The 144,179-nt window shown below is 41.1% G+C and overlaps 2 protein-coding genes, 1 non-coding gene and 1 pseudogene across 5 annotated transcripts in view; 1 reads left to right on the forward strand and 3 right to left on the reverse strand.

Moving 5' to 3' along the window:
* Positions 1-20,801: 20,801 nt before the first annotated feature.
* On the reverse strand, positions 20,802-105,911 carry EGF (epidermal growth factor). Of its 3 annotated transcripts, XM_036409044.2 has the most exons (24): positions 105,294-105,909; positions 86,242-86,441; positions 83,827-84,008; positions 82,966-83,193; positions 82,046-82,248; positions 72,527-72,652; positions 71,203-71,325; positions 68,560-68,682; positions 66,984-67,109; positions 65,566-65,702; positions 63,239-63,387; positions 58,071-58,175; positions 56,665-56,888; positions 52,682-52,849; positions 51,815-51,964; positions 48,187-48,306; positions 43,111-43,227; positions 42,196-42,321; positions 38,553-38,675; positions 36,162-36,306; positions 31,300-31,467; positions 26,947-27,061; positions 23,728-23,833; positions 20,802-21,851 (listed from the first exon to the last, which is right to left on the reverse strand). In XM_036409044.2, the coding sequence occupies exons 1-24, from the start codon at positions 105,415-105,417 to the stop codon at positions 21,601-21,603; spliced, it is 3,639 nt and encodes a 1,212-aa protein (XP_036264937.1). In that variant the 5' UTR covers positions 105,418-105,909; the 3' UTR covers positions 20,802-21,600. The 3 variants fall into 3 exon arrangements, with proteins under 3 accessions (XP_036264937.1, XP_045444983.1, XP_045444984.1); XM_045589027.1 differs by lacking the exon at positions 38,553-38,675 and having other exon boundaries at positions 105,294-105,911; XM_045589028.1 differs by lacking the exon at positions 31,300-31,467 and having other exon boundaries at positions 105,294-105,910.
* Positions 39,441-39,559, forward strand: LOC118709648 (annotated as a pseudogene).
* On the reverse strand, positions 98,319-98,425 carry LOC118709786. The gene has a single exon (XR_004985136.1). It is a non-coding gene; the product is annotated as a U6 spliceosomal RNA (small nuclear RNA).
* Positions 105,912-129,667: 23,756 nt separating the features above from the next.
* LRIT3 (leucine rich repeat, Ig-like and transmembrane domains 3) overlaps positions 129,668-144,179 on the reverse strand; it is an 18,377-nt gene continuing 3,865 nt past the window's right edge. The window contains exons 2-4 of the mRNA XM_036409055.2: positions 143,213-143,682; positions 132,636-132,941; positions 129,668-131,043 (exon numbers count right to left, since the gene is read on the reverse strand). Coding sequence (XP_036264948.1) covers positions 129,905-131,043; positions 132,636-132,941; positions 143,213-143,682 — 1,915 coding nt within the window. The 3' untranslated portion in view covers positions 129,668-129,904. The remainder of the gene's footprint in view (positions 131,044-132,635; positions 132,942-143,212; positions 143,683-144,179) is intronic.

Here is a 144,179-nt window from a genome sequence, read left to right on the forward strand (position 1 = left end):
CAGTGCACTCCCACAGAGGGAGCACCACTCAGCCAAAAGCCAGGCTCATGGCTGGCGAATGCAGCTGCAGCAATGACTCCGTGGCAGCGCTACCACATGGCAGCAAGCACACTGGGCTGGAATGAGTGCTAGCAATGTGATGCCCAGCCCTGGCTTGGGCTCCTCCCTGGTCACCTGCCACTTGGCACACTGTTACATCCCCTATGGGGTCCCATATTATGAGAGGGCACAGACCAGTTTGAGCATCCCCTCCCCCTGCCCCCGTTCATGCACGAATCCATGCACCAGGCCTCTAGTTCTAGAATAAACTCTAAAATCTCACAATCAGTTACAGCTTTAAAAACTTAATGAAATTTAGAAAGACAACTATTTCACAACATGGTTTGACAGCTTTTATTTTCTGTTTTTCAAAACATGCAAATAGAAGAGGAGAAAAAGAATAAAACTTATAAAATGGTACAATAGATCAAAGAAAATAACATCTCCTTTAAGCTCCCTGTTCTTATTGACCTATTCTTTAATTCTTTTGCCTTTTATGAATTTCTCTGCCTCACTTTTTTTTTTTTTAGTGACGAAAACTACAGAATGAAATGAAGAGCATCCCATGTATTTCTAAAATGAGACAACTGCCCATCATAAGAATATTCACAATTTCCTGTAAAACCTGTCACTGTTGCGGCACTGCTAGCCTTTAGATAAAACCCAGCTCCAAAACATGGCCAAGAAAGTCTCACCTGATCCAGCTCCCACCCACATCTCAGCCGCACCTGCCTTGTTCACCTTCCTCCAGCCATTCTCAGGTTTTTTCAGTTCTTCCAAGGAGCCAGCTTATCAGGGCTCTCATATTCACTTGTCCTTGAGTTCAGAAGTAGCCTCTCAACTGCTGGCTTCTTCCTAACACTTCCTTCCCTTTATCTCAGTTTCCATGTCAGGCCCTTGGGGTAGTCTTGTCCCGACCTTACAGACAAGGTTAGATTCCAGCATTTCACATTATACTTCTGCTCTGTAGTAATCATCACCATCCTACTTGAACATCTGTCTCTGCAGTTGGACTGTACGTTCTTATGAGGGCAGCCCCATTTTATAGCCAGCCCTTTGTACAATCTCTGCAACAAGTCTCAGTGTTTTTTCTAATGAATGAACATATAAAAATAAGTGAATAGCCGAAACCGGTTTGGCTCAATGGATAGAGCGTCGGCTTGGGGACTGAAAGGTCCCGGGTTCGATTCCAGTCAAGGGCATGTACCTTGGATGCAGGCATATCCCCAGTAGGGGGTGTGCAAGAGGCAGCTGATCAATGACTCTCTCTCATCGATGTTTCTAACTCTCTATCTCTCTCCCTTCCTCTCTGTACAAAATTATTAAAATATATTTTTAAAAAATAAGTGAATAAATGAAGAGAAAATGAGCCATAGGAAGAAAATTCTTGCTAATCATCACAGGTTAATTTCCTGGCTTCCATTTCCCCCACCCCTTGAACCCACTTATTCCTTAGCACCACTTCTCTTCGTATTCCTGAGTGCTCAAAGTGCCATAATGTAGGCCCGGGTGGAGCTGCAGTAGCCGCATACCATGACAGAGCTTGTGCAGCTCTTCCTTCAGCCGTGCACGAGCAGGCAGCTTTAGCTCTCAGTGATTAACCCTGTGACACCTTCAAGTACCCTCCGCTCATTATCCGATGATATGCATGATCCTTTGAAACTAAACTTTCTCATTATCTGTCATTTCTCTTGGAGGCACATGAGATGTGAGTGAGAATAATAAATGCAATGATCCAGCTTTGCAATGAGGAGCCATACTTATCGATACTGTGATTAGGAAGTCACTAAATATAGATGTGGTAATTGTGGGCTTAGTTCCTGTGCAACCGGATGATTGAAGGGCACTTTTTCCACATGGCTGGGCCAATTGAGCTCAGAGGATTACATCATGTTTTTATGAGTCTTAGTCCTGGGATGTAAGACAGGATTATTATCAGAGACGGTATCAAAGAGCATTGGGAACTGGAGGCGGAGCTTTGGTAGTCTCAGCAGCAACAGCTGAGAGAGGCAGACTAGAAAAAGGAAAGGAAAGCAGCAGATCTCTTCCTCCCTCCCCCCCACTCCTCACCCCTTTGCAGCCAGGGAGATATCTACAGAGCATCAATTTGCCCCACTCCCACCTCGCTCCATTCCATCTCACCCAGACCATGGAATCAGAGGCCCCTGAGGACTCGCGAGTCTCCTCCAGGTTCCCATGGCTGCTGCACAGCCAACTGGCCGGCATCATTTCTCTCCCGGATCTGTTGGTGGACTTCCGAAACCTGGCTCTGCCAGTGTCTCCCCGTATCTATACAAACCGCCTACAGCAGTTTCAGAGGAGAAAGACATTTACATACTAGTAAGCACAGCACAGTCCCTCTAACTCAAGGAAATTGTCTTGCAAATACATAAAATATAGGTCTTCATTATATAAAATACATTCATCAGGACTCTCACAAATGACAGAAACCAAACTTAAACTGCCTTAGGCAAAACAAACAAAAAAGGGGGGTGGGGGTTGTATTGTGTTAGTCCACAACTACTGGGAAGGTCAGATCAATAAGCTGGAGCCAATTGCTCTAATGATGTCAATAATTTCTCTCTATCTCTCCCTCTTTCCCCCCTCCCTACTACCCTCCCTACTTCTCTCCCCTTTCCCGTTATCGCTCCCTCCCCTCTCTCTCCCTCTCTTCCCCCTCCCTCTCTCCCTCTGCTCCTCTTCCCCTCAGTCTTTAGTTCTGCATTTCTTTCTGTGGGATTCAGTCTCAAGCAGGCTCCCCAGGGAGTGGCAATGACTCCCAGCAGCACCATTATTATGTCTTATCACTTTTCCAGTGCTGACAGAGAAAGGGAGTTACCCTTTTCCAATAGCACAAGCAGAGATCTCCTACAGGAGTATTATTATTCTGATTGAGATCAAGTGTACATCTCCGGACCAATTAATGCAAATGCAGGGATGAGAAATGCACATTGGCCAGGCCTGAGTCCCATGGCCAAGAATGGGGTCAGCCTCGCCCTCACTGAGGATTGGGAAAGGCTGCTGCCCTTAGAAAGAGCAGGAGCAGGTTGCTGTACCAAGGAGACACCGTGTGCCTGGCTGGCAGCCAGATCTGCCCATCTTAGGAGGCAGAGTTCCTTCTGCGCCGATGGCATTTATCCCTCTGCCACTTCCCTCAGGTGGACATGGCGCCCCATGGAGGCGTCCCCTCAGTGGGCCGCCTGGCTTTTCTACAGTAACAATGGTAGCTCACCCCTCCTGTGGTACTCACTATGTGCTCGTCACACGATTTTGCTCATATGTTCCTCACACCTGCATATGGAGTTGTTCATGTCACTATCCATATTTTATAGATGAGAAAATGGAAGCACAAGCTCACACAGCTAACAAGTGGTGGCACTGGGGAGTCAAGGGCAGACCCAGCAGGCTGGCAGTCATGGGCACTAACATCCATCTTGCTATGTTGCCTTTGTAATATAGTCTTCCTTTGTTTCTGTTTGATATAATTAGACTGTCAAAAGCATGGTCTCAGAAGTGTCAATGAAAGGATGTCCCCCAACTGACCGTTGCTGAGAAGCAACTCTCTATGGATTGAGAAAACACTCTGGAGAATGGCAGTTTTGCAGCTTATTTTATACCTTAGAATCAAAGGAGGAGATGTGGGGGGAATGTGGGGGAGAGAAGGTTACATGAAATCAATTGGTGTCAGAATAGGGAGGTGGGAAAAAGCAAAGCAAGAACATCTACGCGATTGGAGAGACACATACTTCTTTCACACCGGTGGCCCGGGATAGTGAATAATTAACATGTACAGCATACAGATGGTATGCTGGAGAACAGGATAACAGTGGGTGAGAACAAGGACACAATGAGGGGTTCTGTAGCCTTGAGCTCTGATGGGAGATTGTACCCAGAGGGGTCTGGGAAAAGGGGAATACTCTGACATTCCAAAGGTATGTCATCATAATGTGGATGCAAAAATAGACTCATGAAGGTAGTAACTGACCTTTGTCAAGGAAGATACTGGCCTAGAACATGGCTGGCCCACAGCCCACGTTCAGTTAGGAAGTTTTCACTTCCCATGTGGCTACTTTTGGTCTCTGAGTGTGTCAAGCCCACCCTGCAGGCCTCCCCTGAGCTCGTCAGGTTTAGGATGTGGCTCCTTTTTTCATTCAAGAAAGCGAGGTGATGCCTGAAATGTTTTTAACTCCAGGCTCATGTAGAATTCTAATCCCAGAGCTCAGTGACTGTAGTGGAAAATGGTAATTAGAGTTTCATGAAGATTTTAAGGTGTTGATTTTTTTTAACCTTATTTTTAAAAGCCATGGAAATAGAGAACGTGTGAAAACTGACCTCCTCTATAACAGAATTTCTCAATCTTAACTTGTTCACAAACCCCTTCACAAATTTTGCTATATCCATTTATACCCCAGCTATTGTTTACCAGGTATTTTTATTTAACTTGAACTTAAATTTACTCACTTTTTATTTAGCCCTGACTCAAGCCAGATATATCTGAAATCATGCACTTGATCTTCTAATTGCCTTTGCCCTAAAACATATTAAAAATAAATACCTGGAAGATCAAATTAAAATTACAATGAAATACCATTCATATCGCCAGAAAGGCCAAAATTAAAAAGACTGATTCTAGGTCAACCAAATCACTCATGCACTATTGTTGAGAATAAAGAATGGTACAACCATGCTGGGTAAAATTCTCTAAGTTTCTTATAAAACTAAAAACAAACAAACACATATCTTATGATGCAACAATCCTACCCAAAAAGAATGAAAATTTCTTTATACAAAATGATTTGTGTAAGAATGTTCATAGCAGCCTTTTTCTTTTCTTTTCTTTTTAAATGTATTTTTATTGATTTCAAAGAGGAAGAGAGAGGGAAAGACAGGAACAACAATCACCAACCAGCCACCTCCTGCCTGCCCCACACTGGGGACCAACCAGGGCATATGCCCTGACCGGGAATTGAACCAGTGACATCTTGCTTCCTGGGTCAATGCTCAACTGCTGAGCCACACCTGGCCGGGCCATATAATGGCCAAAAACTGGAAACAGACAAGAGGATGAATAAACTGCAATATCCTATATAATAAAAGCCTAATATGGTAAGTGTCCTACCATTCATTTGACCATTTGACCAGTTGTATGATGTGCACTGACCACCAGGGAGCAGAAGCTCAGACCGGTAGCTTAGCTTGCTGCTGGGATATGGCCAATCAGGACTGGGCAAGACGGGCCAGACACACCTTGGAGCCCTTCCGTGGTCTCTCCCTGAGCCGATTGTGCACCAGTGGGGTCCCTCAGCCTGGCCTGTGGGGATCGGGCTGAAACTGGCTCTCCAACATCCCTCAAGGGCTCCCGGATTCAAGAGAGCGCAGGTCAAGCCAAGTGACCCCACTGCTGCACAAATCCATGAACCGGGCCTCTGGTAGTCATATAATCCTAATATATATGAACCCTGGGTCTGTCACATTCACAGTCACTGGAGGCTCGACCAACTGGAAGTCAATCCTGCAGTCAGTTCTGGGTTGCCATGGTGACCCAGCACTGATTCGCTGAGGGGGCTGGAGAGAGGCATGAAGAGAGAAGCAGGGTCTGTATGTAGCCTCTGTAACAGCTATTGATCAGCACTTGCCTCTCTCTCTCTCTCTCTCTCTCTCTCTCTCTCTCTCTCTCTCTCTTTTTTAAGGAATAGGCAAGAGAGCTTTCTAGATTGGTAGTAATTTTTTCTATTTTTCTAGGAGTCTGGATTACATAGGTATATGTAACCATTTTGTCAAACTTGGTAAATTTTATTCATTCAGAAAAAAACAACAACCTATAAACAAATATTGAATTCACCATAGCTAAGATTTGGAAACAATCTAAATGCCCATCTGCAGATGAGTGGATTAGAAAACCATGGTACATCTACACAATGGAATACTACACTGCTATAAAAAAGAAGGAATTCTTACCATTGGCAGCAGCTTGGATGGATCTGGAGAGCATTATGTTACGTGAAATAAGCCAGGCAGTGAAAGAAAAATACCACATGGTCTCACTCATATGGAAAATAAAGACCATTATAACCTGATGAACAAAAAGATAGACACAGAGACAGTAAAGCACCGAACAGAGTGTCAAACTATAGTGGGAAGGCTGGGGAGTGTTGGGAAGGGAGGGAAAGAGATTAACTAAAGAACTTGTATGCATGCATATAAGCACAACCAACGGACACAAGACACTGGAGGGGTGGGATGAGGGCATGTGACAGGGGTTAGGGGAGGCTGGAGGAAGGTCAATGGGGGGAAAAAGGAGATATATGTACTACTATATGTAATACTTTAAACATATATATATATATATATATATATATATATATATATATATATATATATATATATATATATTAGAGGCCCAGTGCACAAAATTCATGCATGAGCGTATTTGTCCTTCAGCCCAGCCTGCAACCCCTTCAATCTGGGACCCCTCGAGGGATGTCTGACTGCCCGTTTAGACCCAATCCAGGTAGGATCGAGCCTAAATGGGCAGTTGGACATCCCTCTCACAATCTAGGACTGCTGGCTCCCAACTGCTCATGAGCCTGCCTTCCTGATTGCCCCTAACCACTTCTGCCTGTCAGCCTGATCAACCCCTAACCACTTCCCTGCCAGCCTGTTTGTTCCTAACTGCTCTCCCCTGAAGGCCTGGGTCTCCCCTAACTGCCCTCCTCTGCAGTCCTGATCACCCCCAACGGCCCTCCCTTGCAGACCTGGTCCCTCCCAATAGCCCTCCCGTGCTGGCCATCTTGTGGTGTCTGCCTTGTGTCCACATGGGGGCAGCCATTTTTTTACCACATGGGGGCAGCCATCTTGTGTGTTGGAGCAATAGTCAATTTGCATATTTCTCTTTTATTAGAATAGAGGCCTGGTGCATGGGTGGGTGCCAGTTGGTTTACCCGGAAGGGTGTCTCAGATCAGGGTGGGGGTACCTTGGGGTGTGGGGTGGCCTGGGCAAGGGGCCTGTGGTGGTTTGCAGGCTGCCCACATCACCCAAGCATAAGACCTGGAATCTGGGATTTATTTATCTTCTATAATTGACACTTTGTTGCCTTGAGTGGAGGCCTGGGCCAGTCAGGGCTGCTGAAGCTTGGTTTCCATTGTCGGGGACACCCAAGACTCCTGTTCTCTCTGTGGCCACAGCCATCTTGGTTGTGTTAATTTGCATATTCGCTCCTGGTTGGCTGGTGGGCATGGCTTATGGGTGTAGCAGAGGTACAGTCAATTTGCATATTACTCTTTTATTAGATAGGATATATAAAAAATAATATTGAAGTCTCATTAGTGACCTGCACACTAAAGAGTTTCAGAAGGAAAGTACTTATTTACAAATGAAATGCATTAAAAATAAATGACTTTGGCTATTTTGGCTCAGTGCATAAAGCATCATCTTGCAGACTGAAGAGTCCCGGGTTCAATTCTGATCAATTCTGATCAAGGGCACATACCTTGGTTGCAGGCTTGACCCCTGGCCCTGGTTGGGGCTCATAAAAAAGGTAGACAATTGATGTTTCTCTCATATCAATGTTTCACTATCTCTGTCTCTCCTCCTCTCTTCCATTCTCTCTGAAAATCTGCTGAGAACCAATTCCAGCATGTAGTAATTACAAGAGTTTCACCAAAAGGTTGATGAAGCTTGGGGAGCTCAACAGGGTTGAGTTAAATCTAGTTTACCTGTTGGAAAGGCTAAATGGCACTTCCCCCAAACCTGAATAGGATTGTCTGCTGCCAGACAGCTCAGGGCTTTTTATTGCCTCCTGTTGGCCAAACACCTGAACAGCTGCAGGCTATTCTCCAACCTGACAATGCTTCTGTATTCCACCCTTTGAAGCCATACCCTTTGAAGTGTATTATCTCCACCTTGCCTTAGGACAAATTGTGTTAAATAAGTAGCACAAGGTCCTTAGACAAGAGGAATCTTTAGTTCCTTTAGCTGAAGCTCCTCTGACCCCCAATGCCTTTCAAAATTTGTCCTTGGACTCCTTCTTAATCATCTACACACAGCACCTTTCTCCAGAATGCTGAACCCTTTGTAAGGCTGGGAAAAGAACCCGGGCAAAAATCAATGGAAAAAATATTCTTGGGTGAGGATTAACAAAAAACAACAACAAATAAATGAACTGATGCTTGGATAAGCGACAAAGCAACTAAGTAAAATGTTAATGGGAGAACTTAGGTGGTAGGTGTATGGGTGTTGGGTGTAGAATTCTTTCCACTTGACTGTATTTTGAAATTTTCCATGGTAAAATGTTGGATGAAAAGTAAACATCTATCCGTTAAAATAAACTGTTGACATAGGTACCACTTGATAGCACTTCACCGCCCTCCACTCGTGCAGGTTCACAGCCTGCAAACAATGCTGCCGCAGGAACTCGCTTTGCTTGCCTTCTCGAGTTGCAGAAAAAATTGTTCATTATTCCAGCTCTGTTTAAACCTATATTTAAAGCTGAGTGAATTTTTTTAAAATATATTTTATTTATTTTTTACAGAGAGAAAGAGAGAGAGATAGAGAGCTAGAAACGTCGATGAGAGAGAAACATCAACCAGCTGCCTCTTGCACATCTAGGGGATGTGCCCGCAGCCAATGTACATGCCCTTGACCGGAATTGAACCTGGGACCTTTCAGTCCACAGACTGACGCTTTACCACTGAGCCATACCGGCTTCGGCCTGAGTGAAAATTTTATGTTTTCGGTTTATATCCATCTTTCCACGTTTCATGTAAAAAAAAAAAAAAAAATCATACATTTCCTCTAATTTATCTCAGTTCTAAACTTTTCTGAAACAAAGGAACAACTGACTAACTTTTGTAAAATGAGCCCTATTCTCCTTCAGAAAAGTCCTTCTGTAGGAAAAGAGGGTATTGGACTTCTAGAAGACTTGATCACTGCACAAATATGTCTCTAATTTAAGGACATGATGGCAAAAAATTAGATCTGACAATCCTGGAGCTTGGTAAGTTTCCTAAGTGCCACCATAAACTCCAAGTTCAGCAGGAAAGGTTCAATTGTTGTACGTATAATAGTTATCCAATATTGGAATCTATGACAATCTACATCAATAGTGATTTGGACTAAAAAATTTCTCTGAAAATTAATGACAGTCATTTGCAAGATTTAAACAGTTGTGCTTACTCAGGAGAAATTGGTAATGCTAGAACAGCAGAGCAAGTAATATAAAACAAATTAGTACAAGCGGTTTGGAGCATAGTCAGAATAAGCAAAATGAATTATTTTAGCTATAGCAATTATGATCTTGATCAAGTGGGGAATTTCTAAAGACAAACATTCAGCTGCCTGGAAGAGTTTCAATAGCTATTAGCACAGATTGAGTTCATAGAAGAAAAGAAAAAACAGCACATGGGCTTTCTACTTGCCATGGTATCCAAAAATGAAATGCCTATAAAATGCAAAAATCATTTAATTAGGCAATCATAATTAATCAGTTTGTTGGAATTGCAATTCAAATTGCAATCATTCATCTTATATACTCTAGCAATAAAATGAATAAATTAATTTGCTGTTAGGGAAAACACACACAATGCTGTTTGCTTTATTTACTTATTTTTAATATTTTTATTGATTTCAGAGAAGAAGGGAGAGGTAGAGAGCATTAGAAACATCAATGATGAGAGAGAATCATTGATTGACTGCCTTCTGCATGCCCCACATTGGGATCGAGCCCACAACCTGAGCATGTGCCCCGACCAGGAATCCAGCCAGGCTGTTGTTTGCTTTATATGTGTGATATGTGTGTAAGGACAGGAATCAAATCTATGCTTTTTTTTCCTTATAATATCTACAAGAAAGCCTTATTTATTAAGTACCTAGATGAGATCTACTTTTAGAAAGACTATTGATAGTAAGTTTATTTAGATTTTAAAAATGATAGTGATGCAGAAAGAAAAATTATGGAGCTAATATTAAGACTAGGAAAATGTCTATAGACCTTCAAACAGACCCCTAAGGGAAGAGACCAAATCCCTGTGGCTATACTAAACATACAGCAAACATAAATTACAGACAGAAACAAAAAGGAGGGGACGGGGACAAGAGAGGACCCTGCCAATAAAACCAGAGTGAGGAGACAATGGATTTGGGTCGTATCTATCATTTGGTGAAAATGAAAAGCTTTTGCTGAGACAATATGATGAACAGACACACCGTGAACATGGCCAGAATCTTGCATAATGCAGTGGTACAGGTACTAACCAGACTCCCACACAAGCTACTCCCATTTATTTTTCATGGGGTTTTGGAAATTGATTTCTAAAGTGGTCCAGGTGAATGTCTCCTTGACCCAATAGATCTCTGAGAGTACTTTGATTTTCTTTGCATCCAAAATGAATCTATGTATTGTGGCTATGCCTCTTGATTGACAAAATGAAGGAATGGAAAACAAGGCAAGTTTATGATTAAATGAATGTGCCAGTTCTCTGAATTATGGAAGATGTCTTGTAAACCCCAAAAGGATGATATGATTTTTCTAGGACTCGTTTTTAAAAAGTGAATGAACAGTAGGACCAACTCTGACAATCCAGGGCAGAAATGAGCTGCTATCGGATTCCTTCTTAAGCTCCTGACACTAAAATAATTTACCCTTCCCAGTATCATACCGGAGGACTTTTTCTTGACCCTGTCTCTTCCATTCATCTCGTCCCTTCTCCATTGCACACCCCCTCAAGTACTTCAATCTCTAGAAATTACCTACAGTCTTAAAACTAAAGAAGCATGGGGACCAATCAGAATGGGAAAGCACCATATTACCACTACCAAGGAGTAAGCATCTAAATTAAGGAGTAATAGTAAAATGCTGACCTCATTCCCAGTATCCTTATTTGTACAATAGTCGCCCTTATTCATAGGGGCTATGTTTTAAGGCCCCCAGTGGATGCCTGAAAACTCATATAGAACTGAACCATATATATATATATTAATAATTAATGTCGTTTTCTAATACTTTTTTAAAATCGAATTTATTTAAACAATACAACAAAATTTAATCAACAATATAGTTGCCGTTGTTTTCTACTACTTGTGCCCAATGCTCAGGAAGCATTTTAATCCCTCTGTTGTAAAATTCTTGTGATTTTGATGCAAAAAATTCGGTCAATGCATTTTTGAGGCATTCTTCATTATTAAATTTTTTTCCAAGAAGAAAGTTTTGCAAAGAACGAAACAAATGGTAATCGGAAGGGGCAATATCAGGAGAATATGCAGGTTGAGGGAGAACTTCCCATTCCAACTGGCGCAGTTTATCAGCAGTGATTCTTGCAGTATGCAGTCGTGCGTTATCGTGGTGAAGAATTACGCCCTTCTGATTAATCAGCGCAGGTTCTTTTTCTCTTAAAGCAATCCAATTGCAAGGACACGCGAAGGCTTAACAAAGCCATGTCATTCAGAACAGAGGGAGAGCAGAGCAGACTTCCAGACAGAAGCAAAGATAAGAGCTCTGGGGCAGGGACAGAGGGGGTGATCCCAACTCCTTATGTTCCTACTCAACCCTAGGACCCAGAGAGGCCTTGCCACATGGGATGGTGCCCCATGACCTATGGCAACATTCAATTTAACGCTTCTTCAGCGCAGGCAGCTCCAGTGGAAGTCTGCTACTGACCCCTGATGGTTTTCATAGGCGCTTCCTGGGTGATGTAGTTTCTATCAAATCTAACACAATTTGGGAAGTTTTCTGTAAAAGCTGCCTTGTGATGAACCAGGCTCCCTGTGCCTGCAAGTGTGAAGTCCAACGTGGGAGGCAAAGGACCCTCTTTGGAGACTTGGAAGAGGAAATTCTCTCTGGGCACGGAAGCAGATGACCTTTGGGATATGTGTGTCCCTCAGAGCTCTAGCTGCAGGGCGTGGATCCCAAAGGCTCTTCCCTCTCTTCTGATCATGAGCAGATGGAGTGACTGCTGTGGGGCTCTGAGTGGTCACTGGAGTCCAGGTTTTTCCATTTGTTATGCTCTGAGAACTCTGCTGAGCTTTAGGACAGTTTAGAACAACAGGGTGGGAACAACTGTGATGGAACAGTTGTTTGGAGTTTGAGGCAAAGTTGAAAGAAGCTAAGACTTTGGAGTGAGGAAGGAACAAAGCTGTTCCAAGAGTTCTAACATGGCAGAGAATTAAAATACTGTTAGAGGCAGAGCACCTTGAAGCTTCTGCTTTCTTTCATATGTGATCTTGACTTCCTCTCTATTATAATAGCCTAAAACGTTATCCCCATCCATTAGCTCATGAATACAGAAAGAACATGTAGTTCGACTATAATTTCCACTCAGGGCAAACAGGCGGTGAGGTATGATCTGCTGAATAAATTTCCAAACACAGAAGGTTACACCAGCAGCATTAAAATGGAAAGTTCAGGGGGAAACCTAAACAAGGGATTGCTAAAGGTCAGATTTGTTCATAGAAGAGAGGATCGAAGCAAACCCAGGCACCAGAGTTAGAGTGCCCCTTCTCACCATCCAAGTATGAACATCCTTTTTAACCTCCCCAAACCAAATCATTTCTTATGAGATCCCAAAGGCCAATTTAAAGGCAATATATATATTGCCTTCGAGGTCTCACACAGCTTCTTTTCTTATAACCTCCATTGTCTCATCCCTCTTTTTCTCAAAAACACTCAAAGTGTGTAGTAAACAGCATTTCCTGCCTGTCTCCAGACTCTTCCAACTGTGGAGGAAAATTCCCAGCTCAGAAACATGCTAATCCAGCATGCATGCTCCATGACTTCAGGGATCCAGAGTTCAGCAAACCTAGCCCCAATCAATGCAAGGAATGTAAAAAATTCTGCTTTGGAATCCTTGAAGGACTCGGTAGAATTTGGAAATAATTTCTGTTGTGTTCTTTTGGATTTTTTTTTAAAACCATGAAATATACTTAAAACAGCAACAACAACAACCCAACCTTTTTTGTATGACATGTGGGCAGATCACAGAGAAATAATAATGATAATACTTATGTGCCCACCACAGGCTTAGAGATAGAACATTACCAGGATCTCAGAAGTGCTGGATAACAATCACCTGAGGCAGCCTCTCTCCTATTGTCAAAGACAACTGCCTTCCACAACTTTTATCAACAATTCCCTTTATGCTTTTATCACGTAAGTCTGCATCTACAAAGAACATATTGCTTAGTTTTACCTGCTTAAAAACTTTATGTAATGACATTAATAGTATGTAAAATTTTCCTTCTTTTCTGTTCTACAGATTAAATCAGATTTAACACTGTTTTTCAGATTAAGCCTCTCCAGGATTTTAACCCTTCAAATTCTTACTTCCCTAGAAGCAGTTTGATGCCTTCAAATGGATTATTGTTTTTATTTTATTGTTTTCTAATTAAATTTTAGGCTTGCCTTGTCAAGTTGTGTGTGTTTTTTTAATTTAAAAAATAAGAATTTTATTGAATCTAAATATATCTAAATATATTTGGAAGAGAACTGACAACTTTAAGACTGTCTATGAACATGGTGTATCTTCTTTTAGGCCATCTTTCATGTCTTCTAAGTTTTTAACTTTCTCTATAATGGGCCTGGAACTTGTTAGATTTATTCATGGTTACTTTATATTTATATTACTGTCATAATTAATACATATTTTAACTACATTTTTTAGTACTGAGATGTAATGATTTTGTGTTACTTCGTGTGTAGATTCTTTTGTGTTTTCTATAGACAACTCTATCATCTAGAACTAATGAGAGTTTAATTTTCTTGCTTCTAATCTTTACATATTTTTAAAATTTTTATCTTAAAAATTTTTGGGGGAGTATTACTGCACTGTCAAATTACTGTCAACATAGACTCTACAACATCTAGTGCAATGTTTAATGGAAGTGGTGATGGTAAGGTGTCCTTGTTTTGATGACCTTCAACATTTCATCATTAAATATATCATTTATTATAGATTTTTCCTCATTAAGTGAAGGAATTTTCCTTTTCTTCTTATTTTGCCAAGATTCTGTCATGAATAGATGTTGAATTTTATTGAAAAGTTTTTCTGCATCTACGAAAAATATTTTTCTCTTTCAATTTGTTATTGTGTTAAGTTATTGGTTTTAAATACCTTTTCCATCCCCATCCCTGCACCATGGTTGTAATTATTTAATTACTTTTGCATGTATTATATAATTGCCTCTGGTCATCAACTGCTGTTTTTTTAAATATTACTGAATTCAATTTGTTCAGACATTTTGCATAATTGAGTTTGGTCTGTAGTCTTTCTTGGACTATTCTTGTCTACTCTAAAAATAGAAGTTATAGTAACCTCATAAAATGAGGTGAGAAGTGTTTTATTTAAAAAAAATTCAGTTTTTAATAGCAATTTTAGATTCACAGCAAAATTGAGAAAAAGGTAGAGAGATTTCTCCTATACCTTTTGCCTTACTTAACACATGCATAGCCTCTGTCTTATAGACACTTTTACCCACCAGAGTGGTATATTTGTTATAATTAATGAACCTACATTGACACATCATACTCACCCAAAGTCCATTGTTTATCTTAGAATTCACTCTTAGCATTGCCCTTCTATGAGTTTGACAAATGAATGATATTTATATATCATACAGATGATTTTCAGTTATAAAATTCCTGTTCTCCACCTATTCATTCCTCCACCTTGACCCCTACCAACTACTATTCTTTTTATTGTTTCATTAGTTTTGTCTTTTCTAAAATGTCATATATACTAGTTAGAATCATATGGTATGTAGACCTTTCAGATTGGCTCCTTTCACTTGGGAATGTGTGCTTAAGGTTCCTACATGTCTTTTCATGGCTTGGTAGTTCATTTCTTTTTAGCTCTAACTAATATTGCATTGTTCATACCACCATTTATTTACTCATTCACCTGCTATAGGACATCTTGTTTGCTTCCAACTGGAAATTATGAATAAAACTTTGTAACTATCTATGTGCTGATTTTTGGGTGGACGTAAGTTTTCAGCTCCTTTGGGTAAATACCAAGAAGCTGATTGCTGGGTGATATGATAAGAGTATGTTCAGTCTTGTAAGAGACCACCAAACTCTTCCGAACTTGTACCACTTCGCATTGCCAACAGCAGTCAATAAGATTTCCTCTTGCTCCACATACTTGGCAGTATTTGGTGTTATCAGTGTTCCAGATTTTGGTCATTTTAATAGGTATGTAGAGATGAGCACCAAGTAGAGAGAAGAAGAATCTGCAACCTTATAGCAATCACTGTGGGAAAGAGTGAGGACCTACTGGTACCTGTACATCTGTGTTTCACTGTATCTAACTATGATGACCAACTGTATCACAAATACATACAGGGATAAAATTCGGGGGGAAAGTTCCAGTTTACCAAGTTGACACAGCACAAAGCTATCAAACACATCAAGCTTTGTATTTTCTTTATGGGAAGATTTGTTTAACTTTTAAAAATTTTTTTAATTTCTTTAATAGATTTAAGACTATTTAAGTTTTTTATTTCTTTCTCTATCAGTGTTGGTAAGTTTTTTTTAAAGGCAATTGTCCACTATACTTTCAAAAAGCTATTCATACTATTCTCTTATTTTTTAATTGCAACAATATCTGTAATTTTATGCACTTTTCATGCATAATATTATATAGTTATTCATTCTTATTTTCCTGACTAATCTTGTCAAATATTTATTCAACTTTTTCAAACAATTAACTTTTGGCTTTTTTGATCCTCATATTTTTTTTTTCCTATTTCAGTAATTCTGTTCTTATTTTTATAATATCTTTGCTTATACTTCCTTTGGTTTCATCTGCTTTTCTTTTTTAACTTCCGATGAGTGCTTCTTAATGCATTGAGTCAATCTTTTTTTCCCTTTATACTATAAGGATATAAAGCTATAAAATTCCCTTTCAATGCCATTTTAGTTATATACCACTAGTTGACATAGACCCGGAGCAGCAGCTGCCAGGCTGGGAGCAGCCAGACCCGGAGCAGCCGGGTCTGGTGCGGCCAGGCCCGGAGCAGCTGGGTCGGGTGCGGCCAGGCCTGGAGCAGCAGCAGCTAAGTCCAGAGCAAGTAGGTCGAGAGCGGCAGTGACCAGACCCGGAGCAGCTGGTTGTGGAATGAACCAGAGCAACAGAGGCCAGGCCCGGAGCAGCCAGGCCCGGAACAGCTCGCTCCTCGCCTGCCCCTGCCCCACGGCTGCCTCTCAGACATGGCTGGAAACTTTTGCGGGAACTTGAGGGTCTGCTTAATCAAGTGATGAAGGCTTAGATCTGGATGTGTTGAGTTAGTATAGCGCTGGGGTGTTGATCTGTGAGTGCCTTCGGTGGGGCCTGGATGAGGCTGGTTGACCTATTTGGAAATGTCTTTTGTGTGAAGTGTATCATTGGGCATGTGGAGGTATTATTGATATGAGAAAAATGCTAAGTAACTGATTTACTATCTGAAAAGGGATTTACTATCGGGGAAAGGGAGGGAGGAAGAGACTGAACATAAACTGTACACCTATGGATGAGGACAATGGGGGATGGGGAGGGGGCGGAGGGTGGGGTGGGAACCTGGTGGAGGGGGGAAGAAATGAGGAACCTTTGTAATAATATGAACAATAAAGATTGATTTAAAAAAAAAAAGAATTTTCAGAACTGTTCACTTATGTGTATTTTCTAATTTCTTTTTTTTTTTTTAATGTTTTATTGATTTTTTTACAGAGAGGAAGGGAGAGAGATAGAGAGCTAGAAACTTCGATGAGAGAGAAACATCGACCAGTTGCCTCTTGCACACCCCCTACTGGGGATGTGCCCGCAACCAAGGTACATGCCCTTGACCAGAATCGAACCCGGAACCTTTCAGTTCAAAGACCGATGCTCTACCACTGAGCCAAACCGGCTTCGGCTGTATTTTCTAATTTCTATTAGGATTTCTTCTTTGGCCTATTTAAAAGTGTTTTGTAATTTTCAAAAATTCTAATTATTGCTTTATTACTTAACTGTAACTCAATTTCATTATGGTCAGAGAAAATGGCCCCTATTACCACATGTGGTCTTGTGAAACTTACTGAAGCTACATGATAGAATAGCACATCAATTTTCATGAATTTCTATGTGTATTATATATACTCAATTCTAATAATTACACTTTAAGGTCTTTCATATTCCCAGTTTTTGTCTCCTAAGTTTACTAGTTACCAAGGGGAGTATGGTATAATCTCCTGTGTGCTCATGTTTTCTTCAATACTTCTTACAAGTTGTAAATTTTTTGCTTTATCTATTTAGGGCTAGGTATTAAGTTTATATAATTTTAGAATTTTAATATATTTTTATAAAAATGAACATTTTTATCATTATGAAGTAATTTTTTATCTCTAGTAATGCATTTTTTTAAATTTATCTTCACTCTCCTTCAGCGTTGGGCATAATCTTTCAGAGTAGGTAAAATGGGAAGAATATCTACCCCACTCACTTCATGGTTTGTATGTTAGAATTAATGAAGTCAAATAAGATAATGAATACAAAAATCCTTTATAAACCATATGGCACAACGCAATATAAACTATCATATATACCCACACCTATAGAAGTAAGTAGGCTTTAATGAGATTTGGGTATAAAGGTTTAAAAGCTCCAGTGCAGCCCAGTCATTACCATAGTTCTTTAGGTGGTTTCCTTACCATCGGGGCAGCAGTGGGAATACTATTTAAAGCTGATGATAAAAAATTTGGAAAGTTGCTGTTGACAGAAATCAAATGGTTTAATGACTCTAATTATGTATTTTCTTACTTTCACTAGAAGCCACTGCCTGTGTCTCTTGTGCTATTGTCTCCAGCTCTAACAAATTAATAAGTATTTAAAATTAATGTTAAAATTCCACTGTGTATTTCTATTTGGCTTAGCAGCTACTGACAAATGTTATAGAACTATCTCACTAGAATATATAGACAAAGAGGTTATTCTGGTAACGTATGGGATGTTTAATTACTATTTGAATTATGGAAGTGAACTGAGATTCTCAGTAGAAGCCTTATGATGGCCATCCTATATTGATAAATTATTGTAATATTTGGAAATTAAAGAAGTACACCTTGAGTGTCACATACTTCAGTGGCAGAAATAACACCTTAATTTTATATTGGTGCTTGCTTCATACAAAGGATATATTGGCCCAAGGGCATGAATTCATGCACCAGTAGGGTTCCTTGGCCTTGTCTGCAGGATTGGGCTGTGCTGGTGTTGTCTAATACTGAGGGGTCCCAGACTGCGAGAGGGCTCAGGCCAAGCCGAGGGACCCCACCCATCACAATCAGGGTTGGGGAGGGACTCGGGAGGTTGGCCAGCCTGGAAGGGACCGCAAGAGGGCTCCAGGGCATGTCCAGCCTGTCTCACTCAGTTCTGATCATCTGGACCCTATCAGAAAGCTAACTTATCAGTTGTAGTATCTGCTCCCTGTGGTCAGTGCACATCATAGCAAGTGGTTGAGCAGCATTAGCATATCATTAGCATATTGTGCTTTGATTGGTTGAATGGATGACCAGATGACTGGACATTTAGCATAGTAGGCTTTTATTATATAAGATTGATTTTAGAGAGGGAGAAAGAGAGAAAAAGAGAAAAAGAGAGAGAGAGAGAAAGGGGAGAGAGGTATTGATCAGTTGCCTCCAACCTACCTTGACTGGGAATCGAACCACAACCCAGATATATGCCCTAACTAGGAATCAGACCTTCAAACTTTCTGTGTACAGAGACAATACTCCAATCAACTGAGCCACAGTGCAACCACTTTAGCTTTAAAAGGATGCCTCATTTTAGAGCTAAAAAAAACCACGGAGCAACCATTTGACTCACTATCCAAAATAATTTCCTAAAGATTCAGAATAACAACAACTTTATTATAGTTCCATTATTTTGGCAGATGAATGATATAAATGGAAGAAAAAAAAAAGAATCCAAATAATTTAGGTATTAACCTGAATTATTTCTTAGTTTAGAATGCTGGCTGAAGGCTTCCTTGTTGAGTGGGACACATCTTACCTTTGCTTCCAGTCTACCAGAGATGAAAATTGAACCAAATCAGAAGGATCAAGTATTCAATGGGGGTAGGTTGGGGGGAGATGACCACAAACTAGGAAATTTTCCTATTTAGAAATTTCTATGCTTTCTCAAGTCTGTTTCAGATATGTGATGCATATTTAATCTTATGTTAATCATTTTCGGATTTTCCTATTGAGCTGTGTTGTTCGTAGCCTATGACTACTAGCTGCAGAAACCCTTGTCAACTTCTAAGCAGAAAAGTGCTCTGCTTCAGGCAAGCCTGGAGCGAAAGAGCTCAGGCTGAAAACAATGCAAAGAAGCCTTTCTCACCTAAGGATTTCAATAAAGAAGAAAGAAAAAGTAAACCAAACAAAAATGAAATCTTAACTGTCACGCATACTTAAATTGACCAGATATTTTCCTTTTCTCTCAGTTTCTTTGTTTGATTTGGGTTTGGGGTGTTTTTTGAAGAAATTATTTAGTGCTTTTAACAAATTTTCAATTATCACACGACTATCCTTTATTCATAGGAAAAGGCTATCAGTGGTAATCAAGGCTAATAAGATAATCAAGGCTATCAGTGGTAATCAAGGCTAATAAGATAATCAAGGCTATCAGTGGTAATCAAGGCTACCACCTAGGACTTCATTAGGTGGTAGAAAGGTGGGCAAAATGCTCATTGTAAACGCGGTGGGTGACATTTATTAGGCATTATGCACACTAAGATTTTTCAATGACAGGATCTAAGGATATTCAGTCTGGAAAAAAATGCAAATCAAATTATCTTAGATGAAAATGCTCTTTCTAAAACTGAATGTTTAAAGGAGGGCATTTCTGGTTGAGACGTGATGCCACGAGAAAGGAAGCTACCACTCCATGACGATTTGTTGACTAAAGAATAGAGTCATTTGTTTACTCTGATCACGGATGGAGCCGGAGTTAGAGCCTGGTCAAGGATTTGTCAGGATCCCAGTTCATGAGCAATCACATTCAATGAAAAGCTCAAAGGACACAGGGATTTTCTGGTTCAAATATAACACTATGTTATGAGCGATTGTGGTCACATATCATCTCTTATAGTTATCTTTGAAATCCTAAAAGAATGAGGTGCTAAAATAAAATAAAAATAACCTAAACCCTTAAAGCTCCAAAAATGCTCATTTTGAAAGAAAAAAATATTCACACTTAGGAATATAATTTCCCTGTAACTGGGGAAATTATGACTATTGTTCTTCTGAGGTCAGTTCACTCAGAAATGAGACAGGTTTTCTCATTCAAACTATCAATTAAAGCAAAATTGAATAGAGAAAAATCTAAATTAACTGGGAAAAGGGTCATACTGAATATTTAACCAACATAAATTATCCTCCCCACCACCAATCTTTATCGAAGTTTCTAAGGACTATCCACTTAAAGAGATGTACTTCCATTCACTTTTATGCTGACTTCTAGTATAACCAAAGTCCAAGGAATTGGGGGGAAAAAAGATGGACAAAGACTAGTTCATGTAAGAACTAAGCAATCCAAAGCCATGAACAATACAGTTCCTGTCTTAGTTTGTGTAAATTGTACTAACGATGCCTGGACTGCAAGAATGATACTTATTTAGAACACTTTGTGAAAATTTACTTTATAAAGAAATTTTAAATTTTCTAAAGGAATAACAGTACCAGCTTAGCGAATCACTTTGATTCAACTCTAACATGCCCATAGACTGTAACTTATTATTTAGCCAGGTATACAATACAGTGTTTATGTTTTACAGTGATTTTATTTAAATAATTAGAAGAAATCAATCGCTATTCATAATGAAAATAAATCTGGCAATTTGCTTACAATCTCACATTTGAAAATAAGTAAAAAATTATGTGCCAACAACTAAAGGCAAATTTACCATTTTCATTAGAAAAAACTTCTGAGGGGGAGAGGAGAGTAATGCCTAAGAAACACGAGATCTGTTGGGGAGCGTTTTCATTTAAAGATTTTACGATAGAAAAATAAGTCATCTAATTCTGAGGAAATCAGATTCCAAATGAATACATCTTCCATTAATTTATCATAATTCATTCTCAAAATTACCAGCATGGATAAGTTAAATAGTGATAAATTAAATGCCTGCAATGTATCATAACAGTGATTTTAACATTCTAACCATTTCATGAGATTGAGCTAGATGTTCTGTCCAGTTACTTTATAACTGGCCAAACCTGTGTGATTGCCTGCTTCAACCCCAAATTTCTTCTGGGGCTGAAGGGGAAACAGAATCTATCTTATTGATTACTGAAGACAACACAATTTATAAAGCAAAACTGCCCCCAGTTGGTTTCTAATGAGTTATCTAGTGGTTCTCCCAGTTACTGTGATGTGAAAATCCATAGAGGGACTGCTTGAAGGAAGAAGCAAAAACAAAATTCATATTTGCTTCCAGGATGCTGAGCAGGTAATTAGTTGTAGAGGTTGAGGAGTCAGATTTGTACTTTCTTTCCCTCTACTTTTTGAAACAAAGTATTACTATCCACACATACAGTAGTGTTCTTCAACTTCCAGTGTTCACTGAGTCAGGTCCACTTGGTGTGGTGGATCCGGGGCCCTGTGTGGCCACGATGTGTTAGCTGACCAGAGAGAATGGGGCCTCTCACCCCCCTCAGCACTGGGCTGTGCCCCAGAGGAGGGGTGAGGGAAGCTACCCTCCATCCGCTGGGGACCAGAGCCATTATCACTGGATGGTGGGACACAGCAGCTGTACTCCGTACCCACAGACATCTGGGGCTCCTTCCCCCACAATGTCAGTTGCGCTGATCCTATACAATAAAAAAAGAAAGAAATTTTAGAATTCACGTCATTCACAATCTCCAGCAAGAGATATCTTAATAATAATGGTTGGAGAATAGACCTGAAATGTGACACAAAATGAACCTATTCCTGAACCATTCAAGACCCAGTTCTTTAAAAATTGCAATACTTTTGGTTGGTTGAGATGAGTCAAAGGACTATGCTCCCTGACATTGCTCTTTCTCTTTCCCTGTGTATTTCCTCGCTCCCCATCTGGAACAGAAATGACTTGAGACCAGAGCTCAGGCTTTGAAAGCACTTGCATTCCTATCCCCTCACATGGTGCTCTACCCTCCAGGGCGCTTCCCACTGGCCTGCACCAGCTGATGTTGGCTGAGGTCAATGGCTATGACTCTATGGGTCCACCACTGGCATAGCTTGTGTTTTTAATAGGTTTTCCAGGAGCAGGGAAGAGATTTGCAGAGACCCCCATCTTGATGTATGAGACAGCTGGACACGTTATTAGGAGACAGTTGTATGAATGGCATGCAGAGAATGGCTCAAGCTCTTTGCAATAGAAAGACCCAAAAGAGAACTATGCTAATTTATTCCTGAGTACTCAGCCAAGTCCTTAGCTCTTTCCTGAATTTAACCATATATGGTCAAATCATTGTGCTATTTGTTTAACTTACCAAATTATAATATATGTGCCTCTAGAGTGGATTGCCTTTATAACAAAGAATTATGTATTTTTTAGCTCTTCAAAAAAAAGTAGAATGTAACTTTAAGATATTCCATTACTTTATAATAATGCTACTAACAACAACAAAATCAAAGCAACTTTTGAAAATGGTGAATGTTTTCATTCCAGGTAACACCACTGGGAACAGTGCATGTAGCACTATAATATTTACCATAATTTTAGTTGTCAGTTCCTAAGTGTACCTTAATATCCAGGGTGTTCCTCTGGATATTATGAAGTAAAGTTCAACTGAATTGGGTTCCATGGCAACATATGCATGAGAGGTAAGTTCAGAGTAAGTTTTAAAAATAAGAAGCCCATGTTCTCTCTACAAGGAAATCTGAGGAGGAGAGTATGGTAATAAGCATATTTGTGAAGGGCAAATATCAGAAAATGTAAGTGCAGTTAAAACTCTAGCAGAGGAACTGTATTTTGTTGGCTCAAAGTTTCTTTGAACCTTTCTCAAAGTGTATGCTACAAAGGATATTCAACCTTGTTCTCTGAGTTATGAAACAGAACTTTGATATCTGAGACTGAAACCCCAGAAGTTCATCATAATACAACTCTTGTCAAAGGCATTATGTCAGCGCATATCTAACTCCATTTCTACCTGAGGCAGGTTGAGTTCCAGAGCAGCCTGAGGACCTGGATTGATTTGTGGCCCCTTTCCAGTGGCTTGGATGGACTTCCTAGATGTCCAGGCTTGTAGCTGAAGGCTAGCCCTGGTAAGACTTTAATAGTCCTGTTCCCTGGGAGAACCCCCTGAACAGCCTAAATGTACAGGAACCTTTCCTTCTAGAACATGGAACACATTTTCTTAGATCCATTGACAATGTCACTGAAACTATACTGACAACTACCAATATAAACCCCAACCCCAAGAATGGCCTTAAAATCCAACCTAACTCAGAATGAGTCAACTCATCATACACTTGCTCAAAATGACCTAGCAGACTGCTATGTGACCAGAGTTTTGAGAACATGGTAACCTCACATCTAAGTCAGGAATTCAGCCCTAATATCTTTCTCTGAAGCTCAATGGCATTCTAATACAGCCAGCTGCTCACATAGCTTATCCAATTTAACTCTTGCTTCTGGGCTTAAAAGACACTTTTTTTACATTCAGAAAAACAGTCAGGATGAAGGTAAAGATAATCATTCACCATGCTCCAAGGAGAAAAACTGGCCAACATCTGCTGCCTGGCCATCCTGGGGGACCACAGGTTGATGCCCATCCCTGAGATTCTGGTGTTCCTTTAGAACCACAAACTGCAGAGAATAAAAGGGAGGGAGAGAGAGCACTGTTATCATTCATAAATTATCTCAGCATACATGAAATCAGAGGCTATGGCTTCTCATGTTCATACTATGAAAGTTGAAAGCTGAAAGAAAGGTCCTGTCAAATTTATTTCTCTGCCTAATTAATGAGAAGTTTAGTTCAATTTGGAACTTGATGTTACTCTCTATTAAAGCAACCAGGCCCTATCGATATCTTTAACTGAACAATCTATCCTAATTCCAGAATCCCAAGTTTTGGGGTCATGCTTTACTTTAATCGACCCAAGAATTTGTAAGTGTTCTAAGCATTACTAATAGGCAAGAAAAATAATATCCTATCTAATAAAGAGGGAATATGCTAATTGTCTGCCACACCCTCAAATATGGTGGCATCCACAGCCACAAGATGGCAGTGCCCGATCCCCTGCAGGTGCATAGCAAGGCCAGGCCTGCCACCAGGAGTCCCCTAACCCCCTCAGCCCCCCAGCCTCCCAGGGCCGGCCCAAGGCACAGGCCAGCCTGAGGCTCAGGTAACCAGGCCCAGCCAAGGCTTGCACTGCCAGCAGTGGCAGCAGCAAAGGTGTGATGGGGTGTCACCTTCCTCTGATCACCAAGTTGCCTTCTGCTTCTCAGGGCTCCTGGACTGTGAGAGGGGGAAGGCTGGGCTGAGGGACTCCCCCACTCCAGTGCATGAATTTTCATGCACTGGTTCTCTAGTCTCCTATAAGATAGGCTCCAACTTTTCAAACTTGTGTGTGCAGTTAATGAAATTCATTTAAACATGCTGCTAAGTTCTGAGTAATTGGAGTCATGCATGATAGTAATAACTAATAGTGCAATTACTATTTGCAGGAATCCACCAAATGCTTTTTCATGGTTGAACAATGTGGGAACCAGAATTCTAAAAGGCGGGCACAGAAAATAACATTTCTCTTTGGGCAACAAAATGATTATTTTTGTTATTATTTGTATTATCCACAATTGATGTGGCACTTGCCATGGGGGGATGACCAGAGTTCCCTAGCTCACATTCACACCTCATACACTGAATATTAAAACAGATCAATGATAAAAGGAAAGAAAAGAAGTAACCTCAGGCCCCAGAATAAAGGATGCAGTTTGGCAAAGTCCTTCCTCACCGATTAGTGACTCGGAGGAGGGACTGCCCAAGATTTTGGCTAATCAAGCTCCGTTTATTCAGAAATGAGCCCTACATAAGAAGAAACCCATGACTCGGAAATACAAGGAGGAAAAGGGAATGGAAAAACCTTGCTCAGGTTTTGAGAAAAGTGTAGAAAGGAATGATGAGTGGAATTGAGTCGGGAGAGAAATGTTGATCATGGAAGAATGGATCCCCTGAACACTAGTGTTTTTATTCTCTTATTTCCCACAACACTAACCCCTCTCCTCTTCGTGAATGGACTCCCTGAAGCAACATTTTGCAAAATCAATGTGTGACCCACTGTTTATGGGGGCATGCCCCCCATTTCTGGCTCCAGTCAAAGCTCAGCCGTCTGCGTTGCAAAATTTCCAACTACATGCCTCTCTGTGAGCAGAGCACAGGTCTCTGAATCCTGGGCTGAGATATGGGTGACAGAACCAGATTTGTTTCTGCAGCTGCTCCTCCTAGTGTGTGTGTTCCGCTCTGGGCTGCTCTCATTGATGTCTGATGAGGGGGACTGAGCTGGGAGCCCCCATCTACCAACCAACCAACAAGCTGCTCATGACAACGGCAAGTGTTTTTGATTTCTTAAAAGAAAACACACAGATTGCATCTCCTCCTCTCCCATGATTTATGTCAGATGAATTAAAACTTCCTACTCAAAACCTGAATGAAATACCAGACTGACAAGAGCAACTTGTGGATTTAGGAGTCACAAGGCCTCAAAGAACTGAGGACATTCTATAGCTCAGTGCACCCAGAATCACACACTTAGGGAATCTCCAGAGACAGAGGAATCTGAGAGCTCATCTGATCCAAATCCCTTGGTGTCCTGAAGAGGAGGGAGGGGCTACGTGACCTGCTGAAAATTAGACCTCTGTTTGCTACGAGGGTCAGTAAGGCTAGAACCCACATTTCTAATTGTATTTCTATACTCAGGTTCAACCACAAAATCAGTGCACTCTGGATGATAGGATAGGCAGGGCAGATGATCACTTATCAGTCAAAAGCGTGACTACAGGAAAGCTATCCCCTGGGAATGCACTTGAGGTGGAGGCTGGGAAACGGGAAAAGTGGTATGGAAAGGACTCCAAAGGGTGCCTTGGTCTCTCCATAAGCTCTCCTAATGAACGTTTCTCTGTTTGCCCACAGGTTTCAATCCCCCTTGGACCTGCCATATAGTCCAGCCTCTTCCACAATCTATCCCACCGATAACGCCAACAGCACACAGTGAGCCAGTCAAATCATCTCTGACAGGTTTCTGGGAACAAAAATACCAAGTTTCAAACGTTTAGCCTGTCTCAAGTTTGCCCTCTAGTGTTCTATGATTGATTACTGAAGTGAGTTTATCTGTGAAGCATTTTGAACTTGAATACTACATAGGATTGCCAGATAGAAAACAGGACACTTGGTTAAATTTGAACTTTCAGTATTACTGAACTAGGTGTGTCGTATTTTTTATTTGCTAAACCTGGCAACTATTTTGCTGCCGAAGTTCAGGGATTTGAAATGTTTGTGAGAAAAGAAATAGGCAGACAATTAGGAGAATAACCTTGGGTTTTTAAGACATCCATCTGAAGAGGGGCACCTAAAATTGGGAAGGACATTTCATATGCACATCAAAATCTATGTTATAGGTAAAAACTACATGATTTAAAAAAAAGATTCCATAAGTTTCTTCTACAGTTAAAGCAAGGCACTATTGTAGCCTGTTGGATTACTGTACTTTAGGGCAGAGTCTCTCTCCTCCCCGCCCCCCGCCCCCCCGCAGAACCCCTAACCCCTCCCCCCAGTTATTGTGGTGTTGGCTGTAATATTAACACCCGCTGGAAGCTAGATCAGCTTCCAGTCTCTCTGAACTCAGAAGAATGAGAAAAAATAAAAAAATGAGCTGGGATTAGTATAAAGCCAACTTCTTGCTTCACGCACTGTGGTCACCTACCCAAGGTTGGGGGCCAGAGGACATCCCAGCCTCTCCGTCCGCAGGCCTGGCGCTCACATCTTTGTTTGACTCTTCGTAAGGGTTTTTTAGATTTTTCGATAGCAGCTTCTGAGTCCTGCAATCAAACCAAAATGTGAGACCATCTCAACACAGCACTAAACAGCAGCCCGCTCAGTGATGGTCAGGGACAACTGCACTTGCTACTGCAATTGAGGTACTCAGAATGCATAAGGGAGATGAAGTATTAAGAAAACTAGAAAACCAACTTTGGGTTTTTAAGGCCTTACTTTCTGGAGAACTTTCCAGATGATGTTTCACTTTTTCCAAGGTGCTGTGAGATGGGGAATGGGGAGGGCATAAAATGGAAGTGGGAAGGGAGCCATGAACTTATTCACGGATTTATCTACTAAATACTAACTACAGTCCAGGCACTGTCCTAGGACTGGGGATATAGCAACCCCAAACAACAACAACAACAACAAATCTCGACCATAACGGACTTACACCTTGGTGGGGAGGAGGGCTGTCTATGGAAATAGTATTACAGCAATCACGTGACACACACTGCATCAGCTCCACTTTATAAGAGAAGCCAGTGGGGCTGGAAGCCAGCGTGACCACCCAAGGCTCGCTGCTAACCAGGGCAGCCCAGGGCTCCTTCCACTGGCTCCTGCAGCCTCCTGCTCACAGGCATTGCAGGCAAGAACACGGGAGTGGAGGCCCAAGAGCATGTCGCATCACAGTTGCCATGCCAGGAAATAGACTAGACCTCCTACCTCCGAAGTACAAATGTAGACAAGAACATAGCTGAAAATTTGTGGTGGGGTACCTGGTGGGGTAAGCAGTACCACCAGTCAGAACTGCTCGGTAAGTAACCATATTTTTGTTCAGGAAAACACTTCACAACTCTGGATGCATTTCAGCCAAAAGGAAAGAAAAAAAAAAAAAAAAAGACTTCTGACAAGTTTTCTTTTTGAAGGAGTAGTCCTTATCACTTTTTTTGATTTCAGGTACACAGGGGTCAGAGGCTAAAGGCATTCTTAAAGTCTCCAGTCATCTTCCAGCTGAGCTGGTCTTTGAATCCTAAGTAAGAAAAGCCAGCATTCTGCCCCCGGCTTTCAATCCAGAGCTCTGAAGCACGTGAGCGGGACATGAAACATATTGGGTCGGCAACTAAGCAATTGCGGGTTTCACACATATATGGCTTCAGTTGAATTTTTAGGTTTGCAGACGTAGTACAAATGTAAAACACATTTTGTTATTTGATAGTTGGCTATTCAGCTGTTAATCAGTAAAAAAAGTTTTTTGATCTGTTTTGTAGTTTTCGTTTGGCGTTCGTTGAAAAATGGAAAATCAAAAGGAACATTTTCGTCATATTTTGCTTTTTTATTTCCGCAAAGGGAAAAACGCATCGCAAGCTCATAAAAAGTTATGTGCTGTTTATGGTGACGAAGCCTTAAAAGAACGGCAGTGTCAAAATTGGTTTGCCAAATTTCATTCTGGTGATTTTTCACTCAAAGATGAAAAACGCTCTGGTCGTCCAGTTGAAGTTGATGACGCCCTAATCAAAGCAATAATCAATTCGGACTGTCACACTACAACACGTGAGATTGCAGAGAAGCTTCATGTATCACTTACATGCATTGAAAATCACTTAAAACAACTTGGCTATGTTCAAAAACTCGATCCATGGGTTCCTCACGAACTGAAAGAATCACAGTTAACGCAACGCATTAGCAGCTGCGATTTGCTAAAGAAACATAATGAAAATGATCCATTTTTAAAACGACTGATAACTGGCGATGAAAAATGGGTTGTTTTCAACAATATCAAGCAGAAAAGATCGTGGAACAGGCCAGGTGAACCAACTCAAACAACATCAAAAGCTGATATTCATCAAAAGAAGGTTTTGTTATCAGTTTGGTGGGATTACAAAGGAACTGTCTACTTTGAACTCTTATCACCCAACCGAACGATCAATTCTGATGTCTACATTGAACAACTAACGAAATTAAACAATGCAGTTGAAGAAAAGCGGCCCGAATTGACAAATCGAAAAGGTGTTGTATTCCATCATGACAATGCAAGGCCACACACATCTTTGGTCACTTGGCAAAAATTAATGGAGCTTGGTTGGGATGTTTTGCCACATCCACCATATAGTCCTGACCTTGCACCATCTGATTACTTTTTGTTTCGATCTTTACAAAACTCCTTGAATGGTAAAAATTTCAATAATGATGATGATGTCAAATCGTACCTGATTCAGTTTTTTGCTAATAAAAACCAGAAGTTTTTTGAACGTGGGATTATGATGCTGCCTGAAAGATGGCAAAAGGTCATTGATCAAAATGGGCAATACATTACAGAATGAAGTTATTTAGTTCCATGAAAAAATTGTCTTTGATTTTCTTTTAAAAATCCGCAATTACTTGGTTGCCAACCCAATACTTCCTATGCCATAGCACATAGAACAAGAAAAATTATTTGATAATCATGGCACACATAACCTTAAGTTTCTTGCTCCCAATTTTGTCTACATTATTATTTGCCAAGCAGATATTTTTCTTCTGGCATTCTGTCCAATGGGATGAAACACTGCTTATTCAATATTCTTCCCACAGACATCTGAGATCATGTTTGAGTTCCGGAATACAATGGTTACTGAGGGACCACTGGATTAAAAATTCAAGTTGCACCTGAGAATCTTGTGTCGTGAACTAGAAAAGGGTTTGGACATGTGACTCTTTGGGGGAAGGTTATAGTTCATGGAAAAACATAATAAAAACAACAAGGTAGGTCTGAAATGCCGACCTACAATAAATGCTTTATTTAGATGAACTCAATCCCACAGGAACTCTCATGTACTATTCTTGTTCCCATTTTATAACAAAGGAGATGAGTGAATATAAAGATTAAATAACATGCCTGATGTTATTTAAAGATTTTTATAAATTGATTTTTATAGAGAGGAAAGGAGAGGGAGAGAGAGAGAGAAACATTGATGTGAGAGTGAAGCATCACTTGGCTGCCTTCACAATCCAGGCACATGGCCCAATGGGAAATCGAACTGGCAATGCTTCCGTGCATGGGACGATGCCCAACCAGCTGAGCCACACCAGCTCATAGTGTTAATTAAACATGAACTAGGAATTGAACCTGTGTGATTCTAGAGCCCATGTTCTTAACCTCTACACTATGATATAGCAGGATCTCAGACAAACACATCTTGAATTATGTTGAGTTCTCCATAATACAAGACAGTTGACACCCGCATGGTTGTGCGATACCAGTGAGTGTGGCTGAAGTTTTATTGGCAAATGGTAGTACATATTCCATACATTCCCAGAAATTGTGACCTATTAGTTAACTGGATGCTAGGTTTTTCGGCCATAAAATGATGCAATCGAATTCAATGACTCCATCAAATTCCCTTCAGCCCCGAAGTGTTAACAACTGGGTGATTTGGTTCAGCACCAACATAACAGAACATAAAACGCTTCTCAATGTTGAGGGTCGTGGAGGGAGGACGATGCCCTACTTTTTAAGAAAATGGAACATCAGCAGTGTGATGCCTACCCCTTCATCCCAACGTAGTGTCCATTTTTAAAAACTAAATGTACAAAAAATTGTTTCACAGCTTTTAACTTCTAACTTGAAATGATTGAAAACACAAAATCCACCGTGGCCAGTTTGGCTCAGTGGATAGAGCATCGGCCTGCAGACTGAAGGGTCCCAGGTTTGATTCTGGTCAAGGGCATGTGCCTTGGTTGTGGGCACGTCCCCAATGGAGAGTGTGCAGGAGGCAGCTGATCGATGTTTCTCTCTCATTGATGCTTCTAACTCTCTATCCTTCTCCCTTCCTCTCTGTAAAAATCAATAAACTATATTTAAGAAGGAAGGAAGGGAGGAAGGGAGAGAGGGAGGAAGGAACACAAAATCCCAGGACCAAAACCTTCCTTCAGAGTTGGGGAAAATAATGATGTGCTGGAACCAAAGTGAGTGCTTTGTGGGAAATCCAGGAAAGACAGCCTCAAAAGAAAGCACAGTTATGCAGGCGTGAGGGGGAAGCAGGTACAAGGGGGAAAGAGTGGATACAAAACTGCCTCCTTAGGCAGCAGCCCCATGCCCTCCGCAGGCGTGTGGCCAAGGCCTGGAGTGGGAGAAGGAAAAAGAGAGCCACTGGGAGCTGAGAAGGCCTGCTCCCTGTGCCAATGCCCTGCGCCGGGACCCGTTGGAAGGGTAGAAGGGTTGCAGACGTCCCTCCCGGGGAGGCAGGTGTCCCTGAGGGGCCGGGACGCTGACATGGGTGGAGGAAGGCCGGGAGGCTGACATGGGCGGAGGAGGGCTCACCTGTAGTAGCGGGCGCCCCACAGGCCCAGCAGCAGCAGCAGCAGCAGCAGCACCGCGCACACGGCCAGCACCGCCACGTCCCGCTGCCGCCCGCGGCCCGCGTGGCGCAGCTCCCACCATCGCAGGTCCCGGTGCTGACAGCGCTCCCCGACGAAGCCCACCACGCAGCTGTGACAACACACACAGGGTCAGCTGGGAGCCAGGAGGAAACGCTTCTGTCTTTCACACTCAGTATCCAGGTGCCTTCCCGGCCTCTGCATTCCCAGGCTCAACTTTTCGGACGCACATGGGAAATGCGTCAGGGGACAGGCCTGAGCTCCCTGATCCTCACGCCCATGCTGCGTGCACGGCCCCTCCCGGCCCTCTGCCCTCCGACCGGAGTGGGGTTTCCACCCTGCCTCCACCATTGATTAAAGATCAGTTACTCTTAGGCGAAAATCCCGAGGCGCTGCCTGTAAGACCAACACAAAGCAACTCTGCCCCAAGAGCCAAGCCAGTGTTTGGCCAGGCTGCATTGAAATCTGAATTCGTAGGCAGGAAGCCTGTGAAAGCCATCCTTCACCTGAACCCAGGCTACACAATAATGTAACAAGAAAGCATAGCCTCGCCCTAGCTGGTTTGGCTCAGTGGATAGAGCATAGGTCTGCCGACCGAAGGGTCCCAGGATCGATTCCTGTCAAGGGCATGTACCTCCGTCACAGCACATCCCTAGTGGGGAGTGTGCAGGAGACACCTTATGGATTTTTTAACTCTCTATCCCTCTCCCTTCCTCTCTGCAAAAAAATCAATAAAATATATTTTCTGAAAAAGAAAAGAAAAGAAAAGAAAAGCACAGCCTCGTATATGGAGGAAACGTTTTCTTTTCCATCACCACAGGCCCCAAAGAAAAGCTCTTGGTGGAGACACCCAAGGCTTTGCCTACTTTCTTCAAAGGGGAGAGATGAAATGGAGGGGAAGAGGCATCACGGAAACTTCCTGCTAGCTCACCAGTGAAACTTACTACTAGAATGAACCACTAGCGACCAGCAGGCTGAAGCTCGGGTGAAAGTAAGTGGAACAATGCTGCCATCTACTGGGAGTGAGTGCTTCCTGACGCAGTGGGCATCTTGTGGAGAATGGCAGTTTTATTTGTGCTTTGTTTTATTATTCTTCATGAGAGCGTAAACTTAAAAAAAGATCCTATTAAGTATTTTGTGATGCTCACTTGGTAGGAATGTCTTCCTCTTGACCCTGGACCAACTCACTATCTATCTGTTCATTCAGCCACCTTGTCAAAAGGATTTGAAGGAATGAAAACAGAGAGAACTGATACCAGACCCCATGGCAGGCAGGGGCCGCATGGGAAAAGACATTAGAGAAAGCCCCAGAATACCTGATCCTGCCCTGGTTCTGCCTGGAGTTGGTCGTAGGAGCTTTGGTGAGTCACTTTCAGAGATAGGAGGGAAGGGATCTAGCATTGTTAAGCACCTTCTGTGTTTGACACTGTGCTGGACACTTTTGCTTATTATTATTATTTTAATATATTTTATTGATTTTTACAGAGAAGAAGGGAGAGGGATAGAGAGTTAGAAACATCGATGAGAGGGAAACATCGATCAAGTGCCTCCTGCACACCCCCTACTGGGGATGTGCCCACAACCAAGGTACATGCTCTTGATCTGAATCGAACCTGGAACCTTTCGGTCACAGGCTGATGCACTATCCACTGAGCCAAACCGGTTTCGGCGACTTTTGCTTGTTTTTGATGGCTTGTTCCCATTTCACAGATGAGGAAAGGGAGGCTCAAAATGGGGTTAAGTAATTTGGGCCAGGTCACTCAGTGAGTGAATGGCAGGTTCCATTCAAATGGCTGATTTCAAAGCCTATATTCTTCCTCCTATAGAAGCCATATGCACCTCTGAAAGCTACTCTAGAACCAGCCAGGCAAGAAACAGCAGCATTTAAGTGCAGGAAGCATAAAGGACTGTGAAGTGATTCCAGGCTTTCCTGAGATCTGTTTTAATTCCAGCTCTTGGGTTATAGATATTAACTAGCAATGCCTAGCATACACTTTTAATATGAAGGGGCCACACCTCGAGTTCTCTCAGAGATTTGAAGGTCTCAAGGAATATACCGAGGATTATACGTTTCACCAGATGGAGAAATGTAGGCGGCCATGACGGGCTGCCAAATCCGAGCCTCTGAGAGCTGAGCAGGACCCAGAGCAGTGCGTCAGCATTGCACAGGCTCACCAGGGTGGGCCGCACACCGCTGGTCCTTGGGGTTGTTGAGTTCTTCTCTTAAACCTAACAAAAGAATCCCTGGCCAAATAAGTTTCCATTTCTATGGTCAAATAACTTCAAGAAATTCTAGACTAAGTAAAGGCCAGCCACACTTTTTCACACCTTGTGTAGTACCATGAATCAAGACGTGGGGGCTAGAATATCAGCATTTTTCCAAAGGATTTGACCACAGCACCCTTAGTTCATGAAACATTTCACAGTGCCAGTTCTGGGGGGTGGGGGCGGGCGGGGGGTGGAGATCTTGGTCTGAAGACCTCACTGGAAGGGCCTGGGCTAGTTCAGAGCCTAACCAGAAAAAGTGGGATCATTGCAGAGCTCAGGAGGTTTGGAGTCTTCTGAGGACGTCCAGTCCCGGGATGCGTGGAGGAAGCCCCTGGCGTGGAGACTCCAGTCCTCACATCCCTGCACCCTGAGCAGCCGGGGTCCCTGTCTTGCAGGCAAGGAAAAGGCACCCTTTGTAAGCCTGCTCGCAGCGCTGGGAGCACCAGGAAGTGTTTCTAATAAAAGGTGGACTAGAGAGCTCCCAAGAGATGTGTTACTATGGAACTTAACACATACAAGGTCACCGGACAGGGAGAGGGAAGTTAGAATGTTTGATTAAACCACAGTTTAATGAAATGTAGAATTCAAAAGCAAAGTTATGACCCAAATCAATGGGAACTCCTGTTATAGTTTCAACATGTTTTGATGAAAGGCCCTCAAATATGACTCTTATCTCCAGCTGGTCTTTTTGTAACAACGCATGTTTAAAACATTATCAGAGGAATATGGTATTTTCATCAGGATTTAGTGGCAGGAAGAAAAGCAATATGTTAGTGTTTATAAGACATTTAATTAATTGACTCTACCAAGGCCAGATGAACATAACATATTTTTTTAATATATATTTTATTGATATTTTTACAGAGAGGAAGGGAGAGGATAGAGAGCTAGAAACATCGATGAGACAGAAACATCAACCAGCTGCCTCTTGCACACCCCCTACCAGGGATGTGCCCACAACCAACGTGCATACCCTTGACCAGAATCGAACCTGGGACCTTTCAGTCCGCAGACCGATGCTCTATCCACTGAGCCAAACCAGTTTCGGCTGAACATAACATATTAATTGCAATGCCTAACTCTTCTGTACTGTTCATATTATAAAGTCTTCTAAAAAGGACCTAATAAATTAGAACATTTGTTTTCATAATTTCATTATTTGGGATAAGAAACCACGAACAAGTAAAACAATTTGATTTTATTATCAGACTCAAGAATAACTAGCACTAGATTTACCTTAGGTTAGAAAATTATATAGCATGTAAATATGAGTATGGAAATAGATTTTTATTAAAATCGAGTCATTTTTGCTAATAATCATGAGAATTTTCCATTTATTTTGTCAGGCTGGCATGACTTATAATGCAAGGCATCCACTTTGTCACAGAATGAATATAACTTAATTCTTTTAATAACTTAGACTATGTTTCTGCTGATTACCACTGATAAATAATAAAAGCTTGCCGGGTCAATGTTGCTCAGTAGTTGAGCATCGACCTATGAACCAGAAGGTCATGGTTCAATTCCCATTCAGGACACATGCACAGGGTTTTGGGTTCGATTCCCAGTGGGGGGCATGCAGGAAGCAGTCTATCAATAATTCTCTCATTGATGTTTCTATCTCTCCCTCTCCCTTCCTCTCTGAAATCAATAAAAAAGGTTTTTTTTTAATGATAAAAACCTTTAAACTTATAGCACCTATTTGTGAGAATCAGAATAATTTATCACTCCTTCCGTAGGCCCAGAGAAAATTATCAGTGAGTCAAAAGTCCTAGCATTAGAGGCCTACTTATTTGTCAGAATCCATGAATTCCCTCCTATTGCCTTCAAAACATGGGAATAGCAAAAAGTAGAATTGATGTGGAACTAGACATTGTGAGTGTCACTTTAAGAAAGGCCCCAAGGGGAAGGTTCTCTGATGAGTGGGAGCGGGGGGAGCTCAGGGTTACAGGGCTGCAGGCTGACACTGCCCACTGTGAAACCAGCAGGGACAAAGGGTGCTCACAGCCCTCGTGACTTCATCCCCCTGTTGTCATCAAACAACAACAGTGCAAACATCAACTATTAGGAAATGAAGAAAAAAAGTATGTATTTCAATTTGGAGAACGGAAGGCAAGAAGTCCAGTGTGAATATATACAACACTTTTGTCCCTTCAAAAACACACCATAGACGCTGTCCATATATGTGGCAGCAAATAAATCAACACTGTAAGCAATTCTCCCACAAACCTACGTTTTTCAGCCAAAACGAGAAGTTTAATTCCCAGCCTGTACCAGTAGCAATACCAAGTTATTTAAGTGAAAGGGGAAATCACCCAATTCCTTAAATGCATATTTAGCACAGGCAGCTGTGGGGGGTGGGAGAGGGGATATGCGGGGAGAATGCGATGCACACACAACGTAGACAGATTTATCTATGTTTCCCTGAGGAAAACCTGATTATAGAAAAGGCTTCTCACTGTAAGTGGTGTAAGTCAGCATGAGGCCAGGGGCTGCAGTAGCTCGTCTCTGGGCCACCAGAAGGGCAGCTTCACTTACTTGCACGCGTAGCGATCCGCGGCTTCGATGTACATGCACACACCTCCGTGGAGGCAGTACCCGGCGTGGGACGGGGGGCATTCTGAGTAAGCATTTCTCACAGAATAGTGCCCATCCTCCTTGAGATGAGAGGGTGGAGATGAGTCTAGAAGAATCAAAGAGTCTACTTTTATTTCCCGAAGCTATCAGCATCCTTCAGGTACAAGTATCCACGTCCTACTACGAAAGACCTACATCAATCAGTGCCCGCTTTCGCGAACCCAAAGGAAACCCAAAGAGGATTTTCACTTTCAGGAGAAAAGACAAAAAGCAAAAATAGCATTCAGTGTTCTGCATGAGCCCTTAGCGAGGCAGAGGCACCCCAGCAGCGAGAGGGCCGCGCTCCTTCCCAGGAACCACTCTGAGCACCTTCAGACCAGGCTGCCATAGCCCTGAACTGTCTGTGAGCATCAGTGCTTCGTCCCCCCTTATTCTATGCACCTGCTAGTAAGGTGTGTTTTAAGGGATCGGAAAAGCCTACAAGCTCCTGAGGATGTGACTGGACATAACTAAATGTATTAGGTATGATATTGGTAGGTTATTATTAATTATTATTATTATTATTATTATTATTATTATTATTGGTCTTGGAATGCTCAAAACTTTTTCTATGTAAAATTAACTAGAGGCCTGGTGCACGAAATGTGTGCACAGGTATGATTCCTGGGAATCAGGGCCATCTTCCCTAGCTGCTGGCAGCTGGCCTGCCCCTGCTGCCACCCACCTGGGGTTCCCTGTTTGCCATCAGGTGATCAAAGCCTACTGGCCTGGGGAAGGGATCAAGAGGTTGGCCGGGAGGCCCCAATCAATCAGTAGATCAGGGCCTTCGGGCTGGGGGCAGCTCCTGTATTGAGCGTCTGTCCCCTGGTGGTCAGTGCTCATCATAGCGACTGGTTGTTTTCTCATTTGATCGATCTGCATATCACCCTTTGATTATATAGGATGGTAGTCATTGCTCTTTCACTTTGCTTCATTTTGAATGTCAGGAGAATCCTAGGTCAGTATCAGGAATTAGTTTCTGTGAACAATTTGTGATACAGTGCCTTTCAGTGACAGTGGAACTATCAAAGCAACAATAGTTTCACTTTCCTAACCAGACTTCCTGCTATTCGCCACGAAAAGGCCCATTCTTTCTTTAGGCTCAGTATTTTTTGACATAAAGCATATTGGAAGCAAATAAGAGAATGGCCAATCCTAAGACACCCAATGAATGCAGAGTCACTGATCTCATTATAAAAGCACATCTGTCATCCACAAACACACACATGTGAAATGACTGCTCGGTTTAAGAGGGTCTCGCTGAACCACAGTATCTATTTATGGCTTATAAACCACCCACGAACACACAGTCCATTACCCCTGCTATCCTGGGAGTCGCAAAAATGTCTCCCACGCAATGATTTCTTCTAAAAACTATTTAACTTTTGGGGCGGGGGGTGGGGGGGAGAAGGGCCCTCAAAGACAAGACTAGTCCCGCTGAGAGAAAAGAAATGTTGCCATACATAGGAAATGCCAAAGTGGTAAAGTCCTCTCACTGAATGGTTCACTGCTCTTTAAAAGGAAAACATTAGGGTGTGTAGCTGGTTGTGTAAATATTAGCAATCTTCCAATACCTTTAAGAAGAGCAAATTATTTGAGAAAATAACTTGTTAGAAAAAAACAGACACCCGAGCAAGCGCAGGACTTTCCTTTATTCGGATGCATCCTGCTTGCAGATCGGAGCTGGATAAATAGCTGGCGGGGTAACTAGTAAGGAGGGGTGAGTCTGGTGCTGGCCTCGGAGCTCTGAGGCCAGCCCCCTGCTGGGGTGCTGATGGTGAGAAGAGGCTGGGGAGAAGGGTCAGGAAGCAGGAGTTGACTATTATGAACATAAAAAAAAGAAGGAAAAAAAGGAAGAAAAAAAAGCTGGGATTCCAGTTAGAGATAAAAAAAATATTGACTTTTTAAAGTAAAATTTTAAAATCCTTGAAAGGGACTAAAAATGCTAAAGGTCCAGACATCCTCCCCAATCTGTCCAGCCCTGCGGTTTCCCCGGCAAACCGAGAAAGTGACATCACAAACCGAGGCATTCGCTGCATAGTCAGAGAGCCACCTGTGCTGCCGCCTTTACCGAACGGTGAGCAATAAAGACGGCTTTATTCCAGATGCTATCAAAATTAAAAAAAAAAAAAAAAAAGAATCAGGCCATTGCACATTCACAAGCTCAGCACCAACCTAATCAGGAGGGCAAACCGGAGAGCCTGATGGAACCAAATGGTTTCTGGAATCTCCAATGCAAACACACCAGGGTACAGAATTTTCCCAAACCAACTTCCTCCCCTTGGGTTAGATCTAGCTAACACACCAACCTACCGGGGCAAATCGGCCGGGGTTCAGACAGGCTGCTGGCACACAGGCAGGTGTAGTTTCCCTCTGTGTTTGTACAGGTGGCATTTCCCCCACAGGTGTGCACGCCCAGTTGGCACTCGTCAATATCTGCCGGCAAAGGGGGAGTAGGGAAAAGCGGGGTGTGGAGGAGGAAAGAGGGTCAGACAATGAGAAAACCCAACATCGGAGAAAAAGAGTATTTTCAAGTTTGACCGTGCTGCATGTTGCTGGATCCAAAATGTTCCATCAGGAACGCTGGGCGAGAGGTGAGCAGGGCGGCTGGACTGCATGCCCAGTCCGGGAAGCTTCTACACAAGGCTGGCGTTTCCCTGCTGCTTGGAAGGAAAGGGACCTTCCCCACACAAGAGCTCAGCGGGGAAGTTGGAGAGGGGAAGTGATCTCTAGACAAACGTTTAGAAGTTGAGCTCACACCAAAGAAAACATGTTGCCTTTTTAACATAAACATACCCAAAGCCATCACTTTCTGTCCCAGCTACCCACCTCCTCCTTTCTCAGTGACCACCCTAAGGCCTAGGCCCCTCCTTTCTATAAGAGCCTGACTAATCCCTGCATCCTGCCCTCTCTGCTCCGCCCCTAAACACCAGTGCCTGGCTAACCTTCCTGAACCCCACCTCCCATCACCACACCACTTGATTCCAGTGCTGCCAGTGCCCCCTGCTGCCTAGAGCTGCGCTGCCCAGTATGGTAGCCATTGCCCCGGGGGAGTGCTGAGCAGCCAGACCACAGCCAGTCCGCGTGGGGCTGTGCATGCAAAACACACGCCAGTTTCTGACGACTTAATACCCAAACGAGAAAGAACGTAAAATTACCTTGATCATTTGTGTATTGATCATATATTAAAATGTTAATAGATTCGCTGCTCAGCCTTGTGGCTAAGGTCAAGGGTAGTATCTGTTCTTACCAGTTTAAAATGTTAATACTTTGGATATATTGGAATAAGTAAAATATATTTTAAATTGATCTCACCTGTTTATTTTTACTTTTTCTAATGTGGCTACTAAAAAATTTTAAATTATACATGTGGCTGGCATTGTATTGCTATTGACAGATCTGGTCTAGGGAAATAAAACCCCAATGACTAACCCTCAGATGCTCCTCTTCCACAAACGTAACCCAATGCACCGGTTACGTGCTGAATTGCGTCCCCCAAAAGTCACATGTTGAATCCCAACTCCCATGGCGACTGAATTTGGAGAAAGGGCCTGTGAGGAAGTAATTAAGGTTAAATGAGGTCATAAGAACGGAGCCCAATAGGGTTGGTGTCATTATAAGAGGAAGAGACATCAGATCCATAGGGTTGGTGTCATTATAAGAGGAAGAGACATCAGATCTATCTCTCTCTCCCTCCCTCCCTGCATGAGCCACAGAGGAGGGGCTATGAGTGTATGCGAAGCTAGAAGGCAGCATAAACCAGGGAGAGCCCTCACCAAGAACCGAGTGAGCTGGCACCTTGATTTGAGACATCTAGCCTGCAGAACTGTGAGAAAGTAAACGTCTTGTTCAGGTCCCCCAGTCTAAAACCACTACCTTGGTTTCTGCTTTCTCTCAAATACAGCCTAGAGGCAGTGCTCAATGAGGCTACTTTCTATTCCTTCACGCTCTGCCTAGTAAAAACTTACGCTTGCAAAGTAACTCTTCCTCTATGAAGTCTTCCCTCAAACCTCCAACAGGCATTTGTCCCAGTTCTGAACTTCTGCTGCAGTTTTCATGCTCTTATGTTGCTGACTCTCTTCGCCACTTACCACAGCCACATTCTCTTAGATCGCATTCTTCTCACAACAAGGACTGCCTTTACCACCTTGGTGTTCCCCTCAGGTCCCAGTGCTGTGCCTTCGTACTAATGGAGGCCAATGAAACATCTGTCCCACTGGATCCCTCTCCTGAATGGCTCAAATCGAGTCTTTAAAAAACTGACTTCCTCTTACTATTTGTATGAACTATCACCCTGAGGTTGAAAGAGCTTTTGCAAGAAGCAAAAACAAAGATAGACTTGTGGCCAACAAGGACAGTTACTCTTTACAATAAGAATAACAATTCTTTTATATAGCACTGTATCTATATCTATATCTATCATATATCTGTATCTATCTATATTATCTATATCTATATCTATATCTATATCATATATATCTATCCCTATAATCTATATCTATATCTATATCATATATATATGTCTATGTCTATGTCTATGTCTATGTCTATGTCTATGTCTATGTCTATGTCTATGTCTGGATAGGGAGGAAAGGAGGAGATGGAAGATGAAAGGGAGAAGGAGAGAGGGAAGGTAGGAGCCAGCTCACTGCTTCTATGGGGCAGGCTGGGCCCTTCCTTTCTCTTCAAAGTAAATTAAATATACAGCCTGTTTGTCTAAATTACCTATGAGCTTGTTTAATTACAGCAGTGACATTTTCCTGACTGACAGCCAAATATGTGCTTAAAATGGCACTTACCGATGTCTGTGAACTCCACAAAACTAATCTGATAAAGGTCTGATTTAAATCAGCCAGATCCTGGAAGTTGAGTGATATTTCATCTTTAATCTCAAGATAGAGGAGAAAGCAGGACCATTTTAGTTTCTTACCAGGGTATCTGCCCCTCGCTGTAAAAAGGTTTTTGTGTTTTCAGCAGGAAAAGAAAACACTCAGAGACATGTTAACGCCCTGCACAACCTTAGACACCCTCTCCGGGGGTGGCGAGGGCGGCAGGCAGGCCTGCACTTGCACGGCGATGCTACGCTCCTGCCACTTGGCATGGGACAAGACAGCCAGTGAGTAAACTCCCGCCCAACAGGCCACACCCAGGCCTTGGCAGAGGGTGGTGGTTATGAAAGAGGTCTTAATCATTCATTATTTGTGGCTTCAGTCTTTCATCTATTATCAAGAGCCACCGAAGAGCCCTTTTCACAGAACCACACCTTTTTTCCTTCACACACACACACACACACACACACACACACACACACACAGTAAAACCTGTATCAGCTCTGCAGTTCACTGCTGTTCAATTGTCAAATTTGGTGACAAAGAAAATGTTCAATTCCACCCAGGATGGCTCAAGGAATGGAGTATTACTATTTTTTTTATATAATATTTTGATTTTTTTTGAGAGAGAGAAAGAGGGGAAAGGAGAGGAGAGAGAAGAAGAAACATCTATGTGAGAGAAGCACATCCATCAGTTGCCTCCTGCATGCCCATATCGAGGGTTGAACCCACAATCTGAGCACATGCACCCCTACCAGAATTGAGCCAGCAGCCCCTTGGGGCACTGGATGACACCGAACCCCCCACACCGGCCAGGGTCACGGTATGCGTGTCCGAGCGGCACTGGTGTCCCTCAAACCCAGACAGAAGAACTAGAAAGGCCGAGGGGTGCATGGCCTCCGCTGGGCGTGGCCGCTGACCAGTGAAGCACAGCACAAGGGCACAAGCTTGGCTCTGCACCAAGAACTAAAAGATGTCCGTGTGAACAGGCCACACAACTCCTGTTAGTCTTAACCTGTATGTCACCCCGGTTATATCCTGCCTTTCCTTGGCCCACCACACCCAGAGCATTTCATGGTTCTCCGAGGCCCGCCTCCACCCACCCACCTGCGCACACACGCGCTTACCCAGACAGTGAGTCCCGTTTCCTCGGTAGCCTTCCGAGCACGCGCACACGTAGCTCCCTTCCGTGTTGATGCACTTGGAGGAGGGGTGCGGGCAAACCGTGATGCTCATCTCACATTCATCCAGATCTGCAGGCAAAGGATGAGCTAATGAAATACAGAGGCCTTCCTAGTCCAAAAGAGGGGACTGGGGAAGGAAAAGTATAATCCTCTGTGTGATCATTCCGTTGTTTACGGAGACTGCAAATGCATTGCGGACCCACAAAGCTCATGTCTCAAGTCAATTTTTATAGGTCTCTCACATGTCTGATTAGCTACATATGTGTAAGTCAGTCACTTTGTGCCAGAGCTTCAGGCCGTAAGGACTGAGATTATTTACAGTAATCGCTAACTTATGATTTTGAGGCAATCAATGTACAACAGAAGCCGATCCATCACAGTCTATTTATTAAACTAAAACGTATGACCTAAGCTTTTGGAGGAAAAAAGGTGTTGTTTTTTTTTAAATTAAATTGTTGGTTTTATAAGTTTGACTTGAATTCACATTCATACTGAATGTGAAGCTAATTATAAATTCTCAACTCCATATAATGTCAACTCCATATATATTGTAATTTTAACATAAACTCAATGTCATGTAACAACATACTATATTTCCTATTTCTATACATGCCACCCATTATCTTTTTGTTGTTGTTGGTTAAAGTATTACATTCGTCTGCCTTTTCCCCATTTGATCCCCCCTACCACCACTCCCACCCCCAAAGGCAAGCCCATTATCTTTTTAGCTAATGCCAAATAATTTATTCAATCCTGCTGATTACATAAATCCTTCATGAGATTTGAACCCATTTGATCCAAGAGAATGTTTCTGGCTCACTGTTTCCCCCAGTTATGCACATTGACCTTCACTCTTACCAGAACATACTTTTCCATCCCCGGCAAAGCCTCTCAGACACTGACAGGTGGCAGCCTCTCCCTCTGAGACGCACTGGGAGTGTGGACCACACCCCACAGGGCTGCAGTCATCGTCATCTGCAAAGAGCGAGAACCCCATCAGGTTGCTTCCCTTCCTTAGAGGTGACAGTGGGCTTTAGTGTTCTGGGTTCTACAGAGCATTCCAGTGTGCCGCTTTCCAAGTTCTGGGACAAGTTATTCTCCAAATAGAAACACCACTGACCTGGAAGTCATATCCATCTTAAAGGGCTCACAAGCCATTTGTTCTCATTTACATGCTCTCAACAAGGCTTTAGTCCTAAGAATATTTCCAGTAGGACATGATCTCACTCATCTAGGGGAAATGATGAACAACATAGGCTGATGAACAAGAACAGACCCAGAGATAAGGAGCCATGGGTCAGACTGTTGGACCTGAAAGGGAGGGTGGTGATAAAAGGGAGAGATCAACCAAAGGACTTATGTGCACACATATGAGCCTAACCAGTGGTCAAGGACAATAGGGGGAAGGGGGCATGAGCGGGGAGGGGGATTGGAATTGGGGGTTGAGGACAAATATGTGATACCTTAATCAATAAAGAAATTAAAAAAAAACTGTTTGGTGTTCAAACAGCCCTGCATGAACTTATTTACAAGTTTTTAAAAGCATTTAAAACTTGAATTATAAAATTTCCAGGAGGAAATGGACTCGAGTTTCAAAAGGTTTCTAGCTTATTTGAGAATTCCCAACCATAATGACAATACAAAAGGGGTCAATATGTTCTTATCTCTGAAAGACACACAGAGTAATATATAGCAAGTAGCTCCATGTACTAACATGGCAAAGAGATTCAATCATAGAGATTTATTGTTGATTTACTAAAATTACATTTCATATATAATAGAATATGTATGTTTATTATCAAGATTTATGCAGAGACTTGCAAACCTCAAGGCACTTTTGCAAAGTCATGAACCATATAAACTAAATGCTGTAAATGGATCATCTCATTTCATACTCCATTAAATGCAAATGCCTCAGGGGACAGAGTTGCATGCTGAGCCATAAACATGAGCAAGTCCCCCTCTACTTTCACCCCCACCCCCGCCCTTTAACTACTATATAATCATTCTCCAAATGTCTCCTCCCGTTTGGAGTTGAGGGGATCTGACATACCACAGTAGGATATAAGCTGTCATCTGTCTATTCACTAGTAAGTTTGCTCATCTGAGTATAGAGGAGGTCAAACTTGCCCATAAATTTAAAGAAAGTTAAATGATCAAAGTAGGATTTGATGCCATGCGAACGCAGACCTTGGGTAATTGTGTTTGATTTGCTTAGCTATTTCGGTAAGATTTCTCTTGTGGGAAAACATGTCTTTCAGGCTTGCCTGATAATGTGTCACTCCTGACTCTTAAAGATGGATAACTTCAGACTAAATCAATTACCCATTTGATTCGGCATTTATCTGGAGGTCTAGTGTCCAAGTCACAAGGCTGTTCAGAGTGTGTGGTGGACAGTATTCAATTACTCAAGACATTTTAAATCACTTGCACAATTATCTTAAATTAGAATCTGATTCGGGATTTATTTGGTAACTTGCAAACCCTAAGGCTGCTTTGCACAATAAAAAGCAATGGAGGTGCCATTGTTGGAGGGATGGTCTTAGCCAAAGTTCCTTCTACCATAAACTGGCTCTGGAAGGAAGGAAAGCCTGGGCTTCACGATTCTCTTCTCTAAAATACAAGTGACAATTTCTGTCCAGTTTGCTTTACATGATTGTTGAAAGGACTTGAAGAAAAAGTGATCTTTAAAACTCCTTTGAGAATTATAAATTATTATGCACATCTAAATAAGGATTATAAGGAAGAAGAATGCTGTGGCAGCCTGAATCACAATTTGCCTTATCACACTAGAGAAGATTCTGGGGCCTGCTGGTAAAATTAACAATTTCATTCAAAAGTACCAGATCCTAATGAGAGCCACAAATACAGTGGTGGAGAACATAGATAAGGACTCCGCTTCCTTATATAATTAAGTATTTAAGTGCAGGTATGGTAAGCACTATTCATAAAACAATCCCTAGCTCTAAGAGAACTGAAGCAGTTCTCACCTGGATCAGGAGGCTAGGAAAGGCTTTCTGAGCAAGGGCATAAAAGCTGAGGTCTGGCCCTCAGTGGTTGAACATTGGCCTATGAACCAAGAGGTCCCAGTTTACCTCCCAGTCAGGGCACATGCCTGGGTTGTGGGCTCGATTAAGAGTGTGGAGCATGCCGAAACTGGTTTGGCTCAGTGGTAGAGCGTCGGTCTGCGGACTGAAAGGTCTCAGGTTCGATTCTGGTCAGGGGCATGTACGTTGGTTGCGGGCACATCCCCGGTAGGGGGTGTGCAAGAGGCAGCTGGTCGATGTTCCTCTCTCATCGACGTTTCTAGCTCACTATCTCTCTCCTTTCTTCTCTGTAAAAAATCAATAAAATATATATATATTTTAAAAAGAGTGTGGAGCATGCAGGTAATCAATGATTCTTTCTCATCATTGATGTTTGTATCTCCCTCTCCCTCTCCTTTCCTCTCTGAAATCAATAAAAAAAAAAATTAAAAAATAAATAAATACATTTAGAAAAATTTGAGGTCTGAAGGATTTGCAGGACTTGGGAGGATTAGAATGAGCACCGTGGGCCAAGAGCACAGCGCCTGCGCGCCACAGTAAGACCAGGGTAACTGGAGCGGCCGCAGGAAGCTGAGGCCCGAGGGCACACGTCTTGGTTGGTGAAGTGTGTGAGGGCTAGTTCATCAAGGGCCCAACAGGCCACATTACGAATTTTAAATTTTATTCATGAACTAGAATAATTCATAATTTCAGGAGATTTGACAATGAAATTTTTATGATTGAGAATCTTTGTCATATTATACACAAATCTATGATACTTGCTACAGATCAATGTGTGCCTTTGGGGAATAAGAATATATTGACCTAAAATCCAACATAGAGTTTTCAAGCTCTTTTTAATATAGACCCTTTTTTTGAAATGAAATCTCACTCATAAATAAGACCCTTAGCTTAACACAGGTAGAACTACAACTTTATAAGCGAAGACAAAATAGAACACAATCCAGGTATGAAAAGATTAGGTCATTTTAACCAAGACGATCAATTCCATCTATTCTACACAAGGCAGAGTATGTTTCCAGATATGAAGCCAAACACAGCCTATGATATATACATCCCAAATTTTCAGCCATTTCATCACTCTTCCATCTTACCCATGTGCCTAAATGACTGTCATTTATCTTGGTCTTTGGGTCCCCCAAACATTAGTCTTTCAAAATATACTCTATGAATCTCTAGGGATCCCAAGTGACTTTGAAAGTTTCTCTATCCTGCTCATATTTATATTGTTTTATTTCATCACATTGTTTGTCTCCACATCAGATCATGACCTTGGAGGCTGGGGCTACCGGAATATTTATCTCATCACAGCATCCCCCGCACTTAGCATGATGTATGACAAATAAATATCAATAGTTGTTAAGTGAATAATATTCCTAATGAGGCAATGTTTTCCAGTTCTCGTTTTCTCGACATGAATTAATTATTTGGTCATAATTTTTAAAAATCTTTGGTCAAGTCACTAACTTCAAATATCTTAGTCTCGGTTTTTAAATCACAGTAAGATGATGTGCTGTGATAAGTATCAAATTGGAAGATGAAGTACCTGGTAAACTCTAAAGCTCCATATAAATTATCATTGTTGAAAATTCCACCTCCTTGTATTTTATTTAAAAACTAGAGGCCTGGTACACAAATTCATGCACCAGTGGGGTCCCTCGGCCTGGCCTGTGGGACTGGGCAGAAACCAGCTTTCTGACATCCCCCAAGAGGTCCCAGATTGTGAGAGTACCAGTGGGGTCCCAAGCCAAGGGACCCCACCAGTACATGATCAGGGCTGGGGAGAGATGGAGGAGGTTAGCCAGCCGGGGAGGGACCACAAGAGGGCTCCAGGGCACATCTGGCACATCTCACTCGGTCCCAATCAGCTGGACCCCAGGAACAAGCTAATGTACTGGTTGGAGCGTCTGCCTTCTGGTGGTCAGTACATGTCATAGCGACTGGTCAACTGGTCCACTGTCTACCCTTGGTGGTCAGTGCATGTCATAGTGAGCTGTTGAGTGGCCTTGGCATCTCATTAGCATATTACGTTTTAATTGGTTGAACAGCCAACCAGTCAACTGGACACTTAGCATATTAGGCTTTTATTATATAAGATTACACTGATAAGTTCTAATGAGGAGGAGTAAGACTTATACATTGACAAATTAGTCTGCTGATCATAAAAGTTGGATGAGCACTTTGTTAAGTGTATGTAATGTCCTACTGTAGAGCCTCCAAACATATTTTTAGTTACAGACACTTAGTTAAAATCTTACTCAGCTGCACCGATTGAAGGGCAGAAACCTAGAGTGAGAAGGTGTGGGATTTGCAGAAGACCTAGGGCTGAGCTAATTTGAAAACCATTGGTCTCATGAGTGAATACAGAATATAAAAGGATTATGTTCCCTAAAGTTGTTAAATACTGAACAAATAACAGCAATTTGGTGATAAATGTGCCACATAGAAGGAAAATTCTAACAGTTGCTAATTGTGGACTTTCTGGAGCAGCTGAAGCAAACAACCTATATTTTCTTATCAATTACTATCTACTTTCACTCTAATGAAGTACAGCTCGATGGGCCAAATACCAAAAATATGAGGTGTGGGGGGGATACATTCAAATCTGTTCTGTCTTATTCTTCACCCTTGTTTCCAAGTTAGATTTCTTCCAAGAAGGTTCAGTGCAGAGTCTCAATGAGTGAAGTTTTTGTCCAGTCTAATATGGGGCCATCTTCCTCCGGTACGTGGTTCAGAAGAAAAGTTCCAAAGTTGGAGTCCAAAGTTGGGCTTCACTAGTTTTGTGTAGATTTAGCCAACATTAAGTTAGAGAGATAATTCAGAATTTTAATTGGTAGGATGGAAATGGTTGGGACCAAAGCTGTACTGGAGGATTCATTATTCATACCTGACACCATGATTTCGGCCACCAGCATAGGTTGAGATTCTGTAATGTTATCTTCAAACCCTTGACTGCTGGATGAAATGTCCGATGGCATGACTTGATTACTTAGATCTGCGTTGCTACCTATTGGAGGTCAACAGATATAATTAATTTATTTTTTATGATTCAAGAAAAGTTGTGTTTAATTTATATTTATGGCTCTTTGTTGGGTGTGAATTCAGATTCATTCTCACAGTAAGAGCATTCAAGGAAACCATCAGGGTCTTGATGACTTAGAAAACCTCACCTGCTATGCCCACCATCCAAGCTTTACTCATGCAACTGATGGTGGAGGAAAGGGAGGCAGTGGGGGTGAAAGGCAGGACATTTTTAGGTATTGGCAAAAAAAAAACAACCCAAAAACAATAATGTGAAATCCTACAATACTTACAAATATACTCAGCCCATAATCATAGACTGTCATTACAAGGGAAAATTAGTGATCTGATCGCCCCAACCTGACTTCCATATACACTCCTCCTTTAGGCTGCTCCAAAACTTATTTTTGCCTGATTTTTTTTATGTGGGAATGTGGAGGAGCATAAATAGGCCACAATTTAATATAGGCATGGGACCTATGCAACCTCCCAGACATTGAAAAACTGGATCCTCTAAAACACCAATATGCTAAGTATGGTGCATGGATCCCTGGGGTTCCATTGCATGGAGTTCATAAGGTCAAGCTATTGTTATAAAAGGCAAATAACATTGACGTTTTCTGTCTTTTTTCACTGTGTCTCCGTGGATATTGATGGGCAAAAGTAATGATGGGTGGAATTCAGTGTCTTAACAAGAATCAAGGCCATGGCATCAAACTCTAACAGTATTAATGTTCTTCACTGCCACACACACACACACACACACTGACATACACACACACTCACACATACACACACTCACACACACACTGACATACACACACATTCACACACACACATACACACACTCTCTCTCTCTCTCTCTCACACACACACACACACACATGCATACATTCTACTTTCACTTAAGAAGATCCATGATAAAGAGTAAGAATTACTAATTTTTAAACATCTCAACCATGGAATATTTGGCTCTTTCATATTCTGTATAATAAAAAGGGAAGTACATATAAAACATTCTGTTATTTTTGAAAATAATGAATTATGATGGTTGTCAGAAGGAAAATCATTTGTATGCTCTTCGAGTTGCAAGTTGAAACTAGCCCCTTTTTTCACTGAGCATAATTTTCACTTGAAAGAATGACTGATAAACTATGTTTTTAACACTTAACAGGTTTGGCAAGCGTTTTTTGAAAAATGAATGAAGTGAGCCTTTCACTTCAAGGGAAACAACTCACAGTAGTTGTTGCCAATAATAAAATTCGAGCTTTCAAGTGGAAAGTAGAATTATAGAAGATGTTTTCATCTGCCATGTGCTTGACAAAAATCCCGATACTCAAAGACTTTTCTAATGAGTTTGATGATAATATTAAGGTAATTAATTTGATTTTTGTATATGAATGTAACAATTGGCAGACCTGCATAACTCAACCACATTTTCAAGTGACCAAAACATAATGCTAATAAGTCATGCAAGGTAAAAGAGCCACTCAAAGCACAAAATAAACCCCTGGATTTTAATGTGTCAGAAGGCAAAAAAGTTCATTGATATGGTTTCAAATTCCACATTGCAACTAAACTCTAAGAAACTACCAACTGTATAGTTCTGACATAATATCAAATAAAAAAATTAAAAAAAGATCATCTGTAATATAAGCTAAGTATTCCTCCCTTTTCTAACTCTATGTCTCTGTGAGGCCAAATTTTCTTCATGTGCTTCAACCAAAATAGCACAGCAACAGATTTAACCTACAAGCAGATATGAGAATCCAGCCGCCCTCCACTAAGCCAGATATTAAAGATATAAAGGAAGCTGAAACCGGTTTGGCTCAGTGGATAGAGTGTCGGGCTGCGGACTGAAGGGACCCGGGTTCAATTCTGGTCAGCGGCATGTACCTTGGTTGCAGGGGACAGCTGATGGATGATTCTCTCTCATAGATGTTTCTGACTTTCTATCCCTCTCTCTTCCTCTCTGTAAAAAAATCAATAGAATATATATTTTTTTAAAAAGATATAAAGGAAAACCAATGTCATTCTTCTTACTACATATTTTTGTTTGGAAAAATGTAATTATTTCAGCTCAGCTGATGTGGATCAGTGGTTGAGCGCTGACTTATGAACCAGAAGGTCACAATGCGATTCCCAGCCAGGGCATATGCCTGGATTGCAGGCTCGATCTCCAGTTGGGGTTGTGCAGGAGGCAGCTGATCATTGATGTTTCTATCTCTCTGTCCCTCTCCCTTCCTCTATATATTAATTTTATATAATTATAAAAAATATATAATTATTTTATTTATTTCCTTAAAATACGTTATGTTCATATATAATAGAGTATTAGTATAATTTTAATATAAATATCTTTAGAATCTTTTAGTTTTAATTACTAATATAAATGTGGATATATATAACTTATATAAACAAAAACTCTTTATGGTTCTCAATCATTTTTAAGAATGTAAAGGGCACTTGAAACTAAAAATATTGAGAACTGTTGTCCTAAGACCGTGGTTGGCAAACTGTGGCTCACGAGTCACATGTGGCTCTTTGTCCCCTTGAGTGTGGCTCTTCCACAAAATACCATGGCCTGAGTGAGTAAATTTTGAAGAAGTTTAAAAAATTTGGCTCTCAAAAAAATTTCAATCATTGTACTGTTGATATTTGGCTCTGTTGACTAATGAGTTTGCCGACCGCTGTCCTAAGACAACAATGATAGAAAATTATAAAAATCCAAAATATCCAATTCTGGTTTATGGATAGATTAATCCATTTGTTTTCTGTCAATCTGTCATCTGCCTTAAACCATGCCTATTAGATGAATATACATTTTAAAAAATATTTTAAATAAAATTTAAATTCACTTTGGTACAAAGATATCAAGAGATATATCCAAATATACCAAAATTGCTTAAACATACATTCAAGAAAACGAAGTCAGGACTACTGACACATCACACTGGACCTGCTCTTCCTTCCTCTTCCTCAAAGTCATAGTTAGTTTTTAAAAACATGATCACAGCTTTCTCAGGTTGGATTCCTCATACTTGCTTGAGGAAATACTATTTATTAGAAAAGACTTGACTTCTGTCCTAACACTAGTCACATGACAAGGGGGTCACCTCCAACATTGAGGCTATAAAACTTCTAAACAAAATGTCTCTGAACATCAACTGAGGTGGTAAAATACTGGCATTTATTTCCAAAGTTGGGCTACTCCACCATAAAGGGTTGGAGGATTGAACTTTGAATATTATCTTTTGTTCACTATGTTTACAACAAGAGATCAATTCAAGTTAGTCTTTAATAAGAAGCCCAGACTCATCAGAGGAAGAAAAACAAAAAACAAAAAAAACACTTGGCCTCCCTGAAAGCAGAGAGGCTTTTAATTATACAAAGTATTAAAAATCAGCAAAAGCATAGGGGTTAGTGTATTAATAGAACAGAACTGTACCCCTAAGCCCAGGTAGGATGATTTAGCATATAATTTATTACATTACCTGCTGATATTTGATGATCAGTTAGAGCCAGACACTTTTTCCCACCTGGGGCTTTCACAAAACCTTCACGACAGGAACACTGAGCAATTCCAAACTTCTCTTTGCAGATATGGTCACAGCCTCCGTTTTGGAATGAGCAGGGATCCGCTCCTAGCGGGGGGAAAAGGAGCTGCATTCAAGGATGGGCTTGGCGATCCAAAGGGCACGTTGATAGGAATCCCAGTGTACAGTTTAGGGGCAGAGAAACTCGGTGTTTCTAAATGGAGCCCGCGGCAAGAGCTATTTCAGAAGCACTCCTATAAGGAGCTCAGTTTAGCTCAAAATGTTATTACCTGATGAGTAACTTACTGAGTACAACCTATTGGCTGAGAAGCTCTTTAGAAAGATGATCTTCCTATTTCCTGCCCCCGGATCTAGTCAAACGGACACGGGGCAGCTCAGGAAGAAGAGTTACTGTAGGACTTCGGGCGCCTTTTCTCTCTGCTCACTCCCTGTCACTCTCAGGGCGTGGAGAAAGGCCCCAGTGTAGACAGAAGCGTCCACTGCAGGTGGCTACATTGTCCCTCCCCCACCCTCATCCTCGGTGCCTTTCACCCAAGAATCTTTTAAAAAGACAAGATAGGTAAAAGCTGGGGGTGGGGGGTGGGAGGTTGGGGGGGGAGAGGGAGGAGGGACGAAGAAAATTGAAAGAATAAAACCCAAATTCACTACCAGACTGCCTTAGTTTAAAAAAAATTCAAATCTTAGGAAATCTTGACATCAACCTGGATTAGTGAGAATTGCAACTTCCCCCCTCCCCTGCCATCAAACAATTAAAATAGTCGCAGATTCCAGCCAAAGAAAGACTGTGTAACATGTCCAGTGTACCTGGTTTTGCCAATGGATGAACTACAACCAGTGATGAGGGCTTCAGCATGCTGCCTCGGAGACGTACCCTGTTTTTGCCAGTCCTCTTGTGCACCCTTATTACCGAAGGCACGGTCCAGTCCGAGAGCCACACATGATCCTCAAACACAGCCACGGCAAACGGGTGACCTGGAAGCAGTCCCAGCGCATTACATACGTCTTGTCTTTGCCATGGATATCTTTAAAAGAACAAGGCTCGCAACATACACACGATCCCTACCCTTAACCTGACCTCACCTTACAATGGGAGCTAGTGGTATGAAGTCCTAGCAAAGCCCGTGGGCACCCAGAACTGGAGAATAAGGGCTCATTGGCATACAGCATGGCCCAGAAGTAGGTTCACAGTTATAAGTATGCAAAACACAGAGCTTATTCTTGTGTTATTATTTATTAGCTGTTGTATTATTTTCTGTATGAACCAACTTTAGGCCTACTTTTGCCCACCCTGTAACGGCACCAAGAGGAAGGAGGCCAGGCGGGAACGTTGTGTTCAGTGATTCTATCAGCATTCATAAACGTGAATACCATATCTGACCCCTCTTTGCCTTCAGTCCCTGGTCTTTTGGGTGGCAGTAATAAGTAGTACATTAATTCACAGGTTGGTGTAAAGATATTTAAAATGTTAAGGTAACTGAATAAGCTCTTCAAATCCCCATTTCCCTCAGCACACTTCCCTGCCTTGGACGCCACCTCCTCTCCCATCTCGCCTCTTATCTCACGTTACCCACTGCCCTGGGCCCCCGGTGTCGTCCTCTGTGGAGCCTTCTCTAGGTCCTTGTTTGGTCAATTACCCATTTTGTTTACATCGTCATTCTCTTCACTCCACTAGCTTCTTTCTAGTAACTGATTAATATCTTCAGGACGCTTCCATTTTAATTTCTTCATCTCCCTTACCTCGCCCCCAGCTTATTTTTGTCTCTTTCCTTCCATTGTTAGTCATGTGTGTGTTTTTTTAAAGTATTTTATTATCTGCTGCTTCCATTTTCATGGCTATCAACCCTAGGGGAACCCTTCTAACACCATCTCAGCTAAACCCATCTCTCTCTGCTGATATTGCTCTGATAAGATTTTCTAGTATTCAGTAAGTAGGGAAATTCGAGGGTTGATGCAAATTAACCCTCATACCCTCAAAGACGGCTGCTTATGACCAGGCCGGCAGGGGGTTAGTGAGGGATGACCAAATGACTGAACAGCAGGCTATGAGGGGTGACCAGGTTGGTGGGGGGAAAAAAGGGGGCAGGGGCAGTTGGGGTGACAGTAGGGGGTGGGCAGTTAGGAGCAATCAGGCCAGCAGGGAGGGCAGTTAGGGGCAACCAGGCAGGCAGGCAGGTGAGCGATCAGGAGCCAGAGGTCCAGGATTATGAGAGGGTGCAGGCTGGGCTGAGGGGACAACCCCCCCCCCCCCACCCCATCCCAAGCACCAATTTTTGCACTGGGCCTCTAGTGTTGTAATAAACCATCTTAAGTAATTAGAAAGTAAAGCTAAGGAGGCCAGTTTGGAAGCTTTACTCACATCACTCACATTCCCCAGGCCAGTCTATGCAGATGGGCCATGGACTTGGTGGATTAGAATGAATGTCTCCCTCTCCTGGCAGCAAATGCAAATGACTTGTCCTGGTGTCAATGAGCCTTAAAGATTCACTTTAGTCTCTAGCCCATTGTCCTAAATTAAAGCCATAAATGCCGCAAGGGAATTTTTTATATAGCTACCAGGTTTTTTATTTGGGTAAAAGAACATAATATTTACCATCTTAACCTGTGCATAGTTCAGCAATGCTAATGAATTAAGTTAATTCACATTATTGTGCAACCAAATTCCAGAAACTTTTTTACCTTGCAAAACTAAAACTCTATACCTATTAACCAACAACTTCTCATTTCTCCCTCCTGTTAGTCCCTGAAAAAGACCATTCTACCTCCTGTTTCTATGGATTTGATTATTATAGATACTTCAAATAAGTGAAATCATATAATACTGATCTTTTGTGACTGGCTTATTTCACTTAGCTTGATGTCTTCTGGGTTGATCCATGTTGTAGCATGTGTCAGAATTAACTATAGTTTTTCAACAAATACCCCTACCAGATTTATGGAAGAGCCATTGTTGCATTAAAAATTAAGAATAAATTCTTTCAATCTTTACATTAAAAACCCAGTGTTGTGGTGTTAGCCAGAGGGAAAGAGGCTGGATGGAGGGGAGGTGGAACTAGACAAAGGTGGGGGAATGGTGACTGGAAGAGACTTTGCTTGTGGCCATGGGCACCCAATGCAGTGTGCTGAGGATGTTTTGTTGAGTTGTACATTTGAAATCTGTATGGTTTTTGTGAACCAATGTCACCCCAATAAATTCAATTAAAGAAAAACAACCCTGAACTGACCCTTGAGAAGCCACCACTTACATACCTGTAGATGGCACTGCAGTGATGGGAATAGCTATTTAGACATCTTAATGTCCAATTATTTTGATAATGGCCTTTAATATGAAGTGGCATTAGTCACAGATTAGAGTAAAAATATAAATTATTTTTTAAAATTTCAGCTATGATTTTTGGTTTAGAACATTGTGTCTTTATAGTCTGGTTAGAAATTTTCAAGTCACGTAGTACCCTCATATATCAAAGCTAGAATTTCACATTTATTTGGGAGATGCATTTTTTAAATAAGTCTCTGCCTCTAGACCCAAGAACAATGTTTGTTTAAATCTCCACTGGGTATGTGCTTCAATAAACATCTGTTAAGTGCATGGGTGAATAAAGCCTATAATTATGCACAAGCTTATCATTTATGTGAAGCATCTCTAATTTTTAAAGAAATGTAGAAGTATATAACATTAACAGTTTTATTTATCTTGATCTCTGTAACATATACCACGAATCTAGAAATTCATTATCTCTAAAACCAAAGAGAATGGGCAAAATAAATGTCTTATACAGATTGTTAGTTTGTTAGCTTGTTCCTTAAAAAAAGAAACCATGTGTTTTCATCTTCCAACCATTTTGTAAACTCCTGAAGCATCTTTAACACCTCTCTGACCCTCACTTCTATATCCAATGTGTTAGAAAAACTCAATTTTTTTTCTTTACAGTGATTTTTTCAATGGTCCTCCATTTTCCTGTTATTATTCGTGATATTCTTTTTTATTTGTTATCTGGACAACTTTTGTAGTCTCCTGACTGATTTTCTTATCTCCAGATTTCCAACTCTTATACTGTTATTTAAGTGATTATCCTGAAATACCAATTTCATATTCATCTCCTGGTCAAGAACATGCAATGGTTCTCTAGTACATTTAAAATTAAGTTCATCAACATATCTTGGCAATACTAACATACAAAAAATAATTTCTGCAGCTCTATTTCAAATGATCAAGTTTTATCATCATCTATTTCCCACACGGCCTGCTTCAAATGCTGTTTCCCTGAGCCTAATGAATTTCTCTATGAATCTTATAGCCATTTGTACTTCTCCTTTAACAGTTACCATAGCTACAGTTTAAAGATGTTTAAGAAAATACATGCTAGGTCTGAAACTATAATAGGGGGCAAAGATATATTAGCCTTTGCACATGTTATCAATTGATATTCATTAATCTCTGAAGAGGATATTATCTCTGTGCTAAAAATGACATTTTCTAAAACAAACAAAAAAATGATAACAGAAGAATCAAGTTCTTATTCTTAAAAAAGTTTTAAAATTTTTAATGTTTTCATTCTGATTTTTGGAAATCTTGACAAAGTGAAATGACTGCACACCATTATTTTTTTGTTCAATATTCCAATGTTCAGGTAATCTCTAGAGAAGTCTGTCAGTCTGTCTCTATTTCTTTCTCGTCATATGGTTTAAAATGTGGTGTATGCAGGTGCATGTGTGCACAAACACATTTTGTATTTAACACTCATCAGCTCTCAGTCAAGATGAAGACATCACCCAGCCCAAAGTCTCACCTACATCGTTCTGGGCAAGTCTTTGGCGGTTTGAACCATCCAGATTGGCCATTTCGATCACAGACTGCTTGGCGTCGCACCAATACAACTTGTCCGTTAAGAAATCAATCGTTATTCCGCTGGGCCAGACTAGCTCAGAGCTAGCAATAACCAGCCGGCCAATGCCTTGGAGGGAAGAACTCTCAATTCGTGGATTAATCCCCATATCAGTCCAGAATAATCTCCTTTAATCAAGAAAGCATACAATAAATAAAAATTGCACAAAAAATTCTCCTATTCTTTCATCATTGGGAACATCAAGTAAATTACTTGAGAATAAACTAGAAGATTATAGAAGAAGTAAATAGAGCTCTATGTTGGATGAATCATTTTTTCAAAAGCAAAAACTTTTCTTTGTAGAGCATCTTGGGCAGGAATTGTTGAATTAAGGCTTAGGTCATTAGATAAAAAAGGAATTATTAATTTTTAAAACTGCAGAATATTATTAATTGAAAGTGTGTTCAAGTACATATTCTTAAATTAGCATTTCATGCTACAAAAGGCACTGAAACTTGCTAGCTTGTCCTTCTGCTGTGCATATATAAACGACTGTATATGTAAAATTACAGCATTAAGAGAAGAGCATGTTTATCTACTATCCAGTTTTATGCTATGCACTCGGTTAACCTGGTTAATTTAAGTTCTGTATATCACATTCTATAACTGTGCTGAGGGACATTTTTTAAGGTCCTTATCTTTTCTCTGGCCTGTTTAGAGATGGTTATATTACTCTTTTAATCATATGGCTGGCTTCAAATCAATGATCAATTATTACCAATATTGTTTTTCCTATAGGCCATCATAAAGAGAAGAATTGGTTTTTGAAAATCTAGAGAGAAATTGGTTCTACTTACTTCTCTGAACCTCAACCAACATTTTTTACTAATTCATAATTAAGAACATAGAATAGTCTTTTATGATTTCTACTTCCTCTTGTCTAAATCTAGGAATGACCCATCATTTGAACTCATCTTATGAGCTTTCTAAATAGAATTATTGAATAGTAAGTCATACAATCTAAATGTCATCTTCTGTTCAAGAAAACAATAATGTAGCTTTTTAAAGAAAGCTTTGTAATGGGCTTATGCCTGATTGATTACTGAATTACAGCCCATTTCTTTTAAAAAGAAATTGAATTTGATTCAAATTAAAGAGTATCTAAAGAATAAAATATGTATATAAATAGAAAATAAAAAGACTTAAAAATTAGGATATCACAGTAGCCACATCATTTCTGAAGATGTGGCCAAATCTAATGGATTTTCTTGGTGTCCGATTCCACAGACCCACTGTAGGCAGATTTGGGACCTTAGCTTTTCATCTCAAACCCGACCTCTCAGAAAGGCACTGCATTTCAAAGGACCTACTTAGCCATTGGGTGAACAGCAATTCCTCGCGGCTGAGAGATATCCTCCTTAATGAGTATCTCACGATGTTCTCCACTTAAATCACTGCCTTCGATGACAGATTTCCTAAAATGCATGTCACATAAAGGGGCTTGTTACATTATTTATTTTTTCAACAAAAATATCCCTTTTTTTGTTGCTTACTGAATGCAAAGACAAACATTCTAAGTTATGCCCATTGTGCATCTGCATACGCACACCACACACACACACACACACACACACACACACACACATGCACACACACAAATCAGGACCAAATGCCCACAAATTCTACTTTTTGTAGTATTTTCATTAGCATGCCAATATTTATCCCAGGCAATTAAATTGCACAGAGAAAGGATAAGGTAAGAGGGAATCATGTCAGTGGCCTGTAGTGTAAATCCCACCATCGCTTTTTCTTCACAAACTCCCATCACCCAGGAACCAGTGGAAGCCAGTGAGAAGGGGTCAGCCTCGTGGTCTCAGATCCCGGGAAGGAGGGAGAGGAAAGCTCCGAGGGCCCTGAGACAGCCAGCATAAGGACAGTAAGGGGGGTTTATGTTGACTTGCACTTTCTTCCACATGGTATTTAGACAAATGAGAGCATTAAACGATTATTATTTGCTAAACTTTACATTAAAAAAAACCTCTCTGGAATCTGGCAGAGGAGAAAATGTCTGTTTCCTAGTGTTTCCATTTATCTGTCCAACAAACCTTGGTTATCAAACAGGCAGTTACTGAACAACCACCCACTGTACACACCAGGAATTGGCCTAAACACTTAAGACTCAGTAGCCTGTCTCTGTCCTTACAGAGCATACAGTTCAGTGGGAGAGCCAGGGCATGGAGAGAGAGAGAGGAGGTGAATGGACAGGCAAAGAACACCCTGCCCTGGGGGGTGTGGCTCAGTGATTGAGCCATGACCTATAGAACCAGAAGGCCATAGTTCGATTCCCGGTCAGGGCACTTGCCTGGGTTCTGGGTTCCATCCCAGTAGTTGGGGGTGCAGGAGGCAGCCGATCAATGGTTCTCTCTCATCATTGATGTTTCTTTCTCTCTCTTCCTCTCCTTTCCCCTCTGCTATATATATATATAAAAGAACACCCTAAGCAGAAGTGTGAGTGAGTGCCAAGTCTGGGAGACCTGAGGAATATAAACAATCATAACACTGTGGCTTTCGTATAGAGAGGACAAGGCGGACAGGCGAGAACAGTGACGGCCTAGGGCAGTGGTAGCAGGATGGAGGAAAGGGGGGGGGGGGTCACGTGCTAAAACCTACTCTGTCATCCCCCCCCCCCCCCCCCCTGGCCTGCGGGTAACCCGGGCTTCTGAGCAGCTTCTGGAGCAGACAGACCACAGGTAGCACCCCTTTCCCACCAGCTCTCTTTCCCCACTGAAACTGGGCAGTATGACTGTCTTTAACACACTCAACAAACATCTGGTAAGGACCTACCACCTTGTTCCCGCCTGCTGCCTGCCGGCCCTGTTTCCCCACTGCACATCGGAAAGTAATAATAGTTTTGATAATATGTAGCTGTTGCCGGGTATCGAGCCCACGTGCACCAGTTGTGGGCTCGACCCCTAGTGTGGGGTGTGCAGGAGGCAGCCGATCCACGAGTCTCTCTCATCGTTGATGTTTCTCTCTCTTCCTCTCTGAAGTCATTTTTTAAAAGATAATTTCATTCCCAGATGAAGTGGTCATCAGAAGGGCACTGCAGGGTGGCAGGTATTTTCTAACTCCATGTGTCCAAGTCACTCAGCCACACTGTCACTGTGCTTGTCCCCTGGCCTGGAAAGGAGGAATTCTGAAGACGCTTGTGACTGTCCGTCCTGCTCTCATTGTTGCGTCATCTCTAGATTCTGGCTGTTTTAAGCCCGAGTGCGGTGATGAGAATTGAGACCAACAGAAACCCTGACTCCGGAGCTATCTCAGGCGGGATTGCTGGAATTTGTCTCAAAGCTCCCTAAGGGGTTAACTCAATAATACGCTACTATTTGATTCAGCCAGAAAGCAAATCCCCAACTCCAGCGTGGGTCACCAGGAAGCTAAGACGAGCATGGACACTGCGCTCACCTGAGTTCAGGCATTACCTTTAATCGAGAGGGACTTCTTTCCCTTATACCGTCTACCAAACTGACCCCATTATCACTGGGGTGTATTAAGGCCCATACTCCTTCCAGGACAAGAGTTGTCCATCTAGAAGCTTAGAAAATTGATTTTTATTTATTTATTTGTTTGTTTATTTATTTATATTTATTTTTTGCCTCGTGGTAGTTTTTGTCTCAAAAGAATGAGCAAGAGATGTAGATTTTCACCCTCTTGATTCTTTTTTTACTGGGCGATTGACTTTAGGACTCAGGCTCCCTTGGTACTAAATAACAGCATTGTCAGTGAAATTATCAATTAGCTTCCTTCCTACCGTTAGATGTTCCTTCGCATCCGTCTTTTCGTAAGCCAATGTAAACTAGCAGCATCCACTCTGGTTCTTTTATTGCTTCAGGGTTACCATATAATCTAATATCACACGCTTGGAATCTCAGTTATTTAAATCCAATTTCTAGCTAATATCAAGGTTTTCAAACTACAAACCTTTCATTTCCAGACAAATTAAAGGTTTTCGTTTAGCAGCTGCCTTCAGAGGAAAGAGGGCTTAAGAAGGGCTTGTTATTACCAAAGTCGGTGAACTAGGGAGTCTGAGGTCTGCTACTCAGGAGAGGTGCCTGCCTGTGTCCTGAGGCACCTTCCGCAGCGGGTCCCGGGGTGCTACTAATCAAACACGGTTCAAATTAGAGGGGCCGGGCAAAGGTGGGAAAAACGAGGAGACCTGGCAGCCTTGCAGGGGTCCGCGGCGCTGACATCTGCCGTCCTGATCAGCGTTTACTCTTCTGAAAGGGCCGTGTACAAGCTCTGTCATTATGCACAGCTGACATTCTCAGTGTCCTTTTAAGTAGGTTCAATGCAGAGGAGGCCGTTATTATGATTTTTATCACTATTACAGCTGAATTTGATTTCCACTTGTTCTATGACTCTGGGTTGAGCACGTTTTAATCAACACTGATGGGGGAGGCAGTACATATCTATGATCATTAAAAGCATACGCTTTGTGGTCGAAGCCGGTTTGGCTCAGTGGATAGAGCATAGGCCTGCGGACTGAAAGGTCCCAGGTTCGATTCCAGTCAAGGGCATGTACCTTGATTGTGAGCACATCCCCAGCAGGGGGTGTGCAAGGGGCAGCTGATCGATGATGATTCTCGTTGATGTTTCTGACTCTCTATCCCTCTCTCTTCCTCTCTGTGAAAAATCAATTAAAAAAAAAAAAAAGGCATACGTTTTACGAGTGGTTGCTCTTGAGTTCAAGTTCCAGCTCCACTACTTGAGGGCTGTTTGACTTTGGTAAAGTAACTTTTCCTCGTTGATTCTCTTTTTTTTTTCCTCTCTAAGTTGGGGATTAGAAAATAAATCTTTGTGGATTCAATGGTATCATGGATATGAAGTTATTAGTGCCGTGTCTGGAACATTTCAGTTAATAAACACTCCAAAGAATAAAAGAATGAAGGTCTGGTTGAATGAGCGAATGAATGAATGGAAACAGACCCACTCTAGATATAGGTGTGCCGCATCACCTCAGACATCCGGCTCATTTTTAAAATGCCTTTGTTTCCCACGGGCTACCCAGCCCCAAAGAGCTGCTCTGGGCCATAGAACGCCTCCCCCCAAGCACATAAACCCGTGTCCTGGGACTTCACCCTTCATGCCAGCACTGCTGATTTCATAGATGTGGAACCCTAATTAATTCTCCTTTCTTTTTTTCTTTTAATGTATTTTATTGATTTTTTTTTTACAGAGAGAAAGGGAGAGGGCAAGAGAGTTAGAAACATCTATGAGAGAGAAACACCAACCAGCTGCCTCCTGCACACACACAGATGTGCCCACAACCAAGGTACATATCCTTGACAGGAATTGAACCTGGGACCCTTGAGTCCACATGCCGATGCTCTATCCACTGAGCCAAACCAGTTAGGGCTGATTCTGCTTTCTTTTAATGTAATACGATGCATAGGTACCAGGTGTTCAAGGAGGCCACTATTTTACTCTATGGCTTTAAGTGGCTCTGGGAAAGCATCTTTCTAGCTCCGAGCATCCCTGACACCATCCTGTGAGGTACTCTGCATCTAACTTCCTCTCCCTCCCAAGTAGGGAAGTAGGCTCTCACAATACACATGGGGGATACAGGCGCTTTCTTCCTCACCCTCCTCCCACCCCCGCCATTCCTGGGGCTCACACAGGTCACACACACACACACACACACACACACACACACTCACACACCAAGTGCAGCAGTCCTTTCTGTAGCCCCAAGAGCAGTGTGCTAGAAACACCACAGCTTCTCTCTGGCTCTGTTGACTTCCACCAAAGGGAAAGCAGGCCATTTCTCTGATCTCACAAGGGCTTTCCTCACAGCTCCCGCATGAAACACTCTCTCCCTCTTTCACGTCACCCAGAGAGCCCGCATGTGGATTCCAGTTCAAGATTCGTCACTTGTGTGCTGTGTACCTTTCTGAGCCTCGGTGTCCCCGTTTGTAAAATGAGGGGATTGGGCCAGTTGGTCCCTGAAGCCCCTTCCAGCACTCCCTCTGGGAGTGTACACCCCTCATCTGGCAGTTGTTTATGCTTGGTCTTAAGACATTTCCTGGACTGAAACGTAGACCAAGCATTTGCATTAATGTTTCCAGAGTGCATGTGCCTTATCTCCTGGCTACACTCTGAGCCGACTGGAAAGATGGAACACGCCTCGTGCTCCTTTGTATCTCCCGTGCTGCGTGGAGAGCGCCCCATCAACAGCAGATGCTCAAGGGATGCTTGTGGACTATATTCATACGGGTTTTGCATTTCTAGCCTGAAGTGCAAAAGCACATGCTACATTCTTTGTCCTCAAAATTCTCTTACAGGTACAGATCCAATCTCGAGGAAAAGAGGAACGTTTGCTGAGTGGGGGGAAGGGTGGAGGGAATATGGACAGCATTGGGGACATCTTCTCCCATCCCAGCCAGATCCCAGGAGTATTTCCCACGTTCAAAGTGGAGGAGGAAGCCAGCCATCCTACTCCCCCAGGACTCCCATCTCTCATGGCTAACAGGGAACATACCCTCTGTCTGTCCAATAGAGTTTACGGTTAATCCAGTCTATAGCAAGGCCTTCTGGAGCATCTATTGCTTCCTCAATCAGCCTTTCTCGCTGGGAACCGTCCATGTTGGCTCTCTCTATCCACTTGAGGACTGTATGGGCAAAGTACACCTACCAAAGAGAATGTGAACAATTTTTATTTGTTTTAAAAAATAAATTTGGAATATATACAAATGGGTTGAGGGTCATACAGTGGAATTGTTGAGAGCTCATCTTTGGACATAGACACACCTGCAGCTGAGCTTCAACGGAGCTGTTTCCCAGATACTTGTAAACTGAAGCAAGTTAGTCCATGTCACAGTCTCAGTCTCCTCATTGGTAAAATGGGGATTATAAGACCAAGTACATTAGCTTTACATATAAAACTCCTTAGCCCTGCACCTGGCACATAGTTCGTATTGTAACTGGTAATTTATTATCCTTGATCGTTGGTCAATAACAAACTGTATTTGAACCCTAGGCTTCTACAGACTGAAAGGGAGCAACGATTTTCTGTTTAATGGGGACTGCATGCTGGGCTGTGTCTTCTACTGCACAGTCCACGGCATTCCATGTCACTGCAGGTTTTGCTACTTCTTTGCCTGATGACCTTGGCCAAGTAACTGAACCTCAATTTTCTCAACTGTAAAAATGGTAAAGTTACACTCAATATTTGCTAAAGTTTACTCATCTTCTTACCTTATATAGTTGCATTTTAATTAATCATATTGGATATTGTCCAACAGACCATACCTTGCAGGTACAAAGTTCTTTTTCAGTCTGGTATGCAGAACTACTGTCAAATAGGTACAAGTAGTTCATGAGAATGTGATGGATCAGTTTACAATTTAATAATAACATTTGTGAGATTTTAACTTGAGTACACACAAGTACATAAGTCTATAATCAATGAGAATATTCAAAAAATGGTAATTCATTAGGTTATCATCTTTCCAGATATCATAGGTTACCATCTTTATAGATAAAATAGAAAAGGTTCTATCCCATAATACAAAATGGGTACTTCTCAGATTCCAAAACACTCTGCTAGAACTGCTTCTCAAATTGACACACAACCCTCCTGGGTATCTTGTTTAAATGCAGACTCTGATTCAGTGGTCACAGATGGAGCCCAGGAGTGTGCAAGTCTAACAAGTTCAAGGTGATGTCAATGCTGATGGTCCAAGGACCACCATTTGAGAAGCAAGAAAATGAGGACATTGACCGAAGAATAAGAGAGCCACATGACAAAATTCATCTAGTCTCCTTATTCACCTAGTTGTCAAAATGCTGTCTGTGCAGGAAAAACACTAGTGTGGTAATAAATGATTCTAGAACTCTTTTTTCCTATTAATTTTTTCTATTAATATAACTTTTCCATGGCGTCATATATATTCAGCTCAAAAAAAAAAAAAGAACTGTTTACTAAACTCTTACTTGCAAAGGTCATCAATCCATGCCAATTAAATACAGAATTAATTTGCTTCTCTCTTTCTCTTTTTTTTTTTTTTTTTTTTTTTTTTTTTTTTTTTTTTTTTTACCATTTACCAGACTGCTACAAATCAGGAAAAAACAAAAGCACAAAGTTTAAAATTCTAGTACTTAACCTAATAATTAAATAATTATGAAGGGAGAGTAATAACTATGTAAACGTCTAAGTATGGGTGATTAATCCCCCAGAGACACGTAACCTATTTCAAGCACCTTCTAACTTAGCACAAAGACAACTAACAAAGATCAAATGACCCAATTATTGGGTTGATAACATAAAAATTCTAAGTTATATACAAAAACTTCATGTAAAAATTGATTAGTATGTAAATCATTTCATGAGTTAGACTGCCATTCCCACATGAATCATAAACTTCCATTCCCTGATTTTCATGGTAGATAGGTCATTAAATTCCCTCTCTCAATGAATACATTAAGTGCAAATTACTAACCCATCCCTCCTAGGTACTACCCCAAACTCCCACTTCTCCCACTACCAGCAAGTGATCGCAAATCTACTTACCTGTTTTTTCTATGTGTATGGTACTGTAATAGGTTCCAGAAACAAAACTAAACTTAAGATCTTGCTCAATCATCTCTAATAAAATAGCTAAATCACATCAAGAACCGGGGTTCTGATAATAGAAAATCCTTAAAATGTCTCAAATGATGCTTCCATGTATATATTTGCGTTTTTCTGTGCCTAATGATTCCAAACTTGGCAGAGGATTTGCAAGTAGCCCAGGTCATCTGTTGGGATAAAATTCTCTACTCTGTCCTTAAAGCACAGTCACATCTGTTCAAGCGACAAAACATTACCTTATTTTGCACAGGGTCATGATCCAGGGCGAAAACCGCTCCCATTTGCTGGCTGAGTAGGGTTCCATAGTCTGTCCCATCAAAATGCATGTGTCGAATATCTTGAGAATTGGCAAACAGCAAAAACGGTTGTGGTCCTGATAACCAAATTCAAATATGGCTCCATTTAAAATACGCCTGAAAGCCAAGAGGCACTTCTGACTCTTCCCTGTCCTCGCGCCCTCTTCCTTAACTTCTGCAGTACTTGTTTTCTTAACTTCCCACCAGTGTGTGTAGGTTAAAACCGGCAAGAAGAGTTCCATGAGGTGACATATTGCCAGAATTCCATCACTGGATTCTTCCCTGTCTAGGGCCCTGCTTTTAAAATGCAAATTACTTAGAGAAAGAGCCAGCATTAAATAGCCAAAACCATAACTATATGGTACAGATGTTAGTGCTGTAATCTTCCTGATTCACACATACTGAAACATATCAAATTAGCATATTGTATTAATTCAGGTCTGAGTAAATACCCTTCTCTGGCCTGAGCACTTCTAAAGCGGAAGCATGATTAGTTGAGTTCATAACAATACCCTTATTAATTTTCAGAGCTCAGATTGTGCTATATTAACTAAGACCCTGGGAAATTAAGAGTATTGGGCTAAGTGGCAATCCCAGATTGCAAGCATGATGAACCTCAGGAGAGATTAAATCAATTTAGTATAAATCTAGGATTTCCGAGGCTGTTGAAGGACACAAGTGATGTAACATCAGCAGATAAAATAATAGTCGGAGCATACAACTTCATATTGAATTTTGACATAAAAAAACTTGAATTTGTCAAAGTATTATTATTACATTCATTGGAGAGTTAAAAATCAGATCAATCGACAATTATTCAATTTTTCTTAACTATAAAATGTTTATTTATTTATTTTTAAAATATATTTTATTGATTTTTTTTACAGAGAGGAAGAGAGAGGGATAAAGAGTTAGAAACATCGATGAGAGAGAATCATTAATCAGCTGCCTCTTGCACACCTCCTACTGAGGATGTGCCCGCAACCAAGGTACGTGCCCTTGACCGGAATCGAACCCGGGACCCTTCAGTCCACAGGCCGACGTGCTATCCATTGAGCCAAACTATCCATTGGCTTAACTATACAATGTTTAAATCTATTCTGATCATGACATTCACATATACTGGAATACCACACTTGATGTTATAGCAAAACTTTGCTGAATACTAATTAACTTCTAAATATTCCACCACATTATTATTTATATGATTATTACTTACATTACTTATATTTATAATATAATTTGTTTTCCATCTCCAAAAATAAAAAATCAGACTTTCAATGCTCTGTCTTTCTAAATGAAAATTTTTTTTCACATACTTTTGCAGAGACACACTTTCAAACACCCACAGCACTAACCTGAAGCTACACAGCTTTTTTTGTCCAGTTGAAGGTCATAGCCGGGAAGGCAGTCACATTTCCAGGATACTGGGCTGAGGGCGAGGCAGAGTTGGCTACATCCGCCATTATCAGGTGATGAACAGCCTACAGAAAACAATTGCTTGGTAACGATGCTTTTATTAAAAAATAGAATACTTTTTCATCAAAATATTGAGATGAGCCAGGTATGTGTTGATTTTTAAACCATTTCCACAATTATTTATACTGCTGCAATCAGGTTTGTTTTGCAGAGATTAGAAGCAAAATGTCACCACACTCCACTTCCCTGTAATCTGACATCTTGAGTGGTTACCCTTCGCATCTCAATGGCCCTTGTCTTGTTCTACCACTGAGTTCAAGACCATGTGCACTGGCAGTTGACTAGAATACAAAATACGTTTTTTAAAAATGTGTTTTTATTGATTTCAGAGAGAGGAGGGGGAGGGACAGAGAAACATCGATCCGCTGCCTCCTACATGGCCCCTACTGGGGACCAAAACCATGTGCTCTGACTAGAAATCAAACCTGAGACCTCCTGGTGCATGGGATGACAGTCAACCAACTGAGCCACACTGGCCAGAGCCGAAATACTTTTTTTTAAAAAATATATTTTTATTGATTTTGTACATAGAGGAAAGGAGAGATAGAGTTAGAAACATCGATGAGAGAGAGTCATCGATCAGCTGCCTCTTGCACACCCCCTACTGGGGATATGCCGCAACCAAGGTACATGCCCTTGACCGGAATCGAACCCGAGACCCTTCAGTCCCCAAGCCAACGCTCTACAGAGCCGAAATACATTTTGATGAGTTTGGCAACAGGTCTTACTCTTCCTAGTGAGTAATATATATTTTTCTTTCACACATTTTTGTCCTCTTGACTGCTTTTGTTTTACTTATTTTTTTTTAAAGCCACACATAAGTCTTTTGCTAATTTTGAGTTTTCATGGTGCAAGCAACAGGCTAAGTATTTGCATCCATCATCTGCTACGAATCCAGGAGGGAGGTATTGTTAGCCTCTACCAATGAGAAACTGAGACCAAGAGGAGTAAGTAACTAGTCCCAAATAACAAGCTAGTAACTGGTAATGCTAACTCAGGGCGATCTAACTTCAAAACCACCATAACCACTACACTATGCTATCTAAAGTAAAAAACAAAAACAAAAAAATATCATTTAAATCTACACTAAGCCATTGCATAAATATCTTTCAGTGTATAACGTTGGAAAATCTATTCTTCTTTACCAATAAGATGCAAATTATAGGTGTCACTTCGAAAATGTATATTTTCGCCGAGACCGGTTTGGCTCGGTGGATGGAGCGTCAGCTTGGGGACTGAAGGGACCCGGGTTCGATTCCGGTCAAGGGCATGTGCCTTGGTTGCGGGCATATCCCCGGTGGGGGGTGTGCAGGAGGCAGCTGATCGATGACTCTCTCTCATCGATGTTTCTAGCTTTCTGTCTCTCTCCCTTCCTCTCTGTACAAAATCAATAAAATAAAAAAAGAAAAAAAGAAAATGTATATTTTCAAACAAACAAAAAGTAAATAAACTTACCACTACACGTTTTTCCATCTGGCTCAAGCACAGAGCCTTCAGGACAGAAACATGTGGGACCATCCGAAGTTAGAACACAGTCATGGCTGCATTCACTTGCGTTGCTTGGACAAGAAATTATTTCTAATTAATGAAGAATAAGATCAAGATTAAGGTTAAATCACATTTGTGGAAATTCAGTAAAATTGCTTGCTAGTAAAAAATGCTATTCTGAAAAAAGTAAGTTAAATAGGAATCAAACATTTATGAATTACTGTGATAATGAAGGAACAGAAAGAAAAGAAACATTTCAAATTTAAACATTATATAAAGAAAAACATATGATTTTGGAAAATGACTCCAGTTTCCTCTAACTTTCTTTTATGTCAAATAATATTTGTAAAGTTATTAGTCATCAAAATTCCAAAATATTTAAAAATGGAACTTGGGCGAATGATTCTCAAGTTCATCTGGAAAACAAATTTTATATGAAGGGAAAACTAAGAGCATTGTATGACTGTGATTAGGTATAGAAAGAGAATGAGAGACTCTTAACAAATATCAAAATGTACCATGAAGGTATAATAATTAAGACAGGGGATAATGAGTACGGGAAAAGATGGAAAGAATATTAGAACCAGATAAAAAGCTTATTTTATAAAAGACTCAAGTACACATAAAAGTATTTTTAAAGATAAAGGTATTTTAAATCACTGAGCATATGAAAGATATTCCCATCAATATTTATTGTGCCTTAACTGTTCAAATTATATCTTAAAGTAATCAAATAGTTAATGAAAGTTTTCTTCATAAAGATATTCCAATTAATAATTAAAAGTAGCAGAAACTGGTTTGGCTCAGTGGATAGAGCATCGGTCTGGGAACTGAAAGATCCCGGGTTCAATTCCGGTCAAGGGCATGTACCTTGGTTGTGGGCACATCCCCAGTAGGAGGTGTGCAAGAGGCAGCTGATCGATGATTCTCTCTCATTGATGTTTCTAACTCTCTATCCTTCTCTCTTCCTCTCTGTAAAAAATCAATCATATATCTATATCTATATCTATATCTATATCTATATCTATATCTATATCTATATCTGAATCCTTTTAAAAAAATAATTAAAAATAAATACTAGAACTAGATATCACCATTTGAAACCCTTGATGAAATAATGAACTAGGAAGTGATTGGTATTGGCTGCCACAACCCTCCCCTGAAAGACTGTGGGCCCTTTTCTAGCCCCTCAGCCACCTTAGCAGCTTCAAGGTGTGTTTGGTTGGTGGGGTCCTGCACCAGAGGAAGTAAGATGGTGCCTAAAAAAAAGACAAAAAAATCATTGGAGTCAACTCTCGGCTCCAGCTCACTATAAAAAGTGAAAAGTAAGTTCTGTGGGTACAAGCCGCTCTGAGAGTAATCAGACAGGACAAGAGGAAACTGGCCATCCTCGTCAGCTGCCCAGCGCTGTGGGGATCTGCGACAGAGTACTGCACCATGTTGTCCAAAACGCATGTCCATCACGGCAGTGCCAATAATATCAAACTGCAGAATTGTACACTAGAATCCTATATAATTTTATTAACCAATGACACTCTAATAAGTTTAATGTTTTAAAAAGAGAAATAATAGTAATATTGAATTGGGAACAGCATGTGAAAAAGACTTCAGAACATACCCACTGGCTACCATTGACTCAGGTGATTCTGTATCATTAGAAGCATGCCAGACAGACTAGTGAACAGCAAGTCATGCAAAATTGTTCCTTAGTAAAACAGGCCAGAGTTTGTTTTTAAAAAAGAGCAAAAGAAAAAGAGAAAGACAGACCATAGGGGACATTTATATTTTGTCTTCTGATGGAAATATAACCACAGCTATGAAGCATTCTTGCCAAAAATGTCAAAGCCAAGTCTGATCAAAACTTTATATCTAACTATAAGTTTGTAGAAGAAAAGGGACATCACAAAGTGCCATCAGTAAAATCCAAAATGTGAGAAACTCTGAAGGGGAAAAAATGGTTCTTTAATAAATATTTGCAAAGGGGGGAAAAAGGAGAGAGAATCTATAGGATAAAACAGAGTTATATCAACCCAACACAATAGTATTACTACCCTTGTCTAGATACTTCTTCAAACCAAGCAACTGTGTAAAATATCTTTTTAAGATAATTTGAAAATTGACTAGATATTTGATATTATTATGGAATTATTAATTTTAGGTGTAGTAATGGTATTGTGGTTATACTTGCAAACTGACTGAATATTAGGTGATATTAGGGACTTACAGCTAGTTTTTTCGATATAATAATATATCATTATTTTATATGCTTGTCTTTTAATGATATACATATAATGAAATATCATAAAATATGGGTAAATATGGAATATATATATATATATGGATATATATATATATATATATATATATCCCAACCATGGAGGTTTTGATTTAACAAGTCTGGGATAGAGTATAGTCATTCATGTTTAAAAACAAAATAAGATAAAACTCCAAGGGAATTCTGAATTCATGTTTAAAAACAAAATAAGGTAAAACTCCAAGGGAATTCTGAAGCTTCCTGCTGATCCAGGACCATCAACCCAGACCACAGCCACCTCCCCAGCATCAGTGAACATGAAGGAAATAGCGAAGTAAGTACTTGTTGTGACTTACGGTGACACCGTTTCCCATCAGGAAGCAGAACAAATCCCACAGGGCACGTGCAATAATAGGATCCGGGGGTGTTTTCACACCCAAGAGTACAGCCATGATTCCGAAAGGCACATTCATTGACATCTACACAGGGACAACAGCAAAACACAGATGGTTACTTTTTACAATATAAATTGTAGTATCCCCAACAAGTCAGCCCAAAATAGAGTATCTCACACTTGTATCTGCTGTTCCTGACCATGGAAATACTGTTTTTGCTACGCTAGTAAAGGGTGAAAGAAGTCAGTTCAATTATCAGGAAAGTCCTTTTTATTCTGTCAGAGTTTGTACTTTCAAATACAGATGTTCATAGAATTACCCTGGGCGGGGGGGGGGGGGGGGGGGGGAAATAATACCATTTTCTCTGAAAAGATACAGCAACCTAAAGCCACTTAAGGCGGGACTGTTGAAAGTTCTTGACAAGGACAGGACATGCCTGCTCCGCCCTGCAGCCTCTCCAGCTGACAGGAGCCACCCCCTAAAGGGCCCACTCTCAGCAGCAGCCTGCAGCCTTCCAGGTCCTGTTCCACCCCCTCTAACTAGCCCAGGGAAGCAGGGGAGTATCCTTAACTAGTGGGTGTCACCCCAGCTACCTCCACTGAGTATGCGCTGCAGCCACCGGAGTCTCCATCAGCAGCCCTCTGGAGTGCCCTGTACTTCTGAGTTCACTAAACTTAGCCTGAAGTCTCAACTAGGAGAAGCCCTAGATAACCATCGGGCTTATCCAGAATCCCTTTCCCACTAGACCTTCGGGGAGGAGCTGTGGAGTCGCATACCCTTTGAGAGTCTTACGATAGCTTTGGAACCATGTCCCTAAAATAGTTGAAAATCCTGATAGTTTGCACACAGCCAAACGCATGGAGTTGCATGGGATCCACTCGGAGAACACCTGCCTACTGTCAACCCCAGCGGAGCCTCGGAAAGCACTGGACCTAGGACAGTGGTCGGCAAACTGCGGCTCTTTGGCCCTTTGAGTTTTTAGCAAAGGCCAGTTTAGGAGTACCCTAATTAAGTTAATAACAATGTACCTACCTCTATAGTTTAAGTTTAAAAAATTTGGCTCTCAAAAGAAATGTCAATCGTCCTATTGATATTTGGCTCTGTTGACTAATGAGTTTGCTGACCACTGGTCTAGGAACACGAGCTATAAAGAAGACCTGCAAGTATTACGATGGCTTTAAAAACAGAGGGAAATAAAACTGTTTCTCTGGGGAAGGGAGTGGGGGAGAGTAAAACTGGTTTCACATTGAGGCTCTGAATGGCCGCTGGAGAGCAGGTGCATTACCTTCACAGAACCTCCCGTCCCGGCTTAAGGCGTAGCCCTCCGCGCAGGTGCACACACGGGACTTGGGGTCTTGCCCACACACGCTGCCTCTGCAGTTACCTCTCCTCAGTTTGCAGAGTTTCTGCTCTGAAAGAGAAGACGGTTTATTTGAAGAAGAGGTGTGTTTTGACAGGGGGCAATGCTTGATTCCCTCACGGATCTTAAACCTAATCTCCCTGTGGCATCAGCTGGGGTGTTGTCCTCCCGGTGGCAGCCCCGCTCCAGGTGAGACAGCTTTGGGAGGATCCGCAGCATTCCAAAGCCCGTTCGTTTAGTGTCCTGTGTCACTCCTGCACAAGCTCTCAGGATAGGGCATTTAAATCAGCTGGGGATGTCACTCCTTGAGTGACGAACACTAAACACAACTTGGCTTTTTTCATTCTGATTTACCCTTGTAAAAAAAAATAATTAAATACATAACGGAGATTCAAATTGACTAATAAAATAATTAGTGTCGCTGAAACTGGTTTGGCTCCATGGATAGAGTATCGGCCTATGGACTCAAGGGTCCCAGGTTCGATTCCGGTCAAGGGCATGTACCTTGGTTGCGGGCACATCCCCAGTGGGGGGTGTGCAGGAGGCAGCTGATCGATGTTTCTCTCTCATAGATGTTTCTAACTCTCTATCCTTCTCCTTTCCTCTCTGTGAAAAATCAATAAAATATATTAAAAATAATAATTAGTGTCTAGGGTAAAGGAAACGCTCTTTCCTTCATCTATATTTTGTTGTTGTTGTTGTTGTTGCTGCTGCTGCTGCTGCTAACTTTCTACCACCTCTTACCTGCCCTTCTGTGTGTTCTTACTACCATCATCACCATTGTCATAATATATATATATATATATATATATATATATATATATATATTCCATTCAGATTTATAGTCCCACTTAGCATAGGGTCTTTTACAACATAGATATACTACAGACACTAAAACACAAACACAAAAATCTGTGATTGTGTCATCTGCAACTTAATTCCTTCATTTGGTTTCTCCTTCAGTTTCCAGTCAGCCTTAGCGTTTGAACTCAAACAGATGATCAGACTCTGCTAGCCCAGTCCCCTTTCCACAAGATCATGCTGCTGATGGTTTTAATAATCTTACTAATAATACACATCACTGTTCAAAAATGAGCATAACAAAAGAGCAATCATTATTTTCCTCTGAATGTGCTGATGATGTGACCTAAATTCAGACAATAAACACCTTAAAAGGTCATTTTAGGAAATAGCAAAACAGGGAGGATTGAGGGCTATATCTTTGTTTAATCTCCTTCTGTTCTTTAGCTTCAAATTAGGCCAAAGCTAACACTCAGAATGCTGCTGATGACCTCAGATAATACCCCTCCCCAGGGCCCAGCATTGAGGCTTAATTACCTCTGAGATCGAATTAAAGTTCCTAATCATGGAGTTTAATGTCCACCACCAACTGTTCCTTCAGTAACTACCTGGCTAACACACAGGCTCTCAGGAGCTTTGCTACAGCCAAGTAAATCTACAGATTTCACTCTGGCCCAGTTCTGAACAATGGACATGGGATTTCTTATCCTGCTTTTTTTCCCCACTGTCACACCTTTTTTCTACCTCAGTTTCATCATAATATATTTTTATTGATTCCAGAGAGAAATGGAGAGGTAAAGAGAGACAGAAACATCAATGATGAAAGAGAATCATTGATTGGCTGCCTCCTGCATTTCCCCCCAATGAGGATTGAGCCCACAACCCGGGCATGCGCCCTGACAGGGAATGAAACCCTGACCTCCTGGTTCATAGGTCAACACTCCACCACAGAACCACGCCACCCGGGCACTACCTCAGATTCAGTGTGAGACTCGCTCACCACAAGGCTTTACTAGTCTCTTCCATTTGAGCCCATTCACCTTAATCATACTTGTAACTAAATATTTAACACCACTAATATCTAGCAAATACAATAAAAATTTGAACATTTATAAAGCATCTACAATGTCACAATTAATTTTCTTAACAAGCCCTTGAGCTATGCAGAGCAAGTATTAATAGTCTTAAGGATCATGTACAGGTAATAAGAGGTAGTACTTGGGCTCAGGCTCAAGCCTTGCAATTGTAGAACCCATCTCTTTACATGTATGCCTCGTTTTATTGTGTTCACTCTATTGTGCAGATATTGGCTGTTTTTTTGTTTTTGTTTTTATGAGTGAAAGGGTTGTGGAACCCTGGTTGAGCAAGTCTATCAGGGTCGTTTTTCAACACATTTACTTTATGTCTTTGTATCGCATCTTGATACTTCTCACAACATTTCAAACTTTTTAATTATTATTATATTTGTTATATGATTTGTGACTAGTATCTTTGATATTACTATTGTAATTATTCTCAGAAGACAGTAAACTTAGTTGATAAATGTTGTATGTGTTCTGGCTGCTTGGCTGACTGGGCATTCCTCATCTCCCTGCCACTCCTTGGGCCTCCCTGTTCCCTGAGACACAACAATATTGAAATTAGGCCAATTAACATCCCTCCAATGGCTGCTAAGTGTTCAAGTGAAAGGGAGAGTCACACATCTTTCACTTTAAATCAAAAGCTAGCAATGATTAAGCCAGGTGAGGAAAGTATGTCAAAACCTGAGATAGTTTGAAAGATTTTGTGACAAACTGTGAATGCAAAGGAAAAGTTCTTAAAGGAAATTAGAAGTGCTACTCCATTGAACACATGAACAATAAGAAAAGAAAATGGCCTTATTGTTGATACAAAGAAAGTTTCAGTGATCTGGAGAGATCAAACCAGCCACAACATTCCTTAAGCCAAAGCCTAATTTAGAGCAAGACACTAACTCTTCAATTTTAGGAAGGCAGAGAGAGGTGAGGAAGCTTCAGGAGGAAAGTTTGAAGCTAGCAGAAGCTTTGCCCATGGGATTTAAAGAAAAAAAGCTGTCCCCATAAAAGTGCAAGGTAAAGCAGCAAGTGCTGATATAAAAGCTGCAAGTTATCCAGAAAATCTAGCTAAGATAATTCATGAAGGTGGCTACACTAAGCAGATTTTCATAGTAGATCTAACAGATTTAGATTAAAAGAAGATGAAATCTAGGACTTTCACAGCTAGAAAGAAGTCAATATCTGGTTTCAGAACATTGAAGGACAGGCTGACTCTCTTGTTAGGAGCTAATGCAGTTGGTGACTTTAAGTTGAAGCTAATATTCATTTACCATTCTGAAAATCCTAGGGCCCTTAAGAATTATGTTAAATCCACTCTGCTTATGCTAAAAAAAATAAATAAATAAATTTTTAAAAATGGAACAACAAAGATGTGGATAACAGCACATCTGTTTACAACATGGTTTACTGAATATTTTAAGTCCACTGTTGAGACCTTCCATTCAAAAAAAAAAAAAAGAAATTTTTTCAAAATATTAATGCTTATTGACAATGTACCTGGTTAACCAAAAGCTCTGGTGAAGGTGTATGAAATTGATGTTGTTTTTATGCTTGTTAACACAATATCCATTACTCCTAAATCAAAAAGTAATTTTGACTTTCAAGTCTTACTGTTTAAGAATTTCATAAGACTATTGCTGCCATAGATAGTGATTCCATTTGGGCAAAGTAAATTGAAAACCTTCTGGAAATGATTCACATTCTAGATGTCATTAAGAGCCTTTGTGATTCATGGGAAGATATCAAAATATCAACACTAAACAGGAGTTTGGAAGAAGTTGATTCCAACCCTAATGAATGACTTTGAGAGATGCAAGCCTTCAGTGGAAGAAAGAAATACAGATGTGGTAGAAATAGCATGAGAACCATAACTAGAGTGGATCCTGAAGATGTGACTGAATTGCTGCAATCTTGGGATAAAACTTATATAGAAGAGGAGTTGCTTCTTATGGATGAGCAAAAAAATGTGCTTTTTTTTTTTTTAGACAAAATCCACTCCTGGTGAAGATGTGGTGAATATTGTTGAAATGACAACCAAAGATTTAGAAAATTACATAAACTTAGGTGATGAAGCAGAAGCAGGGTTTGAGAGGACCTTCTCCAATATTTAAAGAAACTCTACTGTGAGTGAAATGCTATCAAATAGCATCACATGCTACAAAGAAATCATTTGTGAAAGAGTTGATCAATGTGGCAAACTTCCTTGTATTTATTTTAAGAAATTGCCAGCAGCCACCACCCTGATCAGTCAACAACCATCATCATCGAGGCAAGACCCTCTACCAGCAGAAAGATTATAACCTGCTAAAAGCTTAAACAATGGTTAACATGTGTTAGCAACAAAGTATTTTTAATTATTTCTTTATATATAATGCATTGCACACTTAAGAGAGCACAGGATGGCATAAACAAACTTTTATATACACTGGGAAAATAAAAAATTTGTATGACTCCCTTTAATGTGATAATTGCCTTATTGCAGTGGTCTGAAACTGAACATGCAATATCTCTGAGGTATGTCAGTATATATTTTTATAAAATATGTAATGTTATGTTATATATTATATATGTTATTTATAAGTATAAAATTTACATATAAAATTTATTATCTTTCTTATTAGTGAGTTCCTGAATAACTGACTTCCTCAACTTCCTCAAAAAACTTGCCAAACTGTATAATATAAAAGTTTATTCTTGCTAATAGAAAATAACAAGGAATAAAACACAAGAATAATAATTTTGTGCTCTTGGAAATCTTAATTATAGTTGTGTGTGTGTGTGTGTGTGTGTGTGTGTGTGTTTTAATCACTCAGTCAGAATTCATCTACTTGGCATCTTTCATCATCTAAACTCCTCTAAACATCAGAAAGTAAACAAATCAAGACTCCAAGCAGTTAAAAATACATGCTTTTTACTCTCAGAAGAACCCCTCAGACTCACTCAGTCATTTATATTTTATACCCATTTCTGACAAGTTTGACCAGCCCATAGCATGGAAATAAAAATACAAGGTGTGCATCCTTCACTCCCATTGCTACCACCCAACAATCACTACATTCCCTGACAGCGGAGGTGGCTACATGATTCCAGCCGTCTTTCTCGCTGAGCCCAGACACAGCCTCAGCCCAGCTTTCAGATCCCTCCTTTCTCCCCCCCCCCCCCCCCCCCCCGGGGGCAGTTACTGGGAGAGAGCAGGTTGGTCATCTCTCCCATGAAGATTAGAAGCCTCAAATCAGGGCTCCTTCTAGAGAAAGATGGAACAGTTTGAGTGCTCAAATGATAATAACTGCAATAAATAAAAACATGCCAAATATTTTTTTCAATCCATGAGTTTATAAAGATGCTTTTTAAAAAGTGTCACTTTTGGAGGCTATACTAATCCTTATTCTGAAAACAGAAACATTAGGAAAATAATCAAGCATTTAATTTTCCTTTCATATAAAAAATCCTCCTCAGAGAAATCATACTGCTGATGTGAAAATTTTCTTCACCTAATAAACACATAAATGATGATAGACTTAAATGTCCTCACTTTGAACCACTAACCAAAAAATGGCTCTAGGCAAAGGAAAACAATAGCTTCTAAAGCCCGATTGCACAAAAGGCTGATGGGAAACGTGATAATGGATAGACCAGGCTGGCAACACCAGAACTGCTGGTGAATCTTAAACATCACAAAACAACAAGAACCAGCCGCTGCCTGCCCCCTGCGGTGATCGGCAGGAGGCAAACAGCACTGCCTGCAGTACCACCTGTTATGAATTCTTGCAAAAAAAAAAAAAAATCCTGAATCTGAACAGGCTTCTAAGCCTGAACTATCTGTTCAAACAAATGCAGAATCATGTTAAATGACACCATGGAGGTATAATCTGCCAAATCCAGAATGTGAGCAATTTTACAAAACACATGATCTGGTTTCCCCAATAAACAAACAGAAAGAAAAAGCCCCAGGTGAGAAGATACAGTGAGGTCACAGCCAGGCATGTGCAGACCTGCGAGCAGTGAGAGCAAGAAGATAGGAAAATGATAAAGATCCATTCCAGCCACTGTGTTTCAAGTGGCAGCCGTTTGGTGTCAGGACAAGCCTGTATTAAAAAACCCAGCTTTACCGCAAACCAGTCCTATGCTTGCCCCAGTGGCATCGCTTTGTAAATGTGACCCTCATCATGAAGACAAGGTCAATAACTAAGTTAGAAGGATGTAGCAATCCATATTTTGCTAAGATTTCTATGAAAATAAAAAAGCTTTGGATGTTTGGATTGATTGTTTAGAATGATATAAAGACAGAAGAAACTGAATCCTGTGCACTGTTGGTGGGGATGGCACAACCCCTGTGGGAAACAGCATAGAAATTTATTTTTAAAATTTAAAACAGAATTGTCATATGATCCAAAAATCCACTGGGTCAAACGAATTTGAAAGCAGAGTCTTAAATGGATGGACCAGGCTGGCAACACCTGAACTGCTGCTGAACCTGCAGAACAAGAACCAGCTGCTGCATGCCCGTGTTCACGGGAACATTATTCACAGTAGCTAAACATGGAAGCCACCCAACTGCTCACCAACAGATAAATGAATAGGCGAGCCGTGGAACAAGCATAAAATGGGATATCATTCAGCCTTGAAGAGGAAGAAACTTCTGACATATGCTATAACATAGTTGAGCCTTGAGGACATTAGGTTAAATAAAATAAGCCAGTTACAAAGGATAAATACTGCCTAATTTTCCTATATGAGGCAGTTAGACTGGTTAAAATCACAGAGACAGAAAGTAGAACGGTGGGTGCCAGGGGCTGGGAGATGTTATAATTTAATGGATATAGAGCCGCAGTTTTACAAGATGAGAAGCTATGGGGATGGATGGTAGTGATGGTTGTATTCAATATAACAATGTGAGTGTACTTGATGCCACTGAACCATACACTTAACATGGCTAAGATGGTAAATCTTGTTATATGTATTTTACCACCAAAAATTTGTTTTAAAATGTGGAAAAATGCTCACATATCTAGGATGACTCTTTTTTAAAGGTTTCCAAATAACCCAGGGTTTACAGTAGGCACTCCAGCAATAATGTGATCAAGATGGATCAGCGTCTCACTGGAGCAGTTTTAGCTACACTAGTCTCTTCCCTAAGCAGGTGTGTTTGCAGGTGGAGGAAATTCTCCTTCATGGACTCTGAGAATTAAGGAAATTCAGCAATATTTTGTGCATGAATGGAATGTGAAGTAATTTGCACTGTGTTGATGATAGATACCCTTCATTTTCCAAAGGATTTGTTTTTGAAACTCTCTTAAAGAGCTTAAAACTGGAATCTACACTTAAAGGAATACAGAAGAAAGCAAAAGTGTTAGCACCTTTTAAAAATATTATGTCTGTGAGCAGTAAAACTAGCTGCAACATCCCCAGAAGTTGAGTTTTTTTAAAAAAAATGTATTAAAATTGTATACAAAAAACTTTTCACACTGTCTCTGAGGCTTATGCCGCGTTGTTTAAAGCCGTTATGTAATAAATCATTAGAGATCTTCTTTTAAAATCCATGCTTTCCACTATCCTAGTTAAACTCCTTATCAAGGAAGCTGAGTAATAGTGAAAAACTCTGAAGAGCTCACGTGGTTATTGACGGGAGAAAAAACACCCACCTCACAGCCCGACCACCAGGAAGTGGTCCCAGCTCCGTCACCAGCAAGCTGTGCAATCCTGGGAAAAGCCACTCTGTTTCTCTAGGCTCTAGATTCCTCAGCTATGAAATGAGGACAATAATTGCTGGCCTTTCTGTCTCACAACGCTGCTGTGACAAATCAATAAGAGAATGCCCGTGAAAATGCTTTGGAAACTACGAGGCAACATATAAAGGTGGGAGGTGTGATGAGGTCGAGAGAGGCACATCTCTAACTATTATGAATGAAACGCAGAGTTACTTATCCAGTCAGAGTGGTGGTTGGTTCTCATTTTGTTATGAGTCATCACCACTGAGGCAATGAACTGGAAGACAGCTTGGGTCAAAACCCCCCCTGGAACGTAGCTGGCATATGGTCACCGTCTGTTTCATCATGCCGCCACTGGGCCGTTTGCTATTCCATGTTGTGCTGCCACCCAGAGTTGAATTGTTTCCCACGATTCTTGTTTTGTGAATTCAAGTCAATCAGGTTTTTTTTTTAAAAAAAAAATATATCTTATTTGAATGAGTGCTTCATCATTTGGAACTTATTTTATTCTTGGCAATTCCTTATTACTTGCATTGAAAGCATAGTCATTACAAAAGTTAAAGAAGTTTCTAGCTATATTTTTAAAGAAATCAGATAAAAGCATTCACGCTATTGGTTACATTCTTGAGGGCATAAGAAATAAGCATGTCCGTTTCCCCTGGATGCCAGCCTTCCTTCAGGAATCTTGTGCCTGTCCCCCTGTTCAGTTCTCCAGAGTCCCCCTCAGGGAGCTGCGTCCAGGGGGAGGGGGGATGGGGGGGTAAGAGCACATTTATCCACTAATTGTGTCAGGGACTCATGGTCCCCATCTTGTCCCACACCGTTACCAAACCCAGTGGCATCCAACAGGAAGAAGAGAAAACAAGCAATTCCACCTCTGCTTCAAAACCGCACAAGGCTAGTTGGGGATAAAATTAAATATCTTTGAAAACCTTAAAATCAGATATTTGCATAAAGCGAATGTCAGTGTAACATCATTTTTGTGGCATATAAGCTATATTGAGGCGCTTACCTTAAGAAAAAAGTACATGCTAAAGAATTCAAAGGGAGATGACTGCATTTAAAAATAGAAATTTGTGGCTGTTACTAGATTCAGTCAATCTATTCATTTTATTAAAATCTACAATTCTTTATAAATAAATAAATATACAAGTAAACAAATAACCACTGAAGATAGGGTTGTATAAACAAACAAACAAATATATAAAATGGTCTCTGCCTGCATATTTATAATCAAGTGGGAGGAAAATATAAAAGAGAGAAAAGTAATATGTAATTACACCTTGCAATGAATTCAATAAAGGACTTACTGAGGAAAAAAATAAGAGGTGAGGGGCCCACTTTGATTGGCTGCCTGGAGAAGGCCTATTTGAGGACATGACATTTAACTGAAGAGCATTCTGGGCAGAGAGAAGAGTGGTTGCACATGTGTAAAGGCATGCAGGAGCCGGGTATTCTGAGGATCTCTCGAAAGACCTGGGTTGGATTCCAACCAGAAGAGGAGGAAAAAACGTGCTAGATCAGGGTGGTCAAATATTGATAGGCCTGTTAAATAGTTACATTTCAATCTATCAATAAATGAAAACGGAAGCTTTTGAAGGATTTTAAGCAAAAGGGTCAGATTAATTACTTAAAGGCAAGAGAGAAAATAGAAAGATTAGCTGAGTGGCTACGATTCTGGGCCAGAAGTGCTGGTTGTCTGGACCATGATGATGGCTGTAGAGGAGAGAAGTGGTGGGAAAGTCTTGGAGGCAGATGGGGAATTGGGGGTGAGGCCGTGGGAGAAATCAAGGATAAACCCTTAGTGTCTGGATAGGGAGTAACTAAGTATCAGACCTTGTTCGAGATCAGAGATGACTCACCAGACATCCAAGTATCACGCTCTGCCTTGGGCTGTACAAGTGGGTGTACCACTTTAATTCCACCAGGTGGAGCAAATGAGGAGTTGAGGTTAATCCGAACCAAATCCCTCCCGGTGTGTTTGTTAGCTATCCAAATCGTCTTCTTTCTCCATGCTGAGTAGAAGATACGGTCTCCAAAAAGGGACATTGCAAACAAATTGTGCCTAAAACGCAACAGAAAAAAAAACACATTTGTTTCTGGGCTTATTAAAGTTTCACTTCATTTCAATTTACTGTCTGAATTTTAATCACCAGCTTTTTTGATTATTTTTCTTTTAGGATTAGAAACTGGTATTGAGCTTAATATTTTATATATGTAGTCATAATCTGAATTAATGGGGTATAATTTCTAGCTCCAGATTCTTGGTCTCATTCTTTTGCAAATCAGCACGTAAGTGTGATGGATATAAAGTAGGGAAGAAAATAGGAACAGGGTAGAACTGGACTTCTGGTGTTGTCCATTTCACACATGACTAATTTCTGCCGCTTTCCAGAAGCTGGGAAAGTCCGTTACTGGCAAGGTGACAAATCAAACGTGTGTAACTTTATAACTGCATGACATAAAAATTCCAAAAGGAATAATTATAACCAACATGTGAGAACTGATTTATATTTCAAATATTCTTTTATTTATCTTTATTTGTGTTTCTTTAATTAACTTCCACAAAATCCCCAAGAAATAAGTGCTATTATTATCCCCATATTAAAGGAAACTGAGGATAAGAGAAGTAATAAATGGTAAATCTGAAACTGGAGTTCAAGACTCCAAAATCTGCACTAAACCACCATATAGTATTGGCTTAACTGGCAAAAGTAAAATAAATTTATCACACGCATTTCAAATGGCAATTGCTTTATTTCACACCAGAAGCAAAACTTACTGTGCAAGGTGTTTGCTGACATGGACAGAGCCTCCATCGTAATCACAGGAACAAATGAAGGAATTGCTTCCTTCTCTGTTGGACTGAACCCAAAAGAGCCGTTTTTCAAGCACATCCAGGGACATAGCTGCTATTTTCTCTGACGTCTCAAGCAGAATCTTCACGTCCACACCTTTGAGATCTGCTCTGTGAAGGCTGCCGGCCACCTCTGAAGACCAAAATATGAACCTGGGGGTGAACACATGAATGAGACACACAACTGAGTGTTAGGTTACTTAAATGGTCAACTCTCTCAGTGTGTGCACAGTCCCCAGGTATCTGCACAGGACAAGCTTGACTATTTTGAATGAAAATGTAATTCAACAGGAGTCCTTGAACTTTCCGTGGGATTTCAGGTTGGAGGAGAATTATGCTTCTCCAGCAGGAAGCCATGGTAGTGAGGAGTGCTGCTGGTAGAGGGAGTCATTGTGGTTTAAATCTGGCAAGCAGCCTATTGGAAAGGATGATTCTTTTTTTAAAATATATTTTTATTGATTTTTTACAGAGAGGAAAGGAGAGAGATAGAGAGCTAGAAAAGTCGATGAGAGAGAAACATCAACCAGCTGCCTCTTGCACACCCCCTACCGGGGATGTGCCCACAACCAATGTACATGCATACCCTTGACCAGAATCGAACCTGGGACCTTTCAGTCCGCAGACCAACGCTCTACCTAACCGGCTTCAGCTGGAAAGGGTGATTCTTATCATAAAAGAGGGCCATGGTCTCCATGAGAAGGTCCCTTTGCGTCAAAATGCTGTGATCCTATGAATTTTCACCAGATTTTGAAATATATCTCAGTGTCTGAAAACAGCAGAATTTACCTTTCTACTGGATCGACTGCTACGTCTGCAGGATATTGTAAGGCGCTTAAGAGAACACGGGAATGGTTTCCTTCCATATCTGTGACTGTAATGATTCCTTCCTGTTGATTTGACCAAATAAGTTCTTCCTTTATCCAATTTATTGCCATTCCTGAAACATTTTTCTCTATATTGCATACTGTCTGTAAAAATCAAATTTCAAATTTGTTATTAATAATCCCCCATTCTCAACACACAAAAAAATTATTTTTAATGTAGAAGAGCCTGTTCTTTTAAGAACTCGTCATTTTTGTGCATTTCCCAAATACATGAATGATAAAATAATCACAGCTACAATGCCATTGTTTTGATGCAGCAGTCAACCCACCATATGCTTACTTCTAGGTAAAGTATCTGTGACTGTAGTAACAGTGGAATTTCGAGGCTACCTTAAAGACAGTTTACTCCATCCCACTTGCTAATGGAACTTTCCAGATTCTCACTTGAATTCAAGTCCAAGCTTTTCCAAACTCTGGCAGGATTCCCTTGGAGTCTGTGCACAGAGCTCTAAAGTAGATGAATTTTTCATGAGGGCCCCACACTCCTTCTGGCCCCTCCTCCTCCTTCAGGCCCCTCCCTTTCTACCATCCCCAGTGCCCTTGCACTCTGACCCCATGACCTGAAAGCAAGGCTTCTCTTTCTTTATGTCTCCTGGGCAGTGTTCCCTGCTCTGTCATTAAAAAACAACCCAACAAAAACCTCTATTATCTCCTCATCCCCATGTGCGCGGGTAAACGGGTCTTCTTGCGGGGTGGAGGGTGGAAGGTGGGGAGAAGGTTGCAGATTTCCATGGTGTAAATATTCCCATCATTGCTGATTTCCAGCTACTCACCTGACCTCACTGAACACATTTGGGCAGGGATCTAACGTTCTCATGAGCCTGTTCTATTTCTATATCTCAGAGTAATCTGATCCAACCATTGAACCGATTGCTAATAGATGAATATATAGCTCATCCAGGTAAATGGTTTACATGTTAACAGGTGTCCTTTATAAACAATGTTTTAACCCAAAGAAGGGAATATAATAATGGATTTTAGGCATCAAGCCAGTCCTTTCCTAATGACTTGACATAAATTCACAGCTGTTTAACTTATTTCCTATTCTGTGACAGGAAATTCTCCAGATTCTTAGATTTAAGATTTTGCGGCAATCCTACAGATGGCTGGAGAATGTAGTAGCCATCCTTGTTAAAAGTGAGATTAGCAAGTATTAAAGATGTGATAAAACAGATTAGCAACTAATTGAAGCTTTTAAGAATAATTGGAGAGAGAAGGTTTGGTTTAAGAAAAAACACACACAAAACAGTGGGCACTTTGTGCTGGGAATAAATGCTTAAGGTTTCTCTAGTCACGCGCTCTCTGTAATCTATCTCCCAGGAAGAGAGAGGACATTCCTCCTGGGACTCATGTAAGGGTTCTACCAGTTAAAAAGAAAGATTTAAGATCTTGTGTAAATATTTGAAGCAAAATGCTTTCTATCTATCTGCTTTATTTTTTTTCCCCCAGAGTGCAAACACCTTGAGAATACAAAGAAAACAGTTTTTCTTCCTAGATATCAGGTGCCAAAACCCTCAACAAAGATTTTTTATGATGAAACAGGGTCTCTCCACCTCAACATGATCGATGTTTGGGGCTGGATGGTATTAGCTGTGGGGACGGTCCTGCGTGTTGTAGGATGTTTAGCAGCAGCCCTGGCCTGTGCCCACCAGATGCCAGCAACACATCCTTTCTCCTCCCCAATCCAATTGTAACAACCACAAATGTTTCCAGACATTGACAAATATCCCCTGAGGGGCAAAACTGCCCCCAGTTGAAAACCGCGGGAGCAGATAAAGAGTCATATAAATAATATGTTTTTACCATAAAATGGTGACCTGACTTAATTAACTGACATATTTCCAAAATACAGGATGTGAGGGCCATCTGGCTGTGACATCTGTCACCCCATTGATCGCCAGGGTTGGTTCGGCTGATCTGGCTGGCTAGGCGGGTGTCCCCCTCCTCCCTCACCGATCCATGTGCGTCCCTCCCGAAGCTGCGCGCTCGGTGGAAGAGGACAACCTTCCCCCCAGAGGAGAGGACCGGTCTTCGGTCAAGGGTATACGAGTAGCTGCGCTCCCCTGCTAGAACCTCCACACAAGCTCTCAAAATACATGGACATCCTCACTTTCTACTTTGGGGAGCTTCTGAATTTTATGGGCTTGTACAATCATATGCCACAGATGCAGATTCAATAAATGCCTACTACACATGTCAGGCACACATATGAACTATAATGTGATTTTCACTTATGTATACATTACTAATTAACTATTATATCATGTTTGTCAGCCTACACAAAAATCCCTCAATACCTTAGGAATTGGTACTTTACCTCTTGCCTTGTCCCATTCAGAAAAACTCTTTGCAAAAGTTGTCTGTCTGGATCTACCCAATAGATTCTTTCTTTACTGTAATGAAAGTCCACGATCACTGACACACCAGCATCGGTCACCAATTTCTCATGATTGGTTCCTTCCAGGTCAATCCTAAAGATGTCCTTTCCATGAGAGAAGATTAAGAAGGGTGCAGGACCTATGTGGGAAGAAAGAAACCAAACTGTGCATTTTCAATAATATTTTGTCCAATGTAGACATAATACTTCCCCGTGACAACTAACACAAGTGTTATTAATTTTTTATTCCAGGTTCTATATTTTAAATAACAATATTGTAGGGGGTGGGGGTAATGGGGTATAAGGACACGTATGTAATAGCTTAATCAATAAAGAAATTACAAAAAAAGAGGAAGAGGACTAACAAAATGGAAAGTAAATTACTTTCAAATACCTAAAAAAAGAATATTATATAAAGCATAATATATATATATATATATATATATATATATATATATATATATATATGTGTGTGTGTGTGTGTGTGTGTGTGTGTGTGTGTGGTGTGTATTCACAATTAATTTTGTAAGTTATCTTCTCCACAAATTGATTATAAACAATGAACATTGCCAAAATATGGAAGAAGAAAAAACTATTTGAAGAAAAAAGTACCGGTACTTTCTTCTCTTATATATAAAATGACATTTTATGTTAAAAAAGAAACAATCTACTATATTCTGCTGTGCAAAAGGCCTATATGAATGTAAATTGTAGTTACATAAATTGGAAATAGTGTTATAGATATTATCATTTTCTACCTCAATGCCCCCACCCCCACCCCAGTCTTACATGTGAACAGAGCCTTCAGGGTAATGACATGGGAGAAGGTGGTGAAAACTAGAGGTGTTACGTGGAAGCAGGAAAACTGAAATGCTGTCCCGTGAAAGCGCTGGCATATTTCTCTGTTGGCATCACCACCTAAAACCCAGGATGCTCAATTCAATTTGAATTGCATATACACTGGGGGGACATACACTACATAGTTACTATTTACCTGGAATTCAAATTTAACTGGGAGCCCTATGTTTTTATTTGCTAAATCTGAGTGGTGCACCTTCCTGGATCTCTTGATCCCTGCAGGACCTTGCCATGTTCCCTAACCCTATACCCGGGGCCTCTAATATTTCAGGTGATGGCCACCTACCCACTCTGCTCCCAGGTACATAACAACTGCTTGAAATCCTGAGACCTCTGGAAACCTCAGCCTAAATTACTGGCTGACTCCAAGGACAGCTTGCCTTTGTTGCTTAAGATGCTGCCGGGGGACCATTTCCTCTCCTGCAGCCAGGTCAGTTTTCTTGGTCTCTTCCTGAGGGTGGGAGGCTCCTGCCAATCTAGGCCAGTGGTGGGCAAACTTGACTCGCGAGCCACATGTACCTCTTTGGCCCCTTGAGTGTGGCTCTTCCACAGAATACCACAGCCTGGGCGAGTCTATTTTGAAGAAGTGGCATTAGAAGAGGTTTATATTTTAAAAATTTGGCTCTCAAAAGAAATTTCAATCGTTGTACTATTGATGCTTGGCTCTATTGACTAATGAGTTTGCTGACCACTGCTCTAGGCCTTTAGGTAACTATGCAACCACTGGGATGAGTGGGGATTGGAGATGATGCTAATGTATCCTTCCTTCCCTGCTGGGCTTACTCCATTCTGTTTTCACATTAGACTGTAATACATTTACGTGACACAACATATGTACTTCTTGTTCCAAAGATTAGACAAGATGATGACTTAATGACATTTTACTCAGAAAAAAAATTTTTTTCTTGAAATAGTGCCGGCAAAGTGTCTAAGAGAATTAGTTCAAATCACTCTTCCTGTATCTTTCTCCATAACCCAAGGCTCTCCACACAGATGTGTAGGTGGATCCCAGGCTTCATTGCTACTCCAGCTGTAGAATCAAAGAAATCATAGAAGAAATGCATTGGATCAAGAGCCAGCAGGCCTGGTTTCCAGTCCTGGCTCCATCAGTATCTCTGGACTTCTCCCGGGGCCTCACTGCCTATGTCAGAGGGCTATTGGGGAAAGAAGTAAAATTATGATGTCGAAATACTTTATTAATTGTGGAGCACTACACAAGTGTGGTTCACTATTGCTTATTCTCACAGTTCAGATTTGAACCCGTGGACTAGAACATTGGCACAGCTCACCTCTCCTAAGCGATGTGCCATGGAGAAAGAGTGGACAACAGGAAAAGGCACCCTGAACCAAGAGCCCATGTGTGGTCCACAGCCTGCTGTGGAGTCCACCCTTTGAAATGTGCATCATGTATTCTCTATAAACTAAATAAATGGCCCCAACACATATTATTAATTTCCTAATTCATTGTTACATTAATGAGATCAAGAAAACATTTTATTCGTTTAAAATATAACTAAACAGGAGATTTCCAGATTAAAAATAAAGGAGAAAGGAAAGGCACTCTAAACATTTTAGTAAGAACACAGCACAATGTTTTCCTTGTGCATAATAGGTACAAGTGTGTTTTATTAATTTGTCTGGGCTTTTCCCAAAGATACTAGCAGATCTATCAAATTAATAAAAGCGCAATCTATCCGAAACCAGTTTGGCTCAGTGGATAGAGCGTCTGTCTGCGGACTAAAAGGTCCCAGGTTCTATTCCGGTCAAGGGCATGTACCTTGGTTGTGGGCACATCCCCAGTAGGGGGTATGCAGGAGGTAGCTGGTCGATGTCTCTCTCTCATTCTCTCTCTCTCTCTCTCTCTCTCTCTCTCTCTCTCTCTCTCTCTCTCTCATCGATGTTTCTAGCTCTCTATCCCTCTCCTTTCCTCTCTCTCAAAAATCAATAAAAAATATATATTTTTTTAAAAAAAACGCAATCTAGATTATGGTAGTTACGTTACTATCAGCAATAATAATAACAACAACAGGCTTTCACCTCCTGACCTCATTTACCTTCTATAATGGCAAGGTTTGACTGCCAATAATCAAAAGAGAAATCTGAAGACTACTTAGATCCATAAAGCACAAACCACAGCATTAACATCAGTAACATTTCAAAAAACAAATAAAGAATATTTATAAACTACTAAGTATGAATTAACAAATTTTACCCTCAAAATTTTCCTATTCACTGTGAATGATGGCATCCAGGCTTTATCATAGTCTCTTAGAACTGGAAGATCCTAGTTATTACCGAATCTAGTGTTTCCCCAACTCATTTCTCTAGAAGAGTCCCACAGGGTATTGTGTGTGTGTGTGTGTGTGTGTGTGTGTGTGTTCTGAAAATTCATTTTCTTGAGAGTCTAGTTCAGTGGGGCTGGGCTGAGAGCTAAGAATCTATTTTGTGAATAGACACTGCAGGTGATTCTTACATCTTGGTGAATTTGGAAATCATCGATCTAGTTCAGATGAGGAAATTGAATATTTCCCAAAATCCCACGGCTAGTTGGTGGAGTTGGAATTAGGACCCAGATACCACCTTCTCAATCCAGTGCCCTTTCCTACCTTGGTCTAGGTTGTCCTATGTCAAGATGGTATAATCTTCACTCTATTTATTTGACTGATTATAATTCCACTTCCCTCAAAACACGGTTCATTTTCCCTACACTGTCAACATCATTTTTATGTAAACCAGGGCCTGGGCTGAGGATTTGTCGACATAAAATGTAACGTGATCTAAAAGAAATGAAAGACAGAATTAGGCTTGATGAAATAGTCATTGTTCTCTACCACCGCTGGAAACGATAAGTCAGTCGTGTTTCTTCAGGCCTGTCAACCACTATAAACATCGCTGTGGTATGTGTTGGGGTTTGAATGTCGGCAGGGCGTGCAATGTTTGAACAGCTAAACTTTGGGATGTCAAAACCCTATGGCATTTATTTTGGGTGCAGTTTGGCCAGGCCATGGTCAGCAAACTGTGGCCCCTTGAGTGTGGCTCTTCCACAAAATACCACAGCCTGGGCAAGTCTATTTTGAAGAAGTGGCGTTAGAAGAAGTTTAAGTTTAAAAAAATTTGGCTGCTTTTCACATGCTGAATTCATCTGGAATTCTTACCATTCTGCGTCTTGTTCAACTGTGTCAGGGAACTCACTTCAGGAAACTCTATTCTAGGGATGTTCACCCTAAGGCCGATCCTCTGCACCCAAGTTCCAAGAACTGATTAGAAAGTGGGTCCCTCTAAATGGATTACTATCATCATATCACCTAGACAATTTCATATCTAATTCCAAGATATATTGCATCCCAAATAAAATGTATTCCACGGCCCCTTTCTCTATTTCCAAAGCCAGCACCGTATTATCTTTACATTCCCTTCTTCCTTCTTTGACATTATTGCCTCTCTCTTATAGGGACATTTAGGATCCACCTAGATAATCCAGATTAATCATGCCATCTCAGTTCACATTTGGGAAGTCCCTTTTGTTGTGTAAGGTTACATTGATAGGTTCCAGGAACTAAGACTTACACATATTTGGGGGTCATATTCAACCTCCAACAGTTAATAATGCTCAGCATCTTCCCATAGACTTATTTACCCCCCCTTATATCCTCCTTGGTGGATTATGCATTTAAATCCTTTTCCCACTTTTAACTAGGTTATTTATTTTCTTGTTGTTGCATTTGAAAGATTTTTGAAAAATATATATTTTGGATACAAGTCCTTTGTCAGATATGTCATTTGCAAATGTTTTCTTTCAAGAAGCAGTACAGCACGGCTTTTTATTCTCTCAGCATCACTTTTGGCAGAGCAAAAGTTTTCATTTGATTAGATTCAATTTATCAAATTTTTTTTGCATATTATGTTTTTGGTGTCATTCCTAAGAACTCTTTACTTAATTCCAGGACACAAATATTTCTTTTTTGTTTTCTTCTAAAAGTTTTACATTTTCACATCTTTGGTTTAGATCTATGGCCCATTTTGAGGTTCATTATTTTGCTCATGGATGTCTAATCAATCCAACATCATTTATTGAAAAGATTATCCTTTCTCCATGGAATTGCTTTTGTATCTTCATCAAAGATCAAATGACCATATTTGTATAAGTTCATTTCTGGGAATTTAGTCCATCCCATTAATTTATGTGTATATCTCTTAGCTAATACCAGAGTTCAGTATAACTTTTTAAAATAACTCATAATAATGCAGTTTTGCATAACAGCCAGCCACGTTTTAAGTACCTGTGCTATGGGTCATTTTTTATCCTAAGTAAACACGTTTAAATATCCCTCTTCTGCCGGTATAAATTACACTAAACTTTATGTAAGGACTATTGCCACCAGACTAAAGTACGTTTGCCAACCTTAAAGTATTAGAAAAGTTTTTCCAGATGTCACACACACACACACACACACACACACACACATGACTCAGAAATCTGTCTTCTGAGTTCTGCCACTATATTTTCTAGTCTCTGCTGGATATGTCCAGCTGACCACCTCCCATAGCCCAAAAGTCCCTCTGCATGTCAAAAATCAAGATTATGCACTACCTTCAGATTAGTTCCCATTTATTGAAAAGATTGAAGTTGACATAGGAATTTAAAAATTTGGTTGAAAGTTCCATATGTTTTGATATTTAGTCATTGAAGGATGTCATAGGCAAAAAAGATATTTCACAACTGTATCTGCATCAGATGAAAGAAACGCTTCACTAGCTGTATTTACAAAAATCACAGAATATACTTTTTAATTGCACCCATCAATTATTCACAAATTTTGTTGAATTAGACTAGCAAATTTCTATCTTCCTAAATTTTAATCTGTAAATGCGAACCAACCAGTGTTGTATTATATAATATGTTTGTTTTGTTTTTAAACAAATTAAAAGGGACAAAAATTCTTTACTTGGAAGTTTTTAAAAAATGGTTTTCGAAAATTTTGCTGACAGGGTTTTTTTGTGTTTTGTTGGTTTTTTTTTTAAATCCTGCAAACATGAGAGTTTTTAATAGGTGACATGTTGACTTTGTTAAACAACCTAATCTCCTAACAATGGAAACATTTCCAACATCTGTTTTCCAACTGTTCTCCTCACACACAAATCTTACAATCAGCGGCCACTTTCTCACTCCTTGTTAGAATGGCACCTTTAAGTTGGAGAAAGTTCTATTGCTCTAGTTATTTTTCAAATTGCATCCTAGGGACACCTATTTGCTATCACAGCAAAGGTCCAATCATTGAAACACTTCTTTTTTTTTTAAAGGAAACTTTGTGACATTTGATTGCTCTTTTAAGTTTGACTCAAGATATTCGGTGGGAAGCATGTAGGTCAATGTTTTCATGGCTATTCCCCATCCAGTATAAGTATTATAAAGAACCTAGTTTATTCTTGTTTTTATAGAAGTAATGACATCAATATATCCCATTGCACTTGGTGCAACTCCAGTTTCAACTTCCTTCTTACACTGCCTTCCTGAGAGACCTCTGCAGTTCAAGGCCCATTGTGAGCTCATCTGTTCATGTGTCAGTAAATGCGGTGGCTCCATCACCACTGGTACTGTTTTTTTCTTCATAATACATTTGTTAATATGTAAAGAAGTCATGACCATGGAAAAAATTACTTCTTTTATGCATTTGTGTGTTTTGTTGTTGTTGTTTTGTTTTGGGAGTTTTTGTTTTGCTTTTTTTGTTTTGTTTTGACTAATGAAAAATATCAGAGGCAAATACAAGAGTGGCTAAGATCACAGGCACGGGACACAGAATACCCTGTTGGCTCTTTACTGGCTTTACTTCTTATTAGCTGTGAATTGGGGTGTGGGGGGAGAGCGCACGCATTCAGAGTGAGTCACCCCAAGATGGGCCTCCATGGTGTGCACACTATGTTTGAGCTAAAGGCAACTGAAACCCTGCAGCTCAAGTGGAACTGTCTCTTCTTAACTCCCTAGAAGAATTTGAATCAGGGGCCTTGCCCATAGTAGGAGATGATCATAAATAACCTTTTTTGAGGCCTCTGTATGTATGGCAGGGCAAACTACTAATTCCTGACCATCTGCTCAACTTATGATCTTGCAATTACCCTCTGAACCCCAAGGTGACTTACCTCATCCCTAGCTCAGAATGTCACACATATCTCATTTTAGCCTTCTGCCTCTGAACCCCTCATGTGCACGGGGTTCCCGTGCGAGGACAATTACTTTTGATTTTCTCTCCTAAGTCTGCCTCACGTCAAGTTGGTTATAAAGCAGCTGAAGGAACCAGAGGAGGGAAGGGGGATTTTTCCCTTTCCCTACAGACCCTCAACTCATTACTTAACTCTCTGTGCATCAGTTTCTTCATCTTTAAAATGGAGATAATCTAGTACTTACATCCTAGGATTGTTATGTAGACTAAATAAATCGATGCATGCCAAGTGCTTAGAATTTTCCCTCACATACAGCGAGCTCTCGTTAATGTTAACTATTAGTTTCTAGAAAATATCATAAACTGGGATATATTAGACACACCTTTACTTTCACTCATCTGTACAATTTTTCTAATACTAATTTCTTCAAAATGTTAGTAATGTTTTCTGTGACATTTTCTATTTTTGCTTCAGAAACCTAAAGAGAACCTTCTATCATAGTAAACATAGTCTTGAATGTCATAACTTTTTAACACAACTGTAAAAATCATAAAAGTTGTTTTCACATTCTAGATACTTATTTTTCAGCAACTTATTTGTCCTAATGGCTTTATATGAGCATTATCTAACATTTTAAGGCAATTTTTACACTTAATAAACATAAGTGCATTTTTAAGGCTGTCTTCTTAATTTCTATTATTTATTTATTTATGTGTTTATTTGGTCAACTCTAAAGAAAATGGAATTGTTTTGTTGCTGTTTTGTTTTGAATTCTTTCTTGTTGGATTTCTTTTGAGACTGACATGGTTTTTACCTCCTGTGCAGGGTCAGTGCCTTCCATTCCTCATTGGTCTCTTGGGCTTGCATCACAGTATCAGCTGCTATCTCTAGTGCCTTTGCAAGAATGCTCTGAAACCACTTTGGGGGGTTTTGGAAGAGTTGGTTTTGATAAATCCAACTAGCACGGTTCATAAGTCAGCAGGTAAACTGCAGCATGCCCCGCCCCGGGCCTCTGGGCTGGCACCTGCCTGTCCCTCAGGATGCCATGGGCATCTGGGTCAGTGATGTGACCATTACCAGCCCAAACACATAACTAAGGTTGAATAAAATGTGTTTAATTTATTTGAGTTGATTTATTGTTGTAATTTGTAGAAAAGAAAGTCTCAGTCCTACTTACAAGGACCTTTCAATGTAAGGAACTAGATATAGTGAGAGACTTTTCCAACTTAATGTGATTAATACTTTTTTGTAGAAAGGACTAATCATTGCATTGGTGGGCTCTCAACAGTCAGTCCTGGGAGGTGGCATGTGTGTGTCCAGGGCCCCAGATTCTAGGTCTCATAGGACCCTGATGAAGTATCTCTTCTCCTTGATCTCAGCCTGTCATCCGTGACATGAGGCAGTTGGGGTAGATGACCCTGAAGGTCCTTTCGATCTAATACTTATCAGTTCAATTCCTATCCCACCTGACTTACAGAATTCAATAGTTTCCTGGTTTCCAGCATTTTGTAAAGAAGCCAGAGCTGGTGGTAAATTCGTAAGTCGATGCTTCTTACCCTAATTCTTATTGTCTGTGAAATGTTTCCTTCTCTCTGCTTTTCTAAACTTTAAATACCAAATCAATAGGGTCAATATGAGCTCTGCTACAGGAAATAAAACAATAACGTAAAACAAACAACCCCCTCCAAATAACACTAAAAGCTTGGCTCTTTGAAGGAAGTCTAAAAAATTAATAAATTGATTAAATTTGTAAAAAATTTTAGAGGTTCAAAATTTGGTCTAAGTCTCATTTGTAACTATTGATAACACAGTCATCTTTTCTACTAACTTTACAATAATGTTGCTCAAATTGAAAGTCTAAAAAAAATAAATATTTGCCTATAAATACCACATTCTGAGTGTTCCTAGAAAAATAGTAAAAACATAAAACATAAAAGAATGTTGGAGTCTATATGTATTTTGAATCCAGATCCATTGTTCTCATTTATCCCATTCTGACCAGTGGTATATATAGCTATATAAACATTGAGAAAAACCACTTCCCATAATTTTCTTGAAATGTTGAGAGCAAATGTGACAAATAGTAAAAATAATTACTTAGAAAAAAAATAATTAATTGAAGATGTCATGCCATATTTTATCATCAAGGATAATAAGTCACAGGTTACACGCTGGGTAAGATGATTGTTAACACTAGACTTATCCCAAGAAACCCACCTTGATTTCTCTAAGCATCACTGCAAATTTGAAAAATAAGCTTAGAAAATTTACACAATGCAAAGGTGTCACTAATGCCTCAGCTTATGGAATTTGGTAGAGTAACAGTTCATATGTCCTTGGAACTCACTATGTCAGATAAGATTCTAAGCCCCTTCTACGAATTAAGTATCCTTATATGAGGCAAGTACTAGCAGCTCATATCAGCTATGTAATTGGACCTTATTAATTTAAAAAGCTGAGGCCTAGCACATCCTGCTAGGCATAGTGCACTGGCTAAGGTGAGAGAACTCTTCCATTTAAACTTAAGGTGACAAGTAAATGTGACACTAGAACCACTTGTCCAAAACTGCTCCACTTTTTCCTGTGACAAGATCAATCAATTTATGTAAAGCACAAACCACTGTTTATTCAGTTTAAAATTTATCCTTTGTTTCAAAAATGACAAACTTATTTTTTGCTTCAAACATGACATTTCATCCTGATGGGAATACCAGAACCTGGTTATTTCCTATGCACCAGCACAGCTTACGTTAAAGAGGGACATCCATTCACAGTGTGCTTCTGTTTAGCTTTTTGTTCCAGAAGATAAAGTAGGTTTACAGTTGTGAGTATGGAAAGCATAGTTTATTCTTGTATTATTATTTATTTAATCATTATTATATTATGTATTATTAGTAACTTGCTTTTGCCCACTCCTGTACATCAACATTGAAAGATAATCACCTATCATTCTCTCTTGGACATTGTTGGGTGCATTTTAAATAGATTGAGATTCTAGATGGAAATTTTTGTCATGTATCTTCCCCCCCCCCTTACATGTACCACCACGATTCATTAGACTAATCAAGAAATATAAAAGTTTCAGTCAATTTTTAAGATACATTTTCAAATCTAAGCTTTCCACCCACTTGGAGTTTTTAAAATTCTCAACAACGATGCTTAAATCTAAAAGATATACATCTCCACATACTGGGTAAATTAACATCAATGACAGTAACCTTTGTAATTTCCCTGCACAAAAAGAGAGTTTACATTCTCTTGAATTGAAAATTCTATTACAAGCGGAATACTTTTATGCTTCAGAGAAAGCAAGAAGACTCCTGGCAGCTCCTGTTTCTGGACCTGTTTTTAAGTCTCATAAAGGAAGGACCCAAAATACACAGAATTGGTGTCAGCAGCCTTATATTATCACAGTGTTGAGTTTGATTGATCTTCCATCTTTGAACTGTTGGTATCTATGAGAGAAGAAAGTTCCTTCTTCAAGCTTTAGAAATGTTAACCACAAGAGCGTCGAAGTGAATGAAATAAAACCCTATTGGTTCACCGATGCATCATGTGATGAAGAACAAGGCAGCTGCCATGATGTTGTTAGGACTGTCTGTATCCTAGCAACCATCTACCCACAAAAAGAACCACCTCAGGAGGAAATCCACATCCTGCACACAAAGCTGGTCTGCAGCACCATGACAGGCCGATCCGGATGGAAAAAGAAGGTAGGCCTTTCAGAGACAGGGGGCTTTGCAAATAAATCAGTGCATGCCATGAGTCACTGCCACAGAAGTCTGCTGGTTCTCAAATGCCTTCACACTCACACAATTGCAGTGTATAAGTAACTTGAGAACCGCTTGGAAAACCCAGACACTGAGAGACATTAGAAGGGTTGGCCAAGTTTGGAAGATTCAGAAAATCAAGGTCATAAGTGATAACACACTCACACACCAATTCAAACTCCAGGCTCAGAAAGAAGGTCAAGAGGTGCTGAGAGCAGAAGCATGTGCCTTGAATTTGGCTAAAATGACTGAGGTTTCTATACATTAACTAACTTCTAGCATCAAACGCAAGCTTTGAATGATGATGTTAAGAAAAAAAATTAACTACTACAGAAAGCCATTTACACGCATTATCCCAAAATTGCTTTCAAAGGTTAGTAACATTGGACATGAAAATAAAATCAAAATCTCTTTTCAGATACAGTGAGATCTTTCAAGAAGGGTAAAGGTCCCTTCTATTTAATAATATTTTTTTCTTTTTCTACAATTGACAAAAACATCACATCACAGCCCAGAAATCAGTCATCATCTTGTTGTGGTCCCCAGCAAATCCAACAGCTGGGGATGGGACTGGAATGGTCATGTGCAAAGCCATTATTTATTAACATTATTATCTCACTTCTGACTTGTGTCCACAAGGTCAAAGAAAGCCACTCCCAACCATGGAATTCCTTCCTAGCCTGAGTGTTAATATATAATCTCTAAAAAATGAATCTGTATTCTTGGTTCATTTAATGTCCAGGTAGTACTTCCTTCATGAGTAGAATTATCATTCTGGATAAAAGTACTAGCCTGAAGTCAAGAAAAAGACAGACAGTGGGGACAATTTCATTCCAATGACCAAGGTTTTTGTAGTTATTTATTATTATTATTATTATTATTATTATTATTATTATTATTATTTTACTGTTTCTGGTTCCTTCTTAAAGTTAATTATAATTCTAACATTTGGAACTATAACATAATAAAACTCACATTTTGTTTCCTAACTCTAGGATTTCTCAAATTCAGAGTAATAACAAAGTCTAAACTCAACATCAAGTTGCTTCATAGAATTTGAGAATTTCTTGAAAAATATTTAGTAATTCCTTGAAAGAAAGTGCATTGTTTAAAACTGACCTGGACATTCTGGGGGGGAAAAAAAAAAAGCTCTTCAATGCAGTAGTTCCCAGATATTGAGGTTATTTATTGAGTCTTTCTTTTTTTTTTTTTTTTTTTTTTATTTCTTTTTAAAATATGGAACGCTTCACGAATTTGCGTGTCATCCTTGCGCAGGGGCCATGCTAATCTTCTCTGTATCGTTCCAATTTTAGTATCTGTGCTGCCGAAGCGAGCACTATTGAATCTTTCATTTTTATTTTTACTCATAACAAGTTTACAAAAACTACCACATTAAAATAATTGCTGAAATATCTTAAATCAGGCAATGCCCACATATTGGAAAGTTGTTGAACAGATTGTAGAAGACTTATTTTCTAGGTAAGGGATTTTAATCACCTTTTGTCTGATGGTTACTGTTTGATTTTTTAATTATCTGGATTACAAGACAACACATAAATCAATCTCAATAAAGTAGTACAATGAAATCTACAAGTTAATAACAAAAATAAGAGAGGAGATATAGTAAGTGATTCAGAGTCCAAACTACTACTACACCTAATAGTTGACCACTGACGGGGGCATATGCAGCTTCCCTCATCCTCGCCCACTGGTGCCTCTCATCTGCCCTCTGGCCACCCCGCTGTGAGACATTGTGCTTCAGTCCCTCCGGCCTGCCGCTCATTGTACCATTTCACCTGAAACGTGGGACTAGTCTCCTCATCTTCCTCAGCACAAGTACCATCAACCTCTAACTTTCAATCAGACCCTCATTAAGGAATGGGTATAATAGGAATACCTTACAATAACTGGCCAACACCAGACGTTCGACGGTCTATTTGGATGTCAGTGTCCTGCCTCACTTCTGATGTGTCTATGAGGCTAAAGAAAGCCACTTCTCCAAATGGAATTCCTTCCTACCCTGAGCACACAGGAAAGTCTCCTCTCCAGGTAGTATTCCCACCACCTGGAACCTGCCTTCGAAAAGCTTGGCTTCTGTCTCAAAATTAACATTCTCCCATTGTGGAAAGAGAAAAGAAAAAATTAGTTTAAAACCTGTGGCCATAATTTTTCTTTTGAGAAACAACTCTTTTGCTTATTAAAATAACTTCAGTATGCTACTTAGTAACATTTTAGTTTTTTTTGTTTTGTTTTGAATTTTAAAAAAGGAGGCCCAAGATCTGATCAGGAAAACAGAATTGAAGGAGGAAGAGGAGGAGAAGGAGGAAGAGGAGGAGAAAAATCTAAAATGTATTGCGTGGGAATGTAGGTCATCTGAAACAGACCAAGGGGCCTGGGAACGCGGTCTGGGTGTAGATCAGCCTCACCCAGGCCAGCCAACGTGGCAGGGGCTGGCACCCAAGAGAGAGATGGCCGGTAAGTGTTCCCACAAAGAACAATCACTTAACTTTTAAGAACAAAAATGAAAAAGCGTTTTAGTTGTTTGATGTGCTGGACCAGGATGTGGCTAACACCACAGCAACTTCCCTCCCCTCACAGCCCCCCTCCACATACACACACACACACACACACATACACACACACACATACACACACACACATACAAACACAAACTTTCAGTTAAAGTCTGTCCGCTCACAGTTCATAGCACCAGGTCTTTTAAGAAGTAAAACAGGGTGGCGTTGGGCGTGAGGTTATGAGATGTGGGAAAGGGGCAGCACACTGGTGAGCGCACTGGTCAGTAGAAGGGCCAGCAGGAACACAAGAGCCTTCCTTCCCTTCCACATCACCATTCCCACTGTCTCGGGAGAGACACGCTGGTTTCCCCAGAATACAGGCTGAAGGCACCTGTTTTTATTTTAAAATCCTAAGATATAGACACTCCAGCAGGCCATGGAGCTTTGGAATTCCTGACACTGCAGCCCATCTTTAGGCTTGGTCGCTCCTTCTGGTCCTTATGGAGGAATCTCAATGCATTTTCATGCCTTCCGTTATCCACCCTGAGGAAAGTCATTTTTACTCCTTCCACTATCCACTCTGAGAGAAGTAATTCACTATAAAGAACTCCCCTTTACTTGAAAAAAGAAAAAAAGAAAAAGTAAACCTTTGCTTATCTCTTTGTGCCTAAGTGAAGGGAGCTGACTAAGAGCTAAGAAAGATGAAGCATGTATTCCATCATTTGATTACTTCTCTACAACAGTCTCGCCAAGTAGGGTGTGTACCGCTTACAGACTGAAAAAAGGTCACTATTGTTTGGAAAGACAATATTAGAAATATGTGTAGTATAATGTTCATAATAGTGGTATACATATGACATGTAACTAACTGATAAACACACAAATTGAGAGCATATGCCCACATCTTAATTTTTTTCCAGATGGAATAGAGTTTGGAGACTACTGATGTCAATAAAACAGAAAACATTCGTACTAGATAAGAAATTCGTTCAAAAGGATTTTCATGAAGCCAAATTGCGAACCAAATTACTAGTTCATTGGCTTTTGATGAGAAACAATCATCTGCTCTCCCATGAACACAGAGAATTCTCACCTTCTGACTCCCAAATTGAATGTCAGATATTTGAACATCTCCCAACTAACCTCAAAATATAAATTCATTTAAAGACTTATTTTATCGTTCCTTTAAATGCTAGCAGCTTTAAAAAATCTTAAAGAAATTGGTTCCAAGACTGGCTGGCGTGGCTCAGTGGTTGAGCATTGACCTCTGAACCAGGAGGTCACCGTTCGCTTCCCGGGCAGGACACGTGCCTGGGTTGTGGGCTCCATCCCCAGTGTGGGGCATGCAGAAGGCAGCCCATCAGTAATTCTCACTCATCACTGATGTTTCTATTTCTCCCTTTCTCTCCCTTTTTATAAGGAAAAATATATATGTAATTTAAATTATTACTTTTGAGTTCCTTGTTTTGTTGTTGTCAAATAAAATGGTTACTGGTAAGAAATCTTACAAGAATATTTAATCTTCAGTCAGTGAATTTCTTATCTGTTGGTGTCACAGAAAGAAAATTGGAGCAACGGTTACCACAAGGGCACTTGCCCAAATCAGTTTGATATGTTTTCTTTTTTTATTAACATATTTCATTAATTTTATACAGAGAGGAAGGGAGAGGGATAAAGAGTTAGAAACATCGATGACAGAGAAACATCAATCAGCTGCCTCCTGCACACCCCCTATTGGGGATGTGCCCGCAACCAACGTACATGTCCTTGACCGGAATCAAACCTGGTACCTCTCAATCAGCAGGCCAACGCTCTATCCACTGAACCAAACCGGTTTCGGCAGTTTGATATGCTTTTGTATTTTTAATAAATGTTACTTCTAGCTACAAAAAATACAAGCTATGAATGTTGAAATTATCTTGACTATAATTTTTCATGTAAAACCATCTCAGATTTTTCAATGTGGTGTTTTCCAGTTGTAAAAAAAAAAAAAAAGTTCAATTATTATAGAAGAAATGGAGTCATATTTTAACAGAAATAATTTTAGCAATGATAAAAAAATACCAATAGGAGCTAAGACTTATTGAGTGCCTATTACATACCACGTCTGTTTTATGCTCCTACATGCATTAACTTAGCGGTTTAAACACATCATGCCCATTAGAATCACCAAGGGAGACTTTCAGAGAAAGTGATGCCTGAATTCCACCCCCGAAGCCACTCTGACCCAGGTGGACTGGATGGTAGTCTGGACATTGGTGACTCTGATGTGTGGCCAACATTGAAAACAAATACATTAACACAGTCCTGACAACAATCCTAGGAAAAGGGGGCAATTATCTTCATTTTAGAGTGAGGAAAATGAGACACATGGCTCACAAGCAGCAAAACTGGGATTTGAACCCAGGTCTGACACCAAAATGTAAGCTCTTTACCACTAAACTATCCCTCCAAGACCATAAACCACAGGGGACAGAGTCATTTCCGTGCCATGCATAAAAGGTCATTTCTAGAATTTCTTTGCAGTTAGATTAAAAAGAAAAACAAAAACCTTTTGCATAACCCTGGCTGAAAAAACAAAGATCCTGACCATGAAATTATTCGGGTTTGCACATGACTGGGAAGCTGACCAAGCCTGAGCCGGTGCTGAAATCCGCGATTTCACTGTTTACTGCGAACAGTGATCTCCCAGCGGGCTGAGTGCCCCGGTTCCTCCGGCAGCCAGCCCTCTGAGGCTCAGTCCGTACTTCTTCTTCACCCTTTATTTTACCAGGAAAGTTTGTCTACATAATGCCAGTACAGACGGCAAACAGGAACTGTTCCTTTTTTTCAACAGGTTTTTCTCCTAGAGGGCAAATAAGCTTGAAAGTTCAGAAGCCACTTGCCAGCAGTTTTCTTTATTGCTGTCCTCACCTACTATAGCTCAAATAGAAGCTAGCAGAATACTGGGTTGATAAAACACACACACACACACACACACACACACACACACACACACACACAAAAAAAAAAAAAAAAAAAAAAAAAAAAAAAAAAAAAACACAGAGGAGCAGGAGAAGGGAGGAATGAAAAGAAAATCCAGTTCTGCGTTATCACTTGGTTTATGTGGCTACCAGCCACATGAGTGACAGTCTTGCCTGAAGTTACCTGAATCCTGTCAAACCACAAAGCCTTCTTTCTGCTGGGTCAGGCTGGCCAGAGGTGGTCTGTCTGAATGCCAAGGACAAGAAATAAGGCAAGTGGAATTCAATGGGGGGGGGGGGGGGGGGGGGGGAGCGGTGTCGATGATAGCACCAGATCTATTTAGAAAGGAGAAACACTAGCCTCTGAAATGCAGGGGGCACAGCGTGTGACCCAGACAGTTATCAGCTAACATGAGACGTGGAGTGTAAAGTAGGGGATTTAAACCAGTGACTTGAAAAATCAAGGAAGCAAAGAGGCAGAGTCACAGAGTGGCATCCATGGTCCGAAGGAGGCGTCTCAGGGTGTGATCTGATCAAACAGACTGAGCCAAGACATGGAGCCCAGAGGACATTTACTGAGCACAGCCTGCTGGCCTCTGTGGTAGGCGTGTTGCAGGTGGCATCTCATGTGATCCTCACAACGATCCCAAAAAGGGGGTGGGGCTACTTCCTGCAGTATTCCAATAGAACTCAAGTATTAACTAGGTAGCATGGATTTGCAATGAGGTGGGTTTGCCTCTAAAACCTGTGTTCCTTCCACCCCGACTCAGTCCCTTGAACTCCTTGTCGCTGTCCTGCCTGGTCTCCAAGTTTATTTGGTGCATCCAGACCCGTGAGGGCACTTCTGAGCCCCCGTTAGGGGCGGTGAGGAGCCCAAGTTTCGCTTGCTGGCAGGAATCGGTGGTTCCCTAAGACTCTAAATCAGTGGTTCTCAACCTTTCGAATGCTACAACCCTTTCACACAGTGCCTCACGTTGTGGTGACCCCAACCATGAAATTGTTTTTGTTGTTACTTCATAACTGTAATGTTGCTACTGTTATGAACCGTAATGTAAATATCTGTGTTTTCCGATGGTCGTAGGTGACCCTGCTAGCGGTTCTCAACCTGTGGGTCGCGAGAGTCTAAAAGCTACGTGTAAAAGTTCATGTCTGTGGGATTTCCCCCTCTCTCAAGTTCTGCTTCCTGACTGGCTCCCACCATCTCCCCACAGGTCCCATGCAAATGGCAGTGCCTAATTCTGGTCACTTGCCAAGTACTCTTGGGACAATTCACCCACCCCAGGGAGGCTCCAGGCTATTCAACGCAACTGTGTCCAACAGCTTTCCCCTCTGCCTCCAACAGCCGAGCTCCATGCTCGTGAGGTCCGTGTTTTTAGTCACCCCCTTTGGCCGGTATTCTCTGGGACTCTGTGATCAAGGAAAGACTCCTCATTCATTCAGTAAGACTAGGCTGAACACATAAAATGAAAGCTGAAAATGTTCCAGGTGCTGGAGTCACAAAGGTCATGAGAATTTCTTCCTTTCTCCCTAGGGTTCTGCTCCCTGGTGCAATGTGTGTGGCCTGGAGTCAGTCCTGAGGGCCAGAGCAGGAACACCTGATCGCACTGGTAACTTCCTCCACGAGGCAGCCAGGGCAGGAGCCCGGCCAGCGTCAGCATTGGCTCAGCTCTGTTCTCTCAGTTCCCACTGCTCTGTGCTGCCTCCCAGAGACCTCTCTCCTGGAAACGGTACTATATTTTCTCGGTTTATCGCTCTTTGAGAGTCAGATCCCTTCTCTAAAGGGCAAAACGAGTAGAAAGGAACGTCAGGGTAGTTCGTGTTCTGTAAGGGATGGAAGTGGCTGCCTTGTTTGAACAGCAGGTTGAAGACCCAACCAAGAGCAAAATAAAATGGGGAGAGAGAGAGAGAGAGAGAGAGAGAGAGAGAGAGAGAGAGAGAGAGAGGGAGAGAGGGAGAGAGAGAGAGAGGGAGAGAGAGAGAGAGAGGGAGAGAGAGAGAGAGAGAGAGAGAGAGAGAGAGAGAGAGAGAGAGAGGGTTGTTTTTTCAGGCTATGTCCTTAAGCAAGATTGGTATTTTGCATTCAGCAAAACCCCACTTCTCCTAGATTAAAAACCCATTTTTATTATGGGAGGGGTAAGTGGCATGTTGTCATTTCTTAGCAGTTCACAGAGTTACAGTGCACCTGTTTGTTACTAAAAACCTGGAGCCAGTCAGAGATTCATAAACGGAAGGAGTGGGGAGGGCAGGGAGGGGGAGGTGTCAGGTGAAACTTAGCTTAGCTTTCATAATAGAACCACGTTTGTTCCCAGTCCTCACCCATTTATTCCACTGGTTTTTAAGCCACTTCGGAGTTCTTGCACCAAGATATTAGAGAATATTTTATGCCTTAGAGTCCATTTAAAAAAAATGCTTAAAAAGCTGATCAACTAACGTTTAGTTATTCCTCGTGAAGAGAAATGTTCAGCTGGTTTACAATGACACACATTCAGCTGCACGTGGAAGAACAGTCTGGGAACCAGGAGTCTGGACAGCCGGTAGCAGCTGGGCTTAACAGCCAGTAAGGGACTAACTACACAAGCATTAGAAAACAAAAATCAAGCAAATGTACACGTGCAAAGACAAATCAGGAAAGAAAAAAAAAAAAGCCCAGCTTTACAAGAGGAAATGCACAAGTAGCTGAGGACAGTTCCCAGGAAGAAGTGAGTTCCTTTGAATGGATTACTTACCCGCACACGCAGAATCCCCGTTTCCCGAAGGGGCGCCGGCAGGACAGTTCCGGCGCGGAAGAGCAGAGAGGCTAAAGCCCAGTTTAATAACTGCCGGCAGCAGAGCAGCAAGGAAGAGCAGCATGATCCTCCGGGCTTGGACTCTCAATAGGGACTAACGTGGCTTTGGCTGAGCATAGCGTGGCGGTGCGTCTGCCCCCAGGAGTGCTCACCAGCCGGCCCGCAGCCCTGGAGCATCTTCTCCAGGGCTTTCGCTGTTGCCCTTCACCTCCTTCTGCTTCAACTCAAGGCAGTGCCCAAAAGCAGGCTAATAGGGTCACTCTGGGACAGATTTTTTTATCTACGTTTTTGGGAAGCCAGCAAGAAATACCTGACACCCTTCTGACACATGTCACAATGTCACAGCCACACGGTGGAGGCCTGCAGCTGACTTTGCTGTGGCCGGCAGAGAGAGCAACGGGCAAAGGCTAGAGGGAGAGAGAGAAGAAAAAAAGAAAAAAGAAAAAGAAAAGAATGGATGGAAGGTTCCCACCAGGACCCTGGATGAAGCTGAAAGAAGAAATGTGGGGATCCGATTCCTCCTCCTCCGGCACGGTTTCTCTTTTTGAAAAGCAGAATGACTCCTCTTTCCTTTTTAAAGCGCTCTGGCTCCACCTCCTCTTCCTTTAGTGACACTTGAGTGAGCCTCTGTTTGCAAACGCGAATGCAGGCAATTCCACACGACAGGAAAGCAGGGCCAGCTGCCAAAGGAGAGATAACTGGCTACTCACCATAAATATTCTGGGCAGGAGTGGGGAGAGCAATTAGGGAGCAGCCGGCCGGGCAGCCGGGGCCTCGGAGGTACCTGCTGACTCTTAGCTACGTTTTAATATCTTGAAGGATGAAGACAGAGTTAAGCCACGCCGTATAAATCAGCAGCGAGCCACGCCGCTGATAATTCAGTCTTATAGCAATTGATCATTCTCGCTGAGCCATACGAAAGAAAGAGTGACCTTCAACTCATTCTTTGAACAAAATGTCAACACCGGTGCTCTTTCCTGGAGCCTCCTCTTTTTTTCTCTTTATAGCGGAATTTGGAAGATCATTCTTTCCAAATCAAAGGGAAACCCCTGGAGCCAGATGAGGAGAGCCAGTGTGCACAGGCACCTTTGCTTTCAGCGGGAGGATAACAAATAGCAGAGGGGCCAGGAGTGCAGGGAGAGGAGTGGGCTGTTTTTAGAGAGCAGCGCTGGAAAAAATAAGGTAATGGTGCAAAAGCTGGGAAAGCAGAGCTGACTGCTGGTCCTTCCCAAACAGTGTGGGCTCCCTTTTCCCATGGTGATAGACGGTAGAAGCTCGGAGTCTCGTTCACTCCCTCCTGACTACTTTCTACTTGGAGCAGTAGCACTTTTTTCTTTTTAAAATCTTTTTTTTAATTGATTTCAGAGAGGGGGAGAGAGATAGAAACATCAATGATGAGAGAGAATCATTGATCGGCTGCCTCCTGCAGGCCCCCTACTGAGGATTGCACCTGAAACCCGGGCATGTGCCCTGACCAGGAATCAAACCGTGACCCCCCTGGTTCATAAGTCAAGGCTCAACCACTGAGCCACAACACCAGGGCAAGAGCGTGTAGTTCAAAAGCACACCCAAGTATCTAGCTCAGGCAAACCGTGTGCACCTGATTTGATGAGCAATGGAAATTTCTGCCCGTTTACTTCACCCTGGAAAACAACCTTTCACTTACGTTGCCCAGAGTCCGTGTCCCAAGGGCTGGTCAGCGTGTAGATAAAGTGATAGTCACACAAATAACAGTCACGCCAGGGGAGGCCCGCCACGAAGGAAAACGGGAACCACTCCAAGCCTTTTCCTCATGTTTAATTCCGTCCTCATCATTCCTCAAATGCTGCGGCCACGTTTCTGAAACAGCTAGAGGCAGGATTCCGCCCATCTCAGCCGGCCTCTGCCAGGCAGCTCCCGAGCCTCAACAGGAGAAACAGACCCCGGGGGCAGCAGAAGTCACGTGGGGGGGACACATGGAATATTCCACCGCTTCCCGGACTGAGACTCAAGACTCAGAATGGGTGTCCTTCAAATAACCTGCACTGAGTTACTGCCTTTTAGCAAAATGCATTGCCGGTGTCACAGGCGACAGCAATAGCTGTGGCTTACAGGGCAACCAAGCATCAAGATTTTTCATGGAGACAAAAGAGGAGAAGGACAGGGACACAAATAGGAAATAATCCGCAACCATATTCTACGTGGATCTGGAATCTCTCGTATTGCTTTGGGTTGTAAAAAGACACGCTTTCCTAATGACGTGTCACCTAAGCCAATGGCGTCGTCACACATGCCCCTCGACATGGCTGTGGTAGAAGCTGAGGCTGGTGACTGAGAGGAAGATCAATCCCAGCTAACGCACAGACAGTTCAGGATTGCCCACCCAGCAAATCACAGGACACAGCCACCACTTAGAAAGCACCTCCAGAGATATCTACGAAGTCCATATCCTCTTACTTCCAGGGAAAGCTGAACCTGTCCTGGGCACACTAGCATCTTTCTTGTTTTAAGGTTGCTCAGAAATCTATTACAGCTGTGTGGGTTTCGCCCAGCCAGTGCTGCTCAGTGTTTGAGCATCAACCTATGAACCAGGAGGTCACCGTTGCATTTCTGGTGAGGGCACATGCCTGGGTGGTGGGCTTGATTCCCAGTGTGGGATGTGCAGGGGGCAGCCAAACAATGATTCTCTCTCTTCATTGATATTTCTATCTTGCTCACCCTCTCTGAAATCAATAAAAATATTTTTAAAAATATTAAAATTAAAAAAAAAGCTTTACTGGTTTGAGCTGCCAAATACTTTTGAGTTTCTGGGATTGAATCAAATTAACTAACTGATTTATTAAACTGCTATATGTGATAGGACACTGTATAGAGTACATACAAGAAACAGAAGTCATAATCCCCTAAGTTCAGGAGCTTGCTCAAATGAACTAACAGCAACAGCAAATAGTTTATGAGTATCCGCTAATGAATGGCCAGGCACTAAGTATTCCGGGGTTGTCAGGAAAGAAGGGGGTACTGCAGCAAACTCCACAGACTGGAGCACACAGTAGAACTTCATGTGGTTATTAGGAAACCTCACATTGGCTTGGAGAAGCAGGAAGGCCGTGCTGACAATAGGATGTGGAACAGGAACGAACAAAGAAATGAGATGTTTATTTATCAGGTCCTTCGATCCTGAGGGGCACAGCTGTGAGGGAGGAAATCCTTCTGGCAGGTCAGCAAGAGAGTTAGACAGCTCCAGATGCTCTTAAGTGTGAGTGAACATCAATAGAAAGGAGGCTATTGGAAGGCATGGTTATGTGTCCTGGTCATCGTTCTTATTGTTCCGATAAAATTTCCCTATTGGAACACAAAGCACCCTATTCTCCCAGGGCAGATGCTTGCTGTACAAACATCACTACCACCACACCATTCACAGATCGCCCCCAATATGCCAGCCTTTATTCACGTAACTTCCCATCCTCAGCACCGCTGTGAAAGGTGGATATTATTGCTTATTTCACCGGCCACTGAAGATCAGAAAGGCTAGGAAAAGTTCCCAATATCAAACATATTTATGGAATTTGAAGTCATTATTCTTTCATTGTTAGACAGTGTTTTTGTTCAAAATAAATAGATAGATCATTATTTTTTTTTTTAAAGAACTTACACTATGCCTGTAGCTATGACCACAGAAACCAGAAGTGACGAGGCAGTACATTTTGGTAGGCATAATTATTAGCATTAACACCCGCCTGCAGGAACAGTACACATCTGCCTATGACTATCAAGTGTGCCAGGACATCCCCTATAAGATTTTAAAACATTTTCTTGTTTTTTAGAGACAAAGTTGTTGACATGAGTCTGGCATTTCTGTGATTCACATGTGGCAGAAACTGCAATGGTGCTAAGGGAAAGAAATTGGGAAGGCATAGGAATCAGCTACAGAGGGGAAATTATAATTCATCGAGATAGAAATACAAAAAAAAAAAAAAAGAAAGAAAGAAAGAAAGAAAGAAAAAGGAAAAGATAGGAATACCAGCTGTAAAAGTTTTATTGAAAAAGGATTGTTTTTTCCCCTTGGTATGTGCTCAAATTAGCTGAAAACTTATGTCCACAGAAAACCTGCACATGAATATTTATAGCAGCTTTATTCATAACTAGAGGCCTGGTGCATAAATTCATGCATTGGTGGGGTCCAGCCAGCCTGCTCCAATCAGGAGAAGGCCAACCAGGGCGAGAGGCCATGGGCTGTTTGCAGGCTCACCCCTGCCCCTAATCGAGATGGGGGAGGGGGCCTACTCGAGGGCAGGGCCGGCCCATGGGAAGAGTCATGGCGTTCCCGTAGTTCTGCTGTTTGATCTATTTGCATATTACCCTTTTATTATATAAGATTGCAAAACCTGGATGCAGCCAAGATGTCCTTCAACAGATGAACAGGTAAACAAATTATGGTACATTTATACAATGGCATATCGTTTAGGAATAAAATTCAATGAACTAGCAAGACCCAAAAGATAAGAAAGAATCATAAATGCATATTGCCAAGTGAAAAATAGCCAATTTGAAAGGCTACTTACTGTATGATTACAACCAGTGACATTCTACAAAAGACAGAACTATGGAGACAGTAGAAAGATGAGTGGTTGCCAGGGGTTGGGTTGGAGAGATGAACTGTCAGAGCACAAAGGGTTTAAGGGCAGTAAAACTATCCTGTGTGACACATACAAGTAGACACATGCCATTTTAAGTTTATCAAACCCACAGAATGTACGACAAGTGAATCCTAATGTAACTATGGACTTGAAAATAGTAATGCATTAATATTGGCTTATCAATTACAATATAACAAATGCACTACACTAAAGCAAGGTGTTGATACTAGGGAGCATTGGGAGAGGAGGAGAGAAGCAATATTTGAGGACTTTGTACTTTTTGCAAAATTTTTCTGCAAACCTAAAACTGCTTTTAGAAAAAATAGTCTATTGCCTTTTTTAAAGGAGAGTCGTTATCCAATTAAGGAATGGGCAGATTAAGTGATGCCAAGCTTCCTCCAAATGAAACAAGATTTTTAAAACCACTTGGTAAACAAGACATGAAAGAAGACTCTCCCATGCTCCATTTTTCAGCTCAACCCACTCAGGACCTAGAAAATTTTCTCTGACGAATAAGGTGACCAGATCGTCCCGCTTTTAGCGGGACAGTCCTGATTTCTAACAATTTTTCCCATGTCCCGCAGCGTTTTAAAAAAGTCCTGATTTTTGGAAAGATTCTGATGAGTTTTGATAAATGCATACACACATTAAACCAATACCTAAGCTGAAATCTCCCTGTGCTTTCTCCTCTAGTCAATCCCATTCACGTCCATGGGCAACCATTGTTTTGATTTGTATCATCAGAGATTAGTTTTGTTTCTTCTCGAACTTTATATAAATGCAACTATAAATGCAATAGGTTCACTTTCATATCTGACTTTTGTTCAACATAATGTTTTTGATGGACATCTTTACTATTGTCTGTATCATTACCTCATTCTTACTTATTATGGAGAAGTATTCTTTTTTTCTGACTACCATATATCACAATTTGTTTATCCATTCTTCTGTTGATGGACATTTGTACTGTTTCCAGGTTTGGTTCAGTGAATGTTTTCATTTCTCTTTGGTTAATGCCCACTTGCTGGTTCATTGGGTAGGTATATGTTTAACTTCTCAAAACATTTTCCCCAAGTATCTGCTCCATTTTATACTCACCAGTGAGGCATGTGAGCTCGATTTCTTTTTAACATCCTCACATTTGGTATTGTCAGCTTTTTTAAAATTTGTATTTTATTATTTATTTTTAGAGAGAAAAGAAAGGAGAGCAACGGAGGGAGAGAGAGAGAAACATCAATGTGAGAGCACAACATCTATTGGCTGCCTCCTGCACAACCCCCACTGGTGATCCAGCCAAAACCTGGGCATATGCCCTGACGGAGAATCCAACCCACAACCCCCAGGTGCACAGGACAACGCTCACCCAACTGAGCCACATCACCCAGGACTGATATTGTCAGTCTTTTTAATTTTAAACATTTTAGTAGGTGTGTCTAAATGCCACATTGCAATTTTAATTTGCCTTTTCCTGATGAATAGTAGTATTTGACCAACTTTTCATGGGTTAACTGGTCAGTCATTTATTTTCTTTTATGAGATGTCAATTTAAATCTTTTGCCCATTTCTTTATTGTGTTTCATATTTTTTTTGTTGATTTGTAGAAGTTCTTTAGATATGTTCTAAGTATAAATCCAGATCAGTGTATTAAAAATATGTAAATACTAGAGTGTATTAAAAATATGTGAATTTCATGCACAGTGGGACAGGATGTCCCTCAACCCAGCCTGCACCCTCTCCAATCTGGGACCCCTTGAGGGATGTCCGACCAAACTCACACAATCCAGGATTGCTGACTCCCAACCACTCACCTGCCTCTACCTGATTACCCCTAACTGTTTCTGCCTGCCAGCCTGATCACCCCCTAACCACTCCCCTGACAGTCTGATTGACACCTTACTGCTCCCTAGCCAGCCCGATTGCCCCAAATTGCCCTTCCCTGCCAGCCTGGTCACCCTTAACTGCCCTCCCCTGCAGGCCTTCCCCCCCCCCCCAACTGCCCTCCCCTGCTAGCCTGGTCTCCCCCAACTGCCCTCGTCTGCCAACCTGGTCACCCACAACTGCTCAAAACTGCCCTCTCCTGCTGGCCATCTTGTGGTGGCCATCTTGTGTCCACAGTGGGGGTGGCCATCTTGTGTCCACAGTGGGGCAGTCATCTTTGACCACATGAGGGCAGCCATCTTGTGTCTTGGAGTGATGGTCAATTTGCATATTACTATTTTATTAGATAGTATGTATGTCAGATCATTGTATTAAAAATATTCTCTCCCAGCCAAAGCCAGTTTGGCTCAGTGGATAGAGCATCAGCCTGTGGGCTGAAGGGTCCTGGCTATTTATTTTCTTAAAAGAGACTTATGATGAGCAGATTATAATTTTGATAAAATCCACATCAATTTTTTTCTTTATGGTTACATTTTCTGTAATCTAATAAATTGTTGCTTACTCTAACCTCCCAAAATATTTCTCCATTTTAAGGTAATTTCAGAGTTTTAGCTTTTATGTGATTCATTGTTATTAATGTTTGTATATTATGTGATATTAGAGTTTATTTTTCTTCACATATATAGTCACTAAACATATAGTTCAATTTGGGAAGTATTGACATCTTAACAATAACAAGTCTCCCAATCCATAAACATAAAATAGTTTTCCATATTTGTAGGTCTTCTTTATCTCATCAATGTTTTTGACTTTTCAGTGTAGAACTCTATACATCTTTTGTTACATTTACTTGTATTTTGTTTTTAAATGCTCTTATAAGTAAATAGTTCTTCAATTTTATTTTCTAGTTGTTTGTTGCTTTTTTGTAGAAATAAAATTGAGTTTTGCCTTTGGACTTTGTATCCTGCAAACTTGCTAAGCATTTCATGATATAAAGAGTTCTTTTTCACTGAGTCCACAATGACAGAGATAAAACGGCAAGACAATACAAAGTCATGTTATCAGTCAGAAGCTACCATATGGAGGAAAGTGGAAAGAAAAGCTTTCTCTAGCTCCTATGAAAAGTAGCCATGAGCTCCGTTTTATGGAAGGTAAACCTAAGGTTAGAGAAGTTAATGATCTTGCCCAAAGTCTCAGAGCTGTTAAGGGATGGAGATGGTCACACACACTCCACATCTTTCTGACTCTAGAGCACACGCCTGAGCCATGCTCTCTGGAGCTCCTTTTATTTCACTAATGATGCCAAGGGGAGCGCCCATTCCCCCACACTGGTCTCCAGGACACCAACAGGAAAATGTGGGTTATCACTTCCTTCCTCCTGTTCTCTTTTGCCAACTTCCTTTATATTTCCCAACATTTAAAACCCCACCTGGTCAGGTCTCTCTGGCTGCTGGTGAATTCTGTAATTTGTATCGTTTGAGAAGTGAAGTAGTCTTTTTAATTATCTATAAAGATGTGCCCAGAGATTGTAGGAAGAAGAGGCAGCCATTATTTTAGAAAAATAGGTGTCCTGATTGTCAAGGAAGCTCAGGTCAGTACTCAAAACAGGGAAGTTGAGTATACGAAAACAACACCGAAAATGAATGCAGATGAGTGTTTTGCTTGTGGAATAACTAACAAATGGTGTTAGTCCAAATTCTACACAAAGACTTTAAAGAGAGGAAGAAGAGAGGAAGAGGTTTAGTCACTTTCACTGAGACTAAGACATCCTGGAACAATTTTTACAACACTGACTCTCAGATCCTGTGATAGCTCACCTCAATTAAATCTATGTCATGAATAGTTTCCCTGGGTGCATTCATGTATTCACTTTAGTCCTTTCATGAAATGTAACTGCTAAACCAAGAATAACAAAATTATGCAACTGACATTTTTCAGAAGAAACCTTGTGTGTGCAATATTTTAAAACTGTACATCAGAATCTGACTGCCTTATTTATCCAAAGGAAAGTTATATTGTTTCCAGGGAGTTTGGAAATCAGTTGTAATCTTTACTTTTAATCCCCTCAGACAAAGGAGACTATAAAATAGAATCAAACTCACCATGTGTGTATATATATTATGATATATTATGTTACTTATATTATAACTAGAGACCCGGTGCATGCAATTTGTGCACTTCAGGGTTGGGGGGGAGTCCCTCAGCCTGTGCCCTCTCGCAGTCCAGGAGCCCTCGGGGGATGCCCATGGGGAGTGGGCCTAAGCCATCAGTCGGACATTCTTAGCGCTTTGTTGCAGAGGCAGGAGAGGCTCCCATCACCATTGCTGCACTTGCCAGCCATGAGCCCGGCTTCTGGACAGGCCAAAACCAGCTCTCTGACATCCCCAGAGGGGTCCCAATTGCAAGAGGGCACAGGCCAGGCCAAGGGACTCCACTGCTACACTGTTAGGGCTGGTGAGGGACTGTGGGAGGGTTCCAGGTCATGCACTGACCACCAGGTGGCAGATGCTCTGACTGGTAAATTAGCTTGCTGTTGAGGTCTGGCCAATTGGGACTGAGCATTTGGATGACCTTAGCATATCATTAGTATATTATGCTATTATTGAACAGCCAACTGAACAACTGGACACTAATAAAAGAGAACCATGCAAATTGACCATCACTCCACAACACCCACCAGCCAATCAGAGAGAGTATGCAAATTAACCCAACAAAGATGGAGGTTAATTTGCATATGAAGGCACAGAGCAAAGACTGAAGACAGTGTACAAGGAAGAGGGAGGGAAAGCGGAAATCGGGGTGGGGTGGTGACGGTGGTGGCAGGAGGAATCTTGCAGGGATCTTCCTGCAATGGGCCTCTAGTATACATATAAAAGCCTAAGCGACCAGACAACCAGCCAGTAGTCATGACACATTATAACTACCAGGGGGCAGATGCTCAATGTAGGAGCTGCCCCCTGGTGGTCAGTGTGCTCCCACAGACAGGCACCAAAGTCAGCCTGACAGCTGGTAAGTGCTGTGAGTCTCTCCTGGGGACACTCCCCCTGCATGCTCAAGTGGTGGTGGTAGTGGTGGTGGCAGGTGCAGCAGGGTGGGATGAGTTGGAATGGCATGGCGCCCAGCTGAGGCTCAGGCTCTTCCTGGGCTGCCTGCTGCTTCACGCACTGCTTCGTGCTGTGCAGGATCTATGAGGACAGTGGACTTGAGCACAACAAGCTGATGGGTAAAGCCCAGTGGTGTAGAGGTCCACTGATCCCCACAGGCCAGGCCGAGGGACCCCACTGGTGCATATATATAAATTATGGCCTCAATCCTTCCATGTGGACTGGGACAATAAGGGAAGTGAAATTTTCATATCCGCATCTTAGACCATAACTTGTCCAAAATGTAACTTCCAGAAGAAAGAATCTACTTAGTAATTATAACTAAAATTAACAGCAGTAAGATTTGTGATTGCCTGGCCCATTCACAATATGACAGATGAGGGCACTATTACTGGATTATATTCTTATTTTATATGTTAAAAAGTGATAGATCTTATTTCTCACCAGTTGATAACTGGTTAGTTTAATGTAACACATATGTTGATCTTGTATCAAAATAAATCTGACCTTTAATTAAGAGCCAACTTTTATTTGATACAACCCTTTTAGCAAGCAATTTGGCAACACATTTCAGAGGCATAAAAATATTCATAGGCGTTGACCATGTAATCTCACTCCTGGCAATTTCTCCCTAAGGGAATAATCTCTCCACTAAAAAAAGAAGTTATAATCATACAAATAGGTATTGTGATGTTATTCCTGGTAGCAAAAATTAAAAACAGCTTTTATATCCATCAACAGAAAGTTAAGAAATTATGAGAATATAATATAATCATTAAAAAGGAAGTGTTTACCATAATATTAATAGGAAAATACAAACTCTTATCTATCCTGTTATTTGTGTAACAGATAAACCCAGAACATTGAAAATAGTTTATTTTAATAGACAATGAGATTATGGGTTTTACTAACTTGTTAATTTCATATTTTGTTGTTTAGAGCTGTAATTTTATAGAAAACTTAGTAAGATATTCACCGGCCTTCCGAGGAGGAGCATGATGTTTGGTTCTCTTATTACCTAAAACCCCTGCCCTCTGGTCTATGCCTCTGATCACACTCACTTTCTGATTGCCTCATTCATTAAAGGAAAATTACTTTTAGAATGTAATTCCTTTAGAATGTTTGCCTGCCTGTAGAGCCACACTTACACGAATCAAAATTTCACTTAAAATTCAAGACCTCAGAGTAAGGGATCTACATCCTAGTCCAGTAGTTTATGTCAATAACACTGGGGATTCAAAAATCATACACTTTGTTTAAAAATTGAGATAAGCCCTGGCTGGTGTTGCTCAGTGGTTGCAGCATTTGCCCATGCACCAAAGGGTCATGAGTTTGATTCCTGTTCACATAGATTGCAGGTTCGGTTCCATCCCCAGCCCTGGTCTCTCTCTCTCTCTCTCTCTCTCTCTCTCTCTCTCTCTCTCTCTCTCTCTCTCTCTCTCTTTCTCTCTCTTCCGTGCTCTTTAAAAATTGATGGGGAAAAAAATCTTCTGGTGAGGATTAACAATAAATAAATAAATAAATAAATAAATAAATAGAAACAAAATGATTTTCCAAAGGCTATTGATTTAGAATTTCAAATCTCTATCTTACTCTATGTTAGAAAATTAATTTCCATACATATATCCAGCACAGGAAGAGAAGCACAAAGTCTCAACAGAACAGGTGCGTGTTTTTCTGACAATTAATAAGAAAGTAGATGTTTACTTGAAATAATAATTAAAAATAGGCATGTGTAGGTGAAAACATGTGCTTAGTCAGTACTCTTTTATATGATAATTTTATATCCTATATAATAAAAAGCTAATATGCAAATTGACCAAACGGCAAAACAACCAGAGCTATGATACACACTGACCACCAGGGGGCAGATGCTCAACACAGGGGAATACTGCTCAGCCAGAAGCTAGGCTCAGGGCTGGCAGGCATAGTGGCGGTGGCGGGAGCCTCTCCTGCCTCCACGGCAGTAGGACATCCCCTGAGGACTCCTGGGCTGCAAGAGGGCGCAGGCCCAGCTGAGAGGCTCCCTTGAGTGCATGAATTTCACGCACCGGGCCTCTACTTTATACATAACTTAACTAGTTTTCCTTCAGTCTATTTTTTTATGTATATGTTCAGATTTACTAAAACATTTTCTTCAAATTTCCTTTTGAGAATGTTTGGAGTTGGCCCACCACTGTGTCTCTTCAAGATGGTACTTCCTATCAAGGCTGTCTGTTTAATAGTGCTAAATGTTTCTCTTTTCCTCATTAAGTGTTAAAGTCATAATGTAAAGTGATTATGACTTTTAAAAACAAATTTCCCTGTGAAATGTTCATGTGTAGCAAGTATAATATTAGATATATAATAATCTTGATCCACATCTGAGTCCTCATGGAGAAGGGTTGGTCTCATGATTCACCATTTTCTGAGGAAAAAGTAAGAACCTAGAGTAGAAAGCATAGCCCCCAGAGGGTAATCAAATCTGGAGTATATTGGTCTAAGACTTAAAAGACAAAGGCAGGGTTTGGGGCTGCAAATTGAATATTTTTGCATCTATGGGAAACAACACACTTTATTTTTCAATGATCATTCATGTATAAAAGTTATAGCATCTTCTGGATTTGAAAAATATTCATAACAGGCTGGCATTTATCAGAAGGGGTTGATGCAGTTCGATTGTCCTTGCAACACTAAGAAATCAGGTTCTTCTTCGTAAACCAAGAATCCCTCTCCTCGAGGAAAAATCAGCTACATTAATTAACTCGTCATCACGTAACTAGAAAGCTTGTGCTGGGAATAGTACATGGATATTATAAATTTCTCATTTCCTTTCATGGCTCTCTAAAATTATTACTGCTTGATGACTGGCTTACTTTTGTTTAAAATTAATTATCTCAGAGGGAGCTACTACAAAGTACTGCTGCCAGATTCCTCAGACATATGACCAACCTCACATCTTGTCAACATATAGTGCCTGGCACAGAGCAGGCACTTAGTATCTTTGTAGAGTGAAGAAATGAATGACTAACAGGCTACAAGTAAAAAGCAGCAGAGGAAAACATCTTGCAGTGTGTGTGTGTGTGTGTGTGTGTGTGTGTGTGTGTATTTAGACATACACAAATATAGAGACTCAAAAATCTACCCACAGGCAAATAGTTTCCAAACACTCGGTATCAAAAAAATCTTCCATGAAGCTGGTGGTGGACTTTGCCCCATAGAAGTCATCCCCAAAATGCAGAATCCCTCCGAGGGAAAACTCCACCTGGTCACTTGGAAAATTCTAAGACATCCCCAGGGGGAAGGGAGATGCATCCCTTCTGCCCTAAAAGGACATGAGCCCACTGGGGAGGAGAAGCAAGGCACCCAGCAGAGAAGGCCTGTGACCCCAGACAACCTCCCAGCTGCCCAGGAGCAAAGCCAGCGTGTGGATCTCACCCTCAAATGCCACGATGAGAGAGAGAATCTGGTGCGTGGCATCTGAGGCGCAGAGCCAGAGTCACACCCTGTTTGCTACCACAGCTGTCCGTGCTGTTCTCGGATGGGGACGAGGAGGAGGCCAACCAAGAACAAAGTCGGAGGGTACACGAATGAATTTGGTGCCTGGACCCACTTATTATTGGAACAGATTGTTCTTTGCTGGAATTAATCCATTTTAAACTAGAATTCCATTGGCTGGCTCTGCTGCTATTTTCTCCACAGCTTGGAGCAATTCACACTTACTAACCTTGTGCTTAACTTTCACCTGCAAGTTACTGATAAAAATCAAGAAAGAAGAGTTAGAGAACACCAAGCTCAAATAATAATGATAATAGCATGCTATTTGTTCTGAAATAAATAGAGGAAAAATTCCAGCCCCTAGCAGTCTATTTCACATCATTTTTTAATGTTTCTGAACACCTGGTTAATTGCATTCCTAAGAAAGGTGACATTTCTGGGGCACAGAAAGAATGGTACTCATGGCTATTTCCCCCATCACATTTCCGACTGGGTGCCAAGAATGTCCAGTTGATTGCTCAAGGGAATGAATTTCATCTGAGATCCCCTTGGACTGCCTGCATTTGTTTTATGCTGATTGTGTCACATCAAACCCTATTGGGCTTTTAATCCAGCAACTCTTAGGCAATTTCTATCGTCCTGGTCCAACACCTGCTTCAAGCAATTCCCCTGCATAAAAGTGTGGAAACCTGGGTACCAATAATGGCCCTGACTTTGGGTTAAGACATTTGTCCTTCTGGGTGCTGGGCCCCTTCTCTGTAAATTAAAAGGGTTTGACCAGATGACTTCTAAATTGTCTTTTGGCTCCATAGTATGTGCTGGGATTGGTAACACAGGGACTGCCAGTTGCAGTTCACTGTCCATCTACTGGAGGGAGGAAATCACAGCAACCACGGAGAGCTGATTTCAACAACCTCTGTTACCAAAAAAAAAAGGGGGGGGGGGGGGATGAGTCCCATAGGAAAAATGGTGTTTCAGCTAGTTAGTGGCAGAACAGGCTGAGACCCGAATCTCTTGAGGTGCTGTCAGGCACTTCAACACCATGCTCCTGAGCACAGATGTCAGCTCTCCAGCTGAGAGGGGCCGTCGGACCCCAGATGAGGAGGGGAGAGGTCCAGTGCTCCTTCTCTCTGCTCTCCTTGCTCTTTGCTAAGATCCCTTCTGGCACTTACCACTCTGCATTGCAATTCGCTGGGTGCAGATTTAAACAACGCACATGCGCAGACACGCACACGTGCTGACCCCCACAGGCACCTACGCCCACTTTAGATGGTGAACTCTTTTAGCACTCCATCCGCTCCCAAGTGTTTGACACACGGTAGACACCCCATAAAGGTTTGCCGGATGCCACCGCAGGCAGTGCTTCTAGGAGAACGTATGAGATGGGGGTCAACCAACAAAGGACCCCTCCTCTGCTCCACGTTCTATTGCCCTTCCAGATTTTGCTCCAACAGCCCATAAACGCAAACCACCGGTAACCTACACGGAGCTCACAGGGACAGCCCACTGCTGGAGGTGCGGTGAGTCCCGCACAAAGGATGCCCTGTGGAGGTGGATTAGCAAATATGGTTTGAAATTAGGCCAAAATGAAGCTTAAGCCTTCGAAGCCACTGAGACAAACATGGGTCAACAAAGAGACTAAGCATCTGAAGGACCACCAGCTGCCTCGGCAGCCCCCCAGGCACCCGCAGAGCAGACAAGTGGGCTTGTCCCCACCCCAGTTTGCTTGTAGCACACAGGACCAGACCCCGCAGAAGACATCTCGTCCTGATCTATCCTGGAGGCAGCGGTGTGCGGTGGGGGGACAGTTCAGGTGTGTGAGGCCACTGCTTGAGACCAGGATCCACTTAATGTCTGACCTTCACCCGTCACTAAGCAGCTCCTCTTCCTTAGAAGAAGAGGAGAGGAGAAAAAAATAAAAAGGAAAAACAAAAAACACGAAGAGAGCTCATCAGAAGACTTCCCTGCAAGAAAATATCAAGATTAACACACACACACACACACACACACACACACACACACACACTGTGCTCCCCCTTAAGAATGAAACAATTACTTCAATTGTGATAAATTTAAATCAAATAAAATTGATACACAAGGTCCCTTTCTTCTGAGAGTTTGGCCTCTCAAACATGACCAGCCAATAAACTTGTAGCCATACATCAAGAACTCTATTGGAATTCCAAGAGAGTACGAGAGGGCCAGTTTTTCAAGGAGCAGACTGCTGTGCGCGCCCATAAATACACACACACAGATGCACACGCATATTTGAAGAAGCCAAGAAGCTAGGACGCACCCCGTAAGTAATGCCAATGCTTTGAAAACTAAAACCCTAAGTGTCCAATTTTATAAATGTGCAAATTGCTGAAGGGACATAAGATTCTGTTAAGGGGAAGAGCATATCTGGATCAGCAGGAGTGTGCGGGGAAGCTGGGGTGGGGGGTGGGGTGGGAAGGGAAGTCTAAGGAAAGAGAATGTGCTGAATGCTGAGTTTGTAAGTATTTCCCTGGGCTAAGGACACTGCTCCACTTGTCCAGAAGAGAATCAGCTGCTGTGTTTGGGCATTGGCTATATATATATATATATATATATATATATATATATATATATATATATATATATAGTGTGTGTGTGTGTGTGTGTGTGAGTGTTCTGTGTGTTTGGACCTAAGGGACAGATCATGTTTAAATGAATACCAAAAATGCCTGCCTAAATTAGCAGTCATATTCTAATAGCATATATGCACCGTTGAATTTTATCTGAAGACACAACTTAATTACATTCATATAAAAATCAATTTTTAATTTTTTAATTTTCCCTACGTCCCAATATTTTAATTTTCACAAGCTGAGGAACCTGATCTCATCACTGATGTTCAACTGGTGCTCTGTCCACTGCCTGTTGAACATGTGAAAAATCATTATAATCATAAGCTCTGCCAACGTGAACAAAAACAGTTTCATTACAGATTTCCAGCTATCATTCAGAGACGGGGATTTCGCAGGGTTTTCATTTCATGCCTTCATTCTAATTTTTTATCTAGTAACCTGTATTTACTTTACTTGGGGGGAAAAATCAAACCCACAAAAAATGTGGCCAGTGAACTCCAAAATTACCTTTATCCAGATTGCCAGTTGTTAACATTTGCCACATTTGTATTATATTATTAGTTTCTTGCTCCCTCCAAATATATATTGAAGTATAGTTTGAATACATCATATATATCACATCTCTTTACTCCTCAGAATTACATGTGCAACTCCTAAGAACACAAATGTTGAATTTCTTTGTAAAATATATATATATATATATATATTTTATTGGTTTCAGAGAGAAAGAGATAGAAATATTGATGATGAGAGATAGTTGCTGATAGGCTGCTTCCTGCATGCTCCACACTGGGGATCGAGCCTGCAACCTGGGCATGTGCCCTGACCAGGAATCGAATCTACCTCCTGGTTCATAGGTGGATGCTCAACCACTGAGCCACACCAGCTGGGCTGAGTTCATTTTCTTACATAAACTTAGCACAGTTATTAAATTCAAGAAATTAAACATTGATATACTTATCCCATCCTTATGCCAATTTTATCAATTCTCTTAATAATGTCTTCTATACTTTTTCTTTCTTCAGTCTCCAGGAGCTAGTAAGGAGAGCATTGAAATTACCCATTATTTAGTTTTTAGTCTTCTTTAATCTGTAATAATTTTTCAACCTTTCTTTATCTTTAATGACATATTTTTTAAATTTTTGTTGAATTTGTTGGAATGATATCGGTTGATAAAATTGTACAAGTTTCAGGTATGCAATTCTACAATACATCATCAGTACTGTATTGTTCACCACCCAAAGTCGACTCTCCTCATCATTTATTCCCCCTTTACCCTCTTTCACCTCCCCTTTTTCCCTCTGGTGACCACCACACTGGTCTGTGTGCGAGGGTTTTTTTTTTAATCCCTTCACCTTTTTCAGCCAGGCCCCCAACCCCTCTCCCCTATGACAGCTGTCAGTCTGTTCTCTGTATTTATGAGTCTGTTTCTATTTTGTTTATTTTGTACATTATATTCCAAACATATAAAGGGAGATCATATGGTATTTATCTTTCTCTGATTGGGTTATTTCACCTAACATAATACTCTCCAGGTCCATTATGCAGTCACAAATGATAAGAGGGTTTCTCTTTTTTACGGCTGAATAGTATTCCATTGTGTAAAAGTACCTCAGCTTTTTTATCCACTCATCTACTGATGGACATTTGGGTTGCTTTCAAATCTTGGCTATTGTAAATAATGCTGCAATGATATAGAGGTACATATAGTCTTTCAAATATTTTGGTTTTTTTAGATATGTTCTCAGAAGTGGAATTGCTGGATCATAAAACAGTTCCATTTTTAATTTTTTGAGGAAACTCTATGTTTTCCACAGTGGCTGCACCAGACTGCGTTTCCACTAACAGTGCATGAGAGTTCCCTTTTCTCCACATTCTCACCAACGCTTGTTGCTTGTTGATTTATTGGTGATATCCATTCAGATAGGTGTAAGGTGATATCACAATGTGGTTTTAATTTGCATTTCTCTGGTGATTAGCAATGTTGAACATCTTTTCATATGTCTATTGGCCATCTGTATGTCCTCTTTGGAGAAGTGTCTATTCAGGCCCTTTGCCCATTTTTTACTTGGATTGTTAGTGTGTTTTAGTGTTGAGTTTTCTAAGTTCTTTATAAAATTTGGATACTAACCCCTTATCAGAGGTATCATTGGCAAATATATTTTGCCATCCAATGGGTTGTCTTTTCATTTTGCCTGATGTAGTCCCATTTATTTATTTATTTATTTTTGTTTCCTTTGCCAGAGAATGAATATACATATATATATTTATAAAAGGTAATATGCTAAGTAGACTGGATAGACCAGATGTTTTCTGGACATCCTTCCAGACAAAGCCCCAGTGGTGGGGGCCAAGGCAGAGGCAGTTAGGAGCAATCAGACCTGCAGGGGAGAGTGATTAGGGGTGATCAGGAAGGCAGACAGAGTGGTTAGGGGCGATCAGGCAGGCAGGCAGGTGAGCAATTAAAAGCCAGTGGTCCTGGATTGTGAGAGGGATGTCTGACTGCCGGTTTGGGCCTAAACCCATGTGGGACTGGGCCTAAACTGGCAGTCGGACATCCCCCAAGGAGTCTCAGGTTGGAGAGGGTGCAGGCTGGGCTGAAAGAACATCCCCCATGCTTGAATTTTGTGCACTGGGCCTCTAGCATACAATAAAATACAACTCTGCCATAATAAAGGAGAATGAAATCTTGCCATCTGCAACAACATGCATGGACCTAGAAGGTACTGTGTTGAGTGAAATAGATTGGACAGAGAAAGACAAATGCCATATGATTTCACTTATTTGTAGAATCTAAAAACAAAATAAATATGCAAAACAGGAACAAATTCATAGATACAGAGAACATTTTGATAGTTGACAGATGGGAGGGGTGTTAGCAGTATGGGTTAAAAGGGGAAAGGGACTCATATGTGTAATTTTTTTTTAATATATTTTATTGATTTTGTACAGAGAAGGGAGAGAGATAGTTAGAAACATCGATGAGAGAGAGTCATCGCTCAGCTGCCTCTTGCACACCCCCTACTGGGGATATGCCCGCAACCAAGGTACATGCCCTTGACCGGAATCAAACCCGGGACCCTTCAGTCCCCAAGCCGACGCTCTATCCATTGAGCCAAACCGGTCTCGGCATATGTGTAAATTTTATAGTTAGTAATATTGTTATAACTATGTATAGTGTCTGATGACTAGTTTTATCAGGTGGTCACTTCTTAAGTTATATATGCCTAATAACTATGTTGTACACCTGAAACTAATATAATATTGTATGTCAAATTTAAATTAAAAATAATTTTTTAAATCAAGGAATAACATTATTGAGAGGAGGCAGCCCATATTACTCCATCAAGTCAGGACAAATAACAATTGCTAGCTGCTGTTTGCCTTTCACACAGTCCTTTAATCAATTACGTCATAAAAAATAAACTATATTAGTTTATCAAAGTTTCTCCTTAGTTGTCATTTGTTGGCTGCTAATGACCATCACACTTATTTCTGCATGCTCAAAAACCAGCCTTTTAACAATTGGTTGTCAAACCTGCAAATCTCAATTAAGTTTTCTATAATTTCTGGAATCGGTCCTATTACCCTCTTCAAAAATAAGATAAAAGTTACCCATCTCTGATCTTTGATATCTCTCCTATTTGCCACAAGTAGACTTTTCAAAGACTACTAAAGAGTAGCTCTGAGATTATGGATGAAAACTCTGTTACCACCCTGTTACCTAATTCATTTGGCCTCGTTTTAAACATCTTGGGGTAAGTTTACTAATCTCTCATCTATATGGAGCTTAAAATTCTCACTTTTTATAAGTTTTTCTCTATATTCAATTTAAAAACATATCTAAAAAAGAGAAGGGAAAAATAGGAGTTGAATGAGTCTGCTACTTCTTTAATATGCTTTCTGTTATCAGCTCTAAGCAGTACACTTATCATTTCCTTCTTTTTGACTAAAAAAAAAAAAGCATGCCTTATAGTTCCTATGTCAACTTTGTTTTCTTTATCCTCAATTTATTGAGAGTTTAAATAATTTTACACTTTTATAATAGATTTCTACATTCAACCTTGGTTACTCTCCCTTCTTTGTGTCTTTTACATATACGTATGAATTTTTAGATTACTAGGCAGCCATTCAACTTTCCTGAGCTATCTTCCATTTTATTTGAATTATTTCTCATTTATTCAACTAGAAGTTTTGTTGTGGTTGTTTTTTAATCTCCCTTTGTTAGCCATATCCCTTTCTGAGACTCAAGTCATTGGTTAAGAACTGTTTTCCCTGAACTTTTTATAAAAGTTTCTCGAAGTCCAGGGCACTTGTCTGACTCTGAAGCCCAGGGTGCGCTCCTCTGGCCATCATAAACTATTAGCTCAGGGTTCTCAACCATTTTTTACATCACAGCACTTCACGGATGAAAGTCTCCCTTATGACACACCCTCACATGTATCCCAAGTTTTACCAACCTCAAGAATATTTTGCCTAAAAGTAAAAATCATATTTAACTGACACCTATATTAGCTATATGCCAGTTATGATTGCTCGCCACAGTCATATGGTAACATTGATAAACAAGCTGTGGATTATTCTATATAATAAAAGGCTAATGTGCAAATTGTCCCCTCTACCTGGAATTTGACCAGAGGACAGGGCCAGCTGGCCAACTGCTTGTGGCCCCTCCCCTCAACTGGCCAGCCCAATTGACCCCGATTGGGGCAGGCCAGCTGGACCCTTCCTGTGCACAAATTCATGCATTGGGTATCTAGTAAGAATATAACAGCCATGATATCATCGGGATAACCTTGTGTGTGTATACACACACACACACACACACACACACACACACATATCACTAATTTCTGTCAAAACCAGTGTTTAGGAACAGGAACTATTTTCAATAAACCAAATCTTCCTTAATTCTACTTTTGTACACCAAAAGGTCATGGGTTCAATTCTCACTTAAGGCACTTACCTAGATTATGCATTTGATCCCCAGGGCAGCCAAACATCACATTATGTTTCTCTCTGTCTCTCTCCCTCTCCCTTCCTCTCTCTCTAAAATCAATAAAGTAACATCCTTCTTAAAAGAAAATCTGGCCCTGGGTTAAAGCGTCGACCCATAAACCCAAGGGTCCTGGGTTCAATTCCAGTCAAGGGCACATACCTAGTTTGCAGGAGGCAACCAATTGATGTGTTTGTCTCACATCATGATTTTCTCTCTCTCCTCTCCTCCTCTCACCTCCTTCCACTCTCTCTAAAAATCCTCCAGTGAGGATTAATCAAAAAATAAATAAAAAGTAAATCTGTTTCTTACATAATATATAGTGTTTGCTTAGAACTTGCTTCAAAGAATATTTAAGGTCTCCTGACACACTTTCATAAATCTATTCTATTGTAGATTTATGATTTATACTCCAAAACCTTTGATGCAAAAGGAATATAACTTTTAGTAAAGGTGGTGAACACTTTTAAAAAACACTAAATTTTGAGGGGGATCCAAGATGGCTGCTCGGGTAGACACCTAACCGCAGCAGCACACAACAATTTCAATGGAATACAACTAAAATGTAGAGTGGACATCGCCCAGAGCTACAGGTAGTTGACTGACTGAAAAATTCTACAAGAAGGAAAGAGAAACCCAGAAGGAAAATCAGAGGAGCTGAAAAAAAAAAGCCTAAGGTACAGAGACATGCTGCACGCTCGCACACACGCGCGTGCGAGCGGAGAGATCACAGCCGGAGAGGAGGAGAGGGCTGGGTGCTGCCTGGCGTTCCCTAGCAGGAAGGAAATAAAACCCCCAGCCTGGGCTAAACCCCTGAACCAGCAGCGCTGACCCCCAGTTATGAGCCAGACCCTGGGGACCCAGGCTCCGGTGGGGGAGACAGGGCTGTGAGGCGGAATCTCAAGCAAGCAGCGAAAAGCGGGGCCCCGGAGTCGCACGCACACTGCGCGCAGAGGACTAAATGTTGACTCTGATGCTGGATTACCCTAGCAGGAAGAAACAAAGCCTCCGGCGGCACTGAGCCTCAGTCCGGACTGCTCTGAACCCCAGCCCTGGACCAGACCCTGGGGACCCAGGCTCAGGCAGGGGGAGACGGGGCTGTGAGGCGGAATCCCAGGGGAGTGGCGAAAAGCGGAGCCCCCAGAGTCACGCGCACTGCGCGCAGAGGACAGTCTGTTGACTCTGATCCTAGACTCCCCTAGCGGGAAGGAGGAAAAAAAAAAGCTCCAGACTGGAGGAATGCGACAGGGAGCAGGAGCCCCTGCCGGACACCAGCCAGCCGGGCGCCGGCAGGGAGCTGGGCGACCTGGGCGACGGGGCCCCCATGGCGGGGGGGTGCCCCTGAGCCATCGACCTCTGAGCGCAGGCAACGGAGCCAAGGCCAGGAGCTGCTTCCTGGGCAGCGCCGACCCCGGCAACAGACTGGAGCAGCGTGTGAGCCCGCGGAGAACAAAGGGGTGCCACAGGCCAACCTGCTGAGCTCCCAGGACAAGGAGGAAGAAACCAAAGTTCTCAATGTGAAGAAATCAAGTGAGAGCAAAAGATAGTAAAATTACTTAAGAAAGAATACAAAGAAGATCTTGAAAAATCAAAGACTAAGTCAGAACTCAACTCACCAGCCAACATTGCAACATAAATGCGTTTAAAAAAAAGAAAAAGGACAGAATGTTGGAACAGCGGTGGCCAGGCCTAGAGTGCCCAGGCACAAAGCAATGGCAACCGGGCCCGGAGCAGCAACGGCCAGGCCCCAGAGCAGCAGCAGCCAGAACCAGAGCAACAACAGCCAGCACTGGAGCAGCCAGACCTGGGGCAGTGGCAGCCAGTCCTGAGGCGGAGGCAGCCAAGCCCAAGGTGGCCAGTCCAGAAATATCCAGACCCGGAGTGGCTGGACCCGGAAAAGCCGGGCCCAGAGCAGCCGGGTTGGGAGCAGCCAGGTCCAGAACAGCAGTACCAAGCCCAGAGCATCCAGGCTGGGAGCGGCCAGACTCGGAGCGGCCGGGCCCGGGGCAGCCTGGCCCAGAGCAGCTGGGTCTGGTGCGGCCAGGCCCAGAGCAGCAGCTGCCAGGCTGGGAGCGGCCAGGCTCGGAGCAGTGATTGCCAGGCTGGGAGCGGCCAGGCCCGGAGCAGCGGCTGCCAGGCTGGGAGCAGCCAGGCCTGGAGCAGCCGGGTCAGGTGTGGCCAGGCCCGGAGCTGCAGCTGCCAGGCTGGGAGCGGCCAGGCCCGGAGCAGCCGGGTCTGGTGCGGCCAGGCCTGGAGCAGCAGCTGCCAGGTCCAGAGCAACTAGGTCGGGAGCGGCGGTGACCAGACCCGGAGCAGCTGGTTGTGGAACGAACCAGAGCAACAGAGGCCAGGCCCGGAGCAGCCAGGCCCGAAACAGCTCACTTCTCGCCTTCCCCTGCCCCACGGCTGCCTCTCAGACATGGCTGGAAACTTTTGTGGGAACTTGAGGGTCTGCTGAATCAAGTGATGAAGGCTTAGATCTGGATGTGTTGAGTTAGTATAGGGCTGGGGTTTTGATCTGTGAGTGCCTTGGGTGGGGCCTGGATGAGGCTGGTTGACCTATTTGGAAATGTCTTTTGTGTGAAATGTATCATTGGGCATGTGGTGGTATTATTGATATGAGAAAATGCTAAGTAACTGATTTACTATCTGAAAAGGGATTTACTATCGGGGAAAGGGAGGGAGGAAGAGACTGAACATAAACTGTACCTATGGATGAGGACAATGGGGGATGGGGAGGGGGCGAAGGGTGGGGTGGGAACCTGGTGGAGGGGGGAAGAAATGAGGAACCTTTGTAACAATATGAACAATAAAGATTGATTTAAAAAAAAAAAAAACACTAAATTTTATTTTTAAAGCCCTTTTTCTTTCTAGTCATGTAACCCACTCCAATTCAATTTCCCTTATGTTTTTAACCTAGAAAATTTGACCAAATAAATCCACTGAAGCTGCTCTTCCATAATCCTAATACGTTATTCATACAATCATACAATGTAGTAATGCACCATGGTACCAAAAGCTGGAGCCCTCCCTCTCCATTGGGTTGGATTGAGCCTTAGTAAATGAAAAGTTCTGTACTATTCTACTCTGGCCCTCGAGGCAATGGCATCAAATGTCCACAGCAAGAGCCACTCGCTGGTTATACTAATCTTTCCTCAATATCCACAAATCTATCTTGTAAAAATTCAGGCTTTCCTTTTTTACAACTTCTTTTCATGAATTCATTTTTAACAACTAAAACATTACCCTAACTTAAGACATTGCGGACCAGTAGTTTTATTGTTAGCTTTACCCAGTGGCCAGATAAGTTTCTATTGAATGTTAAAGGCACACTTTAAAATTAAATGCCCATTGCATTTTGAAGTTATTACATGTTTTAAAATATGATTGCCCACAAGCCTTAGAACAGAAAACACGAGCATTCTCATAATCAGTCTGCAATGTGTTAATAAGCACTGTTCTAAAGCTTATTTCTATGTACATCTTCCACACAAAAAAATCAAGATTGTCTGTTCATTGTATGCACATATGCATAACCCAATGGGCACAGACAAAAAGGTGGTGAAGGTCTGGGGCAGGGGGCGGGTGCAGGCTAGAAGGGGTCAATGGGGGGGAAAGGGGAATATAAGTAATACTTTCAACTATAGATATTTTATTTAAAAAATAAAAATATTGTTCAGTTCAGAGGTCTGATGGTAGTTTTTTAAAACACAAAATCACTCCACTTGTGATTATTATGGAAGATGTGAAAATCTGTCTAAAAGTCATCCAAACAAAGAGCCAAATACACCTCAAATTCTTCATTTTTTGGAAGATATTTTGTGCATTCATGTGTGCCTGAGCTATATAATCTTGGAAACAACAATCTGGTCTAGATCTCTTCACTTTTAAAAGTCATCCGAGATTCCACACTTGACCCAGAACAAAGCAGCAGTTTTTCAGGATCATATCTGTGCCTTCGTGACCAGAGTTCCCCTATGCTTTGAGACCTTGGGGACAGGGTTTCAAACTGGATATAAGTCTCTTTTTCCAAATCTTCTTCCCAGAAGGACTCTGACTTACATTGCAGTTTGCAAACTTTATACAACAGGAAAACAATCAACGGCAAGACAACAACGCAGGCGGCACCGCTCACCGCCATAAGGAAGGGCTCTTGCGAATGACTTTCTTCAGCACCGTCGGTAGAAAAGGTGATACATTGGTCTTTCTGGGGAGGTGCCCCTTTTGGACAGACGCATGCTATGTACTGCCTACCAGGCTCCAGGCCGTCGATGGTGACTTGGTTCTTGCTGAAGTCTGCATCCAGCAGCAGCAGGTCCTTCTCCCCGTGCTTGGAATACAGCACGGTCACCTCTGAGTTATGCATGGTGTTGATGGTGTTCCACATCAAGGTCACACTTTCCTTGGTTTCACTGACTGCCCTGAGGTTTTCTATCGTGGTATTCGTCTCCCTAGGCCTTGTTCGACCCAATGATGTCAGCTCTTCTTGTCTACTTGCACTAGCTGGGGGATGCTGACTTCCACCCATCTCCACCTTTACATTTCTTTCCCCATCTGGAGGCAGCTGGAGGGACTGCCAGCTGGCCAGGGTGGTGCTTGTTGAAATTTTAGTGCTTAGAGCTGTGGTTGGAGAAACCATGGAGGAGGAGAATGGGTATAAGGAGGAGGAAGCAGCAGAAGGAGATGAAGTAGAAGTAAAAAGAAAAGCAGAAGAAGGAGAGGAAGAAGAGGAGGAAGAAGGCCAGGGAGATGGCGATGAACCAGGTGTGGATATAGACCTTCTAGATCCTGGCTGGCCTTCTCGCCCAGGGTCATCTCCATTTCTTCTTTCAGAGCTGTCTGATGCGATGGTGGTCGTGGCAACACCAACCACTGTCACAGTAACCAGGGCTTCTGACATCCCAGCCAAATTTTTGGCCTTACACTTGTAATCCCCAGCATCCTTGTAAGAAATGTCTGTGAAGCTTATTACCGACCATCTGACTCCTTCCCCTGGAGATTCCTGAATTACTGGAAGAAAAAAGAAGAAGAAAAAAAAAATTATATATATATATATATATATATAATTCTGTGAGGAGGAAAAAAGCAACATGCCAACTGAAAAAAGAAGCAATTGTTTGGATCTACATGCATCCCTTTTTCATAAGCCAAGAGGGAAATGGCATACAGCAAGTCCCTAATGGCAGCTAATGGTCTAGGTCATGCCAGGTGCCATGAGTCTATACAGAAAATAGTATTTTTAAGAGACATGGGACTGTGAATTGGAAGACTTGATTTTAGTAAACTTTTGTCCACTAAGTAGTATGTAATTTCAGACTTGTCAATTAGTGTCTTTAGGTCTTTGTTTCTATATTTTTAAAATAAGGGGATAAGAAAAGGTGATCTCAAAGATCCCTTCTAACTTTAATTCACTATTGTCCTATAAAATGTTTATCACAAGGCCTTAATTTAATATTTCCACAAATATTTCTTCATTGTAATAAAATGCTATCTATCTACAGAGGGCATAGCAGATCATTTTCTGGCATGGAGGAGTCATCATTTGTATTCTCAATCTTTTATTTTATATTTAGTTTATATAAACTAGTAAATCATGGGTTCTTTTATTTGTAGAATAATATATAGTTTTTGAAAAATTGGAATTTTCCTAAACACTTAAATCTGACATATTTCCATTCTGTCTTGATTTCTGAAGCTTTCTGAAAACAAATACACTAAGCAGTATTCCGAGAGCCCCAAGTTTAACTCACACCTCAAGGCATGGACCATTTACTATTTGTAAGGATAGTAAGCCTTGAATTTCTTTTTATCAAGTTTCATTATTTGAACCTTCATTTAATTTAACTTTCAAAAGTTTTAAGAGTAGATTGCTCATTAGAATATCACTATAGAAACTGAGGTCAAAGCATTGGCTTGGACATAATAGGATCTGAAAAGTCTATGAAAACAATATTTCTAAAAGTTATACTTTTTTTATTCACAATAATGTTTGCATGTAATTATTTACACAATCATTTAAAATGATATGAAAATCCCTTCTGAGGAAATTGCAATCACTATACGTTTTAAAGTGAGCCATATCCAAGATGACACAGCAAGACAAAGGCCTTCCATGCAGTCATTCATGCAATAGATCATGTTTTCTAAGAAAAGAATCAAATTCTCTAATTTCTGCCGAAACTGGTTTGGCTCAGTGGTAGAGCGTCGGTCTGCAGACTGAAGGGTCCCAGGTTTGATTCCGGTCAAGGGCATGTACCTTGGTTTCGGGCACATCCCCGGTGGGGGTTGTGCAGGAGGCAGCTGGTCGATGTTTCTCCCTCATCGACGTTTCTAGCTCTCTATCTCTCTCCCTTCCTCTCTGTGAAAAATCAATAAAATATATTTTAAATTCTCTAATTTCATCTATGTAGTTAGTCAGATACCAACTGAGGAAAATATTAACTAAGAAAATGAACTTTCAAATCCCTTTTACCTAACACTCTTGGCATATTTTATTAGAATTAACAAGCAGATTACAAATATTCCCCAAACTGAGATTAAATATAGATCTTTGAAAACTTTGTTTCAACATGGCACCCAAATTAAAAAAAAAAAAAAAATACCTGTGTAATTAACAGGCGAGTGGTCAGATCTGGTCCATGTGAGTTGCGGGGTGGGGTAGCCAGTGCCATCACACCGCAGCAGGACATTACTGCCCAGAGTAGACGTGATTCGGGTGGCCGAGGTCATCACCGATGGCTTCACACACTGATCCAGCTCAGCCCGCTGAAATAAAATCCCTGTCAGGTGCTCGGGCTCACTGCAGACCATCAGTGGATCAAGAAGTACTATGGCAGGATCAGCAATTTTGGATATCTCAATCATTTGGGAAATGTGACAGTCACAGAACCACGGGTTGTCCTGCAGACCTAACCCAGAAGGAGGAAAAGGCTGATAAAGATTATTCTGATGGCCTTGGTTTACATCACAGCCTCTTGGAGAAGCAGGTGTCTGCATGGTCTCCCTAAAAACAGAAGTGCACTCAGGGATGAAGTGGAATCACCTTTCTATCAGTTTTGCCCTGGATCCAGTCACGTGAATGAACAAATCCTCTCAGTTCAGATCATGAAGGGTTATAGCTAATAGTCATTGAGCACTTACTCTGTACTTTGTTCTAAGCACTTACTAGTATTTTCTCATTTAATCCTAACAACCCTATATAGAAGACAGTATTTGTTATTCGCCCTGTAAAGATGAAGAAGCTAAGACACAGGAAAGCCAATAATTTGACCAAGGTCACATAGCTAATTAGCGTCAGAGCCAAGATTTGAATCCTAGTAACACAGAATGTCATAAACAAAGTGATAGAGATACTTCTAGGGTGCTATGAAAGTACTTATATTATTACTAGAGGCCCAATGCACGAAAATTCGTGCACTTAGGGCGGGAGGGAGGGCATCTCTCAGCCCAGCCTGCATCCTCTCACAGTCCAGAGGCAGTCGACATCCTTAGCACTGCAGAAGAGGCAGGAGAGGCCTCCACCACCACTGCTGCACTCCACCTGGCTTGTGGCTTCACAGAGCTCCCCCTGTGGAAGTGCACTGACCACCGGGGGCAGTTCCTGTGTTGAGCGTCTGCCCCTGGTGGTCAGTGCATGTCATAGCAACTGGTCGTTCCCAGTAGTTCTGCCATTAAGGTCAATTTGCATATTACCCTTTTATTATATAGGATAAGTATTATAGGATGCTAAGAGGGACCTAACTCAGCCTGCACTACATCATGATCTGAAGACATATTAAGGTAGCACAACTTTGGTGCAGCAAAAGCATTGAGTGAGATGCAGACAATGTCAGAGATAAGACTGGAAAGATTGGTAGAGGTTAGAACATGGCTTGGCATGAATTTCATCTTTTGTAGCCATGAAGATATATTGCCCAAATTCCCCTTCTGGAGAGAATCAGCCACCAGGAACAAAGTTGGTTGACAACCTCCTGTTGCAAGTGCCTTCAGGATCTGCCTCAGCTGTCAGAGTTATTAGCCGAGATGTGCTGGCCTTCCAAAAGGCTGTCAGTGTGAGCTTAAAGAAGAGTGAGGAAAATGCTACTGGAAACTAAGGGAAGGAGACCCTTGTTATGGAGTGGCAAAGTTTAGCAACACTGTCACCTGTGTTTAACAGGAAATGTAGGAAACATACTCAATAAATAAAAGTTCTAGCTAAGGACATTTCCACACTGAGTGCTGCCTGGTATCTTCTTGCTGCTCATAATAAACTGTAAAGAGACATCAGCTAAAGGAAGATATGAAGTGTAAATATAAAATATTTTTATATATAAAAGCTAATATAGATATAAAAGAACCAAAACCTGCTGGGTCCATAATAAAATTGTTTCAGTACGAAGATTCCTCAAAAAATTAAAAATAGCACTGCCTTATGACCCAGGAATTCCACTTCTGGGTATATATATATATATATATATATATATATATGAAAAAACCTAAAATACTAATTGAAAAGAATATGTGCACCCCATTATTTACAATAGCCAAGGTAAGGAAGCAACTCAAGTGTCCATCAATAGACCATTGGATAAAAAGGCTATTGGATATCTGCATACATTGGAATATTAACCAACAATAAAAAGAATGAAATCAAATATATGTGGCAACATGGATGGGCCTAACGGGTACCGCTAAGTGACATAGTCAGACAGAGAAAAACAAATACCATATGATTTCACTTATATGTGGAATCTAAAGAGCAAAATAAACAAAACAAAAAAGCAGACTTATAGATACAGAGATCAGACTGATAGCTGCCAGATTGGAGGGGATTTGGAGGGCTGGGTGAAGACTGAAGGCATTAGGAAGAACAAATTAGTAGTTACAAAGTAGTTATGGGATGTAAAGTACAGAATAGGGAATATAGTCAATAATATTATAATAACTACCTATGGTGCCAGGTGGGTACTTGAAATATTGGGGGGATTACTATGTAAAGTACAGAATTGTCTAAGTCTTATGCTGTACACCTGAAACTAATACAAAATAATATTGAATGAGAACTATAATTGAAAAATAAAAAAATAATAAAACTTTTTTTTTTTTTATGCTGAGCCTCTCCAAAATTTTCAAATTAAAAAAGAGCTTCAGAGTGAAAATTAATCCCGTGTGGGTGGGACCATAATAGCATTTGCTAAGATCTCAGAGGGATCTGAGATGGTGCTTCAGAGCCTGCAGGCAGACAAAGTCTCTCTAAGGATCTGAAGGGTGATGTCCCATAGCAGCCTCCCACAAAGCCCCAGGTTGAAAGGATTTATCTCTGGAAGATTTGAGGTTGTGACTTTTTACTAATGGAGTGGATTATACAATGATTCCTAAGGAGAAATGACAGAATTGCAATTTTAAAAAATTCTAACCATGGTGGAAGATTTAACTGTTCACTATAAATTCTAGATTCCTATTTATGCCTATCTACAATTTTAAAAAGCATAATATGCTAATTAGACTGGACATCCTTCTGGATGACCTTCTGGGCGAAGTCAGAGCTGCAAGGGCAGCCACAGTCCCAGGTGCCAGAGGGAAGCCAGCGCTGGCAGCCGGGGGAAGGAAGGCCTACTCTTGCATGAATTTCATGCATTGGGCCTCTAGTTTTTATTATAATAGCACTTCACGACTGATCGTTATTTTCTGCCAGCATTGGTAAGCATTTACTGTGTGTGTTTTTTCAACTATCTTAACAATTCCTTTTCTTTCACGGTCAATTACCTTAGACTTCTGTCTCTTACAATTAGTCCCGTGAATCTATGACCATTTCCCTAATATTGATGTGAATTCTATTCAACCTGCCAACAAACATCAAATTCATCCTGTCATGTAATAATAGGTGTAGAATACTTTATACTTTCAAAGCACCTGCTGTCCAAGACTTTTTCTTTATAAGATAACAATACCAGTTGACAGTTATTGATTGCAACCTCTGTTGCAAAGACTATATTTGTCAAGAATTGTAAAAGGTCCAGTGACCAACTCATCCCAGTTCCCCAATTTCTTAGAAGTTGGCAGAAGACACAAGACTCCTGTTCAGAGATGAAAGACAGTTTATTACTCATAGCTCTGAAGGAAGAGGTTATCCTTATTGCACTGGGCAGTAAGCAAGCCTACCCTTTGCTCTGGAGGAGGACATACCTCTACCTTTCAAAGCTACTCTCTACACAAATATTCTTGAAAAGATTGTTCAAAACAAAGGGCAGTCAGTGCCTGCCTCTGCTCAGAAGACATGCAGAGATGTGAGGGACAATGACACATTATCTGCCAAAAGTGCTCAGCATGCCAAAGGATCTGTCTGACAACAGCATGAGGTGGACGACATTAGTATCATCCTCACTTTAAGGAGGAGAAAACCAATGCTCCGGGAGGTTAAGGCGTCTGCCCAACTGGAATGCAGTCAGGATTTGAACTTCACTATCCTGATCTTAAAGCTCTCATTCTCCACCACCGTGTCTATGTCTTACACGGACCTCAGGAAGCTAATATGATTTTTCCAATTTCACACCAAAAAACATTAAAGCACAGAGACCATTTTTCGTGGCTTTGTAAGTAGTCCTAATCCCATACGCTGTAGCCTTCTAATCTAATACTCCTGCCATAACTCATTTCTTCATCACCTAAAAACAGCTAGAGCCACAGGTGGCCGTGAGAAGTGCTGTTATCTACAAATAACCAATGTCCAAGCAGTGGTATCTGGAGTACAAATGTCTACATAGGAAAAGATCAAAGAGCTGTAACGTTAGCAGTGTCATTCGAGCCTTGAAACTGTTATAAAAATGTGTTAACAATGAAGTAAAATTCTTTTAAAAATTAATCCAACTGGCTATATCTAAAAGTTATGTAAACCAGGGAAATAGTTTCAAATCCCTCAAGAACAAAACGTGTATTTATTCCAGTTTTGGAATATCTAAGGTCAAAGGTACAACTTAAAAACCTGAATAACAGCCATCTAAGTGCTGAACACATTCATCAAGTGTTTTTTCTTCTGGGGACAAAGGTACAAGAGCCCTCCGGAGTTAAAGTGTTACTTGTACTGCATTCTTTCAAAGCAACGTGCCAACCACAGCCACAGCAATTTGCATTAATTAATTTATTTTAGATTGCTGTTCTTGGCCAGGGCCAGATGGACTTTGCCTTATCTTTTTTCTAAAGGGGTAAATGCTTTCCATGCATCTCAGTAATTGGATTAAATGGGTTAACAAAAAATAAATAAAAACAGATGGATAGATACAGAGAACAGACTGACAGCTGTCCGAGTGGAGAGGAGTTGGAGAGCTGCGTGAAAAAGGAAAAAGCATTAAGCAATGAAATAAAATAAAATAAAAAACACCTCAGCAACACAGATGAGAGTATAGTGATTACCAGGGAAAAAGAGGGGTGGGGAAAGGTAGCAGAGGATAAAGAGGAGATAAAGGGGATGGAAGGAGAGTTGGCTTAGGGTGGTGAACACACAATACAATATACAGATAATGTATTATAGAATTGTACACCTGAAACCTATATAATTTTATTAACCAAGGTCACCCCCAATAAATTCAATAAAAAGTAAAAACAAATAAATAATAAGTAAATAAACATTTAAAGAATAAAAGAGGATATCCCAGGAGATGGGCTATGATAGAAGCTTGACCCCGCCTCTTTATCAGCTGGTGAAGAGGATGTTGATTACAGTCCTACCTCACGTGGTTTTTCAGAAGGCTGAGATGCCCCAGGAGTCCTCAGAAGGGCACCTGGCAAGGGGTAAGCCTTAGCTATGTGGAACTTGCTACCATGTTTCCCCGAAAATAAAACATCCTTTGAAAATAAGACCTACTTACAGGTTTCCTTCTGAGTGAAATATAAGGCATCCCCCCGAAAATAAGACTCCCCTAGTCTGTCTCAGAATGAAAATTAATTTACCGTAAATTTTGTGAAACCTAAACTGCAAGATGTTGTGACTTGGGGTGAAGAATTCATGGGAGAAAATCACTGACAGTTGCATTGCAAATGCACTGCGAGCAGGCTACCTTGACAAGAAGTACTCATATAAGGACAGTGCTATTGCTAAACATGAGAGATTTGGTCCACTGATCCTGAAAGAAATGGTGTCACAAGAAATTCACCAGGAAGTTCAGGAATTGGATTGTTATGATGATGTTCCAGAAGATGATGACATGATTATCATTGAATAAACGAGTAAATTCTTGATACTGAAGTATTCACAGTTTGTTTGATTTGTGTTGACAACTACCATACTACCGTACCGTATACAGGTAATAAATTTCCTTTATTTTCATTGAACAATAAATGTGTACCGTATTCTTCTTCATGGAAAAATAAGACATCCCCTGAAAATAAGACCTAGTGCATCTTTGGGAGCAAAAATTAATATAAGATACTGTCTTATTTTCGGGGAAGCAGGGTAGCAGAGGAGAGGCACACCCACAAGGATTGAGGAGTGTTTGCTGAATTAAATGAATGCCATTTCGAAAATTCTGTGAAAGCACCGGTGCCACCACAGCCCTTCAGGTGAACTCCATTCTGGTTACGGAAAAGCCCGTGTTTAAAGGGTAGCAATTTGGGTCCCCGGGAAAAACATCCAAAAAGGCACTGAATACCTCTCCTACTGCAGGCTTTTTCCTTCAAGATAGACAGTGTAAGACCTATGGAGCCTGCCTACATAAATATTTGCTTATTCTCGAGGAAGAAGCCATGGAAATTTACCTGTATTGCAACTCAAAAGTCTAATCCAGTTTCATAGTTAGTTTAAGTGCTTACTTGCAGGACACTAGTTTATATTTTGTGGCTACCTTAAAGGACAATTTTATTAAGTTGGTATTTTTACTCATGTGGAAGAGAGGAGGGAGTAACGGAAAAGCCTCTGCCTAAATTTTCATTAAATAAATACAGGACATAAAGAGCTCAGTAAAGTAATGCATTTGGGAGGAAAGTGAGTCTGGTATTATTACATACTATGCCCCGAGTTACAAAGGAGTGAGGAGGAAGAGCAAACAGCCTGCACTCATATCCCAGCTCCAGCACTACGTGGTGAGCGACTTTGGTCAAGTGGCTTAGCTTGTGCCTCATTTCCTCATCTATAAAATGGGGATGAAATGGTATTTACAACAGGGTTAATATGAGACTAGAAGAAGATATACCTGTAAAGCACATGTGTCAAACACAAGGCCCGCGGGCCAAATCCGTCCCACCAGGCCTTGCAATGTGGCCCGCACCGCGCTGTCATCACTGCACTCCGCTGCGTTTCCATCACAATGACAGTTTATGACTGTTCAGTAAACCATTCGGCCCGCGATTTAGGCTGGATTTTAGATTTTGGCCCCTTCTCTGATTGAGTTCGACACCCCTACTGTAAAGTATAAGAACTAGGCGTGGCCCTGAGTAAGCGCTCCATCGATGTTAGCCATTTTTATTACTATTACAATTAGAACCTTCATCTGCTGACAATCATAAACACTGGACAATAAAAATGAAATAGAAGCAGACTGTGTCCCAGTCTAATAAGACACAAGTAAATTTTCCAGGGTGCCTGGAAAGATATAATTGCTACAGTGAAATACCGAGTTCTAGAAAATCTAGGATCAGTTCTCATCGCCTTCGTTTAATGATGAATTTTGAAGACTCAAATACATTTCAACAAAAGCAATACTAAATCCATTTAAATGTTGACACAGCATTTTCTATTTTTTTTATTTAAAAAAAATTTTCAAATTATCTTTTCTTCATACTTGACTTCAGCTAATATTTGATATGGTCAATAGGGATTCCTGGTACAAATTTAGCATCTAGTTGCTTCTCACTCCAAAAGCGTTATAAGTTACCTCACTTGCCAAAAGCTCACTAGTTATTTAGAAGTACTACAGCCTCATCTTCAGCTCTGATGGACACACTTTCTGCACTGATAACAGAGCCTTACTGTTGTGAGGGAGTTTACATTTTAAGAACCCAAGACAGAAAGACCGGGTAAAGATAGTTGTGTGGCATCCTCCCACAACCACATCAAAATTACATCTAAACCACAGAACAACCATCTGCCTTAAATCTGGATGAATGATACTAGAGAATTAAAGAATAAAGCACATCAAATCTGGTAAGAGGAGCAGATGCATGTAACAGGCTGGTCCTATACCCAAGCATGGTTTTTTTTCCTTTTTTTTTTTTTTTGTTTTTTTTTTAAATAGGGGGCTATCTTGGCTATGGAGATGTCCCATGAAGAGCAAGGGGGCCCAGTCTTACATCAGACCCTCCAATGCTGAGAAAAGAAATCCCCATAACTTTGGGCTGTAAAAACCAGAGGGAATTGTGGCTGAGTGACAGAGGCTCCTGGAAAACTAGGAATTCCTCTTAAAGGGCCAGAACATATATTTACTTGGACTCATTTCCTCTGAGACCCAGCAGCTTTGGGGCAGCAGCTTGAAAGGATCCCAGGACAAATAGGGAGGAACTAATTTGTCTGACATCAGGGCAAAAACTAGGCAGCAGCTTTCTCCCGGACAGAGGTGCTAGAAGAAGTCATTGTTCCTTTGCTGAGACTTCCCCATACAGTGCTAACATTGTCACTATATCTGAGTCTCTGGCCCACACTGTTCACCAAGACCTGGTTATTCCCTGAGACCCCACCCAATTTGTAACCTCACCCAAGTGTTTGCAGTGGCTTTCCCATATGAATGGTCTGTCCTTTCCTAAAATCTCTCAAACAAGCAGCAGCTGGCCTCAACATGTCCCATACCTCATGATAAGTGGCCCCAGGCCTAGCACTAGCAGCAGACAGCCTTGGTTTATAGCTTGGAATCTCTGAGGCACCTTCAAACACAACACAAGTAGCAACTATCTGCAGATCGCACTGTAGCTCATGCCAGGTGGCCCCATGCATGCCACAAGCAGTAGCTGGATTTGTATCTCATGAAAGGCCCCAGAGCCAGTACACCCAGTGATCAGCTTCAGACCATGCTAGATTACAACCCTATCACATCCACATATGACACACTCAAGGGGTAGACTTGGAGAGCACCAAAGCCCCACTGAAGCAAGTCCTGCTTCATAGGGATGTGTCCTGCACAGCAGCTCTTCCACTATAATCATAGCTGTTCCTCACAGCTAATTGGCCTAGGGTCAATCCTTCCCAGTGACAAAATAGCAATCAAGGCTCAACTATAACACAACAGTGCACACAGCTCAGGTGACTGGGAAGGCTGAGCCACTTGGATCTATACGACGCTTACTATAATACATAAGGCCAATCTACCAATTCCAGCAGACCTAGCAGCTCTACCTAATATATAGAAACAACATAGAAGCAACCGGAATGCAGAGACAAAGAAACATGTCACAAATGAAAAAAATGGAAGCAAGCAAAATACTGGATACAGAATTCAAAACAATGGTTATAAGGTTACTCAAGAATCTTAGTGAGAGCTTCAAGAACTTAGTGAGACTTTGAAGGATCTTGGTGAGAATTTCAAAGATAAGAAAGGAAATTAATTAGTCAGAAATTAAGCATACACTAACTAAAATAAATAATAATTTACAGGGATTTAATAGAGGATTCTGAGAACAAATCAATGATTTGAAAATATGAGGAAGAAAAAAAAAAAGCACTCAGAAGAACAAAAAGAAAGAACAACCCAAAAATATGAAGAGAGTGTAAGGAGTGTCTGGGGCAACTTCAAATGTAACAACATCCTCATCATGAGATTACCAGAAGGAGAAGAGAGGAAACAAGAAATTGAAAAATCTACTTGAAAAAATAATAAAACTTCTCTTGCCTGACATATGAAATAAGACATAAAAGTCCACGAAGCACAGAGAGTCCCAAACAAGAGGAACCCAAAGAGGCCCATACCAAGATAAATCATAATTAAAATGCCAAAGTTTAAAGACAAAAAGAGAATCTTAAAAGAAGCAAGAGAAAAGCAGTTAGTTACCTAAGGGAGCACCCATACAACTGTCAGCTGATTTCTCAACAGAAACTTTGCAGGTAATAAAGGAGTGGCAAGAAATAGTCAAAGTGATGAATAGCAAGGACCTACAACCTAGATTACTCCACCCAGCAAAGTTATCGTTTAGAATTGAAGGTCTGGTAAAGAACTTTACAGACAAGAAAAAGCTAAAAGGGTTCTTCACTACCAAACCAGTATTACATGAAATGTTAAAGGGTATTCTTTAAGAAGAAGAAGAAAGATTAAAAATATGAACAATAAAATGGTAATAAATACATATCTATCAACAATTGAATCTGAAAATAAACAAGGAATCTAACAAACAAAAAACCTGATATATAAAATAGAACCAGAGACATGGAAACATGGAACAGACTAATGAATCTCAGAGGAAAGGGGAAGGGGGAGCAGAAAGAGATTAATCAAAGAACTTATATACATACATGCATTATCCATGGGCACAGACAATAGGGTGGTGAAGGCCTGAGGAATGGCAGGATCCAGGTGAAGAAGATAATTGGGGGGAGGAAACAGGATGATAATCTCAACAATAAAGTTTTTTTTTAATAAAATTTTAAAAAATAACACCAAAGGCAAATATCCCTAGAACCTAAACAAAGTCAAGATTGAAATATATAAAACTAATCACAACTAAATTAAGAGACTATGTGCATTAGGAGATCTATTTGGGGCCAATAAAATAACTACAATCTTCATCATTTTTTAGGTTACAAAAATTTGGCTGCTCTCTTCCCTAACTAACTAAACTGCTGCCACCTCATACAGATAGTGATGCCCCAACCCCCTCCTGCAGAAGCTGATGAAGGGTTGAAAAGAGACCAGAGCAGAAGGTTGACCATGGCAGGATGGAGCATCAGTGTGCTCAGAAGAACCAGGGTAGGTTGGTGGATTTTGTCACTCAGCTCCGGACTCTCTAATAGCAGCATTAGTCTCTGTGTTTATGAATCCAACTCTCCTCCCAACTTCAACACACACACACACACACACACACACACACACACACACACACAACCATTATACCTACACAGGATAGATGGGTAAATTGACTTAGGTCAACTGATAAAGTGCTATTCCACGCAAAGGGCAAGTACAGAATAAGAAACCAAACTCAATAACCAAGAAACTATTGCACAACTGAGCAATATGCTGAGTGAATTATCTGGACCCAAGAGGAGCAGAGAGGATTGTGAGCTTACCAAGAATAATTCTTGCTGAAAGCTTCCGGCTTCCAGACCATGTTGTAAGTACATGGGACCAGCTCTCCAGGAATTCTGGTGGCAGTGTGGTTAGTCTGTTGCTTGATAAATCCAAGTAGGTGAGGTTCTTCAGGTACCTGGCTGCCCCATTTGGCACACTGGTTATTTGGTTGTTGTGCAAATCCAGGATTCTTAGACGGGGCATGTACAGCAGAGATGCCCAAGGGAAGGCAGCTAGAGAATTCCCATCCAAGCGCAACTCATGCAGCTGCCCTAGGTTGTAAAAGCTGCTGGCCTCAAGGCTAGACACAGAATTGTAAGTCACCCAGAGGTACTGGAGCTCCACCAGGTAGTAGAAGGCCTCGGCGGGGATCGTGCGGATGACGGTCTTCTCTATGCGAAGCTTCGCAGTGTCCACGGGGAAGTTCAGGGGGAGCGCATTCATATCTTGGTCGTTACACAGCACTGTCCTAGTGTCACAACAAGAGCAGTGGGAGGAGACCTGCTTTCCAAGACCCATTGGAAAAAACAATGCTCATTCGAAACATGCATCAAATGAAAACTCCTTACTGGTTTTCACAAAATATTTGTGGAGCCTGGTTGACCTGTTCATTAATAGTTTGCCATCATTATCCTCTTCTATGTTAAACCATATGACATAGCCATTTCTGTAGGTTAAAAAATGATCAAAGATAAGAAATTTCATACGGCTCACCTACTATTGATGAAGTTCTTTATAAGTCAGGCCTGTCCATCACACACCATATTCATTACCTTATTTAATTGTTGGGCAGCCCTGTGAGGTAGAGGCTGGGTAAGAGGTAAAGGCACCAGCTCTGGTGTCAGTTTGATTTTGGCTCAGATCTAAGCTCATGCCATCTCTTTTGTGGCAAAGTCCATCCTCACCAATGGCCCCATATAGGATGGTCAGGATGGTTCATGGAAACGCATGTAAAGTTCTATACCT

Source organism: Pipistrellus kuhlii, unplaced genomic scaffold, assembly GCF_014108245.1.
Source record: "Pipistrellus kuhlii isolate mPipKuh1 unplaced genomic scaffold, mPipKuh1.p scaffold_m20_p_1, whole genome shotgun sequence".
NCBI lineage: Eukaryota > Metazoa > Chordata > Mammalia > Chiroptera > Vespertilionidae > Pipistrellus > Pipistrellus kuhlii.

Excerpts from the sequence above, each read along its gene's own strand:
- EGF (XM_036409044.2), bottom strand. The coding sequence starts at position 105,417 with ATGCTGCTCTTCCTTGCTGCTCTGCTGCCGGCAGTTATTAAACTGGGC. Across the intron at positions 67,110-68,559 it reads AGATGGAAAAACGTGTAGTG|GCTGTTCATCACCTGATAAT; the intron begins GTAAGTTTATTT and ends TGTTTTCTGTAG. Across the intron at positions 36,307-38,552 it reads ACCCCGGCCGATTTGCCCCG|ACTCATCTCCACCCTCTCAT; the intron begins GTAGGTTGGTGT and ends TGATTCTTCTAG.